At 35.2% G+C, this 115065-nt stretch overlaps 1 protein-coding gene across 1 annotated transcript; it reads left to right on the top strand.

Annotated features, from left to right (window-relative positions):
* The first annotated feature begins 6631 nt into the window (after positions 1–6631).
* On the top strand, positions 6632–108796 carry CEP128 (centrosomal protein 128). The gene is made up of 23 exons (XM_058026634.1): positions 6632–6775; positions 8146–8232; positions 9651–9777; positions 10749–10870; positions 13974–14065; positions 14773–14845; positions 21688–21804; positions 28754–28840; positions 30329–30403; positions 31621–31753; positions 33470–33630; positions 38286–38636; positions 41816–42466; positions 46266–46430; positions 49266–49439; positions 50993–51052; positions 52721–52913; positions 75738–75787; positions 78458–78481; positions 89727–89804; positions 91645–91758; positions 95327–95432; positions 99512–108796. Exons 1-23 carry the CDS (start codon positions 6632–6634, stop codon positions 99616–99618), a joined length of 3291 nt encoding a protein of 1096 aa, XP_057882617.1. The 3' UTR covers positions 99619–108796.
* The last annotated feature ends 6269 nt before the right edge of the window (positions 108797–115065 follow it).

Genomic DNA, 115065 nt, shown 5'->3' with positions numbered 1-115065 from the left:
CAATAATCAATAGTTTTGATCACATCAGTTTTGAAAAGTGATGGCATCTAGCAGCTTAGAGCGACTGGCAACTTTTCAACCCTGTAGAATATTAATAAATGTTTCTCTTTTATATACTAAAACCAGTTAATGTATTAAAAGTATTACCAACAAGTGTAAATCCACAATTATAAATGTAATCCTAAGAACAGACATGCAAAAATCCTGTATGCCCTGAGGCTAGAGAAATTAAGTAATTTTTATCAATTAGAATATCTTGTGCTCTGATTCAAATAAACATATAGGAAAGAAAGTCACTTTTAAATCACTGTATATTGCAGATTTTTTTTTTCTGGCTCTTTTTCAGACACCCCTGCATGTTCCTATTAATTTAAACACAGCAAGGCTTGGCAGGCATTTTTTCCACTGTTACAGGCACTCCCTCTAGTGACAGCCACAGTTTGTCATTTAGTACATATCATCTCAAGCATTGCAAGGCTCCGAATGCCATCATTTTTGTGGTGCTTTCTGAAAAAAATAACATTATTATCATCTGCCAGATTTGATGTAGTTTCTCACTTATCCTTTCACTGCTTATATGGTTTATACACAAATCAGATAAACCACAACAGGTTCTAACAGAGAAGCAATTAGGTCTAATTAATGTTCCACATAGATCACCAGGTATCAACAGCCACATCTAGGAACATCTGCATGAGGAAATGTTTAAACTGGGAAAACAAATCAGTAAAGAGTAGATTAAAAGACTTGGTGGGATTTTTTTTCTGACTAATCCATGTGTTTTGACATACTCGATGCTTGGAAGATATGCCAATTCCTACCTGTTTCTATTTCAGTATTGCAAATAATTTCTGGCCTCTCAGAAAAAAATACATTAGACACACTGCTTTGACACAGCATCATTTATCAAGTGTTTGAACAGCTATATGAAATAATTTCATTCTAGGTTCTTGAAGATTCATGTTCGTATAAAAAACTGTCTTCTATTTCAAGGTAGTTTTGGAGTTTTATGGTTACGGGATATTGAGGAACTCTTGTGCTTTTCCTTACTGTAAGAAAAATCCATGAAAAACTGTGAAAATTGAAATACCCAGTAGGCTGCAGGGTAAAGAGGAGGTACTGCTGTGTAAAGCCTTATAAAGCCTCAGGCTGTCAATTCTAAGAGTGCTCAGAGAGATGCGCAAGATGAAACTATCTCTTGGCCTTAAGCAATTAGTTTAGGTCAGAATGATGAGAGCTGTTTTCAGGCAGTATATTCGTCTACAGAAAGATGAATATAATTGAATCACTGAGTCACAGAATCATTGAGATTGGAAGGGGGCCCTGGAAGCCATCTGCCCAAGCCCCTGATCAAGCAGGGTGACCTAGAGCTAGTTCCCCAGAACTGTGTTCAGACAGCTTTTGATTATTCCAAGGATGTAGATCCACAGCTTCTTCATGCTCCCTGTGCCAGTGTTTGGTCACCCTCAAGACTGAAAGGAGTTTCCTGATGATGACAGAAAGTCCTGTTCTGTTTGTGCCCGTTGCCTCTTGCCCTGTCACTGGACACTCTCCCTTCAAGTATTTACACACACTGATGAGATCCTCCAAGCCTTCTCTTCCCCAGGCTAGACAGCCTAGCTTTCTCAGCTTTTCCTCAATGGAGAAATTAATTATCTTGGTGTCCATCATCCTGCCAGTAGCTACCTCAGCAGCCATGGGTGCATCCCAGGGCCTATGGACTTATGTCTCTCTTTGTATATTTTTTCCCCTCAGGCTTACATGCCCTGTGCCTCTTCATCTAAAGTCAGCTTTCCAGCCATCTCTGACTTCCTTAGAAATAACCTCTAGCAAAAATGAATTTGCCCTCATAATTCAGACTTCAGATAGATCTTGCACTTTTCTTTGACTCGGGTCATGGCACATACTTCCTTTAATAAGGAGACCAGCGTGTTTAATAGAGGAGTTTGAGTGTTTATTACAACAATCATAAATAAAAAATGGCTTTCAAGCTCACTGACTTAGGTGACAATTCATCTACCACATGGTGCTTCTCCTCTTTTATGCATTTATGCTAGCTGTTCATAAAAGAACTCATTTTCTGAGTACCATGAAAGATGAATCTGTAGGACAGTTATTTATTTTGTGTTGTCTTTTTTTTTGATAGCCTTGTGAAAGAAATAGCGAAACAATTTCCTGAAAGCTACATGAATAATGACTTGTCATGGAGGACAAGTAGTATAGCATGAAAAGGTATCATTGGTGACAAACACAAAAATTTAAAAAATTGAATTTAAGTTTAAAAAAAAAAGTTACAGTCCTTCTGGATTTTCTACTCTTAAGGTATGTGTACTCAGACTCAATACACATTTATTTATAAATATATATGCACATTTATTTATATATATGTAATGGGTCAGAATAATATTTCTTTTTTTTTTTTTTAAAGTTTTAGCCAAGATCTGTATTTGTATTATATATTTGTATTACTCAAGGGGCACAACAGCATTAATCAAGCAGCACTAGCCCAAAGTAAAAAGACCATGCTGGCCTCTCTAAATGCAAGCACCGTCATGTTACTGTCTAACACAGCACTTCAGATAACAGAATGCTGGGATATAACTTTTCAAATCCATCTAATAAAATTAAAGGGTTCTGTTCTTATAAAGTTAAACAACTTCTTTATAATTTTGTCTAGTACAGTGGTTTGTTTTGCACAGTTAAATCATTTCTCATCATCCTCATTCCAAACTGAAGATGTACTGTAGCAATCTTATGAACATATTTAACATCCTTATGACAAAAGGAAACAAACAAGCAAACAAAATCACAATACTCTTTAGCTTCAAATAAACAACTCCAAAAACATAACTCAGAACTGTTGTGGGTACATCAGTATAAACTACTAGGAAGAATAAAATTAATGTATTTATGCTCTTTGAAGGAAGAATCAGAACAGCTTTTTTGAAGGACAGATGTTCCTTATATGTTTTGAAAGTCATCTGAAGCTGTCAACAGAACTCTAGACACAGTTTATTTAGATTTTCAATCTGCCTTTAGCACAGTCTTCAGCAAGGACCCTTAAATTATGCAAAACCACAGAGTAGTAATAAGGCACTTTTACACTCTCAGAAGCAAGCCTCCAGAAATCATTGCTAGGAGGTCGGGAAGGCACACACGATTATACAAACTGAGGGTTTACAGGCCTGTAAACAGACACCAAAGGAAACAGCCTTATTACAAACGAGCTCTGATGTGACAGATGTAGATGCCAGAAGAAACTACAGAGGGTTAGAGCATAGTACATAGCCAGGTTCATGTGCTCTCTCTCAATATCCTGCTGTCAGTGATGAACACAGTGTGCCGGGCCAAATTTCAGAGGCCCAGGAGACATTTCCTGTAATCGGTCACAACATTCCTTATCCCTTTTCTCTCTTATAGGTCAGTCAGAGCAGCAGTGTGTAATACCTGGTCGTTTTTACCGCACACAAGGACAACGGATACAACATTTGGGAGCAGGGGAATGCGTGGCTTAAGGAAACAAGAACAAGCCACGAACCAGGAAGGGAGACGCCTCCTTGTAAGAACAGCTGCTCTCGGTAGCTCAATGCCTTTCCCCACCCAGCCTATCAGCCATCTGCTCGCAAGCGGAACAGACTCGCCGGCTTTACCAGCGCGACAGCTAGCTGACCTGTTTGTAAACACCAATGTGTACTTTGTAAAAACTCAGCGTTTCACAAAACAACGTTGATAAACACCAGGTCACTTGCAGAACCTCCCACCAGCGCTCTCCGCAGGCCCAACGGCCTCCCAGCAAGGCGGGACCTGCCCGGCCCTCGCCGCTCTGCCGCCGCAAAGCCTCTCGGGAGTTGAAGTCCCGCACGCTGCGTTTTCCATGGCGGGCCCGCAGCTTGTGGACTCGGTGTCCCATGGAGCGCTGCGGGGGACCCTGCGCCCGGCCCGCGGCCCCGGCAGCTGGCGGCAGGGCGGCTAGTTCAAGTTGCCATAGCGGCGAGGTGAGGCGGGCGGGAGGTGCCCGGGGACGGGGCGGCCTCGCCTCCGAGCGCTGTGCGGTGCGGGCTGGGGGTGCGGAAGGGCCGCGGCCAGGGCGGTGTGCGGGAGGCGGCTGTCCGGCATGAGCGCCGCGGGCGGGCGGGCGGGCGCGGCTGGGAGCGGCGGCGGGAGGCGCGGGGTGCCGCGGGGCGCTCCGGAGGCCCGGCCGGCGGCGTGCCCGGCGCCGTTCCGGGCTCCTGTCTGCGCCAAAGAACCGGGGGACTCTCGGAGCTGGAGTCGCGTGTTAGTGAAGTTCCCCCTGCGTGCCCGGCAGGAGGAGGATTCCCCGAGGGCATTACTTGCTAATGAACAGTGCGAAGGAACCGTTTCTGTGTTGTGGTGCTGAAGAGTGCTGGGAGCACGGTGTGACAAATTGATAGTAAAATGGGGTGCTGGTCCCTGAAGGCACGATGGTGAAATATCATCTTCCTGTCTTTTTCCATACTCAAATACAAACACTGAAGGAAAGGGCCTTTCAGGTGTCCTGTTGTTCCTTTCTGAAATTATTATAAATTTTTTTTCGTTATGCTCAGTCTTAGCTACAAGGCTTCAACCATTCCTTTAACACTAAGTTAGTTACCTAGCGATAGATTAGTCTGTGTGGAGCTGAACAAGTAAAACAATTGAGGAATAATCAGGTTGTGTACACTGACTTTTATCTTTTGTTTACTTGAGCTGAAGAGCTTGACGTTGAGATTGTCAGCTCTACTTCTTACCTGGCAGATCTCTTGAAAAGTCCTCAGTGAAGCTGAAATGCTCTGCTTCCTACAGAAAAGGAAAATACTGAGTATTGATGCTTTTCATCAGTTCAGCAAAGGTTATCATCTGCTTGGGTAGAACTAAAAACCAGTAAGAACCAAATGACTCTTCCTGTCAAGTAGGGCATATGTGCTGAAATTAGTGTAGCTTTTTGGGAAAAATGATAAGCTTTTTTTTTTGTTTGTTTGTTTAATAAATAGGCGGATGTGCATATGGAACATTTCTACAAATTTCTACTTCTTTGTGATTTTTTTTAATCCAAAGTGAAACTTGTGCAGTTCCTTTAAAAATGAGGATATTGCCTTATGTGAAACGGCTTCTTCGCCTTAAAAGTACTTGTGGTTCCTTTTAGGTTGCTCATGAGAACAAAGAGGAATGCTTAACCGTAAATAGTAAGTTTTCTTCAGACAAAATGTCCTCCTTATCCTGTGCTTTGTTTTATTTTTACCTTGATTACTGTCCTTTCTTCTATGCTTTGGCTGTATGTATCTTAATGGGCCTATTTTTGGACAGCTGAAAATAAACTCATTAATCTTTCATGCTGTAAATAATTATTTTCCTTTTTTCCTTCAGTTGTTGCTTTTCAGTAGTTGGCGCTCTTATGGTTCAGTCTACTTTTTTATTGGGTTTTGCTGATTTTTTTTTTTTACCAAATTGCAGTAAAGCCAATATTATTCCATGTTATTATATATACCAGTGTTTATTTTATTTTCTTTGTCTTTGAAAATATCCCATAATTTCTATTTCCCAGTGTTTAGTGTTTATTCATGTTCAGTCTACTTAAGACTTCATTGCAGCTGACTAGAGTGAGGCACTGGAATAACAAATTCTGATACTGTTGGTAAAAATGTGCTTTAGTGAGGTGAGGTAAGAAGAGGAAAGATGAGTTAAATTCACCAGTTCAGTAAAAGAAGGAATACTGATATACTTGAGCACAGACTAAGCATGTTGATCTGCTGTTCTTTCATGTTTGAAAGGTTTTTATCCAAGTCTGGAGGACACAAACGTGCAACCTTTTGAAAATAAAATATAAAGACTTGGAAAAACATCAAGTTGCCTCTATATAAAATATAATACAAGATTTGAATCCATCCATGGTTTCTTTTGTAAATTTCAGCTCTCATGGCTAGAAGAATGTCATCTTTACTGTGACTTTTTTGTTGGCTACTGGGGTTCAAGAGTTTGCTAGTCTATTTCTTCTTTCACCAAGTCATTCCATGACCTTAAGGCAAACTGCTGCAGTGTATAATAGCTTAAGAAAAAATTTCGATCTAACCTACCTTTTGAGGGTTGTTGTTTTAATCAGTTACTATGTGATTTTAGTATACTAAGCACAGCTGTCTGTAGTTTTTAATAATTTCACCCATCTGATGATTGTTGACCTATTTTCCCTCTATTTTGCTGTCCTTGAGATTTAGCAATCCCCATTCTGGAGACAGCTTAGTGAGTAGTGTGAGGTAAAGGAGAGAGTGGTTCTGCACACCAGGAAGATTGATGAAACATTGATGTTTTATCACTGTGTTTGGGGGGGAGAATTTGCTTTGGGCTGTGATTTGATCATGGATACTGAACATTTGGAAGCAGTGAGATTGCATATTTTGATTTAATTCGCTCCTAAGAGGCTCTGCCTTCTGCATCTCTGCTTCAGAGTGGAGGCAAAGGCAATAACTGAGGAGCAGTTGGAAGATCTGCTTCAGAAGTACATCCTGCTGACCCAAACCAGAAAGGCAAATGTCATCTGAGTTTATGAAGTTGCTTTGGGAATGTTGTGCAAGATTTCAGTTACAGACAGGAATTAACACACATTAATTTTTCTTCCTGCCTAGGCTTCAAGACACTGATGGCAGATTCATCCAGTGATTCAGACAACTTATTTACGGGTCGGGTTGGAAGGCGGCCTTTGAGAGCATCCCACAGCAGAGCTCAGAACTATGGTGCTGAAGAAGTTACAGAGAAGATCCATACTTTAGCAAGCACTTTGCAGGTAGTTTACAAAATACAACTTTAAAGTATTTATAGAGCCTGCATTTCTGTAATACAGAGTCAAATTTTCATTTCTAAAGTTGTGGAATGTACTGCACAGATGGGAAACATTGCTTTCTCTGCAAACTCAAACTAAAGATCTTTTGGGAAATAATTCATACTGCTTTTGAGTTGAAAGTGTGCGGCTTGTTGCACTTCTATACAGTTGCTGTTTCACACAGTAATACAGTGTTGTTAGAAACAATGATGTGTTGGGGAATATTATTTATAAAGTGAGCAAACTGAGTAAGGGCAGATCAGCTTTGTTAAATTCTCACAAAAGGCATGAAATTTTCTAGCAGAAAGTTTCAGCCTTGTCTTGGTTGTCTTTGTACTCTGTAACATTTCCAAATTTCTGACAGATATGTAAGTGGTCAATTCCTTCAGGAGACAGCTTACATTTCAAATATTTTCTAGATGTGAAAAAGTACTGTGAGAAGCATTATTTCTAAACTTGTAAGAGAGCAAGAAAAAGTGGAGGGTGTAGAGGGAATATCTGTTTTGCAAATGGAAGGAGACATTTAGCTGTCCTGACACCATTAGTGCTGGAGAATTTATTCCCATTCTACTCTAGTTGACAGTTCTGACTACCTAGAGTGGGTGGGTGTATATTTTATTACTTATTATTTGGGTAGAAATATTTTTTTTTAATATATGAGAAGAGAAAAATCAATATAGAATGGTAAATTTAAAATTTAAAACTTGTTATCTGGAAAATAAACATCAATCTAGAAAAAATATAATAATAAGAATACAGTCTGACTACTTTTTAAAAGGGATTCTTTGGTATTCTGATTCTGTCAAACCTCTTTCTAGCTGCTCTTCTGAAATTCTGATTTTAAGCAAATTGCTTTTTGTGGACTGCTTTTCAGCAGATATTCCATCTGATCTAGCTGTTTATCTGGTCAGAAAATACTCATGGAGTGACCTTACCTAGTGTGTTCACCTTCAAAAACTTGTTATTTCTCAGATAACTATTCTGTTCTACAAGCAGGTAAGCAGGTAATGTAAAGATTGTTGGATTACAAAGTTTTTTCTACAGAATGGCTGAAACTTAAAAAAACTTTTTATTTGATGCTGAGGCCTTGCTGTTGTACTGAAATTACAGAATCTGGTTGTTTTTTTTTTTTTCTTCTTCATTTTCCTCCCTTTAGCCATGCTGTATCTCTTCAGATTCTGGTTTACTTGAATAGGATTTTGAATGCTTAGATCCTTTAGAAAGCATTTGTGTTTCAATTTAATCCTAGTAATCAATAAGAATAAAGGCAACAGTAATGTTTGATTAGAGGAAGTTTCTGTTTTGACTTTTTTTCTAAACCTTTTTTGTTTCAGGATACCAACAGAAATCTAAGACACGTTGACCATTTGCTAGGACAATACAGAGAATACAACAAGGAACAAACCAAAGCAATAACAACTGTGAGCAACTTTCAGTTTATCTTAACTTTTTTGGCCTTTTCCATTAGTAGAATTCATAACTGAAAACTTGGTATTAATGGACAGAATATATAAGGAGTTAAGTAGGTGTAAACAGAAACTTCTAATATTTATTTGAGCAAACTAAATCATAATGTAGTAATATGTTATGTAATGAAACTCTGACAGGTTTTGTAAGCTTGTTACTTCTCTGTTTATAAGCACCCAGTAGATTATGTTATGGTGCTATGCAAAGTACAAGATGTGTAGCTGAAATAGAGTGTTAGGGAGCATGTTTCTTTTGCAGGAAGAAGTGGTAAGATAAAAGCTGAATGACAGCAGGGAATGAGATTGTGATCATACTGGTGTAGCTTTTTTTCCTATCATTCTACAACAGTTTCTGGACCTGTTGACCAGCTTGCTCTAAATTGCAGAAAGGATGCAAAATTCTAAAATTAGTCTTCTCATTTTAGAAACTCAAACTTGTACAAACTTGAAAATAGGTGTCTTAGAGAAAACAAAACAAATTAATGCTGCTAGGGCAAGAGAGGATTACAATTTGGTTACAAGCTGCAGCAGGTGCTGCCTTAAAACAGATACATCTGAAATGTAGAATATTTTACATGTGAAGGTAGAGTGAAGAAGCAAATGTGTAGAAAAGAAAGCTTTTCTTCAGAGAAAGAGATCCAACACCATATAATTCTGCAGGAGTAAAACATCAATTTAACCAATATACATACAAGCCAGTATAAAAGCTTCTCTTAGAAAAAGGAGAACCTTTAGAAATTGATGTTTTGTGGATTGTCAAATAAAGGTGTAACAAGGCAGGTGGCTAAGAACCAAAGTTAACAAATGCAATTGTTAAAAAAACGAGATGTAAGTTTGAAAAATGAAGAACTAATTTTTGAATATAGCTAGTTCTGTAGTCTTAAATTGGGAATGGCTTCCTTTTCCTGGAAGTAAAACTTCTAAAAATAGAGGTTTCTGTAAAGCTGCTTAGGGAAATTTGATAGCCATGTAAAATTGATTCCAGATAGGGCTGGTGGAGGAATTCCAGTAAAAAATAATTTCTTGGAAGTTATTTTCTGAATTTTGTAGAACTGTTAACGAGCATTGCTGGCAAATAGTCTTATTTTGGTTGTAGGAGATAAACTTTTGAGTTTTCATGGTGGTGCACCATGTGGTGCACCACTGTTTTAAGAAACTTGATATTTGAAGCTGCCAGTGTTGGAAGCATGTTTTGCTATATTTACAGGAATGTGATACATGAGATATTGAAGAAAAGCTGTTATTAATTCATAGCTGTAATTGGCTTAAAATAGCTTTTATACTCTTAATGACTTTTAAATAAACAATATTTTCCATGCTTTTTAAAAAACAAGTCTGTGTTCGTATTTCAATAAGTTATAACTTTTCTACAGTTGAAAGAAACACTGGAGCAATCTATAGGTCAGTTGAGGAGCCAGCGACTAACACGAAACTGTGGAATGAGAAGTGCATCTCTCTCAAGCTTATATCCCAGTGACCTGGATGGAGAAGGAACATCAGGTAAAATACTTGAAGGGCTTGAGTATGCTTGAATTATGTCATATGGCTGTGCTATGCAAAAAGGAAATTAGGAAAAATGTGTAGAGATGGTCTTATGGAAAGTCATCGTTGATGACTTAAAAGAAACCGAGTTTAGAAATTTGGGAGACCTGCATTAAGTTATGCAGTTGTTTATGTGGTAAATTTTCCAGCTTTGTGTTTCTGTTAGTATTTTCTGCCGGCATCCCAGGAGATCTAAATGAAATGTTGATTCTTTCAGCTGAGGAAATTAATTTTCTACTGCGTGAGTTGTAGGTACATACAGGTTAAAACTAAATCCAAAAGATATTGCAACTTCTGAAGCTTGCTTCACAGCAAAAAGGGAATTTAAATTTTAAATGCATGAGATTATGGATGTTTGGAAACAGTGGAAAAGAAAAAACAGAAATGATTTATGATACACAAAAGAGGAGGTTTTTTTTTCCATGTATATCTCACAAAATTCATTAATATTTTGGGAAAAGGTATGTTTGGGAGGAGTGTTTCTTTTAGAGGTAGTATTGAATATATTTTAGCAGAAAGCTCTAAAAATTTAATTTCTCTGTAAAAGCTGTGAAATATAATAGTTTGAAGATCTGATAGATTCATGTGGAGGAAAAAGTGGTTGGTTGGGCAAATAAAATTTGAGGCAAAACTACTCCTTGGAGAAAGAATTCCTCTTTCTGGAATACTTGTATGTCATGGGTAAGAAATGTTTAAAGTGAAGAAGAATCCTGGGAAGAGCTAAGAGTCATATACATGATAGGTAATATAGATAATTCAGTAGTTGTTTTGTCTGTAATGTGACCTAGAAGGATATTGTCAAGATGAAATAAGCCTTTTTTGTGAAGCAAAATGCAGAATTTCCCATACTAAATTTTGTTTTCCTGCTTTTTTTTTTTTTTTTTTTTTTTTTTTTTTTTTTTTTTTTTTTTGTATCATATCTGCTGCAGCCAACCACCACTTCCTGCCCACTTCTCCTCTCAGGGATTACGGAGGCGCACAGGGCAATAAGCACCGAAGGTCTCGATCTGCAAGTGTTCGGTTTGTCAGTGAGGCAGACAATGTGGAGCAGGTACAGAGCACTAATGGGAGCTGCTGTTCCAAACAGGCAGTATGTTTGCTCTTTGAGAGTCCAAGAGTCTCAAAGACTCTTTGCTTTTACATTAAATGAGGTGATTCTGAAGATGCAGCTAAGAATGTTTCAGTTATGATTTGTGCTTTCAATGTTACCTGCTTTTTTCATTAGGCAGTCACCTCTTGTATCTGTCATGAAATTTCGTGCAAATCATTATAGAGAAAAAGATGCAGATGGTAGTGGTATCAAAAGTAAAATATGAAAATAATCTTCCTACTTTTTAGGCTGTCTAATGGCAAAGAAAAATAATCTCTGAGTAGCCTGTTTAGTCTGGAGAGTACTGAGAGGGGATCTCAGTAATGCATATTGATATCTCTAACATGGGTGTAAGAGGAGGGTGCCAGACTGTTCAGTGGTGACCAGTCACAGGACAGGGAGCAATGGCCATGAACTGAAACACAAGAATTCCACCTCAGTGTGAGGAAGAGCTTTACAGTGAGTATGGCAGAGCAGTGGCACAGGCTGCCCAGGGAGATTTTGGAGTCTCCCTCTGGAGACATTCAGAACCCACTTGGACAAGTTCCTGTGTCACCTTTTCTAGGTGACCCTCCTTTGGCAGGGTGTCACAATTGAATCAGGAATGGATGAATGAGTGACACACTCCAGATCTCTTCAGGAGGCTAATAATTTTATTAGGAACCCATTCCTTTTTATACCCTGTTCAGACACAGATGGACCTGACTGGTCCTTTAATCAACACAGCTCACATGATTGGCTAATTAAGGAGACACCCTTTGGTAAACATCTTATGGGAAAACAACTGTTCAAAACACCAGCTGCAAGGCTGTTTTAATTCTTTCTCTCAGCCTTCTCAAAACTCCCCAGAACAATTCTTGGGATTGTTTATCTTGCTTTCTCTCTCTGACCAGGTTGTCAGTATCCAGAGCAGGGGGCTTGGATGGGATGACCTCCAGAGGTCCCTTCCAGGCAGTTAACCCTCACCTTTGTGCTGAAGCTCAGTGAGGCTGTGAAGGGGGTTATTCTGCTTTAGCTAATGGTGTAGGGTCTTAGTGCTTTTGCTTTTAGTTCAGTGTAGCTTGACTTGATTTTCAACCAGGTAGTTCTTCATCTTAGTTCTTGGTCTGACCTGTGAGTGGGATAATTTGAGCCTGTGTTTCAGGGAGATGATGGGAGGAGTAGATGCGTGTGCCACAGGTAATTTTCATATTCCTTAACCTGTATCTGCTTGCAGACTTCAGAAAAAATAAATTAATTACCTTAATGGATAAGATTATAGTGTTTCTGTTATCCTACAGGTAGAGAGGAGATTTCACTACCTGTTTTTGCTTTTTTCAGACAGGGTGGATAGACTTGCTTGAGTGAATCTGTGTAGACTAATGTTAAAGAAGCTGATTGTAAGGTATTCACATTGACTTTATTAAATCAATCTCAGCTTCCAAATAATTTTAAACTTAACTACAACAAGTTTTCTCAGTTGACTTTTTGGGAAACGATAGAAATTTTGGACTTTTATTTTACCCTGTTTCATTGTCTTTTCAATCAAGTTCTCCCCCCATTCCTTCTTCTCCCAAGGTAAGTGTAGAAAATAATCCTTGGAAGGAAATATTATATGGGAATCTTTCCTCCCAACCATCCAAAATCCTTAGGACTATTTTAGATTATTTCTTGATATTCTATAAATATCTTGGAAATTTTATTCAAGGGAGTTTCTGCAATGCATACTGAGTTCTTAATATTAAGTAACTATGTAGGCAAATAGCATTTTTTTCTGGTTTTGATGATAACTGCTGGTTTATGTTTGTTCCTTATTCTTGCTTTTCAGTGGGTGAATGTGGCCTTTTTCTTGTCATTAACTATTTTGTGAGAAGAGCATAGTGCTTTGAGGAATGGTAAACTAGAAGTAGCCATTGATCATGATTATAGGTAGAAATTACACCAGAGATAAAGCTGTACTGCTTAAGTAAAGTTGTGGCTTTTTCTTTTTTCTGCAACCACTGTTCTCTTTATTCCCATTCTGAATTTTTCTGACTGAAGTAATTTTTCAGCCAAATGGTCTTTTAACTCATTCAAGTCCCTCTCTTTCTTAGCACATACATGTTGAAAATACAATGTGTTATTTCGAAGTCCTTCAGGTCAGGTGGGAATTTATGGTTAATCACACAGGGGAGGTAGTAGTGCCTGTGTCTGAATGTTGAGGGCAGTCAGCTTGATTGTGGAAGATCCAGGTTTAAATCTAGGACACAGAACAAAGGAATGTTATAAATTAGGTTTTTTCATAAAGATAATCCTGGCCATGGAATTGTTGACAGCAATAGGTTGCATTAGGATGGATTAACTGTCACTTTCTGTTCCATGAAGAATGAATGACCTGTTCATTTTTTTATTTGCTCCCTAAAACTTTGATGATAAATGAGGAGCTTGCTGAATGGGGAGAATGGGAGGTTTTTCAGAAAAAACCTCCTTTGTCAGAAAGTACTTTTCAGAAAGTAGATGGGTGGTTTTGTTTTTTGTTTCTTTGTTGTTTTTTTTTTTTTTTCCCTGAGGTTTGAAAAAAAAGTATGTCAAGACTTGGGCAAGGTAAAATATCTATTCTTGGTAGATTATTATGCTGTTCTGCTTGTTTCATTTCAAGTTCCTATGTAATCTATTTATAGTAGCATATATAGCTGGGCAGAACTTTGTTTTACCAATACTTGTATCTATTAACATGAAATATGTCTCTCCTGAACATTACTTGTTCAGATATTTCAATTTGCTTTGCATTGAGTTGAAGAGCTGGTATAGTTTGTAAGCTCTGAACCACATTAAAAAAACATAGTTAGGAAACTTGGTTTATCAAATAAAGTACTGAAAGTTAAACTGCATTGAGCAAGTATTGTGAAGGGTGGGTTGAAACAGAAGTGCATAAGCCTCATCCAGTCATCCAGGCTCAACTACAGTACATGGAGTTTTAGTCTTTCTAGGTTATTTTTATCTGGTTTATTTTAAAAAGTGTGTAATGTGTAGATATCTATTTTTGAAATATCACAGAAAAAAAAGGTTCCTAAGCCTTGGCATAATTTGTGTATTTCATTTACAGCTGCATTCTTTCCACCAGTCTCTTCGGGATCTCAGCAGTGAACAGGTTCGCCTGGGAGATGACATCAGTCGTGAGCTTTCAAGAAGAAATCGGTACAAACAGAATAAAACTCCATGTGGAGAACAGTGTGGAAAAAAATTCTAAAAAATCTTTTAGTTCAGAAAATAATTTTGTGGAGAATGAGTGATTGTGCAACATGTAGATGAAAGCAGGGTTATGAACTGCTTGTTTTATGTCATCTTCTGCAGTATTTATAAATGTTAATAACACCTACTGATTCCAAATTGTATAATATATGGGGCTTTCCTCAGCTTTTTCAAATATATGCACAAAATAACAAGGTCTAGGGATTTTCTTTTATTATAACTTTGCTCTTAGTTTGTTCTTGTAACTGAGTCCCTTCAGGGCAAGCTCTCCTGCAGACCGTAATGTATATACTTTGTCAACATGTGGTGCTTTGTTCAATAGCAATAACAGAAGTTAGACTGTTAATTCCTAGTAGGAAAGGACTGTTCAAAAGGACTGTGTAGATGTGTCCATAATTTTTCACTTGTTCACCTGATACCTGGCTGATACTTATATGCTCTGTTTCTTCACTTGAGGAATGGGAATGCTTTTTATAATGAATTTTCCACTTGGGGCTTGTTTCTCATTGTGCTATAAATTATTATGAATTCGCTATAGAACAAATTGAGGAAGCAAAAAATTCTGGGGGGAGTTGTTGCTGTTTAAAATTATCATAGGTGCTACTTAGCTTCTACACTGTAGAATGTTGTCTTACTTATATTTTTCTATGAAGGACTGATGCTGAATTAAGAAAGACTCTAGAAGAATTGTCTGAAAAGCTCACTGAGTCCCAAAGACAAGAAACGGTGAGTGTGACTCACATGAAAAGGATTATTTTAATCTGGTATTCTAAACAAGATGTGGGCTTCTAGTTTAAAGTATCTGTTGGTAATTGGTATGACATACTGATATGTATATCTGAACATGATCTTATTTGGGTTGCTATAGGTTGTTGAAATGTTACCCTTTGATGATGAAATCAGCAAGGCAAGTTATATACTTCAGGTGCTTGTTTTAAGTACAAATGTTTTGCAGGTGTGTGTATTGTGTGTTTTTCTGTTTCAAAATATACAGCCTTGGGAAATGTGCATTTTAACTTTGAACTTTGGTTTGAATGCCTATAATTGTTCAAGGTACCTTTGGAAAGATACAAGCTTTCCCGTGTTAAGATGATAAATACATTTGTTTCTTCTTCCTTCATCCCTCCTTCCCTGTTCTTTTCAATCCTTATCATCTGTGTAGCAAAATGGAAGGAGTCTCTTTGGGCTGTACTCTTCTCTAAAGGCTTCCTGACGAAATGTAGCAAAGGAGGGAGGACAGCCATGACAGTCTTTTCTTTTTTGTTTCCTGTATCTGCTGGAAGCAGACTAACTGCACTCTATGTTACTTAAATCTGAGAGAGATCTGCTATTGAGATCGAAGTCAAACATCATATTGCTGTAGGAACAAGAGTAGTTGAGAATCACCCCAGTAATAAGTAGGTGAGAATCCTGTAGGTAGCTCTTGACACGTAGGACTTGTGTGTATGCTTTATGTAAGCATTTACTGTGATACTAGTAGCAAAGCTGACTTTCCAGAGCAGGTGTTATACGTGCATATTTTCCTGTAGGTGATTCATCTTGCTCTAAAATTGCATGAATTGGTACTAAATGCTCTGCCAAGGGCTGTAGTGGTGTGTTTGTCACTGATAACAATATCATTGGCGTGGACCACTTGTTGGTACCAGCAGACTTAATAAATATCCTTGTGTAAATTCATTTTACTGGATTAAATTGGAGATTGATTCAAGAGACACTATCTGTACCAGTTATGTTCTTGATATGGTAGGGTCTATCAGGGAAAGAATACTTGCCTTGACAGCCTTTGTAGAAAAATATGATGGGATTGTCTTTGTTAGAATGTTAATTTTGATTTCTCCTAGTAGCCTGGTAGGATAAAATAAGTTTATCTGATAAAGAATTCTTGATAGTTGGAAAATACTGTGTTTTTCTTGTAGCAGACTTCTCAGTATACTTACTTTTTTCTCTTCCATGTACCAGGAATTAGCAAACTCAATTTTAACCAAGGTGGTTCTCAAGAAAACAGCTGCTACAGCTGGCTACATTACAACTGTTCAGTGCCATTGCATGAGAGAAACAAATGTTCCTCAATCCTCTGGAAAGGAGGCATGCACTGTCTGTTCATTAATGAAAGAAATAACTCACTCTTTGACCTCCTACACTACTCAGTGCAATACAGCAAGTAGGGTTCCAAGATATGAAATTGAAAGTTACATCTTTTGACCTGAGAGAAGCAAAAACTGAGAGAGGTGAGGTATAACAAGGAAGTCTTCTGTAGATTGTTAATGGTAAGGGCAATATCAGAAGAGTAAGTCTCTTAATTGGGAGGGATCGTTATAGTGCAATAAAGCTATGAAAACTGAAATATTTACTGATATTCTTTTAGTGAAGACACAAATGCTGCAGTAAGCTGCAGTGGGATGATTTTTATGTGTAAGACTAGTAAGAATTCACCTGGAATATTCTGCTCATTGCTGATTGCTGATTTTATGAAGAACATCATAAAGCCAGATGGAAAGAAGACTGGAAAGAGGAGAGGGGGGGAAAAAGAAAAAGGGGAAAAATAAAAAAGGCCACTAATTCAAAGACTTCAAAAAGACAGAACAATAGCTGTGATTCAGTTTGCACAAGAAACAGGTCATTAGGAAGGATCTAGCCATGTATGATGAATGCCCAAAAAGTGGAAGTTTACTGTACAATATAAGACAGTCATCTAATGATAATTTTGTACAATAAAAGTCTAATCACCTGTGAGTTAGGAGCTTCTTGGTCTGGAAGTGATCTGTCTGCTTTCTGTACTGAGAAATAATCCCTCTGTGGATTTCTTTTTTGAAACTTGTCCAGTCTTTATTATAACTTGCATGTCTTTATGATCTTGTCTCATAGCAAGGGGTTCTCAAAATAGATTATATATTATATGAGGAGCTGCTGCTTTTTTTGGTGATCTGGTTTCTTGGGGTTTTTTGTGTATATGTGTTTTGGTTGATGTGTTTTGTCTTGGGTTTTTTGTTTGTTGTTGTACGGTGTTTATTTGTTTGGGTTTTAAATGTAATTTTTCATCCCTAATTTTAATTTGGGAGGTTGTTCAGTTTCTTCAGAGGCTTTTCAGAGTGTTACTTTTTGGGCCAAAAAATTCTGACTTAATGCACTGTCGTGTCCAGCCAATTCCCCACCGCTTAAAAAGCCTACTGGTAGCAACATTGTGCACTGCTGCTTTGCCAGGGCTCTCCAATCCTAGATGTGGATCTCTTGCCCTTGTTCAAAGCCTTCTGATCTCCTATTACCTGATGAGGCTGGCAGAATCAGTGAGATGAGGTAAATGCAAAAAAGGGGAATTTAGTATGGATATTAAAAATAAAAATAACTCTCATGGTATGCATAGCAAAGCATGCATGAGATTAGAGTGCATGTAGAAACTAGGGTCTGTTATTGTAGATATTTGACATCCTTTAGCATGTGTATTCATTTAGGAATTTTTCTAATGAGATTGCTTAATTCAGAATTGATTGTCATTGGTGAAAATGAGTTGGATAAGACAAAATACTAAACTTCTTTGTGCAAAGTTGTTTGGGAACTTTTATCCTTAATGCCTTTAGGCTTGGGAGTGTTTATCACCTCAGGCATTGCCATCCATGTATTTATATTCTGTTGTATGATTCTTGGCAATAAATTGTCAACTTGAAATCTTGATAATTTCACAGGATGAGCTCATGGTAGAAACATTCTTTTCGGTTCAGTGTCCTTAAGTCCTTTATTTTTTAGAGACATATATCTAAATTCTTGCAGTTTGGTATATTTGGTCCTGTTTGAAAATTGCCTGTATGTAGATGTGTGATGATAAAGGTTAAGTCACTACAGTTCTTCTGAGTCACTAGTTCAGGATTTATTTTATAAGGGTTTATGATTCTTAGAGCCTTTTTGATGCTGCATTTGAGTACTTTAGGAGTCATACATCACAATCACAGCACATTATTTTACTTCAAAAGAGAGCTTTTCCATGCAAATATAAAAAACAGATGACATTGAAGGTGGTGACTCAAGCATAGTTGGGTGCCTGTTTCAAGTCAACCACTCTTCATGGCTTTGTACTTGAGAGTTTATGTGCAGTTTTGCTAAAAAGCCTTTCTGGTTCTGCAACTCTCTATATCAGAATCTCCTTCTTACCTAGACATTTTGTGAGATTCCTTTGTTCTTGAAAAGGGTTTGGATGATCGTTAGACAGGCATATAAGCAATTGAAAGAATATTTACTTACTTTATGGTTATATAAGATAGCCCTCTTGGATATTTTGTTGCAATTGCTTGGATAGATGCACATCTCAAATAGCACAAGATGCTGATCTTTATACATAAAAAGCAACTTCATCAGAGCACAGTTTACTTAAAATTAAGTAGATGCTTGATTGAGGTGGTGCTGTTATGAAATGATGGTAGACTGTCTCTGGAAGAAAACAGTGTCAAGTGAAATTGGTCTTACATGGAGTTACTGTGGTTATGATACCTCAGAGAGCCAGGATTGTTGTCAGATAATGAACTGTTCCTCAGAAGATCTGGAATAAGGAATTTTCATCCTGCACTGGTGTCTTGTAAAAGGAACACATATTATCATTTGCCATGAGGGAGAAGTTTAAAGTTTAAAACAATATTTAAAGTTCTATCTCTGAAAATAGTTTGCTCTTTTGTGATTTTAATACTCCTGTTTTTCAAGTATGCATTGATGATAAAATGGGTCGTAGCAAGAACAGCAGCAAAAATCTGTTGAAATAGATTTCTATTAGCCGGACTTTTGCACTAGAAATAACAGTGGAAAGCTGAAAAACAGGTCAGAAATTCAATAAGTAGGATGGTGCTTTTTGTACAGTAAGCATCCAGCATCTTCCATGAGATTATATTTAGCTGCATGACTTAAATGTCACCCTAGTTTTACAAAGGACATGCTGTTCTTTGTGTTTAATTGTGGGGGAGGGGAGGAGCTTTTTGATAGCAGCAAAATATATGAAAGCAGATTAAGCTACCTGAAAGCTGGAGTGGAGACACAGCTCTAGTATCATCATTATTATTCAGATAGTCTGTTGCTAAAAATGCATGCTTGAAATCACATTCTAATATGTTCTGAATGCAGTACTTTAGTGCTAGTAATTCGTGTCATTGTGTAGGGCCTCTATAATCTTTGTACTGTCCTTTGGTGAAGCGCTGGTCTACACTAAGCACTAAGAATTTTGATAACATTCAGAGGTCAAGATACAGTTTCATGGTAGAGGTGTTGTTCTGAGTCAGGGTCATTTGGAACAAAGGAAGACAAGTATGTTTTTAAGTTTACTTTGCAAGTACTTCTTAATAAATTAACTGTTTCTAATTTCTTTTTAATCCCTACTGTTATATGCTGCAGGCTCTGTGACAATCTTAGAAAAGTCAGAGAGGCTACAAAAACAGGGAACATAATTCTCGTGGGACATTAAAGCCTTGCTGTAGTGCAAGGGTGTTACCAATACCATACCAATATAGAAAGTATGGGAAACAAATAGGAGTTATAAGTAGCATCAAAATGTTTGATGGTTTGTATTGGTTGTGGGGTTTTAATTTTTTTTTTGTTAAAGAAGATTATGTCTGTAGCTGAAATTTCCATGACAAATATTATGATATATAATCCATCTTTTGTAGTACCTTGTTAGAAATAATACAACAATTGTATCCTGAAAGTGAGTTGAAGGAAGTCAGAGGCAAGGCAAATCACCTCATAAAGTTACTTTCTTACTTGTTCTGAGTTAGTGATAATTTGTAATGAAATCTGAACTTTGCAGGAATCTAAAGCCTGTCTAGTGCTGCCTTGTGTTCTGTTATCTGCTGTGCATGCTACACCCATGACAGTGAAAAAGTTACTGAAGTCTCCTTTGGGATGTCATCTTCAGGGGTGATGTTACTTTTGAATCTTCTGTCAAGTCAAAATTGTATGTTTTCTTTCTTAATAGTGCAATATAATTAGTGCACTAAATTAGTGCTTAATAGCACTAAAGCTATTAAGAAAGTGCTTCATTGAAAAAGGTGCATGAGAGACCTGAGAAAGCTTCTGTCTTCAGAAACATAGTCAAAACTTTTTCAAAAAATGTTAAAACATTACTGTTTCATTTCTTTATGTTAGATATGTATGGGGGGAAAGATGACAGCTTATTGCTTGGTTTCAGCAAAGCTGTAGCAAGTTTAATGACAGTGTTATTTTCTGTTCCTACTACCTAGTATCATTGTTTCTGTTAGCTGGAGTATTTTATGAATTCTGAGAAGTAATGCTAAGTGGTACTTGTCAAAACAAACATTGCCGTGTGGTCTTTTTCTTTTTTTTATACATTAGTTTTTAGTAAATAATTTTTCTGGATTATGACTGCAGAGCTTTCATAGCTTCATGAACGTGTGTGGTTTGATGCAGTACCAGGCATCTTCTGATGGTTTTAGGAAAAAATACAATATTCCAGACTGTAAGCTGATTGTTCATCTGGCTGCACAAACAAGAAGTGTTTTCTGAGAGATGTATTCTGTTGTAAAGAAAGTGTTTTGTTCATCCAGCCTTGTGAAGCCCAGATTATAAGTGTAGCCTTGATTGTGTTTCTGTTGCTACATGAATTGTGTTGCTTGTGGTAACATTTTCTATGCATGCATATGCCTAGTCCTAATAGAAGTGTGCTTAACGGGGAAAGATGAGAATTTATTCATCTCCACGTACATCAAAAGCTAATAGTCAAATGGTGCTTTATTTTTTATCACTTTTTATCTCTTTCTCTTTTTATCTAATTATAATTTGGTAATGGATATATTGTTTTCTAGTGTTTTAAAATAATTAGTTTTAAGGTAGGGAGGAAGTGATACATAAATATTTTTCTTACTAATCTTTAATGAAACAAATTTAATTTGCTGCCTCAAGAGGGTGCTGTCTGCTAGCAGCTTGAATTGCAAAAGTGAAGTAATTCTGGTATTCTAGTCTGATTGAACTTTTATGTTCATAATCCAAGTTGCTTTAATAAACACCTGTTGTTGTTTGTATTAGTTTCTACATGGATTCACAAAATACTGGGGAAAAAGCTTAAGTGATGTAATTATTTTGTGTTGTTACACTCATTTTCATGTATTTAGTTCTTGTTTACAACTTTTTACTCACAGATTTTGGATCATTAAAGAGGCAAACATTGGTCTGTTTTGCAGGCTGGAGATATGAAATAAATGTCCTTCCAGAGGTTAATCAGGCTTGTGACAGAGTAGCTAAGACTTTCGTATTGCAACTTCACATTAGGCTGCTCTAACCTTGGTAATGAGATATTTAACTCTTGAGTAGAGCCACCACTGTAGAGAAAAATATGCATACACATACAGGAGAATCCTGCCAGCAAGATAGCAGTTTGGTTCCCTGCCTGAGTACTTCTGGAGTACTGACTGCTATAACTAGTTATTTTCTCTACAATTCTAAATCTGCTCTAATAAAATACAAATGGTGTTCTCTTTTCATTTTGTCCCATGATCTATTTACATTTGTGCTATTGATATTTTCACATGTATTAAAAGGCACACTAATTTCCAACAGCATGTGTTTTTTTCCTTGTGAAGGTATCAGAACGAGTAGAGAGGAGACTTCAGGAGATAGAAGAAGAGATGCGTGCTGAAAGACAGCTCGTAGAAAGGCGCCAGGACCAGCTGGGCCATGTGTCTCTTCAATTACAGGAGGTATGAAATGAAAGCTTCCCTTGTAGTTTGGATTTAGTTATGAATGTGTTGCATTTGTGAGCCTGTACCTGTCAAATTGGCAGAAGTGCTCATATCTTAGGCACATGTTTTAGCTCAGTCCAGCTCACATTGTTTTGATGATCAGATAATACCAAGCACAGTCTCTGTCCTTCATTATATTGTCTTGACTATATTTAGACCTTTTTGGTAACTGCCACAAGTCTTCTAACAACCTACCCCCTATGCCCTTCCTGAAAGCCTAAGCAAACAAAAGCAAGTCATTACCTGGGTTTTTTCAATTAAAAGTATACCTTTTATTTTCTAAAAGGTAAACTTCGCTTGCTCATGCAAATGAACACTTACATTTATTTCAACAAGCAATCTAAAGCACTGTGTAGTGGCCAGACAACTTTTCAGTGCTTTCAGTTTTATTCAGCAATACCTGATGAAATAAAAATTACTGTTTAGGAGACAAATAGAAATGTTTAGAATAGAATTTAAAGTTTGGGACAGCTATTAGCTTTTTTCCTTCTTATGTTAGAAAACATATGAAAAATACTTCTTTTTGATTTTACTTCTTTTTGGAAAATCTGTTTCTTCACATAGAGTGACTTTTTATTTCACTCCACTTAAGATTTGTAATGTTATCTCTATCTGTGCAGTAGGATACTAAAATTGGAAAGAAATATGCAATTCCTTGGTTTTCACTCTTAGTATTTGTAACATAGCTTTTTGGAAGGCTTGATACTGTGTGGTGATACTGAGGAACCTTGTTCATGATGCTACGTATTTCGTGTAAAGCTAGAGACTGTTCAAAGATGTCATATTTTAAAAGATTATATGCTTTTTTAAAAATATAGATAAAAAGTAACATTTATCAAAAGGCTTGGAATCCTTCTGCCAGTATTTCAGAAAGACTTTTTGTTTCATTTTCCTTCCAGTTCATGCCCTGTTGGGTGAAAAGAACTAGTGTACTGACTTTCAGTTTTCATCACTCTTTAATATGCCTATGTCCACTTCTAGATTCTTCAGTTGTGTCTTCAGGCTGGGGAAGGGATGCTTAATGCATTGGTGTGATTGGATAGTGTTATCTGCAGAATGGAACATTCTTATTTTATCCTTTTAAAGGGAGGATGTCTTGTGTTCTCTAAAGATACATTGACACTGCCATAGTTTCCTTAGAAAGAAAACTTGAACTCAAGTGAATGGGTTCAAATGTAGTTCATAGAATTTTCATATGATCTTTCATAGATCATGAGAATGATCATAGTGTGTGTGATCATGAGCCTCCAGGCTGGGTGCCTTTTATTCTTGGTAGCTTATCTTTTGAATTTCATGCAAAAAGAATATGAAATACTGAGTACATCCTAGACCTTCTATTCCCTTAAGGTGTCCAGCTGTGAATTAAGATTTTAATAGTTTCTTCTGTAAATTCTATTTTATTTTTGTAAATTATTTTTCCTGAGGAGCGCCTTTTTAAAATACAGTTAAAGTTGCTGTATTTTAGAAAAAACATATTTGAACTGCCTTGTGTACTTTTGCATAGCCTAGTGAGAATAAAGTAAATATATATTTTGCTACAATTGTTATTTGGATGAAACATGTTTCTGTATAATTTTGAGCTTGTTACTTTGTTACTCTGTTTATTGTCCTTTGTAATTCAAATAGTGAGTTAGATGGACTCTAAACTCTGACAGTGGCCTTAGTCTTGTGGTAAACATTGCACAGACATAATGTTCTATTGAGGTCTACTTCGGTTTTCATTTATTTCTCCAAGATACTTCCCAAGTAACATAACTGGGAAGGAGGGTAATGTTTGGACTGAGTTTTGAAATCCTGTCATTAATACAGCCTGAATGATTTACAGAGAAATACTACTTAAAGCATTTGTGGCTGTTGAATGATATAATTTTTTCATTAGTTTGCCTGTTACAGATTTCAAATGAAATAAAATTTTTCTTTTGCATGTGATTAGCAGTTGCTCTAATTAAGAAATTGTGTGACATTTGTGAGGATTAAATGCTATTGTTTTTCAGTGAAGTGCAGTGCCTGTAACTGACCACTGCTTGTCAGTCTTTTACCGTCTTAAGAGAATCACCTTCCTAAATTGCAATTATTAAATTATATATGTGCAGGATCTAACACAACATGATACATTTATTTTAGCCTTTCTCTGTCTTTTCTCTCAGTTTTTTGTATAATGTGCAAACTTCTGATTTGCAATGTAGTATTACATATTACCAGGAAGATATCTACATGTATACTGGCCATTAAGAAAGCTTGATGTATAAAATGTTTTATCTTTAAGTTTTAAATTTGCATTTTTGTTTTAAATCTTTAACCTGTCTGTGCTGTGTGTAGTTGTAAAAAATCTATTTTCTGCACATTTTATGTCTCTTTTACCTTAGTGTGTATTGGTACATTTAATCAGCAATTACTGCAAATTAGAAAATAGCAATTAGCAAACAAATTCATGCAAATTGTATTATCATAATTTTTACTATATTCCTGATATAAATGTTTTTCTGATTAGAAAGAACAACCAATATTCTTTTCTTGCCAGGGGTATTGACCTGTGTGAATTGCTGTAACAACTGAATTTGTTGTGTAAATGAAAACTATCTTTAGATCCTTCAATGTTTCTTTTTTTTATATATAAAGACACCATCACCTCTTACTTTTGTTTGCATTTTTACATCTATTTTCTAAAACAAGATCAAGTATCATTCTTAAAAATGTTTTCTTTGCATTCTTTTCTGTGCATTGGGTGTCCTGGATGGCTTTACAAAATTCTCTGCTTGGCTTCTTGGACTTTGGTGAAATGTGACTGTGTGTTCATGCTTGGCATGCTTTAGGTAAACAGATTCATCATTATAGAACCTTTTGAATCCACTGACTGTGGTAAGGCAGTGACTGCAGTTATGTCTTAAGCTAGCAACTTGGGTAGGCCAGGAAGCATTTTTTAACTTCCTCCTAGTGCAACTGTACATTTAGAGTCTGTTTGCCTCCCACTGCAAATACTGTGAACTGCAAGAGGCTGGTGGACAGAGGGTGGGGTAAACTGATGGTCAAAAGTCTTACTGAACAATGTTTTTTGCATTTCTTTATCACTGATATTTTTAGACAAACATAAACTTGATCTGTGCTCTAAGCCACCTGGATATTTTAGTGCATTGTTGATACTTGCTCTTTGGCTCTGTGCTATGCCACCTGTGGCCAATGGTTTCTGTTTTGATTGTAGTTTGAATCTGACTCGTGCTTGGAACATGAGCAAGTCTCATACATATCTGTCACTGAAATAGCTAGGTAGTCTCTTTTTAACTGCCTGGCTGGTATGTTTAGGTAGCATACTTGGAGTCATGCTAATCACTAATGTAGCAAGTTAGGGAAAGTGTTTTCATTCAGATTAGGATGTGGTACATTTTTGCCTTACTTTAAATTATAGCTTGTGGCTGTTCTGTTTGTATGTTTGTGATAGTGTGAAACACTCACTGATCAGTCTCACTTTGAAAGAGCAAGTTTCAGTTTGTGGTCTGTACACAGCTTTCAAAAAGTCTGGTTTTATTTAAAAAGAAAAAACAATACAGCAAAACCAAACTGAGACCAAAACCCAAACCCTAAGAAAAGTTAGTAGGCTTAAGTTGTTGTAAATGTTATGATTTGCTCTTGAGAGGTTACCATATGTTGGAAAGATTGAGAACTTGAGTTGTTTCACAATCATCCCCATAGTTTTTCTCATGTATAAGAAAAATGAATCTATGAAGCAGTAAGTTATGATTTTGAAGTTTTGAGGTTCAACAGATATTCTGTGTGTATGGATGAGGTATGCTCAGTTGGGGTATACCAGTTACATTTGTATTCTAATGCTGTGTTATGCTGGTGAGCTCTTTATAAAGACCTATAAGAATAGCCCTCCTTGGTAAAATCAAAAGTTCATCTAGCCTCACCACCTAGCAGGCAGTGGAACTTGTGGCTGGTGCTTTCCAAAGCCATGCTGTGAAGACCTCTGTACATGAAAGTTCTTTGTCTCCTGTGTGCCCTCCAATATACCTGCCTCCTCCAAGGCCTCATCAACCTGGTCAGTCTCTTCCAGACCAACCTGGACATGAATGCTTTCAGAGGAGGATCTTGGTAGGAGGATCCTGCTGACTGTAGGCCTGGTCCCATTCCTTGGTGCTTCAGCTTCTCTGGGCAGTGTCTGCCTGCTGTTTGTGAGCCATCAGGGAGGAGTGTGTGCTTGAACTGATGTCCTTAGCATCCTTTTCCTAGTTCCCATTTTTGACATTGGACTTCCTCAGCCCCTTCTTTGGGGACAGCAAATGAAATCAAAGAATCAGCTTGATCTTTAAATCTGTTGTTTGGTTTTTTCTGTTACCCCTCCCAAGAAAAAGGTTATATAGCGATCTTTAGTGGAGAAAAAATGAGCGTGGCCTAAAACAATAAGAGAGAATTATTTTAAAAAAGAGTACAGAAAGGAGGCAAAACACAATTAACTTTTACCTGTACGATTTCTGAACTGTCAGTAAGAGCTGACGTTTGTCTGGCTGTGCATGATCAGATGTTTCCATTGCCTCATGACATTTTGATTAACTGCTTACCTGGCACATACTGGTACAATGCAGGTTTCACACTCCAGGCAGTGCACATGTAGTATGTTTCATTTACTGTAACATTACTTCTTTTTTGCAGTATTTTAACTCTGGGGTATCTATCTATATCTCTCTATATATATGAGCTGTTATTTTCCTTAAAATGAAATGGCTATGGGCTATTTTTACATTATGCAGAAAATAAAATGGAAAGTTTTATTTATAATATCAGTTATAGTAAAGGATGCATTTCTGTTTGAAATGATTCCTCTTTAATAGCCTGAATATCAGTCAGTGAAGTTGAAATGGCATATTTATTTCCATGGTTTCTTCTGGGAATTAGGATGGGCTACTGATGCAGAGATATTTTTTGCTTTTAGCAGGAATAATTTTTGAAAATTTTACTAGTATTCCTGAATCCAGCCCAGCTTTAATATATTCATTGTGATTCTGACCTCTCTAGCCAAATTTGTACATGATAACGTGTGCGTTTGGTGCTATGTTAATTATTAATTTAGTGCCAAAAATCAAATTGGCCTAAATTTGACTGTCTGTAGCAAAGCTTCTAATTTTGCTGGTAAAACTGATGGTTGACTGCAGTTAATAGACATCATATATTCCAATTGGGCTGTTCTGAACCGATACTTCTTGTCATTAAAAATAAACAAAGAAAAAAATGCAAACCAAAACAAAAACCCAATGAACTTGGGTAATGCAAAACAGCATTAGCTGAAAAGATGATCTTAGGCTTTTGTTCATGTTGCTTTTTGAGACTTCTCTCAGGAGCCTTTTTGAGTAAAATGTGTGCAGTGTTGAGTTTTACAGTTGACTGGAATGATGGATTTAAATCTCTACTGATTACTTAGAAAAGTACCTTAAATGTGCTACAGTCTTCTATTATCTGATTAGGGATCAGTATGACTAAAAGTATAACTCTTTATGTGGTATAGTCTTTTCAGTGGCATAGTTTTGATTGATGTCTTCCATGGTCTCAGATTTTAATGTAAGCTGTTCAGGCAGAAGAGTAATCCAAACTGTACTGAAACCCTTAGGTTTTCTGAGGTGAGGTTGTAAGAGGAAGGTAAGTATATAAAGCCATTTATTTTCTCCAGAAAGCTGCTTTTAAAGCCAAAACTTCTAAAGCTGAATGCCTGGCCTCACTGAAGTTGATTAATATCTTGTATTCTGTTTTCATACACTGAAATTGCTCTTCAGTGTACAGTGAAGAGAAAATGTTCAAAACTGAATGAAATGGCACAATTTATAGGGACAGATTTCAAGGAAGATAAGAAGAGATTTTCCAATAAATGTAAAATGAAAATGCTGCTTCGGAATGACAGACTGGGAAAAAGAAATTTCTTTCTGGAAAGGCTGTGCATTTTTGTTGTTTTTCTGTTGTTGTTTTAGCAAGTAATTATGAAAGCAATAAATGTACTTATGTTTCAAGATATCGGATGAAAGTAAAAGATTTGTGCTCAGGTACCTAATTAATTGATTGGTGACTAGTGTGAAAAATGCTTGGTCATGTTGTGCAGATAAAAACTGTGATTTATGAACAGTTACAGAAATTCATGGCAAGTTATCAGTGTGTGGCTACTGATCTCTTTCAGCTGATATTTCTAAGTGATATTTAAAATGACCCAATGTGATTTTAGATACCTCAGTCTGAGAGGGAATGGGAAAAGTCTCCATGGAATTTTTCTATTTTTTGTGATTGTTGTCAAGGAAGGGCACATCAGTGTTGGTAATTATTGATCAGGAAAGTTTCAGTTGATTCAGTTGTAGTTCTATGGCTTTAAGCATCTGTCCAGATTCAGAAAAAAATAACCTTTTCCTTTTTTTGCTTTTGACTTCTCACACAACCTTATGGTAGTGTTTTCTTGACCACAGTGCATTGAATTTCATAACATGCACACTTTATGTTAGAGACTATATTATTTTTCTCTGATGTGTGCACAGCTAGTCTGTAGGGGATCTCTTGAGCCTTTTAGACCTTAATCTAAAGGTGTTTGGGGTCAGCTTGAGAGTCTGGAGCCCTATACATCGGAAGGATGTTAGTGCTGCTTTAGACGTTGTGTTTGTCCCTGTTCTCTGCATGGGTGTGTTTATGTATGCATGAACTTATATTTATCTTTTCATAACAATATACATTGGCTTTACATGGAAGTATTAGATGCAGACAGAAAGCATTTGTCAAGATCTTCTTTCTTAAATTCTTTATTTTTAAAATTTTAAAAAAAATTTATTTTAAAATATTTTTATTTTTTAAGATTTTTAAAATTCTTTATTTTAACAACCTTGGAATGATGGCTTCTGTAAATTTTGTGATGATGTTTGCAATATATTTTTCTCCTCTAAAGGTTTTAAGGAAGCAAGATGTTAAAGCAGATGAAACAGAAGAACTCATGAGAAATAAACTTGTGAAATATGAAAGTGAAAAGCACCAGGTAAGACTTAATTTTTCCTTTTTGTTTGATTTTAAATGAGTGTATAGTGTCATCTGTTACAGTATATGCTTTCTTTTTCTGAGAAACCAGCAGAACAAAACTTTCTTTACTCTTTAAGAATTCAAGGTGTGGGATTTTTTTCCTGCATCAGAGGCACTGTGAATATAGCTATGCTCTGCTTGTGTCCCTGCTTCAAAGCTCTTCAGTTATAGTATGTTACTTCTAATGGCTCTTCCATCCTGCCAGGCAGACAGATTTATAACTTGGACATAATCCTTGATTTCTTTCTCTACTTTGTCTCTGAATTTGTATGTAGTCTACTGTTTCTTATTTGCAGCTGCTCAAAGCAGCTTTTTTCATCCCTGCAACTAGCTCATGCTGGTTATGTTGCACCATAGTTATTATTAATTACTCTTACTGAACTGTTGCCATATTTCACTCTTTCTTTTCATAGAAAATAAAATTTCTTGTATTTCTATTCTAGCAGGATGTTAGGGCTATATTATGCTTTCCTTGGTTTTTTTTCTACTTGCATCAAGTTTAGGATCTTTCAGAGGTATAACCCCTTTATGCCAAGCCTTTATGTAGTGTAGTTTTTTATGTAGTGTTTTATGTTATGTTGTTCTCTTCATTCCCTTAATGTTGGTCCTGTTTACTTTGCCCATTTGCCAGGCTTTCAACATCCTCCTTCAGATTGCTATCTCAACAATAACAATTTCTGCTGTCAAAACCTCTATTTATTTCCAAGTGGATCTTTGAACTATTTATGGAAGAAGTCAAAAAATATTTTGAAGCTTTTGCTTTCATTTCTTTTTTCTTTCATGGTCATCGATTTGATCACTATTTCTGATTACACATTTTGAATATTATGTTTTCCTAAAAACTTCCAGTTTTATTAAATTTAGGGCACTTCAATTTCTTAGTCATCTTGTTTCCAGAATAATTCAAATACATCATCTTGCACAACACAGAAACCCCATAGATTTTACCTGTTACAGTTCTACCAATGCGTGTCATCTTTAACACTTCTAGGAATAAACTACTTACCAAAGGTGACTTAAAATATTAAGTCATTATTAATTTTGAGTTTGAAAGTATGTTTCAAATCCAGGGACTATGTTTTTGAAACTTTGTTAAAACTTATCTTCCATTTTTTTACTTTAAACCCAGTAAAAATTTAATTTTGTGATTTTTTTTGTTTTGGGTGATATGAATTATTTTATATCTTTATGAATAAATTTATATATTTATGGAAAAATTATAGACTGTAAGTAAAATTCCCTTTATGTAATTTAAATAAATATTACAGGGATTTAGTACATGAAGGTTTACTTAATTTTGGACAAATAAAAATACTGTATATATTATACCACATTTTAGATAGATGCTTGTATGGAGGAATTTGTGTCAAAATTAAATGGTAAAATACACTTAAATATTACAATGCCTACATTGCTTTTCTTTTTTCATCATCCTCTGAAATGCAAGCTTGAGCAGGAATTGGAGCAGTCCCGGAAAAAGTTGAGTGAATCTGAAGGCAGTAGAGAAGCTCTTTTGCATCAGGTAACTGCTTTAGTGTGGTAAAAATCCTAAGGTTTTCATACTAGGTTGTGTCTGAGTCTTTTTGTTTAGTATTCTTATCTCATACTCTGATAAAATGGTTTTATGAAGGAAGGCATGAGGTATAGGAAGACAGGTTTAAGTGTGTATAATATGTGGACTGAGCTCGTTATACTTTTTCTACTTTTCAAACTGTTATGTGTATATGTTCATATGTATTAATTATAGTAGTGATAGTAATGGTATGTTTTCAGTACATAAATGCCTTCTGTGAAATTTCCTTTCATAATATGCTTTAGAACTACTCCTATATTAGTAATCATTGTTCTGCAAAGCATGTGCTATAATTGGTGAAATCAGATAAATCAGTGACCTAGAGGTATTTGGTACATTGTAACATGCAATAAAAGTAAATAATTACCTGAAAAAAGTATCTAAAGTGTGCTTTAAACAATAGCTATTGATGCATGTATGATTAAATTCAAAATTTGTAAGAATTTGGATTATAACTTCAGAAAGAAGTCCTTTCTCCTAAATATCTTTCCTTTAGAGGGACTGGATAAAAAGACTGAAATAACTAGGGTGGGGGCAATTGGCATTCACATCTTTTAGCATTAGTTGTTTGTCTTGTGTATCTAGCAGAATACTAGTTTTGAGTTAGCTATATTACTGTTTTGAATTTAAATAATTGTAAATGGCATATAGATTAATATGAAAAACAGATATTTTTCTTCAATTCAACTTTAGCATGTTGGATTTTCTCTATTTTCCTACATGTCATCTTTGTAAGTGCTATACTATATATGATAGAAAGGAAAATGTGAAGACCCCTGTGTTTCTTATGAATAAATACATTGTATTTTTAAGGAGCACAATTTAAATAAAACATACTCTTTATTAAATTTGGATAGACATTTTCACTAGCTATGAGAAAAGACAATTGCAACATATAATATGGTAGCATTTTGTTTGGTCTAAAGAAATTAATGCTCATCTGTGGTCAACATAAATTAAAAGGTTTCCTTTAATTTTGAATAATCAATTTATGGCCTGTAATTAGGAAGTAGTTTGTCTCTTTGTTTACCATCTGCAGTACTCTCAAGATGTATTTATAAATATTTTTAGTGTGCAATATTTTTTTAGTGTTTAATAAAAGTATGCTATTTATGTTTTTTGTTCTGTTTAATGCAAAACTTTTGATGCTTGTGCATATATTTTAGATTGAGGACCTTCATTCTCAGCTTTTGAGAGCAGAAGAAGACCGTGTGGAATTGCAACATCAAATCTCTTACGCTGCTATGCATCGCCAGAGCTATCAGGATGCACAGGATGATGACAGGAGAATCAGAGCAGGTACAGCTAATACTTTGCACTGGAGACCTGCAAGCTAGTTAGTGGGCATGGATATTAATTTTATCTTAGAGTTGCAGTCTAATTCTTCTATTGTTTTGACAAAACCGGCCAATTAATTCCTCAGATTTAAGTTAATACATATTGGCACCTGAATATTAACAGACAAATAGCAATGACAATTAATTTATGATAAAATATTTTGACTTGCATGGTTAAAACCGATGAGACAATTTCAGCAAACTGAATGGTGTTTTTACAGAAGAAAAACATGCATTATTTTTAAGTAATAATTTTCCAGAAAACTGGCATTTCAGTCCATTTGCAGTTTGAATTCTGCCATCTTGAAAATGATAACATGAGTCATTGATTAGTTAGTTAATAAGGCTGATGACTTTCTGGTAGAATTTTTAAGCTACATGTTCCTGAGTAGTTTAGAACATTTTTCTGTATAAATGCAGTCAGAACTTCTGTTTGCACTATGTTAGAGTTTTAGAGTTGGAATAGTTTTATTTAGAAGACAAATACTTTAAACAATTTCGAGATATAATTGCATATTAAATTACCACTTTAGCAAGGTCTTCAATTAATTGCTAGTTATCTATCTGTATTTAAACTTTTCAAACATAATCACATAGGTATTAGAGAAAGTCTTTATCTTTCTCCTTATTAGCATAGCAATGTATTACTCAAGGTAATAGAGAAATAGTGATTCTATTCTAGAGTCCAGTGTCTATGGGACTATTTAATTGGTTTGACTAATGACATATTTTCTTAATTCAGAAGCTGAAGTACAAAAATATCTTCGTTTTTAAAATAAGACTCTGACTCCATGTTTTACAAACCTCATGCAGAGCACTGGAAATGGGCTTAGCTTCAGAAGTGTAATGCAAAATAATAATTTCAATAGTTTTTTCTCCAATCATGTTAATGTATCTGCTTAAAAGTTAGTTTATTCGGAACAATATGCCTTTCATATTAATAAAAGCATATTTTAATTTTCCTATTAATCTAATAAATCAAAACAGTTGTAAAAATATGAGGAAAGTTATAATGTACTGTAACTGTTAAAATACATGCATACATTTGTATAATTTTTGCTGTTGTGTTTCACCTTGCTGTGTTATTCCTTTTTCATCAAAGAAATATGGGAAGAAGAAAAGTAGAGATTTTTTTCCTTCTGCCTCCAGTAGTTATTTATGACTTAAGACCTTTGAATTTCTGATTGAGAGAATTTATAGCTTACTCTTATCACAATCTTTGGTTGTAGTTTCAGGATTCAGACATGAAATTCACAGATAATGTGCCTTTCAAATTGGGAGGTATTACTCTGGTGAGATAAAACCTTGGCCTTGAAAGTGATGGCCAAATTTCATTTACACCAGAATTTCCCCACTGTTTCTTCCATCCTATTTTATTTTATTCAGTTTTGCTGTGGCTTTTGTTGTTTTGGTTGGCTTTTTATTTGAGGGAGCAGCTGTGTGCAGGAGGAAGAGTGGAAACCCCTATAAAATGATGGAAAAGTACTGTTTTATTGTTATTAAAGTGTTATTAGCTTATGATACAGGTATACAATTTTTCACACATATTTTGGTGAAAATCAGTAGTTGTAGAATAGTGTCAAGTGGAGAAACAAATTGCCAAAAATTGAGATTAAATTAATTTACCATGAGTTGGTATTTCTACTGAATGTGTTGCTCTGTTCTTGCTGTTTTACAGTAGCTGAAAGATATGAGAGAGAGAAGCAAGATCTAGAGAAACATATTTTGGAACTTAAAGCAAAGCTGAGTCATAATGCTGTAATGTCAGAGGTAGAAGAGCTGAAGAGATGTATAGAGCGTAAGGACAAGGAGAAAGCACAGCTTGTGATGCACATACAGGTAAGTTGGGTTTTGCTGCTTTTTGCTTGGTGGCATTTTTGTTTTTTAAATAATTTCTTATCTGTTTAACATTAGGTGATGTATCAGATTAGGGATTAACCTTTAAAACTAAGAGTAACAGTCATGCTTATTATTTATTGTGTGAAGAACTTTGAAAAGTGATTCGTGTTTGCCAACTTTTTTGCTCTCCCATGTAATACTACAGAAGGTATTTGCTGTTGCCCATGATTCCATAGTTTGGATTACTTCTCTTTCCCATGTGCAAAGAGAAGTTGATCTGATTTTATCAGCACTTACTGTTAATAATGGTTTTTGGAACTACTTTGTAAGGTAGTACTTACTTTCTTATTCCCTATTCCATCATTCCACAGAACTGAAGTTCAACTTTAAAAATTGAAATGCCTTGTTCTATAGCAGAGTGTAGTGGAGTAACAAAAGTAGGTCACAATTTCCCTTTTTTTAGTAATTAAATGCAATATAGTAATATAATCATAAATATTAGTAGTCTTCTTTATGGTAAGCATATTATAATGTTTATGTGGTTCTTTATGAGAAGGATGACAGCAGTCTTTTGTACTGGAATTTTAGTTAGAAGACTTAGACCATAAAATGAGATCCAAGTAGGCAGTAGCCTTCTTATTTAAGATGGGAAATTGCTGTGTTTCTTGCTCTTGCCTAGATTTGTCATTGGTAGTAGAATGGCTGAACAGTAACAATTTTCTTCTGTCTGCTGTGACTGTTATGAGAAAAGAGTTTGCAAAACCATGTGTATTATTTCAGTAGTCAAGGATTTCACTTTTTGTTCGGCTTGTATTTTGGCATTCTGTAAGCAAGGAATTTTGTATGTATTTTCCTAATGAAGGTACTTATCTATGAAATTATATTGCATATCTTTGGAAATTCAAAGGTAGGAATTAATTTTTTTTGTCTTCATAGATTTACAGGACTATACTCTTCAGTTTACTTCTGTTGCTCCTTTACCTTGTCAGTTCTCTGCTGATTTAAATCAAAATAAGACATCAAATTACGCTTGGAAAAAAATGGCCTTCTGAAAATAAGTTCCTACAAGCTTTATGAAATTTGGTTATTGAATAGGTTTAAAAGAACCTAAAGTGTTTCTGTAGAGGGTAAGATGAGCAGAACTCATTTCCTGGTGTCTATCAGCATTTGTATTCTAGCTGGTTAATAAAACCCATGACTAACTGAAAACATTCTGGGTTTTGATTTTGTTGTGCCTGGGAAACAAATTATTTTGGTGACAGGAATTAATGGGGTAAGAACCCACATAAACCAAATTATTTTAAACTTCTGCTTGTAGAACATGCTTTCTTAAGGGTCAGAATGATTTGATAATACTAATTTCCTGCCCTGAAAATACTCATGCAATACTGCTCAGTTGGGGTCATTGTCATTTCTCTGAGTTAGAAATCTTTGACTTCCCTCATTTTCTCAACAGAAAATACTTTGTACTTCTTATCTGCTTCCCACTGCCGTTCTCCTACAGGGGCAGTAACAGGAAAATAGCTACTGTGTTTTTCTTTTAATGAGACATCAAGGAATGCAAGGATGTGAATTTCTAAACTTGTGTACTAACAAAGCATTTTGTCAAGCCTGTTCTGACAGCTGCTCCTATCAGATAGTCTGATTCCCAGTTGGAAGTGACCAGTCATGTTTGACTTGGGTGTGATTTATCTTTGTTTAGTGGGGATAATCTAACTTGCCTCTGATGTACATGTGATATTAGAAATTTCTTTTGATTTATTAAAATATCATTGTTTGCAACAATTTGAGTTGTGTGTGTTGTACATTTAGCCTCCTACAGTTTCCATAAAATTACAGTGTGATGTGAAATGAACAGGATGAAAAACGTTAAAACATATTCTTAAACTCATGTTTAGAAGTGAGTTCAATCTTAGTTCAATTAGATTTTAAATTTAATATTTATTTCAGCTACTCTAGTTTACTTAAGGGAGTGGTTGTGCTATCTTCCAAATTTTACAATCATCTTCAAGTCATTTTTCTGCATGAAGCCAAATAGATATGGGGCTATTGTGGCTAACTATTAAGATTTAACTATTATGACTAAGAAATAATTAAAGTGCACAAATTACAAAGATGCTCTACCCTACTTTCTCCGTAAGTGTTTTTAGACTCTTTAGAGTTTTTTAGACTCTTTTAGCCTGGAAACTTGTTTGATCTACTAATTACTCTTCATTTGGATTTGGTGTTAGTATTCTTATAGTATTGTCCAGTACAGCAGTCAGTTTGTTCAAATATTCCAGTTTTTCTGAGGGAAAATTATTGATATGTTAGAATTCTTCAGTAATATAAATCTTCCAGTTTTATAAAGATTGATTCATATTCTCACTAAAATTTACTTTTACTTTTCTTCTACAAATGAAGTTGTTAGCCAATTAAATGCCAGTAGTGCAAGCCCTTATAGATTAGAAAGAATTTTGGCAACTGCACCCATGTTAACACATGATGAGATACACATTTATCGCGCGTAACTAGGATTTCAGAAGTACAGATCAGTCCATTTGGGACTTGTGTTTTGATATAGAAACAAAGTGTGGAAATACTTCCTCTATCCTCTTGCTTTACAGGGTTGGCTTCATGAAATACTGACTTGCTATTATGCTGTTTTCTACCTGATTTCAACTGTTGGTTCTGTGCTGGCTTAACCCTTTTAAGCAAAGTGCAAACTCTTTGCTAAGGTTTATCTTATTTACACATATTGTAAAAATAAAACATTAAAAGTCACTTCATATTGGTACATCCATGTCAAAATCCAGTTTTCCTCCTCATGCAAATAGTTAGTGTTGATAAATTAGTTGCATCAAGGTAAATACCTAAAACAAATGTTCCTCTTTATTATACTGTAAATCGATAAATTGGAGGTTGATTTACTTCTACACGATAAGGGGAATGTTTACAGTTAATTGAACATTATTTTATGTGTTTAAGATTAGACTCATATTTCATTAAAAAATTTGTGGGAGCAGTAGTTTTGTTAATGAAGTGTGTACTCTGGGGAAATTATATATAAATAACTATTTTTTAGTGGTGCAGTGTTGAGCACTACATCAATTTAGTCTGACATCCTTTATGGTCTCCAGAAAGACATGAAATAGGAAGTGATAATAGCATGTGTAATCATAGGACTAAAAAAATGATGACCCGTTTTAGAAAATCTGTGAAACGGTAAATGTACGTTTTAGAAAATCTGTGAAACGGTAAATGTACTATCTGATTGTATTTTATGAGGTTATTGAACTTCTCCTATACTCAGTTTAAATCTTTGTCTTTCAAGAAGTATGTTAATCTGTTTTCATTGGAAATTAAGCTTGTTTTGATTTAAATTTTGCTAGTTGTAGCTTATGAGCTTGTTTTGGTTATCTTTTTAGTACAGCAAATGCTATCTCAAAGAGATTGGTACAATTTGCTGCCTGCCAGGAGATGTTGGCCTGGTTTGGACAGAGAAAAAACCCCAAACTAACAAACTGACAAGGAGAGAGCCCTTACCAACAAACCCAAGTCTCCTCCTTCCCCCAACCTTGTGGAAGTATCCTTGTCTAAACAGTCATTCTATGTCCATCTGTAAAGTTGCCTGATCTTTCATAGATAAAATAATTTTCCTTTGTCCATTCTGAATTGCAGTCTGTTTATTTCAGGCTACATCCACTGTTTTTTTCAGTCATTCTGAAATCTAATCCTCTTAAAAGTATTTCACTCCCCTGAGGCTTGATAATATGTTTGACTGGCTATAGATCAGGTCTATCAAATTTGTCTTTCATAATGAAAAGGCTGAGTGGTATGAAAGCAGTCTAAATAGGCCCAAAATGCAGAATACTAATGTGAATTTCTGCATCATGATCTCAGTAAAATACAAATTTGCTAGTGTACCTTCAAAAACTGATTTCTGAGCATGTCCTTTCAGAATGTGTATGGACAATATTATTCCTGAGTTTCTTATGAGACTGTTCAGAGAAATATGATTTGAGAAAAAGAGAATATTTTATTTTTAAATTGTGTGTTTTCAATTTAATTAATTTTTGAAAGGTTTATATATGCCTCTGACATTTTCAAACATCTTTGCACTTTTTTTCTAGAAGCATTTACCAAGCTGCTGTATTCTCTTTGTATTCAATGCTAAGAAATATACCTTTATTTAGCATGTTGTTTTCATACAGGCAACCAGCATAAAACTGGGTAACAACTAGCTCATAAACTATAAATTCCAGTTGTTGTGGTGACTGCTGTTTTGTCCTTTCCAGTTATTCTTTTCCTCTCATCTGTTTACGTTAATCTCCTTATATCTTACTATTTGGTTTATTTCTTATTTGTGTAGTGTGTAATATATAGTCAATGAATGATCTCAAACTTAGAATACAGAAAAATAACAAGAACAACTAGAAGAGGAAAAAATGCAGAAAGAATTGACTAGTATGTATTCTATGTCTTGTGTTGAAATTCTTTACTCTTGCAGAAGGGGAGATTCTCTGGGCTAACAGAATTTTCCTTCATAGTGAAGAAGATCTTTTATGCTGTTCATATTTAATAAAAATATGATTTAATGTTGCTGTATGTTATTTGATAAAGTTTCATGCTGCACATCTTTAGAGAATGTTTGTATTTTGTTATTATCATTCCAGATGTTAACATCTGACCTGGAAAACAGGGAGAAGCAGCAGGAAAAAATGCTGGATCAGCTAAAGGAGATAGAGAATTGCTACAAGGCTTGTGAGAGTGGACGTAGACAAACTGAGCTCCAGTCTGCTGAGTTAGCTCAACAGGTTGAAGAGAGTACCAAGGAAGCAGAACGGTATCTCAGTGAATTCAAGCACTCAGAGGCACTCAGGCTGGAGATTGAGAAAAAAAGAGAGGATTTGAAGGTGAGAGCCCAGGAAACCATCCGCCAATGGAAATTGAAGTGTAAGAAACTGGATCGTGAGGTAGAAAAGCAAAATCAAACTATCAGTGAACTGATGGACAAGAATAGTCAGGTAAGATTTGTTGGTTTTTTTTTTGTACCCTTTCCCTTTGTTTTGAAAATGAAGAGAAGGAGTTTATATGCAAACTGTGACTTAAACTGCTTTCTGCTTTAAGTTCTGGACCTCTTCTGTATAATTTTCAGAACTTTTTCTTTAAAAAATCAATTTGAAAATTGATTGTGTAACATTTCTGGGGTTTTCGTTTGTCTTTGTTCAGTATGGCAGACCACTTACTCCTCTTTTTTTCCTCCTCTAGAGTTTCTCAGGAAAAAAAATAGGATTTTTTTTTTTGTTTTGACTTAGAAGAATTATTTGTTCAGTTGCTGACACTGAACAAGACAAGCACTCACATCAATGCTAATGTTTATCATCCTCTATCAGAATAATGGTAGAAACCACCATTCTGTTGGCAATGAGTTTGTGGGTCTGTTTTCCAGTGGCTGGGTCAAAAGTTGCTTGTTTCTAATAGTGGCTGATATAGTGCTTAACTCTATGCTGTGAGCTTTTATCTTAACTTACATGCTCTGCTGGTGCAGTCTGTCATATTGTATGGCTTTTGTTTTACAGTGCTATACGCTTTTCACATATTTTCTCATGGCATCCTTTCAGTTTAAGTTACTGAATGTGATGGGCTTGAGAGGGCTCCATCCTCTGTTTGGTTTTGCTCAAAGATTGAGGTTTTCAAGGACTAAATGGGACGCAGTGGTGGATGTCTGTTAATCCTGTGTTGTTTCTGATCCAGCAATCTGTTCTGAGATTGGTACATGAACACAAGCATGGTCATAGCACAGGAGAAGTCACAATGGGGCTATCCCTGATTTGAAATTAATAAACTGGAGCAAAACTAAACTTTGATTCCTGATGTTGCTATTTCTCTCCTATTGCCTATCATATTCCTTACTTTTTATTAGTATTTCCTTTTTCCATGCTCCAACAATCCATTCTATAGTAATCTTGTATTTGTTTGCCCTAGTGCTTGTCTGGGAAAGCATGTATGTCTATAAAATGGACAAATAAGCAAAAAGTAGAGAGAAATTCAAAATCATGGGTGTCTATTAAATGGACAAATAAGAAGCAAAAAGTAGAGACAAATTGTGAATAAGAAGCAGTAGTTCCCAAAAAGGTTCTGGAATCACTGTTCTTTTAAACAGAAGGCTGGTCTTTGTAGAGGCACTAGATAACACTTTCCATGTTGAAATTTTCTTTGTTATGCAAGATTTTTTAATATGTATTTTACCTCTTTTTATGTGGCAAGTATATTCACATGCTAAATGCAGTGGTTAAACTTTGGCTTAAGCTCCATTTATGAAATGCTGTCAGTATTTGTTTTTACTTGTAAAGTGGTGACCGTCCTGCCAACAGGTTTGAGGTAATTGTCTGGTGAAGAAAGTTTCTTTATTTTAAGATATAGAAGATCAAATGAACTGTCATTGTGAAGGAGAAAAAAGTACAAACAATGTTTCATGTTCCCAATATAAAGTTGGAAGCAGTTTTACTTATAGGAATATAATCAAGCTAGATGCAGCATTTAGTATGAACTTGAGGTAACTAGATGAACATAATTTAACTACCTTTGAAATGCAGGCAATTAACAATTGAGACAAAAATCTGTAAAAACAATAAAGGAAGAAATCTGTAAAAACAATAAAGGCAGTTTGTTTTCTTTGATTTGTGTCAGAAGACTTCAAAGGGTTGATGGAAAATTTTCAAAATTGGGTTGCAATCATAGCTTGCAATTTTGAGATTTTTGAAAAATTGGCAGACAACAAATGTGCTATACCAAGATTGTTTAGGTTTCATTCTTTTGGAATTACTGGGATAATCTGGTTGAAGTTTTGCTCATGTGGTTGTCCTTAATATTGTTTGACAGTGGAGTTTCTGACATCTTTTGAAACATGTTCTTTAAGTTATGTAATGTAGAAAACATACTCAAAGCAAGTAACTAATAGGTTGTAGTTTGAAATGTTTCTGGAGTTTTGTTTTTGTTTGGTTTTTGGTGATGCTTTGAGTTTTTTAAGCCAAATTCTTCCAGTAGAATTGCAAGATAGGTTTAGGAGAATCTTTTTGTTGGGTAGGTTTTTTTTCTGGAAAAACCCATGATGGTCATCAGTCCATGTTCTCAGTTTATTACATTTGTATTTTGCTTTGTGTTGCTTATTCTTGTTGTAATTGCAAACTGTTTTATTATTTTTAACTGCACGCTTTTAACCCTAATTGCCTTTTGTTCTGGATTGTTTCAAGTTATTTTGCTATATCCATAAGAAATGTGTGTTGCTTGTGGAATTGATGAAAATACTCAGTAAAATTTAGTATAAAATTTATTAAGTCAGTTTAAAGAATCTGATCTATTGGAACAGATTGCACAGATGGGTTGCATAGTCTCCCTCACTGAAGATATTCAAGAACCATCTGGATGCCATCCTGTGTCTGTGTTCTAGGAAAAGTTTGCTTGAGCAGGGAGGTTGGACCAGATGACCCAATGCTGTCCTTTCAAGCTTGCGCATTCTGTGATTCTCTGCTAATTTTTACATTAAATATATCAATGTTGAAAAAACACCCAAGCCCTGAAGATCTTAGGAAAACATAGGAATTTTTTATTATTTTATTGCATTTGATTGATTTCTGTTTGGGAGATGATGTCGTTATTTCTTGGCTTTGATGCATAAGTGAACCAAGCTTTTAACTGCTACTAATTCATCTACTGGGCATAATTTCAAACATAGGTTAAGGCTGGTATACTTTCTATGTAATATTTTAGAAAATAAACAAAATAAGTCAGCATATGGAATGGATCATAGGTATGCTTTATATTTCCAGTAATCATCCCTGTATGCTGCTGCATTACTCTATTACCTTATTTTCTCCATCTTGTTTTCTGGAGGAGCCAATAAAGAAACACTTCTCAGTCTGCAAAGAGAGAGTGTGAGAAGCAGAGAATTGACCAGAACTATCCCTATTTAGAAGGCTATATAATTTAAGGACAAGTCCAAGTTTTAGATTGCACATGATCTAAAGTGGGTAAATTTAAAGAAACACTGACTACATTTGAACTGAGTTCGTAGTAAGCAAAAATTTTGTATTTTCACATACATATGTTAATTGTTCCATAGACATACCTGATGTCTAAGGATATCCTTCCAGCAATTGTCTTTAATTACTTCAGATCAGAATGGATTTTTTTTCTTTCCTAGGCCCTTAAAGAAAAAGATGATCTCAAAAGTCAGCTTCTCTCAGCTATAAATCAAATAGAAAACCTGCGGAAAGAGCTGAATGATGTGCTTACAAAGAGAGCCCAGCAGGAAGAACTCCTCCACTGTAAAGAGGTAAAACTGAATGAAATGGAGTCACACCAGGTATCTCTTGAAGAAGAGATCAAAGAAGTGCAAGGTACTGCAAAAAAATTGGAGAATGAGTTGAAAAAGCAAGTCTTTCTACAAAACCAAATGCAAGCTGAGAAGGAGCACTTGAAGACAGAACTTGCAACTATTAATTTGTTTCATAAAAAAGACCAAGAGCGACTCCTAGAAATGCAAGCAGATGTAAAACATTTAAGTGCTGTACGTGTGGAACTAACAAACAGAATTGCAGAAGAGGAGAAAGCCAAAAAGGAATTACTTAAGAGCCTCTCAGACCTCCAGAAACAGCAGGAATCTAGTCATGAAGAGATGATTTCAGCTAATAGGCAGGTGAAGATGGAAAGAGAAGTTCACCAACAGGAGTTGGCAGATCTTAGATCAGAGTTACAAAATGTGAAAATCAAACATGAACAAAATGTTCAAGAGCTCATGAAACTCCTTAAACAAGAAAAAGATGATGGAGAGGCTCAGATTAGAATGCTAAAGGTACTTATTGCAAAGAATTCCAATGTCAGATTTTCCCCCTCCTCCCACACACCCCACACACCCCACACACAGGCCCTGCCACTGAGTGATGAAAGTAATAAAGCATGGACTTTAAAGCACTTAACACAGATGTTTTGCAAGCCATTGTAAAAGTTTAAAGTTCAGGGTAAGAGTGTTACAGTACCAGTTTTAGGTCAAAATCTTAGTTCAAAAATAGTAAAATAGATATAATCAAAATAAAAGGAAATTTATGATGCTGTAATGTTTTAATATGGCAGGCAGGTGAAGTCCCAAGTGACTGGGTAGGGGAAGCATTGTATCATACAGTCACCCCAGGACACCATCTTTTAAAAGGGTAGAAAGGAGGAGTATGGGAGCTACTGGCCTGTCAGCCTTCTCTCTTTTCCTGGGAAGATCATGGAACAAAACCTTTTAGAAGCTACACTAAAACCACATGGAGGACAGGGAGGTGATTTGAGACAGTCAGCGCAGCTTCACCGAGGGCAAATCCTGTCTGACCAACCCAGAGGCCTTCTCTGATGGAGTGACTGCATCAGGGGACAAGGGAAGGGCTACAGATGTCATTTAGCTGAACTTTTGTAAAGTGTTCGACACAGTGCCCCACAACATCCTTCTCTCTAAATTGGAGAGAGATGGATTTGGCAGGTGGACTGTTAGATAGATAATAAATTGGCTGAATGGTCACATTCAGAGGGTTGTGGTCAGTGGCTCAGAGTCCAGATGGAGTCCTGATGTACAGGAGTGATGAGTGGTGTTCCTCGGGGATCTGTGTTGGGACTAGTGTTTAGTTATGTAATATATCATTCATGTCTTGATAATAATTCTTAAGCAATTGGTAACATGGAAACCTTTAAGTGAAGAAAGCAATAAAAACCCCCCTAGGTGGTTGTTTGTAGAAGGGTCATTAAAATCAAATATTTTGACAGCAGTGCTTTAACATTGTAAACCTAATTTTTAGTGTGTGTGTCATTATTTAAGTGGTCTGTCCAAAAGTGATTTTTTCTTTGGCAATGACATTGAAATTAAGAGTTTACATTTGATATCAAGTGAGGAGAAGGAAAGTGTATTCTGGATGCAAATAAGAAAAAGTAAGTTGGTCATGACTGTGTTTTTCTATGAAGCAGCAAATCCTACTGTTAGGACCTTTTTATCTTTACTGATTGTTGAACCTAAACAGAGTATTAAAAAAATTGACTTCCATATTTCATTTACAGTTCCATGACTTCCCCAGAATCATAAATCCTAAATATGTTTTTTAAGAGCAGAAGATTTGAGGGAGATGAATTTTCTAAGATATTAGAGTAGGCAAATTTTTCAGAAGTATACGAAATGATAATGCACAAGATTGTCTTAATTAAGAGACTATAAGTGAAAAAAATTAGAAAATCACATGTGTCTCTAGGAAGATCTGATGAGAACATGTCATCCTGCAGGTGATTTGGTTACTTTTTGTCTGAACTCATCATTACATTGCATTTGGATTTCAATTTTATGGACATACTTTTCTTCTAAAGTAAGGTAAACTTAACATACATTTAATCTTTTTTTACCCCTTTTTTTTAAAATAAGTATTTTGTTCTTAGAGTAGTCTTTGGGGAAATCCAACAGAATAAGTTGGAGTTTTTATAACCTATTACATTTTTTTTTAAGCTGCTAAGATTTTTGTGGCTAGCAACCGGTTGTCTCTTACTGTTACAGTAATAGTTGACCTTATTTATACCTCAGCTGTGTCCAACCTTTGTAACTGTTTTTGGAAAGGACTACACACATCCTGTCCAAAGATAGTTAAAGCTTTAAAAATAAAGGTTGGTTGAGGGAGACTTGAGGAGTGAAGGGAAATTTGATATATTTGTAGAATCCAAAGCCTTAAACTTAAAGAGGATGCATTTATGAGTTACTTCCAGGAAATCAAGGGTAGAGAGTCCTGTGTTTAGAGAACTAACTTCTACACAGATTGTAAAAAGAAGTGACTTTTGATTTTAGTTGTTCTTTCCTCTCTTGCCTACTCTGTGTGGTACTTTCTGCCCCACTTTTGCCTGGTTTCCTGTACTGCAGCACTGGATTGAAAAATAATTAAGTAGTTAAGGATTTTTTGCGGTAGTAGGGAAGGTACCATAAAATACTGTGTGATGCAAGAGAACCAGAGAAAAACAGAGTTTTTTGAGATACCAGTGTTAAGAAGGATCTTACTGTTTCATTACTGAAGTTCTGATGCTTAAACTTTTAATTTGGTTTCTATTAGAACAACCTAAATGATTCCCAGCCAATGCCTCTATGATGTCTTATTTAGTATTTAAAAGGATTGATACACTCGGCATAGGAAATCAAGTGGTTTGCTTAGTGATCCCCATTTGGCTTTGTGCTCAGAAACTCTGGATCTGTCCCCTAATTTTAATACATACCTTCATTTGCTTTAAAAACATGCTTGTTAGAATGATAACATACAAAATTTCCTTCTCCCTGACAGTAAGGAAGTACTTGAAATATTAATCTTTAATCTAAACTTATAGAGATATGTATCTATACACATTAAATTGTGTATATGTGTATATTTCTTTTTAAATTGTTTTCTATACATTTTACAATTGTGCCATCCCATTTTTCCTGGAGTATTAAATGTTAAAATTGGGTTCAATAAAGATCAATTAAATTACAGTCATATCTACCTTGTTATACTGGAAATTAATAAGTATTGACTTTCTCTTCTGTGTCTCAAGGGTAATACAGGTGAAGGATTTTTTTCTTGAAATGTCTCCATCTGCATAGATGTTATAATGCAATTACTTTTAGTAGAAACTGAAAAGTTGATTTTTATAAGCATATTCACAGAAAATGTTTTGGGCATTGCAGGCTTGTCTTTGTGGTCTTAAATCTTTGTAGACTGTGAATGCCAAAGTTCTTTCTCAAATTGTCCTTTGGAAGAGTTTTTGTAATCCGTTTAGTGTCTAAATTAGTGTCTAGATATAGTGTCTAAATTAATTCATAAAACTTCTCTCCTTACCCTTCTTCTTCATAGAACTTATATTTATAGTTATAGAATTTTTGCTTTTCCTCAGAAAGAAATTTACCTCTCAAGTTTATTTTTCTGTTTAACTGCATCCCTCACGTCATCTAATCTTAAACTGGTTTTGAGGAATGTGTGTGTTAATTTGCTTCTTTGTTGTATTTTTAAAATTTTTCTAGATACTATGGAGCATTTCTCAAATCTCTCATTTTCAGTCAATTGTTTTTTTCACTGGAAACAAATATACATTATTTGCTCATTGTTTTGGGGCTTTCTAGATCCTTACATGTTTTCTTCATTTTTCTCTGCAAAGTTTCATGAGTAGCATTAATTGTACAAAGTAATAGCACTAAACCCACACAAATCTAGAACTTAAAAATACTAAATCTTTGCTGTTGTTTCCTTGCAGATATAAATTTAGCACTGGTTCCTGAAATTAAATGAGTTTTAGACTTTCTGATTCCAAATTATTTTAGTAATGGAAAAGCTGCATAAATACTAGGCTCAGGATGATGTAAGCTGATGAGTGTAGCAGAGCTGAAATGAAGAACCTGAGACTTCTGTTTTCTGCTTTTAAAGCACTGTATGGTTCTGCAACTTTGTGATGTGTGTTTTCCATGTTCAGATAAGTAATTGCACTTAGTAGAACTTAATTTAATTTTTTACATTTATCATTTGGCAATAGTGTTCCACTGATATAAAACTTTAGAGTTTGAATGTGTTTTAAAATAACCCATACAGTAACTTTGTAATCTTTTTTCCCTTTACCATCAGATGGAACTTTTAGAAGAGAAAAACGTAGTCAAGGCTCAGTGTCGACAACTGGAAAAAATAAAAGTTGAGTGTGATAAGTTGACAGAAGAATTAACCCAAAATAAGGAAGAAAATACAAAACTGAAACGGAAATGTGAATTTGTAAAACAAGAACTGGAGAAAAAGGTAAAATTAATTGATTTTAACCATGATTTGTTTCTCTGCTGATAAATACCTAATAAATGATGGATTATAGAAATAGGTGGTAAACCTAAAAAACCTCAGCCTGTATGTATTAAAGAATACACCCAGTTGTGCCACAGTACATGGTTTCTTTATGAATGAAAGAAGACAAAAATGCTTTGCCTGGATTATGAATGGTATCCCTCCAAAGATTTGCTAATATTATTTAGGACTAGAAATATAAATCCTCTTACTTGCCTGATGTCTAATGTAGGTAACCAACAAGTGTTTAATCAGCTACTTTTAGTTTTCTTCATATTTTTCTTCAAGATGCAGTGGAGCTGTGAATGATTTAGAAATAATTTGAAGTAGATATGCAATGTAAGCATAGTAAAAGAAATTCTAAGTAATGTTGGAGTGGAGGATTTTTGGATTTTTGAGATTTTCTCTTATAGTATAGAGTTAGAAAAATGTTAAATCTGGCGTTTCTTTGGCTTGCTAAACTATCAGGAAGTGGTTTCAAAGCTCAACTTGTCAGACTAGTAAAAAGTACTTAAAATGAAAATTCAAAAATGTGTTTTTACTGTGTTTGCATTTTAGTTGTATAATATCTATCATTAAGAAAATGTATTTATAGGAATGTACATAGGCTTCTGTAGTCTGTTGTGTATTAGCTCCAACCTTACCTAATATTGGGAAGACAATTTTTGAATCAAAATAATCTTTTATCTCTAAACTGAAAAAGATCAGAGAAGGTTTTAAGCATGCAATCCTGTAGTCTCAACTTTTGCAGGTAAAGGCAAATGGAACTTCTATTAGTTATTGCATTAAGGTTAACTTAAAAGAATAGTTGCTATTTTGGTTTTGTGGATTGTCAAAAGGGATGTTAGGATGGGGGAAATAATATTACCTCTTCAGAAACCTCATGCTAGCATACAATTGTGGAAACACAGCAGAAGCTTATTGTGTTACAGAGTATTTTATTTATTTTCTAAGCTTCTTATACTTTTAATATTCTGTTCTTAATGCAAATACTAATTCAAAGGGGCATAGGTATTATAGCTAGCTTAGATTCTTTTTTTAATTGAAAGGTGAAGGAGCAGAGCATAATGGTTGGTTTCTTTCCTTTTCCTTCTGTGCACTTCTGAGTCATTTGTGACTTCTTTTCTCCTGTAAGCTCTGGATGTAGAATGATAACGAATGTTGACACATTCAGAAAATCAAGCAGATAAATAAAAAAATAAAGCTATGTGTTCTGTTTTAGTCATGATCTTTGGGAATGAACTTTGACATGTGTTGGAATGCATTCAGTGAATAGTGGGGTAACAGAATACAGATACTGGAAATATATACAGTGCAATTTTACTGCTTTCAGAATACGAGTCTAGGTTAAAACTATTATTTCAACTCCCATCTTTCAACTCCCATCTTTATAGTAAAGAAATACTGGAATCTGTCCATCTTAAAAAATCTTATGACTTCTTCAGTTTGAATAACTACTGTCCCAAGTGTTTTTGTATTAGTTAGGTGAAAAAATCAGACTGCTTATCAAGTATTGGTGTTCCACATTTGTAGGCCACCTACATTAAAAACACCTGTTTGGCTAGTAGAAATAAACCCCTATACATATATATGTATACAACCTCCTGAAAGGAGATAGCAAGGTGGATGTTGGTCTTGTCTCCCAATTAGCAAGTAATAGGACAAGAGCAAATAGCCTTAAGCTGTGTGAGGGGAGGTTTAGATTGGACATTAGGAAAAATGTATTCAGGCATTGGAGCAGGCTGCTTAGGGAAGTGGTTGAGTCACCACCCCTGGAGGTGTTCAAAAGACATGTACATGTGGTGTTTGGGGATATGGTTGAGTGGTGGACTTGGCAGTATGGGGTTTTTAGTTGGACTCTATGAATGATTCTGTGATTCCATATATATACCATTCATGGAACTTGAGTGTTAGACATTTTCTAACTCTGTGTTGGTGTCTCATAAGAGCAGTGTATGAAGATTTCTAACAAATAGACTTCAAACAGTTGTACCTTGTCATTGTGGAGGTCCACAGTTAATAATTTTTTGAAAACCTTGCCGTTCTCACTATTCTTGGTGCAACTCACAGTTAAAGTGTTTGCCCTTTGCTGCATTACATCCTCCTGATCTCAGCAGCAGACAGGTGCGTTTCCATTTCTCTTATTCTCACAGGATAGGTTTTTCTATATTATTTATAATGCATAATTCAATGTTTTGTGTAATCTAGCAGCAGTTTTGTTTGGTTTTATGGCAGCTCTGTCATAGATATAAAAGAAGATAGTCTGACTTAGAAACCTGTAATATATTTAATCAACTTTCTGACATTAGTTGATAACGTAAACACTTTCCTCTGTGCCACTCACTCTCCTATGAGATATTCTTTGAGTAGTTTTCCTTGGAGGGCACACTGACTGCCAATAAAATTTTCCTTCTGGGATCTCTTTTCTGACAATAGATTACATGCCTACAACAGATTGAGGACAAAAGATAATAATGGGAGTATTTAGTCTGGGCTCTTTTTCTACTCATGAGGAGATTTGTATTAGAACATCTATTTTTGACTTTGAAAATAGGCTTTATGATTGTTGAGTTTGGATTTAGTAGCAGTTTCTTCATAACTGATTTACAGGATAATGAGGAGAACCAAGGGAGGAACTTACAAGTGCTATTAGAAGGTATTATTTTTCCATGGCAAGCAGTTGAACTTAGCATGACTGAGTATGGTCTGATTATGAGATTGAATGATACATGGCTGATGACATATATTATTAATGCAATTACTTAACTTTGTTTTGTTTTTCCTTTTTCACTCCAGGAAAAACAGATCAGCAATGAAGATCATTTGAGAAAGATGAGTGAGGCCAGACTGCAGTTTAAAGATCAGCTACGTCAATTAGAAATGGAACAGCAATCCATTCTCTCTATGATAGGAAGTGAAATTGATGCCGCTTGTGAAATCATTTCTCGGGACTCTATGGAGAAATTCAAAGTAATTCTAAATTTTAAGTATGCTGCAGGTTTTGTTCTTTTCTTGATGAAAATTTGTAGTGGAATTTGCATGCATTGTTTTCACTGTTGCATAGATAATCATTCTGACAGAATTATGGGTATTTAGCTGGTACAGAGGGACATTGCTATGTATTAGAATGGGATACTATGAAGGACTGTCCATGCATTAGTTGGTACTGCTTCCTTTTTTTTTTTTTCTTTTTTGAGAAATAGTTCTCCTTTTGTTTCTGTGAAAGGACCTTTTATTAGCCAAAATTTTGTGGTAGGTTTTCTTAGGCCATGTTCCTAGAATTGGGAAATCCTTAAGAAGGACCTAAAATGCTTTTAAAACTGGGAGAAAATGAAAGAATTTTTTTGTTAAAAAATCACTTGGATGCTTTGTTTTTTTATGTAGAGAACTGAATAGTGAAAATGGGAAGAGTTTATACCCTCCTCTTTTGAGGAGCACGTCCTTGTATCCAGAAAACTCAGACTCAAATTTTCAGGAAACTGGTAGCTTGCTGGAACTTTTTTTTTGCTATTTTGCTACTTCTCCTGCAGCCCCTGTCTCCCTGTAGCTTTTCTTCTGCGCGTTCTCATTTGCTCCCCAGGTAGAGAAACCACTCTTGCTCCCTCCATATGATTCTACATGACTGATCCTCTTAAATCAACCTTGTACATTTCTGAGAATAGTGAGGACAGACTGTCTGACTCAGCTTGTCGCCACACTTACAAGTACTTGACCTAATGGCCTTTTGGCCTTAGCTACAACCCAGATTACATTTTTTTTTTTGTCTTGCTATTTAAACAGAAAATACTTTGTCGCTCTTGGTCATTTGACTAGGCTGGGCTGCTTTTGAAATAGATTTTTTTTTTCGTGATTGACACCATTTCTCCACTTATACATGGAGTTGGGGTATTGCAGCACAAAACTAGATGAGAATTCTAAGAAAATGTATTTTACAAACAAGCTTTCTCCCCTGTATCCTTACAGATAGGTCTTTTTTAAAATTAACTTTTATAATCTGCTGTGGTTGCCAGATTTTTGATCATTGAACCATGCCTTCTTGGACTTGTTCCTCACCTTGTGAAGATTTTTTTGGTTTCTGGATAAGGTTTTGCAGATCCCTGTTTATACAGTTCTCCTTGGTTTCTAATCGCTGGCCAACTTAAACCAGTTCTGAGTGTGAGTTTTTGACTAGACAGTTAATGTGAAAAAAAAATTAGTTTTGTGGTCCTGGTATGAATTTTTATTTTTTTTTAAAGATTAGCATCTTCATTTATAATATTGTTCCTCTGCCCAGTACTTCAGGTATTGCTAAGGTTTCTGAAAAGTTTCACCCTTTACTTCAAGAAGTTGCCACTGCAGCTTGGGTAAGCAGGAGGAATTTGATGGATAAATATTTGTATTGAGAGAAGTCAAGCACTAGGCTTAATCTTCCTTGATAAGAAATGTATTTCTTTGATGAATTTCCAGTAAGAAGAAAAGACTTTCTTCCTCCTATGCCTAATTCCCATTTTATGTCTGTTTCTTTGTCACCTGCTTTTTCATAGGCAATATCCCTTACACCAACAGTACCGAATGATCCTCATCGCTGGTTAGCAGAAGCAAAGGTAATAGTCAAACCTCCTGAAATTTTACTGAGTAAGCTAATATTCAGCATTTGATGATGTAGTGGGAGGTGTCCCTACACATATCTGGGAGTTGGAACTAGATGATCCTTAAGGTCCTTTTCAGCCCTAACCCTATATTACACTCGAGTGAGGAGGTGAGTCTGTGAGTGGATGGATCTGGTTTAGTTGAAAGTCCATTTAAAATGGCACTTCAAAGGTAAAAGAAAAAATACAAAAGCATTCCTTTGGCAATTATTCTGATATTTCCAGACTTTTATTTCAACTGATAGAATAATTTTCCAAATGTTTCTATCAACAAGAAATAGCCATCTCTATAGCAAAATAAATAGCAATGTTGTTTTCACAAAAAAAAAGGCATATAAGTAAGAGCAGTGATAGCCTTTAGATCTGGTTCAAATTTTTTGAGTAAAGCATGAGAATGTAGTTAGCAGGTTAAGTTTCTCTTACAGCAGTATCACAGGGCTAGAAATCATTTTAAATAAGGCTGGTATTTGTTGAGTCTAAAATATATTAGATTGGATTCTTGGAAAATGAACGATTTTTCTTTCCCCATTGAAGCTTTCAAATCCTATAATATGGGGGCACACATGCTTGAGAACATCTTCAAGGTGATGACTGTAACTCATAAGTCTTGCCTTTCATTTGGCAGCTTTCCTTCAGCTCCCTCAACTCACACACATAGCACACTTCTTACCCAATATATTTTAAAATAAGTAAATTTCTCATTATTAAAATAGATCACATACTGTGGAAGACAACTGGTGGTTTTGCTTCATATAGAAAGGTCGAAACCACAGGAGAATTGATGTAAGGATAAAAAATTGCAAATGTTTGCATGTAAGAGAAGATTATTCATGGCATGTGGTCTTTGTAAGACTTGTAGACCAAGAAAGGCTTCCACCATAGATAACAGAAATAAGATTGGAATCAAGGGAGAAATGTTACGGAGGAAGTGGTTTCTTCATTTGAAAAAGTGACACATATTATTAAAATGTTTTTTTAAAGACCACCTATTAATACTTTGCAAACCCAAGTTTGTTTAGCTGCTAGAGGGAAGTTTAGAATGAATGACTGCTTAAAGTGCCACTTTTATTTTCTTTTGTTTTTAAATACTGTGTGAAAGTTTCCATACTGTATTCCATTTAATCACTTCTAGATTTACTAAATTGATCACAACCTTATCAATGAGATCTTTTTCTCCTCTGAGAGAACCTTAAATATTGGCTTTTTCTGACTAGAAAGGATTGATGTCACTTTTTTAGAAAAGGGAAATATTTTAAAATTCTGCCAACATTAAAATGAGAGAAAAAGGTACTTTGAAAGGAAGGCCTATCTCTTGGTGCATATGTGTGCACTAATTCAATGTGAATTTCCATATTTACCCTAGCAAATTCATGCTTCTGATTTAAAAGAAATAAAAGAAAATGACTTTTCCCATATAATTATCAACCAAAATATGTCTCTTGGGTCTCTTGAAAATCAACTTTTCTTCTCTTGATATATCTAAATGCCTTTTGTTATTATTGTTCAGATAGCTAGAAATGAGTAATTTGTGACTCCAACGATCATTTGGTCAGTGAACATTTATGTCTTCTTATTTTTATTAGAATTCTTTACTTTTTATTGTACTTTTTGTTTTAAATGTAGACTAAGCTTCAGTGGCTCTGTGAGGAGGTAAAGGAAAGAGAAAGTAAGGAAAAAAAGCTGCGATGCTACTTGCTGCAGAGCCGAGAACAGCTCAAGAACTTTACACAGATAAAGGAGACTGAGCATCAGTCTCTCTTTAAACAGATAAAAAAACAGGAAAAACTTTTGGAAGAAGTTCACAGAGAAAAAAGAGGTATGTTATGGATTCCATTTTTGTTAATAAAAGGGATAAAGAATTTAATATTCTATTAATTATAATTTCCATGGCACAGTCATTTTATCAGCTAATTATTTCAAACTGCAGTGGGCTTGTGCTAACCAAGAATAAGGTTTTGTTTGTGGTTTTTTGTTTTCCCTTGCTGACAAAAAGGCCAATGCAGTCAGCCACCTTTCAAACCCATACAGTGGCTGAGTAACACACGAGTTTACATCACACACAGTGGATAGAGAAATTATTTCCCAGCTGTACCATCTGGGACATTGCACGACCTGGGCAAAAAGGGATTATACAAGAGTTTGAGGCAGTATGAGTTAGACTGCTATTGCACAGCTCACTGTGTCATGGTACGATCTTTCATTGTATTCTGTTCCCTCAGTTTTGGAAGAAAGGTGTCACCTTTTAGATTTTCTTCAGAAATCTTGTTCCAGCCTTTATTCAGGACTCCATACTGATAGAACTGGGCAGAATAAGTATTCCCTTTCATTATTTTGTTCATTGTCACGTTGTGTTGATAGATTTAGATTCAGCTAAGTGTAAACTTTTAGTAAATGTAATTACAGCTTCTAGCAGTTGACTTAATGAAAACATTTTGTGAATTGCAACAAAAAAAAAACCTGCTTGGTTTTGGCAAGAACAAAGTTAATGCTCTTCCTAGTAGCTGAAATGTGCTGTGTTCTGGTGCTAATATGGATAGTAATGTTGAAAACACACTGATGATTTACTTGTTACAATCTAAGTCAAGCAGTTTTCAGTTTTCCATGCTCTAATAGTGAGATGGTGCACAAATAGCTGCACGGGAACATGGGCAGGCCAGGGGAACTGGCAAAGGTATATTCCATGTATTAGAATATTATTCCCAGTGTACAAACACAGGAGAGTTTGGGAGGAGCCAATCACAGCTGGAGAAGGGGCTGGACATTGCTTGGTGGTGAGCAGTGACACTGTACATCACTTGGGTTTTTTTAAAATTTTATTTATATCTTTTTTGACATGTGTGTGTCATGACAGTGCATGTGACCATGTATGCAAGAATAATGGATTTACAATCTCCATGTGAATTTAATTGGTTTGTTTTACAGTCATGTCAGCTTAGATTTTTCTTTTTAATTTGAAAATTATGATCTTCATTATACCAAACCAGTTATTTTTCAGAAGTTGCAGAAGGTAGAGAAATAACAGAATGCACATCTGTTAATCTGAGTTTTGAGTACTGTTGTTCACTAAGGGATACATTTAAATGTTTAAAAGGGGTTTTTATTTTAAAAAAGATGCAAGACAGAGTCTGACTGTTTTTATAATTTGAGCGAATACTCTTACATACTGAGTGAGAAGCCCAGCCTTGATTATGAAGCAAGTAATACAAGAATGTAAACATGTAAATAGTTTAATGGATAAATGATTTGAACATGAAAATTGGAAAAGCTACTTTCCCAGAGGGAAAAAAGAAAACCCAGCTAAAAGCATAAAAAAGGTGTTAAGCCAAAAGGAGAAAGCAATCCATCAAAATGATAAGAAATTTAAATTAAAGATACAGAATGTTGGTTGGCTTTTCTTACTTAAGCATAAAAAATGGAAGTATTTACACAGTACTAAGGCACCCAGTATTGAAATTACAGGCAAATCCCAGGTACAGGAATAAAGCAAATGAAGGCAGAATGTATTTAAGTGATTAAAAAGCCCTTCACTTTTTTTTTTTTAACATCAAAGTATCCTTTAAGGTATTGCTAAATAAAATAGATATTAAGTCAAATTTGATCAAATGGATGAAAATATTTTCTGTTGCAATGGTGCTGATTTTAGATGGAGCGTTTTATCAGATTCTCTGATAACCATGAATATCCATGGATGTGGTTGACTGTCCCCACTGACACAAACCTCTTGTCTGAGTACCTGATATAGTCTGAAAGTAGTCCATTAATTTAAGTTCATATAAATCAAAACTTATGAAAATGAGACAGAGAAATTATATTCTCAAGAAATTGATTTTTTAATTTCCTTTCTGTGCATCTGATGTAATTTATTCATGGAGTTTTTTGGGGAAAAAGAATGAAAATAGAGATTTATGGTGGACATATCAAAAGTAGGTGGCATAAATATTTAAATTGCTTTGTTGATGAACATGTTTAGGAAGTTTTATTAGCTTAAATAGATTTACTAAAACTTTTAACTATGTATTTTTTTGTATTTTCTCTTCACCAAGGCATTTGTAAATAGCTGGGATATTGTAGGCTTTTAAAACCTACTTACAAATCTCTGTAGAAGTGTTAACCTTATCACAGTGGTACCTGTTGTGGTATAAACTGGCTGTCCATGTGGTATAATCCTGACAAATACAAGTAAGCTAACACAGAGAATCATCCATGAGAGAATATGAATGAAGGAAAATATAGTTGTGAAGCACAGAGTTTCAGGATTGTTTACAGAGTAGCAGAAGTTTCATAGTTATCTGGAGATGCTTCAAGATCAGCTACATTTGTCTTCTTTTCTTTATAAGAATATCATGATGGTGAGTTTAGAAATTCAGAAGTCTAGCAATATTTATAAATGCAGAAGAATTGAAGAGGATGTGACTTCTGATTTCAGGTTTGTAGATTGGTACATTGGATGCAGTTCACTACTTAACAAGGTATTTATCTAGCATGCTACACAATGGGATATTTCAGTAACAGCTTGGATTCTGTGTTCATCTTGGAGTGGTTTTGGTCTTAGAATCAAATTTATTGCACTAGGTATTCAATATGTTAAGAAAATAGACAAAGGTCTGAGGAAATAAAATGCATAAGTTCCCATTTCTTAGCTAAGAATTTAATTTGCATTCTGGAATCACTGAGCATGCCATGGTGTTCTTAAGAACAATTTTAAAATTAGTTTAGCTAACAAGAATTTTATTTTTATTATTTTTTGAATGCCATTGTCAGCAATTGTACCCAAGACCTGGCACGAATTTCTTTCATTTATTGTATTTCTATATGATCTAGCCAGACGGTGTAGTCTAAAAAGCTCATCATTCAAATCAGTGAAAGTCTATATTTGATCCTGGGTGGACCCAATGGTTTTATAAACTCAGATATACTTTAATTGCCTTTCCAAGAAAATCTTGCAATATATTGACATGCATATAGCTAGACAGAATATGTTATATAGTGGTGGACATGAAGTCTACACAGTTCTTTTGTTTCAGGATAATATACTGCTACTTCAGAGAAGACACGGACAGTCAACAAATAAATCTTTAGCAAAATAAGACCTGACATATTTGGGAAGACCATATCTGTTCCTTTTTTAATGAAACAATGTTAGTATGGCTGTAGTGATGTAAGAAGAGGAGGTGCGTTGCTTGCATTTACACAACTGATTTAATTGGTGTCAAAATATTCTGCAAAAACTGTTTCACACCAAGTCCCAGGTGATGCAGGATGTATTCTGTATCCTTTCTCGGTGTCTACTGAAATAATGCTCTACAATCACATTTGAATTATTGCATATTTAGAATCTCTTATATAACATTTATACCTATACTTATATATATTTATACTGCTAAGTAAAGCTTAGGAAGTTAAAAGCTGTAGTCCTGAGCTGTGATAGACTAATGTTAGATGCCTTTGTCACAAGTACAAAACTGTTCTGGGCAAATGTGTGGTGTTTTTCTTTATGTATTAAGTTTATCACTCATGCATTTATCATTGTGCGTTGTCTTATATTTGAGGATACAAAAATCCAGTTTTTAAAGACTTGTATTTCAGCTGGTTTTAGTGGTGGTGTCAGCTCTATGAATCATACAGTTACCTTTCGTTTCATCACTTTAAACAAGTAAAATTTGCAAAGATTTTGGGAAGTGATTCCTGAAGCAGGACATCAGTTGATTTTAATTTCTTTTTTGTCTGTTATGTTCAGTCAGGATTATCTGTTATTCAACTGCTGTGGATAACATAAACTCAAAAGAGCCTGGTATATTAAAGTAGATTAAAAATGTAGGTAAAACCGTGCTTTGACAAAACCTAATCTTTCAAATTATATTTCTGTTTTTTCTGTTTTAAAGTCAGGAGTTCCAATTTTTGTTTGAGTCAGGGACACTAAAGCAGAAAGAGTAAAGATTTAAAATAAGAAACAGTATAGTACATTGAATATAAATATACTGACACTGAGCAATCTCTGCTATTAAACTGAGGAATGGGATGAGATTGGAAACCTGGGAAAATCAAAACTGTCTAAAATCTTTCAATTATGACCTATTATGTTTCATTAAATAGTAAAGTACATGTGCTGTTTTGAAGACGACTTTAAGCCTGAATCTGCCCTTTCAGCTTTGATTCTTTCTTTTTTATTAAATTTCTTTTTCTCATATATTGCATGATATTGCCCTTGTATGAACAAGAGTCCTTTCTGTGGCAACAAGAAACATCACAAGGTATTTTCAGGTCATCTTTTATTGAACAGTGGATGGGAGCATCAACTAGAGAGAACACTCTTTTAAGCATACATACAGGAAGGAGTCTGAAGGATTTCAGAGAAACTTTTCATAGTACTTGGTTTTCATAGTGAGCTTCAAAATTCATAAAGTTGAAAATCATTACTGTTGAAATAGTTTATTTCTTCTTAATAGTGTTCTTGCCCTTTAAATAATGCTTGGTTTTTTTAATGTGATGGGGGAAGGAGGAGGGAGGACTTCTAAGTTATTTTTAAACTTTGCCAAAATGAACCTGCGTTCAGAGTCTTAGAAGAATGGAAATAAACCCAAATCATTTAGAAATCATGCCCTGTGGAATTTTTTTAAATCGGAAAACTGGAGATATCTAACTGGATATGCATTGCTGTAATTATTTATTTGTTTTCTGGAACCATTTTCATTTGACATTATCTTTTTATGCACTCATAAAAATATGGCTGCCATTGTAAAAAAGAGAAGGTAAGAGATGGGATCAAACTGTAGCTAAGATCTTTTTAAGACTTCCTTTGATTTCTTTTTTCTTTCTGAATCACATACTTTAGATGATTATCTGTAACTTATGTACAGTTTTTTGGTGTGGAAAGCATGATGAGTCCTTTAAGTTAGTGAGTTTGTACTGCTCATTAACAGTAAGAGACTATATTTATTAGATTAATTTCTTGGTTTACCTGTACATACCAGAAACTAAACCAAAATTAACAAAAGTAACCTGGGGGATGAGGATTCAGTGTATATTAAATAATTAAAATGTTTTATTTCATTTTTTCTTTCTTTTGTGAATTATGACTTTTTTTCTTTAAACCAAGCTAAAATAGCTGGTGTTCTATGATCTAGTGGTTTTTTTGTGTTTTTTTTACAGCTGTTGAAATGATGGCATTGGACTCTTTATAAGCACAATTACAGCTTAACAGTGATTTAACACTGTGTAATAAAAAGAATCTTGTAATCAACTGTGCAGCTTTATCAGGACTCCTTGAATTAATATGAAAGGTGCTGTGATGCTTTCAGGTTATATACTATGTTTCTATACCAAACTGATAACACCATTTTACAGCTATTAAATTTTAAAAACCCAACCAAAAAAACTCTACTCCAAGCAACACAGGTACTTCCACACTTGTCTTGAATTCAATATTTTTCTGAGAAGTATGTAACAGAAGCATGCTATCTGTCATTTATTCTTCTTTAGGTAACAATGACATCCTGAAGAAACTCATCAATATCTGAGAAGATGTCAGTTTATTTAAATAATATGCTGTCTTATAGGAAATAAAACTGAACCAAGGGCTCTATGTTCCTCTCCTGTTCCTCTCCTGTGCCTATTCCCTTGGTCAAAGCCATCTTAGTGTAAAATACAAATGAATCATGTTTGATATTTGAGCAGAAATGAAAAAAATGCTATGATTTAGTATAGTAAACTTTTTGAAATTAAAGAAGTATTTAAAATCTTGCATCTTGCTATGTCATAGATTCAATGTCTTTCAAAATTAGTGCTTGTTGTAATGGTTTTGCCTAGAATTTTACAGGCTGTAATAGAGTATGATTTTCAGTGTAATTCATTGCTATGTTAAAAGCTTTTATATCCTTTCAGCTAACATGATATCCAAGATCCTTTTTTTTCCTAAAATGAGTCCTAATGATATGGTGTATGTGGAAAATAGAAGTTTAAGTGCTATGTCAGTACTAAAAAATTCCTCACTTTGACAAAGGAATTTTTTGTCAATACCAAACAATTCCTCAGTTTGAGAAGAATTGATCATCAGTAAAACCAATTCTTAATGTTGACTGTATACAACAAAATAATTTTAATTACAGAATATACATTTAAAGCGAATTCTTGAAAAAAAAGGAAGTCTAGCTGGTTTTGGATTTTTCTATATAAAAATTAAATAAGTGATATTTAATCTGTTTGCCCATTTTTTTCCTTCTAGTGGGTTAAATATGACAAATTCCTAGGTTGGATATTTACTCTGATCAGCATGTTCAGGGTAATAACTATCTATATCTAACATCTTTTTTTCCTTCTTTTTTTTTTTTTTTTTTTTTTGAGAAAATTAGACATGATTGGTACTTTTAAATGCTTTACATATTTTGTAGTTAAAGGAGAAATTCCTTAAAAATGTTTTAGAGCCAAGCAAGACAAGCAAATTAACTATACAGTTCATATAGTATGAGTGATTAGAACAATTAGCTACTAATTGTTTTTACTAAATAACAGGCTCCTCTATGTAGTTTTTTTAAAACTACAGACACATACTACTGGGCATATAGATCTGAATCTTTAGAGTGGAGAGAATGTCTTGGTATTTTTCTTGTCTGCATCTATTATGTCTCTAGGGTAAAGCCATAACATAGTCAAGGGCATTATTTGGATACTTCTACCTTTTTTAAAGGACTTGAGTTGCAGGTCGTTAAGCGCTGTTAGTAAATATTGTTGCTGTAAAATTTTATTTGTTTGCTTAAACAGGTACAGTATCTGAGTCAGAGAGAATGTGCCTGCTCATGATTATGTACCAAACAAAAAAAAAAAGAGAACTGAGGGTAAAGCTTGGTCTCCTATTCCTCAACTGTATTTCTTAATTCTACACCACCTTTCTACTCTGAGAATTATTTTTGAAAATACACATGTTCATATTGCAGTACTTATTTTTGGGTATTTGAGCAGTACCTTTGTGCAACATTATGTATTGCTAGTATGTAAATCTGTGTTTAGTGGAAAACATTTAAATATAAAGTTTATGACCTTACTTTTTGTTTCTCGATTCTAACACTTGTGATTTTGTTGTGGATATGATTTTTGTTTTTTTGTTTTAGTATACCTGGTGAATTGAGGTGCCTACCACTAAAAAAAGAGACGAAGTGCAAACCCAAGAAAACAGATTCATTGAAATATATATGTATGTACTTCCTGCATATGTACATACTGCATCAATATTGTATGTTCTTCAGCTGCCAGGATAAACCTTTGTCTTCCTGATTTTAATTATATTTGATGCCTTGGCTGTAGAACATTACTTTCTTGATTGGATTGAAATTCTTGGAGCAGCATTTTCTAAAAATAAGGCTTGAATGTTTTCTGTATGGGAAACTGCTTCTACTTGCGAAATCAAATGATCAGACAGTATACTGTTTCTTGCAAGACACACTATGAAATGAAAAATCCTAGTGAAATGATATTGTTCTAATGCAACATTCTTAAAATCCATGGAGCACATTTTTATTAAGGAAGAGATCAAAGGGTAGAATTAAGTTAGGATGCTATTGAATGTAATGCAATGACCTTACAGCTGTTTGGCAATCCACAGTTACCCTATCAAGTTTTTAATGCCTGTTAAAAACCAGCTTATTTTTTAGCAGACGCATATTTAAATTGGGAGAGAACTTAGTTTTTCAGATGCCTTGCTTCTGTAAAGACATGAGCCATGAGTCATGGAACTTGGGAGTGAGTTTGTTTTGCACAGCTTGGTGTCATCCTCGTGTCTGAGGAAGAAGGGGCTTTCCTCTCCAAGCTGTTGGGAATGTTGAGCTGATATTTCTCAGGTGTATTAAAGGGATTATAAGTATGTTGGGCTATGTTTTATTAAAGTGGCTTCTTACATAAGAGTGGAATGTGAATATTCTACTATGTACATACTTATTCTCTTAAAAGTTGGAGAAATATTAATACTTCATCCTTGGTCAATGGGACTTATCTACACAGACTGGTTTAATGAGTTTCTACCATGCACTATTCATGTATTACAGTGAAACAGAGAAAATAAGCAACAGTAGGCTAAGATCTGAACTTTAAGGTTGAAGTATTTTTAACTTGTTGCAAAAACATCTCAAATTTAAAAATACAAAAATACTCTGTCCATTCTGATACATGTATGTTATATACAATATGTATATAGTATAAAATCTTCAGACTGGCTTCTGATATTGTGGGAAGATTGCATGATGAGGGGTATAAAAACTGAAAGCTTTTAAGATTTCTTTCTTGGCTGTTTCAGGAATGATTGTATTTTAAAATCTAAGGTTTTTACAGTACACTGCAACTCTTATATTGATCTGATCTTAAAACACTTCAGTGTGTGACTTCTAAAATAACTTGATTAATGTAAATATTTTAAAGTCTTGCTGTAATTTTATCTGGAAAGAATTTTGATTTCCAAATAATTATTTACAATAAAGGCAGTGTTATTACTACTAAATTATGAAAATTTCCATCCTTACTGTAATTGAGAATCAATGGTATGATTATGTGGGCCATTCAGCAGCATGATTATGCATTTTTCATTCGTTAATCTGCTCTTACTATAAGAATGGCAACATAAAATGCTTTTAGTTCATAAAATTAGTGTCTCATATTTCCTGAAGTGGTAATGTACAAATATAGTGTGATTGAACTTGAGCATTCTATTTGTTGCTACTCATAAGGTTTTCATAATTAATTTCTTTTTGTTCATTGAAAATTTTGTTGATGATGATTCAATAACTTGTAATAATCTAACTTACTTGAGTAGTAGTGTAACAGTATTGGACAGATCCAGGAACCACACTGCATCCAATTAAGAGGAATAGTATCACTGGGATCAGCTATAGTCAGAGCATTTTTACAGACCTGTATAAGCTCTGTAAATGTGTGTGATCATCAGAAGCTGGGTAGTTTATTTTTCCGTCTGAATTAGCAATGCGAATAATATTTTATAACACCAGGTCAAGAAAAAGTAGTATCAGGTGTCTTGTACTTTAAAATTTGTTGTATATGTACTGTTCTCATCTGATGTGTGCCCTGAAGTATAGGGTGCAAGTTGCACGTGTACTCTGGTTCCAAGAAGATTATCTGACTTTATTCTTTTTCCTGAGCAGTGTTTTTAATCTGTGTCCTGTAAGAGATGACTGTTTTTTTCGTTTGCTCTAAAGATTTGTTTGCACTGCCTTAGTTTAAATTGCTCTATAGACTTTGTTTGCGCTGCCTTAGCAGAGCAAACGAGATCCGAAAGAAAGAATTTATTCCAGAAGTTGTAATGCTGGTGTATTTCAGCTCAAGTAAACTGATTTCCTGGTGTATAAAATACACATCAAGGTAGCAGAAGGACACACATTTACAGTAAAACAAGTTTTTATTAAATGGGAAAATATCTGTTACTGATCATGCTAGTGCTTTGGGACAAATGAACTTTGATGACCAAGCGTGTAGAGGAGAAGCGCAGTTGTGTGTGGCACTTACATTGTACTGTGTAAAGTGTAGGTCTGGAAAAGATGCTGTCAGAAAGCTTGACAGAGTAGAGAAACCCAGCATGATTCATTTTAAATATTACTTTGATACTGAAGGTTGTCTATGATTTGTATTTTATTGTCATTATTAAAACAGTAGGTTGTCATACTGAAAAAAGATACGATCCTTGTGTCAATTAAAAGGTGTTGTCAAAAAAATATTCTGGCAGCAAATGTTGCTGCAGTAAAGGAAAATTATACTAGAAAAAGGGGTAAAATTAGAGAAGCCACAGAAAAGCATACAAACTTCTGGGTAAGAGGTAGAAAAAAGTTTCTGAAAAGCACACTTAGATTTTCATTTTCGTTATTTTCTTGTTTTCTGAAGAAAGTTTAGAACCATATTTTCACAGTACAAAATATATTTTAGAGCTAAGGCTTAAACCTTTACTTTTGGTCTCAGGAGCTTTAATTTTTGTAATTATATCTTATTATACGTAATATAAAGACACAAGGGAAGAGAAATTTAGCCATCTGAAAAGATGGCTAGAGGGTATGAAAACTGTACATAAACAGTATGAATTTTCAACATTGGTTGTATATTAAGAGAGTAGTTTTTTGTCGTTTTCTCTGTTCTCAGGAGGCATGAGCAGATCAATGCACATTATAACCTATATCTCTTAGCAGTTATACATGAGGGGCATTTCCAGAGAAGCACATTTACTGTTTGCTTGGTACCGCCCATGCCTAACCTAGGAGATGATGCCCCAGCAAGTTTCTGTTTGCCAACATAGCTTATAATGTATGCTGCAAGAGGCATGATATAAAAACATACCAAATATTTTAATACTTTAGCAAAATTCAGTTTGTTCCTTGCATTTGCATTGCTGAGATTAAACAGATGTGCAACTATAATGTAAATAGGTAAAGGATTAGGTATATAGAATACTCAATGTGGTCTCCCATTTACAATGGTATTTTTGTGGGATTTTGACAGTCATTTTGCCATTTCTTTGATTACTATTTCAATATATCTGTCAAAATTATGTAGTGTTGGGAGAATGGGATAAGCAATTCTATAATAAGCATAATTTATTTGCAGCTCTCATCAACCTTGTAATAAGATTTGCAGTGTGTTTTTATAACAAATTAATTTTTTCTAGTACATTTATTATACTGCTCATACTTAATATACTTTTCTCCATGTAGTCTCCATTGTGAGATAATTGCCTTCTTACCTTTTAAATCAGTTAAAACAGCAGTGTAAATTTGGGTTTTTTGTGATCAGTCTCCAGAAATTCTGTTGATCAGAAATAGAAAGTCAAGTGTCAGTTGAAAATTACACATACTCCACTGCACAAGAGAAAGAAAAGAAAAAAGTTCGGATGTTGCTATTCATTTATAATATTATATATGTAATTTTCCTCTTAATATTATCTTCTATTTTGGAATATAGGAGAGATTTCTTCCTCAAATCTATGTATAGAAAGTTCTTGAAAAAATTTACTGGACTTGTATGGTAAATTTTTGCAATTGACTATGCAGAAGGAATAATAAGTTAGTGCATTTAGCTAGTGTAAATTTCAAAATAGTTTTTTAGATGTTAAGCAAAATGTGCCATTCACTGAAACTTAAAATGTTTGCCAGCTGAGCTGGTAAGTCTCAGTTGTCTATCATCAGTTACTGTGGGACAGTACAAAAACAGGATTGTCTCACCAAGGAATAAACTTAAAGCCTAACTGCAGCTGAAAAAATGACAAGTAAACATTGCTATTAGAGCTTTCTTCATAATTGCCAGCTCAGTTTATTGCATCTTCCTATGTAGTATGTGTAATAGACAATTATATAATTTCTAGTTGCATTTTCTTGGGTGTCAGTAAGGCATACTGACCTCTGTGTATGTATGTTTGTTTGGTTGAAGTAAGTGTTTTCTCAGAAGCTGTTTGGGTCCTAGTGATACATAGTGCCATCTAGTAGAATTAAAAGCTTTCTTACAGCATGTGTCAAGGAGCGAATCCCATGGAGATAGGATGTGTGCTTTTTGTATGCTTTACTCTTCTGACAAAACATCCAAGCTGCTTAAAAATTCCCTTTTTTTCCTGAGATTGGTAGGGAAACTTAATTTCTGGACCAGTATCTCTGAGCTTCTTGTATTATCTGTTCTCCTATGCTGTGAACATTGCAAATTTGATTGTTTAGTTCTGATCTTCAAACAGCCCAATTAAGAAATGCACTTCTGGGCTTGGGAGAATTTCTCATCTCAAGTAACAAGTGACCTTGGCTAGAAATGCTTTCTGTCTTGCAGCTGTTGGCCTCCTTTGGTTGGCCCAGTTACTTCAATTCAAATGAGCTGCACTAGCTGCTTCAAAACCCTGGATACCCTTAATCATTGACCATTCCTTAGCTGATAGGTCCAAAATCAGTTTTGTATGTATTTGCATTAAGATCTGCAGCTGTCTTTCAGATGTAGCCAAAAGGAAATTTGCTGATACACATAAATATGGTTGGGATGATAAACATCAAAACAAGAAAATCCTAGGATATTAAGAGAGAGCTCACTGGAGCAAGTGGCATTCAATTTCCTGTTTGTCATTTACATATGCCATACAATGATTTTTATATAGCTACCATGCCCATAAACATATCAACAAAATTTTCTAAAACAAGAAATGACAAATTATCTTTCTAGCTTGCAGTTGGAAAATGAAAACAAATTACATTTCAATTTCTTTCTGTGTGCTCCTGGAAACTTTTATTCATTATCAGAAAGGAAATGTTACTTCATTCAGGAGAGAATTATAAGAGTTATGTATTATATGCAGTGATAAAAGTGTTCAACTGCATTTTCTGTTTAAAGTGTGAACTGTTATGAGGACCTTGCTTTCCGGCATTTCTTACTATTTTTTATTTTATATAATGCTGATTTTTTTTTTCCTTTCCAGGTTATTTAATAGGTTTTCTAACCAAAGCTATGGGAGAAAAAGCCATTGTCGGTTTCCTTGCATAGATCTGTGCTACAGACAGATGTGATGATAGCTCACACACACAAATCCAAGTGAATCATGAGTTAGTGGGTCAAACTGCAGTTTTCCATTCATGGAGACATTTAATATCACTGCAGACAAAAGGCAGAATTCTTATTTCTGTTTCTCTCACTCCTGTCAGTGTTACTTTCTCCATCCCTTGCTCCGTGTCTCCATCCCTTGTTCCTCCTCTCCTCCTCCTATAAGCATAAATTACTCTATTAGCCACATAGGACTGTCAGTTTTTTGCCAGTATGCTGTTCTTCTTGTAATGAACTAAGACCTTATGGAGGTCCAGGTTTGTCATTTTGCCAATGCAGGACAAAGTAAGCAAGAGCAATGCTCAACCAGAGGCAGGGAGCAAAGCGACCTCCCTGCATTTTGGCAAATGCAGCTGCAAATGCCATCTAGAATGTGATCTGAGCACATCTGGCAGGACTGGAGCACTTGGTGCTAGCACCCTGTCAGCTGGGTTGGACTGGTTTCTGTGGAACACGAAGAAGGAATGATTACATAGCCATTAGTATCCAAATTAGCTTATTTAAAGCTATTAGTAAAGAATTCCATTGTAGTATAAAGGTGCTATTGTTAGGGTTGAAAATTGATGGCCTCTCAGCCAAATCTGTGAAGTGTAAAATCTGAAGTGTTTATCCACAATCATTGTATGTTAGATTTTTTTTAAAGTCTGTTCTCAAGATTTATTTCTAGTAGGAACATTATTGCCTGAATTCCAGCACTGGTTGACTACGTTACTGTTGCATGAGTAATCAATACCTATATATTTGGTAACGGTTTCAGCTAGAAGTATGATCAAGTAATTGATGTTTAAGGCCTTAGAAACATTAATGATCATCACACAATGCTCAGTGGCAGAAATTCAGAATGTTGCTATTTGTGTTTTGTTTGAGAATAATTTCTAAATGCAGTAAATCTCAATTATTTTCTCAATTATCTTTATTTTTAGGGTTTTAAATCTTTTTTTTTCCTCATAAGAAATTCTGTATAGTTATAAGTGAGAAGAGACTTCTGTTATTGTAGTTAAGTCATGCCACTGTAATGATAGTCTGAAAGAAGAGCTGGAGTTTTCTGATAGATGTTTCAATAAATAGTAGCCAAAAAAAAAAGTATGGCAGCATACTCCAAATCTAGTGTTTAACTGTTCAAATAACATTTGTATGTGTGTTAATAAATTGTCTCTGGCATATGTGTCTTTGATGATAAGCAAGATGAAATTTGAAAATACTGTCTTGGTTACTGAAATTAAATTATTATTTTATTACTACCTTTAATGGTACTAAAAAATTTGCCATGAGGAGTTTGTTTTGCAGTTAAAAACGTTTTGCTCATTTTGCCTGCAAATAAAAGGCATAATCCAGAATCTGTAATGACTGGAGGAATTTCACCATTGTTACTGTTTGAAGTTTGGATTTTGTGTTTAAAGTGCAGTTACAGACAATGTTTCTTAGCTCATGTACGAGGAGGGCATAGGGAGTAACAATGCTGGCTTTTCCTGCTATACTCTTATCCTTTTTTTATCCTTAAGCACATTAAATGGAAAAAAAACATAATGTTGACACAAAGGATGTTACAAAAGGAGGGTAACTTGCAATTATTAGGGTTGTTTTAATATTGTTTAAAACGTTAATTTAAGCATAGATTCAACCAACACCTTCTGGTAGAAGGTTGCAGATTTGTGGATACAGTTTTTATAGCTAGATAATTTGTAATCCGAAAATGCCAACATCCTGAAACTACTAAGCCATTTCCAAACCAGCTATCCAAGCCATTAATTAAACATAATGGGGAAAAAATTGTCAACTGCATTTTCGGCATTTGGTGTATCCCATTTTAATTTTCATGGCAGAAGCCACGCCGTTCAGATAAACATTTTACTTTACTGGATCAATTTTCCATGATTTTGTTCTTGCGGGTTTTTTTTTTTTTTGTTGGTTTTTTTTTGTTTTTTTTTTGTTTTTTTTTTGGTTTTTTGTTGTTGTATCATTCTTGATATCTGATTATTAATTTAGCGTGAAATATGTGTATTTAAATGAGTTTTTAAAGAAATTGTTAAATAGAGGCATAAAGAAAATTCTATCCTGCAGTGTTTTTTTTCTGTCAGTAGAATCATGGCTTAGTAGAAGCTTCAATAAGAAAAGCTATGGTGGTGGCATCCTGTAGCAGTGAAGCAGGTTAATATCCATAGTGCAAGGACACTGATGTAGAAGATTTAGTATTCCTGGCAATGAAAAGTGGCTGCCTAAGACTGAGACAAGTTGATTGATTAACGAGTCTGCCTGAAACTGAAATTCCAGTGGTCTGACTTTATAACAGTTGAGCAAATAATGCTAACAGAAGGTTTTCTATAGCTCTGCAGTTGTGACTCACTGAGTTAATACCTTTATTGCTATCCCAGTTGTGTTACTTCTGATGTAACATCTGTCTAGATTCTAGAAGAGACCCTTGATTCTATTCTGTCTGTGATTCAGCTTGCTTATTTGGACACTTCTTCAGAGAACAAGCAATACCTGGGTTACCACCTCTTAATTTTTCATAGTGGCAGCTGTTTGGAGATGACATAATTCTAGATAAAAAAATCTTTGTAGGGATTTGTATTAACATACAGACTGTTCCTGTTCTACATACAAAGATGTGTTTGGCACTTCAAGATTAGTTTATGCCAATCATTCATGGCTCAAAAGCTACGTATCCAGATATGCTGGATATGATCTTCTGCTCATAGGAGAGCCTCTATTTGAATAATAAGCAACACATTCTGTCCCTTTACTGTAAATAGTTCTAGTCCCTTCTTCTCTTCCTCATTCTTACCAGAGTTTCTCTTCCCATAGAGACCCTTCTCAATTGACCTTGTTCTTACTTGAACTTTGCTTTTTTTCCTCTCAATTCCATGTGTTACGATGTATGCTGCTTGGTGTATTAAGGAGAAAGAATTTTGGAGTAAAAGGCTAGAAAACATTTCAGCTTTCTAAAAACTAAATGCCTTTATTAAAAAAAATTCTGAATGCTAACTGCCAGCCATAGTCTGCTTACTTCAACAGTGAGATTGTTCAAAGGTTCTAAATACTGAGTACTAGTCTCCAAACTTTGTTGATTGCATGCTCCATTGGTAAAAAATTCATGAGCATGCTGCCCTAATATATGTATATTTATTGATAATATTGTATATTTATTTATATTTATATGAACAATAAATACATATAAATATACAACTTAATGATAAATAGATACACATATCTTTGTAAGTTCAGCCCACAGAGCTAGAAGATCTACCTTGAGCATATTTTCATAATGAAATTGTCTTTGAACCAGAATGAGGCATTTTTATTTTTTCACTTCAAGATTAACCTTCTTATTTGTCTGTGTCACTAACTGTTTCCTAATGAAACTTACTGGAACTTACTAAAGCATCTAGGAAGTGAACCCTCCCTCATACTCCTCCTACTCTAATTTCAGTTGGGAATCAGTATGGTCCTAAACAATTATAATAGTCATGCTCTCTCTCCCAGCTCATACCTCAGGCAGTTGCTGACATAGAGGAGTTTGGGGCTGTCGTCACCTTTTGTATTCATAAGAAAGTTCATAGGAATATTTTGCATGGATTTCAGTTCACTTTGTTTGAGCTTCACGTCAGAAGATAGAGAAATATTTTCTTTAGCCATGTTCAAATGAAGCACAGAAAATTTCCCAGGAATAGAGGGAAGCCAGGAATAGAACTAAAAGATCTCATGTAAGCTTTGGGAAAAAAGCCTTCTCATTCTTTTGATAAAGGCCTCTTAAAAAGCAGCACATTAGGACCTATAATTTTTTGATTGGTAACCTTATAGTTTAGTTTTTTTAATATATTTAATCTCATATTCAGACAAACTATTCCAATGCAATCATATTTGGACTGTAGAAGAGGTTACAGCAACTTGGCCAAGGATCTTGTGTACTTAAGCTGTGTATTTGAAAAAAAAATAAAAAAAAAAAAGTGTGTATGTATGTACCCAGTCTTGAACTTGTGAATTCATTGTAAGGCAGGCAGTGTAGTAGTTCAGGTAATGACAGGTACAGAGAGGTTATAAAACTGATGAGGAGAATTTTGGACTGGTTCTTGTGAAAAGTGAAAAATTGGAAGAGGTTTTCTAAATGAAGTGTTGGAGATATGGATATCTATATCAAATACCAATCAAAGTGAAAGGAAAATAACCCAGTAATGTATCATTCATTCCTAGAAGTCTTAAAATTCATGAGTATAACTTGAATAGAAATTCTCTGAGAATATTAAATCACACTTCTCTGTTGTCCCACGCAGCTCCTAAATGATTACATTTCCCTTCTATAAGCTATCCTTTTTTCTTTTTTTTCCCCCCAGTAGTAATTAGCTTCTGTGCAAACAGAGAAATATAGACAAGGCCAGACTGGAGATGCGAATGTTTAAAAGTTTTGCTACAAAATATCAGACCTGCCTAAGCCTCAGGGAGTAGAAAGAAAACAGTTCTGTTTCTTGTATAGTATTAAGTCTCTTAGGGAATCTGAATGGTGAATTGTTTCCTTCTCTTTTAAGTTCTGACACCTTTCTTCTATTTCTTTTTCTGCTATGATTAGGTGTGCTGCTTCAGGTTGGGGTAAGCCAATGCCTTACTGTAAGTTGAAGAATCTGCTTTGAATTTACACAGTAAAAATACAAGTATATACCTAAAAGTTATCAAAAGAATGAATTAATTTCAAAAAAGTTCAAGTTTTCTGTAAAGTATATTATTTTGAATTCTTGATTATGTAACTTGCTAACTACAGTAGCTAATAAATTACTAGGAGCTGAAAAGGCAAAGAATATTTCAAAAGGCACTTCGTTTTTTAAAATTGTATTCTTTTAAGTTTGGAGCTCTTTTTCAATGTGGACAAGAAAACTTTTGATTTAGATGCAGACTAACAGCTTTTTGGTCTTGGTGATCATGAGTATTGCATTCCTTGCAGTGGTGGAAACTGAACTAAAATCTTTAAAGACAGTGGAATGTGCTCAGTATAATATAACAGTTTGGTAATGAACTAGGAAAGCTCTAAAAAGTATTAAAAATCACTTGAGACTTTTTTTTTTCCTTTCTTTTTTAAAATTTTGCTTGGGATTACATAAACACTGAATTTGGGATTACATAAACACTTGAGATTACATAAGCACTCAATTCTGAAATACAAATAATGTATGGACCTTGTTCCACACTAGCAAAAATTAATGTTCTAAGAGATACCTATTTCTATAAAACTCCTTCAAGATGATAATAATATGGTTATGTAGAAATTCCCTTCATGACTTGCATGTGTGGCAAATACTGTTACAATTAAAATAGTGCGAAGTAGGTGCCAGTGCTATTTTACATCTCAGTTGCTTTAGTGCCAGGAAGATTTGTAGTGTTGGGCCTGACAGTAGGAAGCTTGAGCCTCATTGAAACATCCTTTAGAACTGAGTGCTTCTGGATTGTGACAGTTTTCACAGTACTGTGGAGCCATTCATCACAACCTAACACAGGTACAGGGCAAAACTGCAGTTGTTCTGCCTCTACTGGACATGAATTAATATGTATTATCTTGTTACACAGGTTCAGCTAGAAATATATTTATTCACCCCCAAAACAGGGCCTTCATGTCAGATTCATTGTGTGAAGGGAAGAACTTGTAAGTGGTGTGTGATTAAACTTGACTGTGTAGATGTGAGCAAGATAAGTAATTTCTAGCTGAGAGAAACTGATATAGTCAGCTACTTGAAAATTCCTTCATACTTGATGGAAACTTGCTTAGCTGCCTTGTGCATCTACAGGAATGCTGCAGTATCTGTTCAGCAATTTTGTGGGAAGTATATCCAAATGAGTGAAAGCTGTAGGCTGCATATTTGAAGTGAGAATGATGGGAAATACTTGACATAAAAAAGCCTTACACTTTTTGATCAAAGCAAATTTAAAAGTAATATGATCAGAGTGTCTAATTAAGTGACTTCTCAAGAGTTTGATATCCACTTATATAACTTAAACCCTTAATGTTTAGGGTTACAAACTTTGGGAAATCCAAAATAGTTGGAAATCCAAAATCCCTGACTTGTGTTTTGGAGAAGAGCTTTTCTTAGCTTGATGATGCAAAAATTATGCTGACAGTTTTTTTTCCAAGCTGCCATTCTTTTCTGGTAATAACCTGGATTTCTTGCTTTAGTGCCACATAGTAGCTGTATTTTTTGTATTATGCGAGTTCTTTATTTTCCTGTGTGATCTGCAGCTGCTAGGGAGAGGTGAGAGTATTCAGTCAGACCTACCAGTAGCCTGAAGATATCTAGGATAGTTTACAGCATATTGCCTATGAATTCAAAACTGTGCTGTAGTGTGAATGTCCTCATCACCTCACTGAATCGCATTTTAGGGTTTCTCACTGTATGAGTAGATATCTATGGCTATAAGAATTGGCTCTGTGTGCACTTCTGTGTTTGTGCATTCTCCTTGGCTAGAAGAAGATAAACATAAAATTGTGGTATTGGTCCAATTTGTAGATTTTTCTCTGGCATGTCAATCTTCTCTCAGAATGTGAAGAGGAATATTGTCTATTATTATCTTCAGTTTCTAAAATGGGGGGTCATGCAGTGTTTGAAATCAAAAAATTGATGGTCCAGTTATTATAAAGTCAATGTCCTGTTTCCCACCTTTGTTACACCCAGCACAAAGCTAAAGGAGTTGAACATTTTAGTTCATAAGAGAGCTTTAACATTCTAGTTAGTTAGTGGCATATTAATGGATCAGCTAGGATAAATAAGGTAGTACTGTTGCATTTTACTCATTTAAATCAATAAATATCTGCTCCTAAATCTATTTGCTGATACTTTACACCAGCAATAAAATTTACAACTGGGGAGTTTGTGTGTGAAAAATCCTTTCAAATAACCCTTTTTTCCTCACTTGTCAGTGTGGTATGATGGAACATATAATCTTTATCTCCAGCTTAGTATTTGCAGTGTTTTGAAGCATACTGTGGTGGTTCAGTGTCAGGAAAACTGTAAGAGATAATGATTCTGACAGAATGTTTTAAATCATAACCTATATTTTTCCTGTAACTTTGATTAGTCACATCTAAGTCACTGTAGTGTAACTTCAAGGACACTCAGTTGGTGTATACTGATGCATAGCTCAGTGAGATATAATCTTTACATGATTTGGAATTTAGGCACTGTAAATAAACTGGTTTTGTATGGCTGCAGAAAAGCATGATCCCTAATTTTGCAGACAATGTCCTGAGCTTGCTGCTGATTTTGAACATCTTAAATATATCTGATTTTTGAATAGTTTTAGCTTATAATTCCTTATTGGATTGCAATATTCATATTTAGCTAGAAATAAAAAGGGAATATACTGATGAATATCTTTGTTTCTACATCTCATTTCTCTTGTTGTCTTTTCCCATGTATTCATCTTTTGAGAAGAGCCATCAATGCCTAAAGGTTCCTTTTTCAATAATGCTATTTCTTCTAGTAAATTTATAAATTGATGTGTTCTGTGCCCCATGAGAATAATGATGCATTGCTTTGAAAAGTCCCCAAGTACCCTGTGGTTACATTAGGCCTTGAAAGAAGATGGTAGCAGGATTGTTGTAGCAACCCATACCACTGTGCAACTTCTTTTATGAACAGAATTTGAATTAGAAAAACTCAGAGGCTGTTCATAGGATGGATGAAAGGAGTTCAACTAGGGCCAGTGACTATCTTTGCTCTGCTCATTGCAGAAACAATGCATTGTCTGTCTTAACTTTATTGCAACATTATTTTCTGGCACATGACATAAAGCATAAAACATATATTTAAGTTTGCACAAGAACTTAAATATGGGAAGTATTGTACAAATTATAAAATAAATCAACAGAGCTCTTCAGATCAAGTAAGCAAAGTTATTCTGTCATGATAAATGATGTCCAGAGGAATGGTATATGCTATATATGACTTGACTTTTTGTATAGCTGTTTAATATATATGGCTTAATTTTTTTTTTCTTTTTACTTCAGCTTTGGAGAAAACATGTCATTATTTTACATGGAATACTAAATGGAATCATCAGTTGAAATGCTGAACTTGATTTTTAAATATATGTTCATAAAGGATGCCTCTGTACGGGTGTATATTTTGTCAGTTAACACAACTTGAACACCCACCTGCCCTTCCAGGGACAGAGTTTTGTGAAGCACCCTGCAGGACAACTGATTTAGGCAGGAGTAGGATAAAGTAAATGGATTCTAGATAACCCTAATTTGAGGTGCAGAGCTTTCAAATCTAGAGACTGTTAGCAGAAATCAGTTCAATTTATTTTACATTTGTGGAAGATGTTTGAAGGGAACCTTGTAATAGCAACCTTTTCACTTAGAACAGTCATGCCTATACACTAACATTTTAATTACTACATTAGAATGAAAATAAAGCAAAGTAATAATAATTGAGGGGTTTTGGTCAGAGGGTACATGGGGATGAATTTTTCATTTCCCACCTTTTTCTTATAACTTATTCCTTGCTCCTAATTTTTTTTAAAGCTTGTATTACAATGCAAATTTTAATCAACTTACATTTAATACTGGAATATACCCAAGGTAAACATACAGGGCAGCTACTTTTCAACCCAAATTTTTGCACTAATGTTGATGGCAGTGCATTTGGCTAGAGTAATTTATGTGGCAGTTGGATCACTGCACTGAAAAAGCATACCAAAGAACAATCCAGAAAAACATAGATGCAGCAAAACAAAGTGAAGAAATTGTAATTTGACTAATTTTTAAAAAGGATTTGGAAAAAGTGGCATTGAAGTCAAGAAGAAATAATAGTGATCTCTCAGCTTGTGAAAGAATTAAGTAAAAATTTTTACATGGTATCTGCATCTCTTAAAGGACTGGTGCTTGGAAATAAGTCTCAATCCACATGCAATCAGAAATTAATAATAAGCTATGAAAAAAGAGGGTTGGAGTGCTCACAGGAAGGTTTCATAACAAGAGAAGAAGAAAAGATCAGAGATACAAAGGAAAAATGACAAATTAATATCAGAATATTTTCTGTAGTTACTACTGTAAATCATTGAAGCTTATCTTTATGAACTGTGTAAGTATCAGTAAAGTTTATTTCTTATGGAGGCAAACACAGATACTTTCAGTTAGCTGTTCTGTACTAGGATGCTGAGGAAATTGGCAGAATTCAGTCCTCTGATGTTGTCAAGGCAGTTTCATAATCTCATAACTCTCCTAATTGCTACCAAACTGAAGCACATCTGAATTCAAAGTCAGTCTCTGGCTTAGATAAAGCAATGCTCTTCTCATGCAGAACTTATGAGTGAACTTCTGATAGCTGAAATAGCCATAAGCCTGCAGCATGTTTTTTTTTTTTCCTGCTCTTTATGAGGTTATAACTTCAAGGTCCCAGAATTCTAAATATGTTACAATTTATCAAAAACATGATTTTAATCATGAAACTATGTGAATGAAGGAAAAAGGGAAAAGGAACTCATGGCATAAGCCACAGAATTCCAAAAAAAAATTTCAAATGTGAAAAATTACATATGTGCATATATGTGCTAATGTCTATAATTGTCACACATGATGATACAAGATATTAGGATTTTTATCTTGTAGAGACTGTAAGAAGCTTTTCTAATATTTTGTCACAGTGAATTATTTTCCTTAGCAAAATTGTTCCATTTTAGTGAGAGGAGGTAATTATTGTGAGTCAAAATAGTCTGCAGTGTTCTACAGTAACTTTTCATATACAATTGCATTGCTTTGACAGTCAGTTTTAGTTAATTTTTAGGCAGAATCTCTTTGATTTTTTCATTCAATTCTAAAAATGCACCAGAATATTTATTTCAGGATAGAAAAGTTTATCTGTAAATCTTAAAGCTCTTTTCCCCCAAGTCAAACTGTGTTCTTGAGGCTGTTTTTTAGTCATCTCAACAGCCCATGCTTGAAAACAATCATATCACTGACACTTTTAATTTATTATTTGATCAGCTGAAAAGGGGTGTTGTGAAATCTGTAAATTAAAAAAACTCAATGACTGTTTAACACAATACTTTTTCTATCAGGCCATGAGACAGGAATTTGAATTTACAAGTTCCATTTTTCATTTTGCAGAGCTACTAGAGAAGACACACAGAAAAGAAGAAGAAATGGGAGCTCTCCAGGTATATTTTCTGCTTAATTAACTAGCTACATTTATTGTTAAATTTCTTTAAACATATTGTATTACAGCATTATGATTTTCTGAACTGCCTTATAGCTTAAATTCAGATTTGGAAATATATGCAGACAAATCCAGACCCAATGGCTGGTAATACTCACTGCTGAGTTTTTTCATTGGTTGGGTTAAATTCTCTGGGCTGTGTTACCTTCTTTTGTAAAACCGAATAAAACTGAAAGTAAAGTATTCCAAGTAAATATTTAAAGCCTCCGAAGCACTAAATGTTCATAGCCACCTTTCTGAGGAAGAATCGAGCAGTCAGTATTTGCTAGGACCTGATACAATATTATAAATCCTTATTGTATGTCATCTAGCAGTAAAGTTGTTTGTGCTGAGCACTTTAAATTTGTGCTTAAAAACTTTTACCCTAAGCTCAGCTTTGGAATAGTATTTAAGCGTTGCAGTCAAAGAAAACATACTCCTTTTAATTTAAAATGACTAAGAAAGCAAAACCAGGCTGGAATGTCTCTGAATTGTGAGGCTCAAGAGGCTATGAGGGAGGGTAATGTGTGTATTCTTCAGAATAAAGAAAGAAAAAAAAGTAATTTTTAACAACAAATTGCTACAAACAATACCCAGTATGAACATAAAGAAAATTTGCATGCAGTGTGAAGAGTATCAATGAGTCAGCATTTTGTAAGTGTATTGAAAGCAGGACATTTGTGAGGGAATTGATGAAGATAAGGCTCATAAGGAAAATGACATTATGTATTGACCTCAGTTTTGACCATAGGATTTTGTTTGAAGATAAGCCTTCTCTTCTCATATAATAAATAGAAGGCATTTTGAGGGCTAGAGGTACCAAAGAAGTTAGTGTACAAACAGTTTGATCCAGTAAGAAGAGACAAGTTGCAAGACCCAAAAGTTGCACAACACACCAATCCAGCTGTTTCCTGTTCTAACAAAAATCTTGGCCTGGCTTTCTGGCAGCTCAAGTTCAACAAGGCTGAGAGCTTGTCTGCGTAAGCAGTTTACACAGGTGCATATCTAATTACATCAATGTAAAAAGATCTCCTTTCATGTGAAGCAATTCTGCATCTGCTTTCATGTGAAGTTTCATGGTTGACAAATTGTTCTAATGATATTACTTCTGATTGAACGAGGAGTAATTTTAGACTGCAGGAAGTTGCATCATAGTAGTATCTTGCATGGCTCTATGTGCCTGCCTGCCTGTCATGTTCCTGATTAAATTGCTTTATTCCTTTCCCTAGCTGGCAGTTCTGTTTAAGTGTGTGAATTGTAGTGCTCTGGCTGCTGTTCTTTCATATTCAAATGCTTGATAGCAGTTTTTTCTCCCTTCAGATATCCATGCTTTCACAGTCAAGTGGTGTATAAATTATCCATGGTAAATTTCCTAATACATTAGATGCTAGTCCAGAAAATTATCTGCTGAGATTGTAAGAGTTTATTATACTTTTAGAATTTGGCAATTATATCATGCACTTTAATGCATGAGTCATTTTGAAAACACTCTTCATTCTATCATTGGAAACATCCTCACTCTAAGACCTTTTTTTCAAAGTAGTCCTCTTTAAATGAAAAAAAATTATTTGAATTGATGTTCATTATTACCAAAAGTTTATGAGCTCTGTAAATACCTTCTTTTTCATGGTAATGAGTATGTACTTCATTGCAGAATCTTTAAATAAATATGAGTGTTTGCCACTGCAATTTTGTGGAGGAACAAACATCTCAGAATAGTTTTCAATATAATACTTTTTGTCATAAGTTTGTTCTGACGCATGGAAATAATCTGTATCTCAGACCTAGTTCTAAGGAAGAATAAAGACTTTAGCAGGTGGTAGGCTACCTTGCCTAAGAAAACATTGAGTAATATTTGAGTAAGGTTAGAGTTCCTGTAATGTCTTAATGGTCACATACTCTAAATGGGGACTCACCTAAACACTGGAATATATGTTTTGTCAAATAACTTAAAATACCATACTTAGTCAGGATATAGTACTATCTTGATTTTACTAACTTCATATTTTTCTTAAAAATACTTCAAAAAGAGAAAAGTATGTTGAAATATACACAGTAAATAAGTTAATTCTGTGTTCTTTGTATTTTGTCCTGGATTAAAACTGACACAAGTTTGTTCTATTTGTTTGACTAATGTCATCCTGTTATTAATAAAACATTATTCAGAGCTATTTCTGGATGAAAGAATAATGATAAAGAATTTACTTTTTAGTTTTCTAAGGAAATGCATAAAAGAAAACTAAGCCTGATGCTAAGATGATATGAATTCCAAATCATGCTAGATTTACAGTCAGAGATGATCAAAAAAAGAAATTTTTTTTGGGGTATGTAGGAGTAAAATCAGCAATATTGAAAACCTAATGCACTAATTAAAAAATATATTGTGGAGTAATTTTTGTAAAATCCTTTCTCACCTTGTTTCTGGATGGTTTCTTATTTTTGGGGCAATTTTCTAAGTGGAATAGTGTGATAAAGACATCCAGTGAAGTACAACAGTTCCTACTCAGTGAGTTTTTTACAAAAGACTCTATGTATGAGACCACCAAAACCCCAAAATTAATCCTATTCATCATTCTTTGACTTTGTGTTTATATTTTTTGCTTTTTAATGGCATTTTGTATTTTGTTTTTAGGAACGTATTATGGCCTTAGAAATGGTAAGTTTCTTAAATTAATTTCCAAACCAATCCCAATTACATTACTGATAATTTTTCTAAATTATGAGAACATTATTTATATATATACTTTTTAAAAAGTTGCCGTTCTGGGTTTTTAACTGTCATTTTACTTTTAAGAGAAGATGGGATAATTTTGCATTGCAGCTCTCTATGTAGATCTTTTACTACAGTATTTTTGTACTCTTTATATGAAATACAATGTATTTCAGTGTTGTTATTTTTCTATGCAGTTCAGTCCTCATCCCATCCCTGGGAAGAGAAATATTGTAGATTTTATCCATACAAAGGTGTTATTTTTCTAACACTTCTAATGTTTGAGGTCCATGTGATAGATCTAATTATTTCAGTGACTACTCTGTGTGCTTACTTGTTTGGTCAGGGCGGTGCAGGACAGAATGAGTTCATCTGCTCATATCCACACTGCAACTAAAAGAGTAAAGGAATGTAACTTTAACCACTAATTAATATAATTTAATGTGACGTTAAGTTGGAAGAACAAAACCTTATGCTTGTACCTGCTGTGAATGCATTTTCCAGATGTCCCAAGGTAGTCAGTCCGTCAGGTGGAATAGCTGGAATGAGTTTTAGCTTGCCCTATGAATTTGGAACCATTCTTCTTTCCCTTCACGTAGGAATGTCCAATAAAATATCACAAATTGTATGTATCAGGCCCACAGTTCCTTTTCATGAGAAATCCAGAAAACTTCATCTAGAGAAACCACTACTGAGACAATATCAATGCTACAAGTATAAACTTCTAAAATTTATTTGTCAAATTATTACTTTATTCTTTCTGATAGTCTCTGCATCTCTGAAAACAGTTTCCGATTTCAAAAATGTATTTTAAATGTATTCAATCTGTTAAAAACATCTTTCATTTAGTGATGAAAGGCCCTTTGGAAATTAGAGTGCTGTGCTGCAACACCTGCCTTGTGGAAGCAGGAAGCGAATGCTGATGTTCAGTGTCCTGGCAATTCACATGGTGCTGTGTCAGTGTTGACAGGACATTAATTCTGTTCAGGACCTTCTCTTATTCATGGTTTGCTTACATGACAACCAGTCAGGCATGTATCCACTGACATCCATTTCTCACAAACCATGAGTTAAACTGCCTGCAAATTCCTTGTCATTTCTGCTCCCAGAGCTATTTTTACACAGGCAGAGGACAAGTACCCCAATGTCATGCAAATTCTGTCTCTATTTTCTGACAAATTTTTATTTCTATTTTTTCTAGAACTTTTCTCCTTTTTTATACTCCCAATGGCTCTGACTTTAGTAAGGAAGATTTGTAAAATATTGTTCAGATAGAAGAAAGGGATGACCTATTTATCATACTATCCCACTGTTCTCCCTTTCTCTACAATCCACTCACTTCCAACTCCTGCACTTGCCAGTAAAATTGTTGTAGTGGCCATGAGATGATCTTGCCAACTTAGATAATAAAAAAATATGTTGGGAAAGAATTGTAACATGAACCTTTCAGATTCCATTCAGAGCTCTGAGTGAATTAACCTTCCAGTCATAGCTTAATTTAACTCAGCGGTTTTGTGAGTTGCAGCAGTTGAGGAGGTCCCTTGCCTCTCTCTGAGCCCTGTCAGCTCCTTCTCCTCTCAGCAGTCTCTTTGAGCTGGAAGCTCCATCTCCTGTCTACAGTACCTGGCAGTTTCTTGGGTCTTCTATTTCCTTAGCCAGCTCCTGTTTCCAGAGGAAAGTGCTGTTATTGTGAACCTCCTTCAAGATATTACACAAGCCTGAGAACAAATAGTACCCATGTAGAAAAAGCTTTTGGATATTTTGGCACTTTTTTGCAATCAGATCAATTTTGCTGTATGATTCAATAGGTATACCGCTTTTGCTCCAGCAAGTTGTGCAGGTCAGGAGCAGAAGCTGGAAGGTAAGGAAGAGCATGGTTTGTTAGACAGACTCACTAGTGGATATGAAAGGAGATGAAGAACCTAGATGTTTTCTGGAATAATCCTTCAGCTCTTGAGAAGTGCCAGAGAACTAACAGTTATAGGCAAAACTGAGATTTTGCATATCTAGAGGTTGTGTTTTGTTTGGCTTTTTTATTTGGTTTAATGCTGTTAATTAAAGTGAATTTAATTATTTAATAGCTATTAACAAGTAAATATCCTAATTACTTTAGCAATCAATTATTTAGTCTGACATTTTGAGAGAATGAATAGGATTAAAATAACTCATTTAATTGAAAGATTATTCTTGAGTATAGTTTAGTTGTTACATACAAGATTTGGCTCTATTTGTAGAGAAAGGTGTATGACTTTTTGGAAAAAAAATCTGCATTGTATTCTCAGATGAGGCTACAGTGGAAAGCATATTTATTTCTCATAAAGATGTCAGGATGCATTTTGTAGGTGCACACTGCTACTGTGCTGTGCTTGGGATTTTAATGAGTTTCTATAAAGTATTCTGTTCTTTGTTTGCATAAGCTGCAAGTCATGTTCCTCTGCCTTACGAGTACTAGTCTGACATAGAAGACTGCAAAATTTAATTTTAAGTCAACCACATCCTGAAGTTATTCCAGTGAACATATGTATTCTATATCCTTTGATCAATAAAACAGCTTGTTGCTTTCAGTAGAGAACCCAGAGTGAGGTTACCACATTTCTAAGAATACTTGGATCAGACTTTTCTGGACACAATTCAGCTTTTTGTTACAATGTCCATAAATCTAGGTTAATGTTGGTAATGCTGTAAGTATTCAGCAAAATTGTTATTTTAATATGAATTTTTGGTTCAGTATGAACATTTATGCATTTTGTTGTTGTAATGCATTTTTATGTTCAAGAAAGTAAGGTTTTGAATCAGTAAAACAAATTTCTGTCTGCATCCACTCAGCAATGTAAAAGCTATTAGATTATTCTCTTGTAGTAGCATGCTCAAATTTGCATCAGTTTTATGGTTTATCATCCAATTTAAAAGAAGAATTGGAAGGATAACAATACCAAATGCATTTTGTAGAGAGATTATGTGACTGCCTGACACCATCCATTTTTATGTGCTTGTTCTTCCTTTCTGTCTCTCTCTGTGTGCCTTCCATCAATAAGTAAGTCTTGCTGTTAGCTCTTGAGATTATTTCATGATTTTCGTACTTTGCTTGTATGAATGTTGAGGAAATACTGAATGGAAGGGTTAATACTTTCTTTTCTTCTTTAATTCTGTAGTGTCTTGCCAAAACTACTATTACATCAAAGGTTTTCTGGTCCTCCCAGAAAACAGCCATTCTTTGATCTTAAAAAAATGACCAGGAGCAGTTTGAGATCCTCTGTCCTGCCGGCCTCGCCCTTTCCTTTCCTTTCATCGGGGAGCCAGTGTGTCACTTCCCTTTGCTGGGCTTCCCAGAGCCTTTTCTCTGTTCATTACCACCAAGTGACTTCTGTGTCCTGTGGGCTCGCAGCCTACCGCTTTTTTCCTCCTAATGCTCAGCTTTCTCTTCCCTTCTTCCCTGATGTTATCTTCTCACCCTACGTATTTATTGCTCTTGTTTAATACCCAGCTACTTGTCCACCCTCTGCCCTCTACTCTTTGGTGTTTCACTTGTTCTTTCAGGTTTTTTCAAATGCCATCACCCCTAATTTTCTAGCCCTCAGAGTGAAAAGCATTTCCTGTGTTCAGATGGAACCTCCTGTGTTTCAGTTTGTGCTTGCCACTGGGCAGCACTGAAAAGAGCCTGGCTCCCTCTTCTTTACACCTTACCTTTAGATCCGTGTGCACACTGATGAGACTTCCCAGAGCCTTTTTTTTCTCCACACTAAACAATCCCAGCTTTCTCAGCTTTTCCTCACAGGAGATATGCTCCAGTCCCTTAAAAATTTGTTGTCCGTTGCTGGTCTGGCTCTTGTATGTCTCTTTTGTACAGAAGAACTTTGAACTAAACCCAGCACTCCAAATGTTGGCTGATTAGAGGAGAGGGATCACCTCACTTGACTTGCTGGCAATGCTCCTAGTGAAACCCCTACATGCTCTATCTATGTTCCTTTCAAAATTAGGAAAATTTGTTCCACATGTTGCAAATATAGAACATTTTTGCCAATGTTTAATAAACCAAAATCCTTCATTTTTAAATTAGAGAAAGTAAAAATCGCAGGAAAAATGCTTATTGCAAAAGATTTAAGTAATCTAAAATTATTTATTTCAGTTGAACTAGGAGTAGTAGTATACAGCATTCTCATTTTTCTTTAAAGTAGTGATATATGCATGTAAATGTGATTTTAAAGAGAGATTCTATGAGTTCCTTCCACAGGATCTTCATGAGAAATCACAGAATCACTGAGGTTGGAAAAACCTCCAAAACCCTCATGTCCAACCTTTGACCGAACACCACCTTGTCAACTAAACTATAGCCCTAAGTGCCATGTCCAGTCATTTCTTGAACACTTCCAGGGATCACCCTCCAACCCCTCCCTGGGCAGCCCGTTCTAGTACCCTTTCAGTGAAGAAATTCTTCCTAATGTCCAGCTTGAGCAGCTTGGGACCATTTCTTGTCCTGTCACTTGCCTGGAGAAAGAGACCAACCCCCACCTGGCTACAGCCTCCTCTCAGTCACTTGTAAAGAGTGATGATGTCCCCTGAGTCTCCTTTTCTCCATGATAAACAACCCAGCTCCCTCAGCTGCTTCTTATATGAATTATGTTGGCCTTTAATCTGTGGAGTATGTATCTGAGTTCTTCCACAGAATGTAACTTGATAAGACATAGATTTGTGCTTTATTTTTCTTGGTTTGGTTTGTATTTCATAAAATAAGTTATATTTTGTTTGAGAGCAGACTATTGACTAGATGTTTCTAAGTGCTGCTAGGTCCTTCATTTTAGATTTAAATGCTTCCTATTTGATCTAGGTATAACCATAGGAGCACAGGCATCAGTTACACCTATTACACCTATTTTTCTTTCACTATTGGGAGCTTTTTATTAAAATAGGGAAATCCATAAGGAAAACTTCTAATTCTTTTCCTACTCTGACACTGATTTGCTGTGAATCCTTGTTTAAATAACTTCTCTTTCTACTGTAATTTTTCTCACCTGAAAAACTGAGTGATATTTCTTCTTTCCCATGAAGGCTGTGTTAATTGAATTTTTGCAATGCTTTCTGGAAGGCTTGATGAAATACTGTTAGCATAAAAAACTTTAACATAAATTACATGTAAAGATTTTTAGCCTGCAGTGCTTCATAATGTTAAAGATGAGCAACAAGGAAGTCTTTACACCTTTTGAGAATGTGTTCTCCCTAACATCGCATTACTTTGCACACTCTACTTCTTGTGTCATATTTCTTTTAGTTCCTAGGAATTATATCTGGATGTCTCTGATCAAAATCTTAGTAAATGATAAAGAATGGATTCTGAAAAATTACTCCTATGGACCCCCAGAGTACTTGGAACACTGACTGATGATTCACAGAAAGCTACCTTGCCAAAAGACAGCAGTTTCCTCCATGTTTCCAGCTGTTAGGATGCATCAAACAACTGCAAATTCATAAAATAGTTTCCTAATATTTTCCCATGTAAACATTCCCCTAGTTAGCACAGGGATGTCATGTGCTTATGAATAAGAGAAAAGACAGTCCATGTCATTGCAAACAGGAAAGGAAGCATTCATGAAGTTCCTTTAATTAAAATGTGGTCCACCCCATGCAAAAACATCTGGAATCTAAATTGAATGTTCAAGTAGTTTGACATTGGCAATGCATTGTTAGCAAGGTCATTTGTTTTCCATTAGTGTAGTTTTTGCTTAAAAAAATTTTGCTTGTTGAAACTCATGAAACAATGTAATAGAGAAAAAAAAGCCAGTTGAGCATTGACATTGTAATTTGATAAAATTACATGTGTTGCCTACCTTTGTGTAGGTAATTTGACTTCTTGATGTGCTGAAATCATCAAAACAGTGGTATAATTGGAGTTATGATATACGTGGAATATAAAGATATAAAATCAATTTTTCTGTTTTCTCTGAACTTTCCCTCTCTACATATGATGTACTATTCACAGAATGTTCCAGCTGTTGTGGAGTTTGCCTGGTGTATAAAAGTCAGCAGAGCACCTCAGGCCTCTCAAGCAGAACCACCTGCTTAAAAGAAAAGTATTTGATTTATCAGTGGAGAGCTAGAGATTGAAGCTGATAGTGCATAGTTTTACAGATCTTAACAGGGAAAGCAAAGGATACTTTTAAACATGCTGTATGCATCCTGTTCTTGCTATTTTGGTATTCAATACACTAAGGTCATTTAAAAATAAGTCACTTTAGGTCACCTCCAACACTGTATTTTTCGTTTGAATTGTAACTGCCTGCTGTCATGCATTGCAGCCAGTTAAAATGATGTTGCATTTAATCTTTTTATGGTTATTCTTTGGGGATTAGCTAACTGGTACTTAAATTAACTCTTATTTAAAAAAAAAAATATCTGTGCAATACAGATAGCCATTTGTTTTTACCTACTTCAGAAAAGAAAGGAGCACTGTACTTTAAAGTCAATGAAGTTTGGTTTCTGGTTTATGTTTATCTGTTTTCAATATATTGACTATAAAGGCAAACCTCAGGAATATTATATACAAACCTGCTTTGATTTATTTGCATTTAGCATTGCAGCTTTGAGACTAAAAATAAAATCTGTCTTATTTTGATTTAGATCTGTCCCTTGAGACAGTGTGAAACCATGTATTACCAAGAACACATCAGAATAGGAGGATTAACTGTTCACATGCAGTTTAAACATCAAAGTGTTTATATGAAGTCATGGAAAATAAGTAATTTGTTTTGTCATTCTCTGCGAAAAATAGAATGCCCCTTTTAAAAGTAAGTAGTCTTTATTTTAAAAACAGAGAGATTAGTAGCACTCAGTCTATTGAAGAGCACTGCTGTTAAGTAAAATGCCATTAATACTGCCTCAGACAGTACAATGGGTGTTTTTTCCTCTTATCAGTACCATCAGTGCACTGGTCAGTACCTGCTGTTGCTTGTTATACAGAAGTAGACAGATGTGATTGCTGTCTTTAGGATTATTTTTATGCATTATGGCATACAGCTCTCTGATTTCTGGGAAAAAATTTAACAGTACTTAATTGGCCTCTATATCAGGTGTTTCTAACATCCTTTTCCATGTTTTATCTGTGTGGCTAAATCTGTCTTTTTAATAGAATAGAGTGTAGTCATTAATGATACAAGTATGGCATTTGAACCATCTTGAGGAGGTTGCTGTGATTTTCGTTAATTACCAGGCCTCTTCTGTGGACCAGCTAAAAGGTCTTTCATCATCTTTCCCTCACATTCTTCAATGTATTTCTTCGTTGCCACCTTCCTTACTGAACCTCTCCTAACAACAAAAGTTGCTTTTTTTCTTTTTTTATTTGCACATCACTACCATTCTTTTCATTTGTTTTATGGAAAAGACACATTTCTGTCCCTGAAAATGTTAGTGTGTGAGTTATCCTATTCAAGTCCCTCAAGACTGCTCAGAAGACTGTGAGAATTTTACAATATAAAAAGAACCATTCTGGTCAAGACCAAAGGTCAATCTAGCCCAGCTATTGACATTGCAACAATGGCCCAAGTAAAATGCTCAGGGAAGACTGTATGAGCAGGACTAACGTGTATTTTGTTTCCCATTTATTCATTCTGATTCCAGCTGTTCAAAGGCTTCCAGACTTAATGTAGTTTCTGTGAATTTGGAACCATTCTGTGGTCTTCCTCATTCATGAACTTGCCCAGTTTTCTGCTTAAAGCCATATAAAATTTTCTATCTTTATGTGACTTGTGATTTTACATAAATTGGTAATTAGTCTTCTCAGGCATCTCTCTTACTGGCTGAAGAGTTCTATTCTTTAGAGTATTGTGTTTATAATTTCTCACTTGGAGACAGCACTCCATGGCTTTGAAAATTCTTGTTCAACTTCTCTGACCTTTCCCTTTTTCCCTTTTGAAATAAAAATCCACATCTCCACTCAGCAGTCAAGATACAATTGGATTAACGATTTGGGACAGTTATGTTTTCTGGCTTTTTTTGTCCTTTCCTGATTATACTGAGTGTTGATTTTGGTTTTCTGATTGATACTGAGCACTGCATTAGCAGATTCTTGGTAATTATGCATCACTACCCCATGATCTGCTTCTTGAGCAGCAATGGTTACCTTAGAGCCCATCATTTTGAATGTGAAATTAGATTTAAACTTTAGGAGTCTAAAACACCTTTCAGAAATCCAAGTAGCTTGTACCATTCTTTATCCACATGATTCTCAACAAAACCAAAAAACCAAAGACTGACTATGCATCTAACCCAAAGGCTGGTCTTCTGCTTTCAGGATTATATTTGATAACATAACTAATAAGGATTAGCAGAGAAACAGCTAATTTTTTTTCCACTACAAAAAGTGCATGAAATAGAGGGGACATATTTAGGAGACACTTTGGAAGAACAGATGATTAACATCTTCCTTAAATTCATTTACCGACAGTGTTGACATGAGGTCTTGGCATTGAAATTAGAGAAGGAATTGAAAAAGAATGGCTTAAGGCATAGGCTTACACCTAAGGGCCTGAATTCTTTTTTTTTTTAATGAGAAGAGATCAGAGGTCATCTGTATTAAAACAAGGTGGGTAAATGGAAAGGTAAATATCTATATACATATCTTTGCAGACGTGTAATTGCAGAAACAAAATAACAAGTCTCATATCCTCTATCTAATTTAGTTTATTGGTACTGAATATTGACTACAAATTCAGTCCATGTTAGCTGCAGATGAATCCCATTGTTTATAAAATTTGACCTTTTATTGTTATGAATATTTCTTAAAACCTTAAAACCAGAATGTTAGGAACTAACAAAGAGGTAGACATCACTGCTTTTAAACAGATGGTGTGTCTTCATTTAGGTTACCTTGTTCATTTCGGATTCTACACTCCTCACTCCTAGTCTCCATCTTTTTAAAGTTGTTGCCACTTGTGCAGAGAAGCTTCCATTGAGTTTTCTTCTCCTGTTGTGACTGAAACTTTTAGTCTCTGGGATCTAAATGGAATGTTTTTCATGGTGGTCAGACTGAGATTTTCCAGAACTAGTAACAGAGGTTTTGTAATTAAGAGCAAGTTAATTTGGTTTGCACAGGCCTTACAACATAATATTTGATTTCAGGATTGATGGATTTTATTTGTTTTAAGATTTTGCTTTAAAGTACCAAGGCAGTAATATGATTAATGAAGCCCATTACTGGTAGATTGAATACCAGACTCGCAGAAACTTAAGCATAGAAATGTGATTTTGAGAATTATGGAGGAAATACTAACTGTTGTTCAGAAAATACAAACAGTTCTGGTTTTACTTGCTCTTTGGCAAATAATAGAAGGACAGCCTTTGAGAAGCTGCAGAGGCATCTGACCTGTGGGACATGACTGTTCTTTGTGCGTGATAACCAACTTCGTCTGGACACAAAACCAAAACCATTATATTTATTTTTTCAGTTCTTTGCAGTTTTCAATGGGCTGCATTTTTTGTCTGGTGGGTGTGAATGTGAAATCTTAATGTTGAGGCCAACCGTAACTCTTCCTAGAGTGGTAATTCAGTAGTACTCACCATATGCCTAATATAGTATGCCTAATTTTTCAGTAGTACATACCATATGTGTGTGTGGTAACCAAAACTGCACACAGGACTCAAGGGGGTCGTAAAAGGAAATCAGGTTTGATAATAAGAGGAATTTACTGTCATGAAATGAAGACAGCTGTGAGCAATGATGTTGTTGTCTTTCAGGTGTTTTTCAATACCTCCTAGCATAATCTATTCCATAACTTTACCATGCAGTAAAGGGAAACTGACCTGTAATTCCTGGGGTTCCTCTTTCTTGCCCTTCTTTAAAATTGTGACAAGGTTTGCCAGCTTCCAGTAATCTGGAACCGCTCCAGATTCCCAAGACCACTCAAAAAATATCAAGAGAGGTTTTTTGATGACATCAACTGACTCTTGAAGAAATCTTGAATGAATGCCTTCATGCCCCTTAGACTTGTAGGGATGCAACTGAAGCAGCGAATCCCACACAAGTTCAGGGTCGACTGGGAGTTGATCATCTCACAGTCATGGTCCTTCTGCTCAGGGCACTGTGATCCCCTTGGTCAATCATCCTCTGTTAGAAAACAGAGGCAAAGAATGCGTTAAATGCCATTGCCTCTCTCTGCCCTTGTTTGACCATCCTCATCCTGTAAAGGGATTAGTGTTTTCTTGCACTGCCTATTGCCATGAATATATTTTTAAAAACTCTTTTTATTTTCCTCCACATTTCTGGCCAGTTTCAATTCCAGTAGAGCTTTGGCTCCATGCATTTTCTCCTTACAGTGACAAGCTGTACATTGTCTCTGTGTTCTTCCCATATCAGTAATGTCTCTTATTCTAGTCCCTGGAGACAGCAGACTTCCCTGTGAGCTGGCTCCAATCTGCATAAGGAGGCCCTCCATTTGCTTTAGAAGGGTCTTTCCTATTACAACTGCCCTTCATTTTCCTGTTAACAGTGGTCTTGGTGCAGAGTACAGGTGGTGTTGTTTTAGGAGGCCACACTATCCCAGAAGGACCTCCACCCACCTCATCAGTAGTCTGGCCTTCTGGTTCCAGAGCCTCACATGTATTGTAGGGGGTGCCAGTCCTGCCTGTCAAATTCTGAGAAGGTGGAGGAACCTTCCTCCTAGTACATGCTGTGCCCCGCTTCCAGCCTTCACCTTTTAACAGACCCTTGGCTAACAGTCCTTTGACTAATTCCCCTGCAGGGTTCTGGGTGCATCAGCTTCTCCACTGTAGTGGAGGTTCATGACTCCTGAGAGTCTTGAGACTGTGAGACTCTGAAAATAATCAGTTTCTCTTTTGCTTGTTTGCTGAAACACTATGTAGCCTGTTCACTTCCTCCTGTAGCTGGTGATCAGCTCCTTAAGCACAGCTCACCTTCTGCAAAAGAATGGTGAGCCCCAGCCTCATGAAGAGGTACCAGGCATGTGTGGCAGCCTCTGACCTGGAGAGCTCCATCTCCCATCAGCAGGTCTGGCTGGCTGGCTGGAGCCTCTGGCATGGCTGCTTCAGTGAGTCCCACAGCCACTTTGATTGAGCTTTAGGGTGAGTCAGCACCCTAACTGAGGAAGCTTGAACTAGTATGCCAATAAGACTGGGTTTGTAATATGTGAGATGGCTGAAAGAATGGTTTTGTTTTTAATGTTTTAACTTGTGTTCTGTTCTTTAGAGTACCCGAGTGGCTTTAAATCACCTGGAGTCTGTGCCTGAGAAACTGAGCCTGTTAGAAGAATGCAGAGATACCGGGGTGAGAAATATTTCATTTGACTCTCTCAGTACTTGTAAAATATTTTGGTTAATTAACAATATCTATGATGTACAGATAAGTTCTTTAATAAGATATTTACAGTTGCATCTGTATGTATTATATAGACAGAAACATACTGAAATTTATTTTCGTGTTTATATGGATATTTTTGAAGTTATAAATTTAGTTCTAATTATTAATACTACTCCATAATGTAGGCAAACATTGATAACTTGGCATAACAGGTCATGTGTTAATTACTGTTTCAGAATATTTTTATGGAGCGGTAAATTCTGATATTACATGTTAAAAAATGAAAATTTTATAATTAAATGAATTATGCCAGTTGTTTCAATATTTAACTCAATGAGTGAAAATAGATGAGCTTCATAACTTTTTTGTTTTGTTTTGACATAATTACAATACTTGTTACTTAATTTTGCAGTACCACTATCCAATCAAGATGTGTTTGGACATAGTAGGGCATATTGACAGTAGCAATGACATACTGTCAAGAGTGATAAAGCTCAGGTTGGATTTTCAGTGGCTAAGTGCCTAAACCCCTGTACCATAGTTACTTTCCATTTATGAAATGGGTGGTTTAATAGAAAAAAATTTGTAGCTTCCTTGAATGATATAAATTTTAAATCAGTATTAAACCACAGATCAACAAATACATAATGATTTGCATTTTATTTGATATGTAAAATTTCTTAACCTGTGGTTGTCATAAATATTTCAAAATATGCTTGTTTGGAGCATTATTTATTTTGTGTTGCTGCATGAGGTCATCAGATAATGATTCTACGCCATTTTATTGCTGTCATCATGAACAGATTTGGTAATGCACATACCAGTTAAAATATTTGGGTTTTTTATGAACAATATTGTTGAGGTGTATAGTTTTAATTTCACATTCCACATATCCCCAGAAGAGCATTTTTGCTCTGACAGAGGTTTATGTTTTCCTTCTGTTTCTACTAAAAGAAAAATTTTGTTCTCAGCAGGCCTCTGCAATCTCCTTCACACTTGCCCTCTCACACTTAACACTACTATGAAATTCCACTGTAATTTTCTGGTTTGCTGTAGTTATAGCTTAGCCAATATTTGTGAGATTGGAATGCAAAATCTTTGGTTTCAGTCGGGCTTTGTCCTTCTCCATCATGCTTAATTTTTTAAATATGGTTTTCTGAAGATGAGCCCCTATCAACACAGTGTTTTGTTTAAGAAATAATTTATTATTCAAGAGGGCTAAGCTTTATGCCTTAGCTTTGAGAAGGATGTCAGTTTGGAGCTTCGTTACTGTTTGCAAATAACATATTGGATTTTTTTGTACAATACCTAGCAAGTTCTTCCTTCCATGTTTTCATTGGAAGGGAGAAGGCAAGAGGAAGTAAGTTTTGGTAAACCTCTCGGGTTGTCTAGGAGGTTTGTTAATTCAAGTGAATTATGTTTTCTTGTGAAAATACTGTTTTGTCCATATCCTTAGAACCGTTTTTTCTTCAAGTGCTTGTTTCCTAGTGTTGAAATTAATTTTCCACCATTGCAGAATTTTTCTTAGAGGGTATGTTATTGCCGAAGTTTGGAAAGTGTTACAAGAAATCATTCAACAATTAAGGATAAGACCATTTTCGTTTTGATCTGCATGTATTTTAACATTATTTTTCTGTACATAGCATTATGCTTTTGTATGATGCCTGTAGTTCAGCCTCTGAAAGTTAGTTCTTAATTCATTCTTGCTGTGGTGAAAATCCTTGATGATATCTGTGTTTACAATAGTTAGAATTTCTAGCTACTTTTTACATTATGAAATCATCTAAATCTTTAAATTCATTTCTAGGAGTCCCATTGCCGAAAGGAGATGATTGAGGAGAGGTATATGAGGTATAAAGACATAGTGACTTCTTTGCAGCAGCAGCTGGAAGATTCAAAGCAAAGAGTTGGGCAAGTCAAGGTGTGTGTGTGTACTCCACTTCTGTGTCCCAATTGCTTTCAATCAGCAACATAACCTTACCTTACTAACTCCTAGTACAAACACAGACTGAAATCATGCATGAATGTTTCTGTTTCAAATAGCTGATGGCATGGCAGGTATATTGACATGGCATGAAATTTGATGAATTAAAGGTTGCTTTCATTGTACCCATGCCATGGATACTTTCCAAAAAATCTTTCAGCTTTCACAAAAAGGTATCTTACTGTGTCTTACTTCTCTGAAGTTCTTACTGCTTTGTCAAATTGCTGTCTACAGCAATTTTTAATTTTTCAATTTTCTCTTGTCCTTTCAAGTAAAAGATACAGATAGAAATCTATTTCCCCTACAAAAAGGTTGACTAATTTATAAATTACATGTAGCAATTCTTCAGTAGTTGATATTTGCACTTATTGGAAGCAATTCTAAGTGAGGTCTCTTTCATACATAAATGAAATCCAGGCAAACAGAAGGGAAGTGATTTGCTAAAGGTCACTCACTGGACTTACAGCAGTGCTAAGCATGAATAACTAACTCTCTACAATACAAATCCAGTGCTCTTCTTTAGAAACTTTGCCTGTAATGAGTTCAATTTTCCAATTATTAACATGCTTTCTTTCCCTTAGTAGCTTGTTGATTGTCATATCACTGTAATTGTAATAGCAGCTTACTTCAGCACAACTTATGCAAGTGTTTGAAAAAAGTGATCTGACCTGAAGAATCATACTAGTATTTCTGCTACATGTCTCAGTCAAATCAGTTTCTTTGGCAGTGCATCAAACCTGTGTCTCTAAGCAATTGAGCTCAAATTGAGGATCACACACTCCATGAAAAAGATAGAAAGATGTTTGTGTTCCCCAACTTATAGGTAACCGTCTTCCTATTGTCTTTTAAAAAGTGGAAAAGCTAAAATAAATACAGAATGTTTTAGCTTAGTAAGTTGCTGTTGTGAGAAGGTACTAAGTTACTTGAGAAAGCTATCTTGCTCTTCTGTAAGAAAGAATTGAAAGGAGGAAACAGGCACAATCAGTATGTTGCTGGTGATAATCTTCAGTATCTTGAATTTCTTTTCCCTCCACAGAAGCATTACTAAGTCAGTAGCTACTGAAATTTGGAAAACATTGAAAAGCTAAGTGGAATGCAATCAGCTGACGGTATAACATTGCACTAAGCTGACTGAACTTACTGAACTTGTGTGATTTGAACTCAATAATCAGAATCCAGTACAAAGCTGATTCCAAAACAATTCTCTTTCTTTAGACAACTGAGAGCATTTAATGGTTTCCATTTAGTCAGGCCTAATTGGGTTTTTGCATGACATACAGTACTTTTTGCTGTCACGGCTGCTGCAAATAGAACAGAATGTTCAAAACCAAGTAACAGACGGGTGCTAATCTGATTTCAGTGATCAGGCTAGCTTAGACTAAAAAAAAACCTTTTTAATGCTTGCCTTTCTTACCCTCCTTTGAAACTAACTCAAATGCCATTTTTTATTTATTTATTTTTCTGTTTGTCAGTTGGGAGTCTCTAAAATTGATTGCTGGAAGACTGTAGGTTTGAGGACACCAAAGTTGATTATTTCTGGTATTTTTGGTTCACGCTGTGTACATACTGCCCCTGCTATACGAACTAGACAGATACTTAATAGATGATAAGAAAATCCATGTTTCTATTAAAATTTTTACATTGATCATTTTAGATGGAATTACTTCTGATATTAAACTTCCTCCTCTGTTAATGTTTTTCTTTCTAGCCTTTCTTATATTACACTTGTTTCAGCTTGCTTGCCAACATTGATCTCAGACAGGCATTATCTAATCTTGTGTCCCAGTCTTTTCATTTTAAGGAGGAAAAATTAAACCAAAGTTGAATGTTCCTCTAAAAGCAGGTCTTTTTCTTTCTTTCTTATGATTTCTTCTGTCCCTGCTCAATCTTCCTACTCTTCTGTAGTCTTGTCAGATGGCTTTAAAATACCTGTTGCTTAGAAGTCCGGAAAAATCATACTTTCTATTTGTATGTTTTAAAATGGAAGATTTCCAGTAACAAAAGTAGGCCATAGGCTGGGATGATACCATCAGGTACAAAAATCTTGATTTTTCAATGAAGAAAGGGCCAAATAATAGTAGATGAAGATGAAATTGGGGGAAAACTTCATAAATATAACATATTAAAAGAAAATAGCAACAGCAGCAAAATCAAAGCAGAAAGCCAGAGGAAAGCTGGAGATAAATGTTTTCAAGTAGAGATATAAATATTTTAGGAGAGTTTCCCTGCCACAGATGATTGACCATCCACTCAAACACAGCAGATGAAGTTGTCCATGAAGCACATGACAAAAGGCACATTCTCTACATTAATATTTCTGTGAAAAGAAAGCCATTTTGTTTTGCAGGTACTGGTAGAAGCACCTTTCTTGTTTAAAAACTCTTCTTTTAAAGCATTTCTGGAAGCAGAATGAAAAAACAAAAACGTTTTTTATTCTTTAAAAATTGTTATTGTGCTATGAACACTTTAGGTATTAAGTCTCTCATCAGCACATAAGGGGATTAATATGTATAATTCCCATTAGTCTTAACAGGAGTAAATCCTTCTTCGGTGATGGAACAAAAGCTTCTTGTATCTCTAAATTAATGTAATTTTTTTTTGTTTAGTTTTCAAATCTTATGTATCAACGTAAAATTAAGTATCAACATAAATGATAAATTGCAAGATGTTTTAACAAAATTCCTTGAGGCTTTTTATGATAAGAATTCAGCAGTAATATTGTTTGTTTTATGAATTGATGCATTTATTCATTATGACTTCTTCTCATTTCAAGAAACTGAGTAATTTGGATACCAAGCCAAGCTTTTAATCTCATTTTGGATTGTATTGTGACTGGGGACTACTTACTGCAGAGCTAATAGAGATTTTTCAGGGATTTTTGTTTAAATGACATTTTTAAATTTATCTTCTCTTTTTAGCTTGTAGACCAAATGACTTTCCTCACCAAGAAGCTCTGCTGGATGGGTTTAGCCATAAATAGTAACATTGTACTTAAGACTTTATGTAATGGTTTAACAAAAACATTCAAAAGCACCTTTAAGTATTTTGACATGTGAAATCTATGAACTTTAGGTTTCCTCAGTGGCAGTGAAATTAGATTTATATTTATTACTCCTTGTGAAATTAGTATGAACCATTCATTGATGAGGAAGTCATTATTCACTGATGTCTGCCCTGCTGATATGGTGTGTGCTGAGCTGTGCATGTGATGTGAATAGGAAAGAGCTTTTTACAACATGCTGTAGTGGCAAAGACTTGCAGTGATGCCAGTGCTTTTCTCAAGGCAAAGGAGTTTTTCACAGACATTTTATAGTGGTGAAGTGGGGATAAACGTGTAAGCAAATTTGAACCTAAATGCAATACTGAGAATTCAGAGAATTCAAATCAGTCCTTTCCAGTGTGTGTGAAATCACATCATGTGCCTGTCTGTGTGCTACTAGTTTTTGTTGAAGTTTGCAGCTGCTTGATAGTGATAGATAAAATTATTTTTATCTGATTCCCATAGGATGTGAAAATGGATGCTGAAATTTCTGATGTAGAAGTGGCTGCTCATTCTAGTTGGCGAACTCAAAACAGCTTTTTGTGCAGCTCACCGCTTTCAAGTTCAGGATGTAAGTATTATAGCACAGGAAAAAAATGGTAACACATTTTTTTCTTCTAAAAATTTTTTTCCTGGATGAGTGAGATGCTGTTTTCAGAAGTGCTGGAACCATCTTAAGTATCCTACTGTGTTTTAGTTTTAGATGCTGGATGGATGTCTTTGCCTAGGAAGTACTTCATTACATTCCACTGACAGTTGTTTGGGTTTTTTTGGCTGGGACATTAAATATATTTTGTTTATCTATTGCAAAGAAAAGGGCTGCCATTGAATTCTGAATCTCTGCTTAACAAGTCATCCCTCTGTAAGCTGTGTAGACTCTCTGGTCTTCTGAGGGACCACAGAGATATCCTCAGACATGGATTCTTTCCAAGATCTTTTATGTGTGCCTGTTAGTCCCATGCTTGTATAGCATTTTCTCAGGGAAAGTTGAATTCACTAATTCTACTTCAATAGTGTTTTTAACTGTTTTTTCTCTACCCCCATGTGCATATACAACTTGTGTTCATGTGAAGTCATGGGATCTCTGATTCAGCTGAGAAATGCTCAATAAAACATAGGGTGTATTAGGTCTTGATTGGGTATGTAAGCACACCTTTGCGTGAGTGTCACAAGTAACTTAAAACCCAGGTTTTTAAGGGGGTTTTTAAGCATATCAGTACAAGGATATCAAAATACTTCTCTTCAGAAGGGTATCATCTTCCATTTATTTTCAGTATAGCCAGTTTGTGTACTGGGAACCTATTTAGAAAGTTGCATTCTCTTGAAGCCTATTTCAGGCTTCATTGCGCTTTGAAATGTTGCATCTTTCTATGAGTGCTGTGGTGTATTTCTGCTCACCAGTAAGTCTTGAGTTGATCTGATGAGGTTAAAGGTAATTGGTTTCTCTTCCTTTCAGAATCTATGGGCTGGAGTTAGTATCTTTTTGCAGAACATATTGAATAAGAGTAGTGGGAATACAGCATAGGAGATAATACCTCTGTATCATCTGTACTGCAGAAGCACTTTGCCTTGACTCAGAGTTGATTTTTCTGTTTTCCCAAACCTCATCCCTGTCAAAGTCTTGCAAATCAAAGTACTGCTGAACCTGTTTTGGGTATAGAAAAGAAGTAACAGATGCCCCACAGAATATTCAGATAAATGGCCTCCACCAGTCCCTTCCTGTCCCAAGAATTCCAAAACTGTTCACTGCAAAAATTTACTGAAATTTAAAAATGCAGCATAAGTGTTCCTAAACTATTTCAATATCTTTATACTGCTTAACCTGAATTAAACAAGCTAGAACTTTGTTGCTTTAAAACTTTTTAATAAATTTTAGGGAGTTCTAAGAGAAATAGGATCCATGTGATCTGAATACCAATCTGATGAAGCAGTTGTGCATGTTTATTCTCTGATTCAACTGTTTTTTACCAGCACTAACTACTAAGTTTTCTGGAAATAAAAAAATAAATTATTAACAAAAGACAGTGGTGATTCAATTCACTACTTAGTCCTTATGGCACTGAAACATGTGGATTACTCCACAGACTTTGGTTTTTGACTGGTTGTTACTTTATGCTGAAACTGATTTCCACCAGTCAAATGTGTATTTTGAAGTTGTTGGTATAGTTCTTGAGGACAGTGAAAATTCTGCTGTGGTATAAGCATTAAGGAGATTTTTCAGTGAGTGGCAAATGAAAAGTCAGCTACTTCACTCATGATACTCACAAAAACATAATGAACTTTAAATTTCAGTAATGGTATTAATTAATTCTCATTTGAGATTTTGACAGTGAAGTATAATTTGACATCTTTGCTCCCAAACCTACTGTAGCTTTTAATAAATCTTCCTATACATGTCATCATCTATTTTCTGTGATTAATTGTCTCCTTCTTCAGAAACAGAAGGATGGAAATTTTTTTCCTTCATTTGCCTTTTGGAGCGGTTTGCAAGCCTTTGTGATTTATATTTCCCCATTCCATCTCTCTTCAACTCATGCAGCCTTACAGACTATAGATTCAATAACTAATACTAGAAGCTTCCTTTCCAATGTGAGTTTCCTATGACTTGTGGAGAGTACCCAGAAGGAGAGCAGACTCATTGTTATAATTAACTTATTTGTGAGGGAGATTGTGGGATTTAAGTTTAAAATTGGTTGACGAAAGAAGAACAAATAGCATGGGAAAATAAATAAGGGAACAACAATCTATTTCCATATATATATATATATATATATATGTTTACCAAAAATTTGTCAATGTAGCAAGCAGTTAAAAGGAAAGTAATGAACATCAACATTGTGTTTTGTTTCTGGTATAATTTCTTCAGTTATAACAGCTTTTCCATTATAAACATATTTTAAAATATGTTGAGGGAATGTGCTTTTATTTCTGTACCCATTTTCTTAGAAATTAAGAAGTTGAAATGAGAAAGTAATTTATTCAAGGAAACATTCACTAGATGTGGTTTGCAGTCGATATTATTATCCGACCAGAATGGTTGGTCCAGCCAGTCACTGGTTGTTATCTAAAGAATAATCCTCAGAAACTGTTTTTACGGCCACTGTATTTTCCTGAAATTTTAAGTACAAAAGTCCCTTGGGTTGCACATGCTTTGCATTAACTTTGTGCATTGAGTCCTGCCTTTCTCTTTGCACATTTCATCACTTTGAGGTTTTAACCTGGATGGTTTCCCAGAAACCATATGCCTTAGAGGTTTTCTATTGTTGTTGGGAATTTATGTTGCAGGGCTTCATAAGTTGTGATGGACAACACTCTTGCGTCAACATGGTATGTAGTAGGACTGATACCACAGCTGAATAAAACCAAGCTGTCCTGAATGTAGGCTTTATTGTCAGAACAATTAAATTCTGCACTGTATTGGTGGTGCCTGTCTTTATCCCTCTATGTATACTTTTTCATAAATTCTTAAGACTATTTTTATTGGCATTTATAAATAATGTAATGTACTTACAAGTAAAAAGACATTGCAATGTGACTATGCTGTGGGCACCCTTCTAGAACAAAACCTAGGTCTGCTTAAGCATAAGAACTTGGAATGACTGGAAACTTGACGTCATCACTTAGAAAAATGCAAATTGAATTAGTTAAGCAATGAACTTTATGATTTTTTGCCTTGCTTTGAATACTGTCCACGGGAGGTACCATTGACATAACATACAGCAGCAGAGCTTTGAACCAATTCTGAAAACTTTATGGTGAATACTTAGAACTCACTGTTATACCAGTGTCCCGAGCACAGTGATTTCATTCTTCTGAAAGTGAAAACATCTCACCCCTCCTAACCAAACTGTGAAGTCTTGCTCCTTGTTAAATAACTTTTGGTTATGTATTGCTACAATTTTACTGGATTGTTAGAAATTGCACTCTGGATATTCAGCAGGATGACTTTTCTTCCATGCTTGTGCTATAAAGAAGGCCATTAGAAGAAGGGTATATATAAACTGCTAGCCACTTTCCTTCCCTTAATTTCTGCCTTTTCCTAAATGTTTGGGTATTTGATTTTTTTCTCTTCAGCTTTTTATGCTAAGATGTTTTGTCAATTCATATTGTTTGGATTTTGATGCAATATAATATTTTTAGAAATAAGCACCATATCTGTGCCCTGCTGTGAAGGTATATACACAGTATGACATTGTATGAGCACCTCTTCAGTGTCACTTGGTGACTTAAGTCCATTCTGTTGGTAAAGATATTCCTTCACAAATTTTTGAGAGGTTTTTCTTATTTAAACAAAAATTCTGGAAAAATAAATGGAAAATATTTCTTAGTGTAAGAATCAAAGTTTTTTAAACAGCATCTACATTTCTTGCGTATAAGAAAGCTCATGGCTATGCCTGTATTATAGAGTATTAAAACAGATTTCTCTAGAAAACAAAATATTATATTCTCAGTTATGAATATTGAAATATTACTTGCTGAATAAATTCTAATATCATATAATTAAATACATGTTTTATTTAAAACTAATGGCCAGTCAACCAAATCCAAGAATCATAGGTTTGAAAAGGCCTCTAAGATCATTGAGTCTAACTGACGTAATGTATGATTCTGAAAATGCTTAATCACCTTTTTTGTGTGACTTATTTCTAGCACTTACGAAAGGGATGGTTCCTTTGGATACAAGTGGCACCAAGGAAGATGCTACTAATGTTGCTGTTAGTGAAAAGAAGCTGCAAGCAGAAGGGGGAAAGCAGTAGAATATTTTATGAAACCACACCAGTTTTCTCTGTGGTAAATTCCATTCCACTTTTTTTTTGGTTTTGAACTGTAGTAATTCCATCTGCTGTAGGAGTTATGCACCCTTAATGATTCAACAATTGCCAAACACTCAAATGAAAGAGCACCAAGACTAATTCTAATGAACTCTTTTGATAATTTAGGTGACTTGCACACCAAAGGCTTTCTGAGATTTTGCTATTCTCTTGTATTTGTTTCTGCAGTCCTCTTAGACTATATTTATTGTATTCCTGAAATACTGTGAAGTGAAATACCTGTGACATTAGTCTTTGCTATGAGCTTATTTACCCCTATACAGGAATTGTTCTGACACTTGTTTTTAATTATGTTTAATTACATTATTAATAATGAAAAAAAATTCAGAAATTGCCTATTACTATGATAGAGAATAATTATACAGTGTTGTACAGACACATTTGTGGTTTTAGGTCCCTCAGTTTGAAAAAATCATTTCAAAAAGAAGTGATAAAACAAATTTTTCTCAAAGCAATTAAAAATTGACAGCTTGGTTTTGGGTTCAGCATATATGTATTATAAGTTGTCTAGAATTATTCTTTTGGCCAGAACACTTTTATTAGATGGCCTCAATTAGGCACTTTAAAGAATCTGAATCTCACCCATCTGTATCAGGAGTGTTGAATGGCACTTCTTTGTGGCTGTGAAAATTTTAAAAGCAATGTTTAATATTCATTTATTTATTCTCTTTTGTTCTCTATTACAGAAGATGTGTTATATTGATTGTAAAATACTATGGAAATAGAATATTGCTCATTTGTATTTGTTCAGATATCGCTGTTCTAAACAAATTAGACACAATTTTATGTTACAGTGGTCTCAAAGAGCAAATCAAAGAATTTTCTGTGTAAGAATTCTGCTGTCTAAAGAAATGCAAGTGTTTCTGATGGTTCTACTTTCATTTTCCTCTCAGCTACTTCTGGCTGGCTGGATCACTGCTAGTGTGCCTTAAAAGATTTGCCAAAGCTACCAGGATACTTGTAGCAACATTAACACCACTCAAACAATTTTGTTTTGCAGACTTCTGTCATATTTAGGAAGTCTATTTCTTCTCTGAAACACTGTTATTTTTTAGCACTGTAGGTGTCTCAGGTATAATTCATAGGCCATGATGTGCCATCACAAAAGGGGACTCTTTTATTTTTTTTCTCCAATACTCTGATGAAGTGTTCTGTAGTCCCAGTGGGTGCTCTGGACCGTGCGCTTCTTGACAATCACCTTGTGTTCGTCCTGTTTCAAACAGAACAACATGCTGAGAACATCAAAATCAGACACAGATATGAGAAAAAGATTGAGTTTATTCTCTGTTCATTTTCCATGAACTTAAATTGCTTAAAACTAAAAAAAGAAATCTGACATGGTTAAAAGTTTTCTTTACCTTTTGTTGTGTATTATGCTGTGCATGGTAGTGCTGGCATTTCAAACTTCTTTTTGCAAACTTCTGGCATATCTCCTCATTCAGAGGGTCAAGAAAACAAAACAGGCACATCCATCTGTTCTGATCTCAATGGCCATGACAGGAACAAGAAAAAAAATCAACAAATAAACTGCTCTCTACAAAGAGTGTGGATGTCATGAAACAGTGTTTAGCTCAAGCCATGGCTACTGTAAACTAAACTTACTTTAAGTGGATCCAACATTTGGAATTTATTTTTTTTATTAGATCAGAGCAGAGGTGAAAATATGGCATTTAAAATACTTTAACTGGTTTGGTCTGCTGAAACTTAAAAAATTGCAAAACAAAATGTTAGCAGTTTGCAGACTTTATGGTACCTACAAATTAGGGCCAAAACATAGAATGATCACTTTAAAATATATTATTAAGCAATAAATCATGTTCTCAAAACACCTTATGTGGTAGTGAGGTCTGGTGCATGGATTGCTGATGGATAAATGTATACCCTAACTGTTTTACCAAAGTTTAAATGATTTTGTGACATGAAAGTAGGTAAATAAAGGGGCCTTTGAGAGTCTTAGCTGAGAAGTATGACCAGAAATATAATGTCCTCTCTTTTTCCGAAGAAATTTGTAAAAATCGTACAATTTTATGTATTTATACTTTTTTTCCTGACTTGTAACTTAGAAATCTGAAGTATGTGTTCTTAAAACAGGATCACTACAGATTTATATTGTTAGAAAACTAAGGACAAGCAGTCTTATCCCCCTCACTATTACATCAAGTATTGAATCAACTTCTGTACTACATAGGACAGAAATTACTACTGGGTGAACAATTTTGGCTTTAAAACTTTAGGTATGTTCAGTGCTTAGTATATTTGCCTTTGCCCATGTGACTGGGTTTTCATCAGTTTTATATCCTTTTATAAAATTTTCTAAAAGGAGTGGAAGAACAGAAGAGACATCAAACCATGCACACACACACTCTCGCAAAAAATTCTTACTGAGTAGACTTAGGGACTCCAAAGCCAGGAAATTCTTTCTCAAGTTTACCCTCTTGGCATGGCAGTCTAGATAGCATGTAATATTTGTCTCTCTTCCTCCTTTGATAGAGGTTCATATTACAAAGTGAATTTTGTTTCCTCTTTACTGAAGGCTAAAGTTCCGTTCATGACATTACATGAAACTGTCCCTTTGTGGTTTAAGAAATAATATTTTTTCCGTATTAGTCTGAAATAATATTCTTCTGCACAATTTCAGTTTTTAAAGTAGAAAAGCAGAAATTTTTAAATACAGCCTTTTGTATATTTCACATCTTTAAAATTGCTGTCCCTTCTGGTAGCCAGATGTTTTTGTTCTTTAACCCTTTAATGACCTATTACTCAATTCATACCCAAAACAGTCGTTTTCAAAATCAAAAATGTGGTATTGTTCACACAAAAATGATGTTTGTTCTGTTTAACATTTGGTAAATCAGGATATTTTTTATGTATGTACTAAGTACATACAGATTTTATAAGCTAGTATCAGGCACTCTTTTTTTTTAATGCTGCAGTGAAATACAGTGCTTCAGTACTGTGCTTTCAAAATGTATTGGCCCTCTATTTTAGCATCAAATAGCTGTCACATGAATAAGCTAGAAATTTTATGCCCTTCAGTTCCTAATGTTTTATAGCAGACTTGAGAGTACTTAATTACTTTTGAGACTATATTTACTAAACAGACAAAATAATTTATTTTTATTGTGTAATTATGTCATCCTAAGAAGAAATGTCAAAATAAAAATAAACAATAAAATTTTACGGTGCAAAACAAAGCAATTTCTTACATTTACTTCCCAAATTTTTGATGGAAACTGGTCTTCAGTGATGGTGAAAATACTCCTTGGATATTCAAAGCTCAGCCACATTTTTACTGACTATTACAGCAAAGTAAATAAAGAAAATACATGAAAACCCCATACAACAAAGAAACTACAATTCTCAAATCCATTTCTCAGCTAATGAATCTACAGTTCATCTGTGGCTTGCAAGGCATAGTCTTTGCACTGGATAGCACTGAGTGGTTTTTCATGAATGAAAATGCCAGTATTACTCTGAAAGGAGATCAGTAGGTATTTTTGTTACACTGATTATAATTTTTATGGCTTAGTATGATGGTCTGCAACTTGGATGCGTTCTCATGTCTATAACATGCAGGAAAACTTTTTCATAAATTTTTGTGGCGCTGCTTTTACAGTAGAATTTTACAGTGTCCATGTTAAACTCCTTGTGTCTGCAGTGTGTTAGTAACAAATTTATCTGTCTAAGCCCTTGTCACCCCACAGAGGTAATTGATACTGCAGTTAATGTGAGTTGCAGGTCAATAGCTGATGACACAGCCTTCTCGAAAATGGATGTGCTGGAGGACATCATGCAAAGTCCTCTGATTTTGACGTAATTGTAGAATTTAGAAGCAGTTGTAGAGGAAAACTTAACAGTGGAAGGGATGGAAAGCAGTTCATGATTAAATTAAAATTTAAGAACACTTTTGTTCTTGTTGCCTTAGCTTAAAAACTGTCTTATAGCTAGTATTTACATCTGAATGAAAGTGATCCCTAAACGAAATTCCATGTGGACAATTTTTTTTTTCATGCTTAAGTACTTTCTACTCTAGCACAACTCTACTCTTTACTGTAAGCATGTCTGGGCTGCTGTGAATATGAACTTATTTGCTTTTCTCTGTAAATAACTAAATTCGATTTTAAATCTGAGCAATATTTCTGTGCTCTGTACAAGAGTACAACACAGCAGAATCCAATAACCAAGTCATTCAAAACTCTGCAATGCTTCTGGGAATGTTGATGGCAAAAATGAAGGATATTGCTGTGGTTAAAATCCAGCAATATCCAACTTTTATCATTTGTGCTAACAACAATAGCTCTCCTGTTTCTAAAGCTGAAGTTGCACTTCTGTAATTTTTCTGACTGAAATAGTGAGATTTTATTTTCTTTTCCCCTAACAATGACAAAATCTGTAGTGTGAGAATATGCAGTGAACATATTTTTAAATTTCTAGTATTTTTATTTGGGAATCTACGAGGTGCTATTTGGAACTAACACAGTTGTTAACATGTTTTTGTTAAATTATTACATTTAAAAACACAAACTCCATAGAGATACCTCTTTTAGGATAATTTTGCTGTCTGTTTTTAGCGACATGGCTCCTTGATAGGTGTTTTATGGGAATAAGTACAACAATTGTTCTTGAGTAGTTTGTTATTTTCTTGTCTCTTCAGACCAGAGTTGTTTTGATGTTAGACTGCTTTTCTCATCTGCCATCTAAAGTGCACTAGTGTGTCAGAAGACATACCATAATTCCTTCACCTACCCACTGTCAATAATTTTGGTAGTTTATGTTCCCATGGAATTACATTAGTATTGATGGCAGTTGTTTCTTATAAGCTCTTTTCGTATGAACTCTGACACTCTTGTTTGTTTACTAAAATAAAAGCTACATAGTAAATGGACTAACATCAGGTCACATGCTGTCTAATTTTAAAGATTATTCTACAGGCCAAAGTAAATATCTCTTACTACATTCATCTAGATTTTCTGATTGCCAGCATTGATTCTACTATCAGTTTGTAGAAGGAAATAGTAAAGGATAGACTTTGCCACAATACCCCTGAAATATTATTGAGTTGAGGCAAAAAAAAAAGAGTCTACAACAAATTTAGGACATCTGTCTAAGTGCTTATTCTAGAACCTAAAATACTCATATTAAAAAGTGTATTTCTTCAGTGTGTTAATATCAAATCATCTTCCTTATAAACAGTTGCTGACACCTAAAATATTTTTGAAAAGTGCTACTGAAATTTGCTAAATGTGATCAAAAGGATTTCTGTATCACTCACTCTGTTAAACAAGCATGGAACTGGGAAACGGCCCAATTTATGTTTCTGGCATGAGGCTCTTCACAGAAACCACCAGTGGTACAGTTTTGTATTTAATGTGGAAAATGATGAGGATGAGCTGTGTTTTGCTGGTGGTCAAGAGAACAGTTTGCATCTGTGACTTTTTGGTGTAGGGAGCTCAGTGTGTGCACCATTTTTATTGAGGCTCTCCCAGGCTTCTGCAGCACTGACAGCACCATTTCACTCAAACAGCTGCAACCATGAAGACATCATGGAGCTGGCAGAACTTTTGTTACATGTTTTGACTAACAGAGTGTCAACAAGTCCATCAGAAACCTTGGAGTTGTTTGTTTTGTCTTCACTGGAGCAGTCTCCAGTGCAGTCATAGAGCTGGAAGATGCAGAAACCTTTGTTTAGTGTGAGCTACCATCAGCAGGGAGGCTTGCTGGCCATGGAATGCGAATGCATTAGTATATTGTCCATTGATCAATTAGAGGTCTACAAATTAACAAAAAACTGATCTAAAAGGTTTTTAAAAGTGAGACAAATCATTCTTATATGGTAGTTAAAAAAATCTCTGCAAATATGAAAAAATGAAGTACCAAAGTCAAGAAACACTTCATTTTTCCAGAATGCGAGTAATTGCTTAATTTCAGTGGAGTGACAGACTGAAATGAAGCTCCTGAATATGTTAATCAGCAGACATCAACCCACTTCATATCATCTCTTAACATGTGAGACTTGCTGACTTTGATTTAGACTTAACTACGTTCCATACTTAGGGTAAGTCTCTTATGTGTGCTGTGCACTGAGTAGCAATGTGGAAATAATTCCACTGGATGCAGCTGATATGCTACAAAAGGAATACTGGCTCTTGCAGTGTATTTTAACAAATAGCTCAAATGTTCACATTTCTGTTGTGGTATTACATTACCAGAAGAAAGCAACAAATAGAAAAATACTTGAATTGTAGGTGAGGGTGTCAATACAATAACAGTGTATTACTGAGGTTTTGAAGGTGTATCACTTTTAAGGCTGACATTTCTATCTGTGCTTATTAGCAAATGCTGATATTCTGTTTTAATTTTTTTTCCCTTGGGGCTTATGAGAAGAAAATGTGTTATTTGGTTTTGATTTCTGGAACATGTTTTGCCATCTCATGCTGTCAATTTCTATTTAATTTGGTGTTAGCTAAAAAATTTTACCATCTAATTCTGATACTTCATTACAAGCACTCCTAATTAAGTTAGTTAATACATGAGTCACTTTCCTCCAGATCTTTTGTTTTCATTTCATTTGAATGAAATACAGTGGTTTTTTGCAGTTAGTGTCCTAAAACTGGAGCAAAATTATTCTTGTGAACTAGCAGTTTGGTTGGGACATTCCAAAACTAAGATTTCCCAGGCAATTCATACATGTGACACTGAATATATTACATTATATTTCCCAGTCAACTATTGTCACTGCAGTATAGTATAAAGCAACAGCAAAGAATCTGCATAATTTCAACAAATAATATGGATGAGAAATGTTTCTGTGCTGGTATGAAGTCAGAAAGGTCTGTTTAATACTTCTAAAACTTATTGTATTGGTTAACGTGATAGAAATAGGCATAGTGGAATGAAATTCCTCAATACTGAATAATTTCTTGAGATAAAGTCCTTGAGTGTTTAGCAAGGAGTCCAGCTCTTTGTACATGTTGAGGTTCACCTTAGTGTAGTAACCAGAAGTACTGCAGTTTCCTTCAGACTTGATTTCTGAAACATAAAGGTGTGTTCAGATTTCTAATAGCTGTGTAGGCATCAGGTATATCCTGTCCACATAATTATATCTCTTTCTTATAGACATTGACATATATAAACATGTTCATGCAGTGTAAAATTTTACTGCTCAAAAAGAAAGATTGCCTTTTATGCTTTGAAATCCTGACTGCAGTAAGGCTAGCAGAGGCCTTGCCATTACTATCAGTAGAGTTACAGTTTTGTGCTGAGTTTTAGAAAAGAGGAGAGAAATATTTTTTTTGTCTGTTTTTTCATTGCATTCTGAAGGTATGCAAGTCTGCAATATATGTTGGTTTGATGAACAACAAATGCTTGCCGAAAAATACATGATCTTATAAAAATCATATGGTAACAAACTCCAAAACACTTGGAATAATTTGACACTATCTCATTTTTATATTTTAAATTTTTTCAGAATCTAAGAAATGAGATTTTGAGTTCATTTAGGTTACTATGTTTTTTTCAAGACTAAATCAAAGTTAGTTATATCATGAAAACCATAGTACTTCTGAATAACATCAATCCAAGCTTATGAAATTTGAAAAATTCTGAAGCAGCTCTTTGATCCACTTCTATGTGGTCTACTATAGTATTTTCAAAGTAATGAAGCCATCTCCAAGGAAAGATGGCTCATCTGTTAATATGTATCAATTGTATTTCAGAGTCTTGACTAAATGTTTTGTTTTGTATCAGTTTTTCAACTGATCTAGTAATTTAATGAGAACCAAAAATGGGGATTTTTGTGTGTGTGGGGAGAAGGTAATTACATCTTAGATCTAAATTCCAGTACTGTTGGTATTCTTTCTTAACAAAAGACTCACAAAATAAAACCAGTTTTGACTTTTTTGTCCTATGATATTTTAGTTCCAAGATAGATAGCTTCACAAGTTATTTGCAGTCCACTTTTTCCATTATCTGCCATCTTCAAGGAGGAAGAAAGTTCAGCTTGACTATCTTGAGAAGTATGTAATGAATTTAAATAAAAAAAATCAAAAATCTTAGAATCATTTAGGTTAAAAAAGATCCTTTCGATCAAGTTCAGCCAAACTACTGCTTGACTATTACTTCCTGTAAATCGCATGGATACACATAAAAATAAGTCTACAGGTTGGATTTTCAGAAACCTCATGCAGGTTTAGGAACAATACATTGTAGAAGTATAAAAGGAAGAACTGTTACCATGTTGGTTTGATGCACAAGTCCTTACCAACCTGTGAAATTTGAGATACTTGGTTACACACGAGCTGGTACTCATGTCGCACCAGAGCACCAGTTTTATTGTTGAGTTGCTTCTCTGACTTCAGAACATCTGTGCCTGATTTATACCAATATGAAGCCAGAATGAAATCTCATGCATAAAGCCTAAGTACCAATCAAAGTACGAAGTGCTGAGATCTTGTCAAGTGATTGCAGTACGAAGTATATGAAAGCTGTCTTTTGTGCTCTGAGTATGTTGCTGCAAGCTGAAATCTTGGCACAGTCTGCAGGTATGTTTAAGTTTGGTTAAGGCTGTACTAGGAAAGTTCATATGTTAATTTAATGTCAACATTTGTACCTACTTTCTGCAATTAGACTGTAAAATGTTAGCCAATGAGGCAGTTACAAAAATATCAAAATACATTGCACTTCTGCTGACTTGGGGCTTAGTCCAAGCAATTCCTGAAGGCGGGGTTGCAAGTCTTCATTGCATCTCAGGAGATAGCTGGTACCTTTGCAGGACCAAAGTTGCTAGCTGTACTTGTAATTTAAAGTATAACATAAAAACTTGTCATTTTTCTAAGCTAACACAATAAATTATTTTTCTAAGCAATGCATGGCATCTGTATTTATTTACCTAACATTGCCAAACTTACGTAAAGGCCTGTTTTATGTAATTGATCTTTTTTAGTTTTGTGAAGTATAGATGTGTGATATGGAATTATATTGCCCAGTTTTCTTCTTATCTCTAGGAGCAATTGGATTTTTTATTTTGTTTTCTTTCTCCTACTGTAATATTTGTTTAAAAAGTAAGATGATAGTTTCGTTATGAGAATAAATAGTTTTCTTCAAATATTTGTATTCAAAATACTTATTTAAGTCAAAGATTTGTATGCCATTTGTATGCCACTGTGCAAAAATCTGGTAATGTATTGTGGTGTTACAGTTGGGGTGGGTCTTTATGTTGGCCATTACTGACAGTGTTTCCAGAGGTGCCCTTAATTAGAAGAGGCTGTTGTGCCTGTAGTGTCTTAGGGAGTGTGAACAAGATTAATCTGATTGAGCTTGAGTGTGGATGGAACACATGCCTCCATCTAAATGAACCTGCTTTGTAGTCAACGGGATCTGTAGCGTCCTTCATCTCAGACCAAAGTAAGCAGTCAGAGTTTGATCAAATTGCAGTGAGCTGCTCTAACTAGGTAATTTAAGTCTCCGTTTAGTAAAAAGGGGAATCAGGCATCTGCCTTAGATGGTTATTGCTTGCAGTATAGGAACCATGTCCATCCACAGAGTGGGGTCTATCCATGTGTGCTTTATCTGGACTCCAGGGTAAATTCTTTATTACCTTAAATAAGAGACACCCCTGGAGGCATTGAAATGGGATGCAGTTAAACAAGCAAAGAGATTGAGCCATGACAGTGTTTAATGAAAGAAAAATCATTGTTGCTGGGAGGTTCCACACAGCTAAATTTCTATGGAAGCATTTAATGGAAAACAAAGCCTTGTATTTTAAAATACAAAGTAAAACCAAACCAAAAGGTATTGCATAATTGCATATAATGAAATTTTCTTATTCGGGTTTCTCACAACAAGCTGGCCAAAATATATTTTCTTTATATACTGAGAAATCAGTTACTGAAAACCTGTAATTATTTTACTAATTTAATTTTCCTCAATTACATATTCCCTTCCCTTTGGAAATTAAGAGATTTTGCAAGTATTTAACATTGTTTTTTGATTTGCAATTATTAAGTTATTATGACAAACTTACTTTTCTGTGGACCAGAAATTTGCACTGTTTTCACTGATGATAACAGAGTTTTTTCTTTCACACATGATTATTCCTCTCTTCCAGCAGCTGTTTCACAACACTTTTGCCTCCTTCTTAAATCTGCTATTCCAGAGGCTCTACCGCCATTGCCTTGGCCCTGAGAATTGAGCTCTTGTGATGTAAATACCCTACAGGCTCCTTTACAAGTGAAAACAAGTAGTTTATTCTGGTTTCCTTTTGGATACCTTCCGAATGTGATCCTTAAGTAGAATTTTAAAAGCAGAACATACTACTGGAAAAGTCTGGAAAACTGCCTGAAAACTACTGCTGGACGCGTCAATGGTTCTACAGGAGACAGGATGCCTATGAGGACAGGTCAGTCAACATTTCTAATGCTCTTGACAATGGACACCCACTACAGCTCAAACAGCACTTCTCAGTGGGTAAGGAAAGTAGGTTGATAAAAAGAGTGGACAAATTGGTTTAATAGGAATTTTAGTTGTAGTCTCAGAAAAATGCTGTGACCTCTGATAGAAGTCCCAGCTGGCCCTCAGTTAGTGTGGACCTTAACTTATCCTTGTTTAATAAGCCAGGAACCCACTGAACTATCAAGTGATGGTTCTTCCTGGCCTGACCCTGTGTACCTCCTGGTGACTCAAATTCCAATAGGAACTAAACCAGAGTACAGGATTGGGTCTACAAAAGATTCCCCAAAACTGGTGAATAAGAGCAACAGACAATGCTGAAAATTACAATTTTGATTTTATCTCAGGAGCTGAGGATTTTGAAACACTCTATGTATAGCAAAGTGCAAGCACAGTCAATTTTATATAGTAATTTTCAATAGTCAATTTTGTGACAAAACTTCCAAACAGGCATTGATGCATCTAACACTGAATCTAGCATAGACCTGCAACCAACAGCAGTGATAGAGGGCAGCTTATGATTACCTTACCATCCCTTAGAAAAAACTGTACTATGACTTTACTAACAGATGGTCCCAGAAATTCTCCCACATATATCCCACGTAGAAATGCAGTGTTATTTATCTTAGTTTATTGTAAACTATGTTTGTGGTAGAAATAGAATAAACTCAACTTTTAAGATATGCACCAAATACAGGCGGATACAGGCATACACCAAAATAATAAAATTTGCTAGCATAATGTAGGCTAGGAGGATATATTTTCGGATTTTGTAGCCAGGTTTTTAGTAATTTTATCAGAGTTCCTGAGAGTTGTCTCTTGACATCCCTTCTGTTGATCTTACCCTCAGGGCATATGCAACCTTCCATTTCTCAAATCCTTTTGTCTTGTAATCCCCATGCAATGAGTCACATTTGCTTTGTTTGTTTGAGACTGATGGGGTCAGGAACCTTTGAAAAAAGGCAGGAAGATGACTTCTCCCCAAGGAGTAACTGAATGTGCTTAGGCAGAAAATTTTCAATATGTGAGATGGGGCACTTGGACGGGAAGAACTCAGCATTAGGTGAAAATAGGACATTGCAGAGATGAGAGAACAGATAACAAAGCCATACCTGAGCAGTGATTGAAATTATAATTACTGGGGATCTGGGAGGCACTGTGCTGCCTCTCAGAAAACCATCATGTTGTTGATCTAAGACCAAGCCTGAAAGAAAGGACTCATTTGTGAGCAGGAGAAAATTTTTTTACAGATACTTTCATTCTTCCTCTGTTTTGCTTAAACATTTGTTAGGACCCACCCCTGAGGCAGGATAACTTAGGTTTTTGTTAATAGATCCACTGGGCTGCATTAGAGTGAAACAACACTGAATAACCAGTGTGTGTATGTGCATATATCTATATCTTTATTCATATATCTGTATCTATATATTTTGGGACAATTTGGTTTCAGTGGAAAGGAGTATGTAGCCATTTTTTTTATTGTCTATAGGACTATAACAATATTAAAGTATAAAGATAGCACATAAGGAAAAGAGAAAAGTAGAAAGAAAGGACAAGAGTAGAGTGTGAGAGGAACCCCTGGGTCCACAGACAATACTTGGTTCATGTAATTTAGATATCTATAGGTTGAAGTGATGGTCGCTGTCTTGACCCGTTGGGAGTGAGGGGAGCCTGTAAAACAAGAAGTTCAATGGGTTCAACAGTTCCATACATTCAGGTTCAGGTAGAAACACCTAGGTACCTGCCTTGGTTGGGGAGATTTACACTGTTTTACACTGTACATAGCAGCACTATGGATCATGCTTAATTCTCTGGTGGAAAGCCCCAGAAATTAGTTGGGGGCACTTGAGAGGTCTTTGGTGGTTGATGATCCCTTCTAGGACATGATGGCTGTTTCTCACACCTGCATAGTTGAGCCAGTTGTGCCTTATCAGAAGGGATGAACACCTTCAGACTTCTGTGTAGGTGTCCCAGTGCCTCCCGGGAGGTGGGGGGAGGGAAATTTTACACCTGAGCCCCATGGGGAAGGAGTACATTGGCATGATAAAAAGCATTTTCCCGCCTTGGAGGATCTGCTGCTTATCTACCTTTTCACTTACCTGGCTCAAATCCCAGATTGTTGCTAAACAAAGATTAATATTTGTTTAGATCATCCTGTGGTGGTGGGAGTGCACCCTCTCTGCACCTGGGCTGTTCCTTTGCAGATCTGAGGTTTTGCCACAACACACAAAAACTCTCCTCCCATTTGGTTGGAGGTGCAAATCTGGCCTTAGCAAAGCACCTGCTGCTTTTGCAAACGTCCAATTGTTTAAGTCTTTTAACCTTTAACATTTAACAATTACAGAAGCCTTCTGCTCAGCAGGACTATTTACATGCACCTGTCCACTTATTTTTTTGTTCCTGTTCATTCCCTGACAGCTATTCTAGTTTGTCCCCTAATTCTCCTTCCTGTTTCCTGTTTCTAGCCCCAGCCTCTGTCCTTGGAGGAAGCAGCAACTCAGGTCTTCTATTAGGTCTTCTATTAAATTAGTCACAATTTGGCTAGAGATTTTTCTTCTTCCTGATATCATGTCCTTACTTAACATGCACGTAATTGTCCAGTAAGGGAGCTTCTTCCTAGTCCTTCCTGGGGCAAATTATATCTTCCATCTCCTTTGGGATCTTTCCAGTTAAGACTCATGAAGGAAACCTTTCTTGCTCATTTCCAGCCATTCCACATATTCCATTACTGCCGAGTTGAAGTATCTTGAGGCTATGGCTGCAGATGTCACTGGCGGGCAGTCACCCCTGATTTAGCCAACTTTCCCCATACTTTATTGGCAAGAACAGAGCTCAGAGGAAGCTGCCTAACATGCAAATGCTCTCTTAAAAACGAAAAGTACCTGAATGCAAATCAAGGCAATATTTCTGGGGTGTGTTAACCCAGGAAGAGTGGTACCATTTCAAACAATATTTAATTAATCTAGAATTGTCTCCAGACATCAAGAAAATATTTAGAATTTTGATAATATATGATGTGGGTTTTTAGGGATATGTTTCCAACATGTAACAATTTTTGTTTCATGGAATTCCTGAACCTGTGGTGATAGTCTCCTAGTTAATGATAGCCTTGAGGTTTCTTTTTGCTGCCATGAATTTGTTCTGATACTTTTAGAACTTGTATGAGTTTTATCATCTGTAAGATTCTTTAGCAGAGTTTGGTGACATAGTCATGCAGTGTGGATGTGGTTAGCTTTCTGACTATGCCTCCTGCAAGTTTCCAATTCAAGTGACCTAGTTCTTAGTGCAATAACAGAATTATGTCTTCTGAAGACCCTTACTTTATGATGAAAAGTGCTCTTCAAAAATAATGTGGAAAATCAGAGACTTAAGTTGTTTCTTTCATCATCAGTTTCTCCTGTGGCTGCCTGGTATGTTGCAAGTGCTTTAGCAGCAAGGATCCCATCTGGATGGGGAATTTTTTATAAGGAAGAAAGATCTGTTAGAGTTGTTAGCTACTCAACAGAGGTTGGAATTTTCTGGTTTTATTCTACAGCATTTTGAAGACAACATGTGAAACAGATTCTGTGAACTTTGGTAGAGGGTATGTTCCTTAGGCACAACCTAGTTTCAAGAGAACACCTGTTTTTTCTGAGAAACCAAGGCTGTTCTGAACAGATAAGACTGGCTAATAAAATAAATGAGACTAGCTCATTTTGATGGTCAAAGGGGATGGATGGACAGAAGATACCTGGGGCATAGCAAAACTGTTTTCTTCAAAGTGGAGTTTCTGAATGAAGTTGGGAAGAATCAATGTTCCCTGTTCCCTCACATAGCCTAGACTAATTAGGTATGGACTAATAACTGTAACTGTGTCTTTTTATCTCACAGTTTCATATTGGATTGGTTTTTTATACTGAAATTCAAAGCCCATATAATCTTTTGTTGGATCTCAGCAGATTGCACTAACACAGGATCATTAAGAATCATAGAATTATTAAAGTTGGAAAAGATCTCCAAGATCATCAAGCCCAACCTTGTCTATTCCTACTCAGAATGTACCATGTTACAAGGTGTTTCTGCAGTCTCCTGGACAGTAAATATCATATTTACTGTGATTTAAAATAGAAAGTTTAATTCACAGTTTTTCAGAGCTAATTTACTAATTTCAAAGCTGGGAGCAAGTGTGTGTCACTCCATATTGCTCTACAGCAAAGGGCCATCTAGGTCAGTGTCCTGCCTCCAACATGGGTAAGGAATATATTGCTAGGCAAGAGTTTAGGCAAGTATCTGGCACTGCCTCCTCAAACTCTTCTCCCAGCTTCTGGCAAACTGTATCTCAGAAACCTCCTAAACAGAAACTTGCAATTTTGTTCTGTTTTTCTGGTTAGGCATGTGTGGGGAGGCTGCTGCTTTTCTGCAGCTAGGAAGGAAACTTCTTCCCTGTTAGATGCGTGAAAGGAATTACCCTTTGTGCGACAGTACAGAGTGCATGCAAACCTAAATTTTTTTTCAGGCACACACAAAACTTAATCTGCAGAATAGCAGCCACTGCTGTGCACAGCCGAGCTCTTAAATCAGTTCTCATCTCTGCCTATCTGGAAGTGTTTTCTGGAAGGATCCATGTTTTTTCAAACTTAATGGTTCTGGGGAAGTCCATTGTTTTGTGGAATAGAGGAGGGTTTCTCCTTAACAATTCCTATGACCACTGGAGTCTTGACCTACTTGTGTCCATGCGTGTGCTACAGGCAGCAGAGAGGTTGTGGCAGGGAGGGGCTGCTCTGCAGTGAAGTCGGTGCTGACAGCGGTGTCTGCCGCGGTGCCAGAGGGACTGATGTGGGTGACTCAACAGGGGTTGCTCCATTTGTTTCGGTACTGAAACAATGCCACAGCAGGATGCTGGAAGCTACATGGGGGATGAGATGTAAAAGCCTCCTTTTCAATGCT

Source organism: Melospiza georgiana, chromosome 6 (assembly GCF_028018845.1).
Source record: "Melospiza georgiana isolate bMelGeo1 chromosome 6, bMelGeo1.pri, whole genome shotgun sequence".
NCBI lineage: Eukaryota > Metazoa > Chordata > Aves > Passeriformes > Passerellidae > Melospiza > Melospiza georgiana.
This window is presented reverse-complemented; position numbering and strand designations above follow the sequence as displayed.

Coding starts and splice junctions, on each gene's coding strand:
- CEP128 (XM_058026634.1), top strand. CDS start 6,632: ATGGCAGATTCATCCAGTGATTCAGACAACTTATTTACGGGTCGGGTT. Junction 9,778..10,748: donor GGATGGAGAAGGAACATCAG/GTAAAATACTTG, acceptor TATCTGCTGCAG/CCAACCACCACTTCCTGCCC. Junction 14,846..21,687: donor AGTCCCAAAGACAAGAAACG/GTGAGTGTGACT, acceptor TTCCTTGTGAAG/GTATCAGAACGAGTAGAGAG.